Consider the following 117765-nt stretch of genomic DNA (forward strand, 5'->3'; position numbering starts at 1 on the left):
ATGTTTATCATTTGCTTGTCCTTCTTAAACACTGACTGAACTGTTTCATACATTTCTCATTCAGAAATGCTTCATGTGAAAATGCCAACTCGAGAGACGAAAATGCAAATGTAACTTGAATACTAGAAAACCGACCGGGGAATGCACTCAGTTCAAACAGTTACATCAAGTATGTATTTGCGAGGGATGATCATTGTAACGTATCTGTACATGTCATCAAACACCTCAGGCAGTGTCAGAGACTTGCTTTTGGCTCTAGTATATCTTCTTACTAAATAATGAAGACGAAAACGCGGTCTATAACATCTAATAATGTGAACAACCTATGCAACATATGTCATATTTGGGATTTCACTTTCTTGGTAAAGTACAAATTCTAGTACTTTTCTTCGGTTGAGTCCCATCCGGGATTCGAACCCGCACCCTCAGAGTCAGGCACCTAATCGCCAGCACACAAAGTCAGCCGCCTAGCCCGCTCAGCCACCGCGACTTCCACAAAAATGAAAGTCGGACAACTGGTAGTCTAGACTGCGTACTTTGTGTACCCCTCTGATGAGTGTAAATTGGCACGGCTCCCACAACCTATGATATTATCACAGTCACAGATGGCCTCCTGGGTATTCTATAAGAATAGTTATTGATAAAAGATATGAAAAAGGACCCGCGAGACTTTTCAAAAACTGTGTTTTCTCTATTTCTTTGATATTATAGACTTGTTTAGGCTCTCTTCGGTATATCTGTTTCAGTGAGTGAGTTTAGTTTTACTCCGCTCTCAGCAATATTCCATCTACACGTCGGCAGTCTGTAAATTGCATTTGAACCCACAGTTTTTGAACCAAATGGTGTTTGATGGTACAGTTTGGAAAGGGAAAAAATCATGGATGAACAAGTTCTTCGTTCATCATTTTGACTGGACACAAGCGCAACGAATGAAGTGAGACAGATAAATAACATAGAATAGATGAATAACATAGAACAGCTGAATAACATAGAACAGATGAATAACAAAGAACATGTAATCAGAGGAAGTATGGTATGGGCAACCAAAGCCTCCACTACAAAACCCAGCTTCTATTTTTTTTTTTTTTTTTTTTTTCGGTTTGCTTGATAACGGTTGGTTGGTTTCTTGTTAAACGACGCACACACCAAAATTGCCAGTAAATAATCGAACCTGGACCTGAGGTTTATGTGAACACTTGCATGAGCATCGATCTACGCAACTGTGATATGATGATATGTGTCAACAAAGCTAGAGAGTCTGATCACCCGATCCCGTTAGTCGCCTCTTACGACAAGCATGGGCTGCTGAAGAGCAATTCTAACCCGGATTTTCACGGGGGTTTCTGACTGACAATCTATGGTCAACTTAAGGTCACTTTACTTTCAGACACATAATGAGCCTGAACGTTGCCAGGGCAGATTTTAGGTGAATACAGTTTGTGCAACATGAAGGAGATTCTATACACGGGTGAAAATTGTTGGCATCTGATTACAGTATGCGAAACTCATTTTTTGTTTGGAGGTTATACAAACGAATTAAAAGCTGTTTTGACACTGGAGATGGAATCTACAGTCGATATTGATCTTCAAATAAGGGCAAGTGTTGCCAGACGTTATCATCAAACGTTGGCTTGACTGGCCTGGTTTGTTACAGACGACCGTGATATCGCAGAAATATTGCCGACTGCGTTATAAAACACAGCGTATGAGGCACCACGAGGAATATGCTTCACAGATTTTATCCACGTGGAGAATTTGAAGCTCAGGGCTCGGCGTGACGAACCACCCTTTTCGCCGACATAATTTACCCCACTCCCATTTTGTGTTTATGTTGCCATGGAGGAAATATAGTTAAAAATACATTATGGATCTGAATACTGATACAATATCTCGGAGAATCTCGAACACAGCGGTGAGGCACGGTCCGAGTTCATGGACTATTGCTGAAAGTTACTATTGTATTTAGAAATGTCAATTCGATATATTTCCATGTATACCTATCAAATACTATCAGTGCGGCTTGAATCGTTTGTTATTAATTTAACGTGCACCAGTAATGTTTTGTCTTTGCTGTTATTTATGACTTAGGGGCGGTGGGGTAGCCTAGTGGTTGAAGCGTTCGCTCTTCACGCCGAAGACACAGGTTCGATTCCCCACATGGGTACAATGTGTGAAGCCCATTTCTGTTATCCTCTTCTATGACATTGCTGGAATATTGCCAAAAACGGCGTACTGAACTCACTATTTATAACTTTATGATGCCATGATTATGCTCACCTAACGCAACCAACACAAACATTTTTAATGTACCATGCCATACATACAGGCTGACATATATAATTCAGCATTTTAAATTTATAACCTTTTAAATAATGAAGGAAAACCAAGTTCAGTGGATAACACCGTTTGTACACCAAAACGTCTCGTTTATTTGTAATAAAGAAGTTGACAATCAATAGCAGTTGGCTTTCCTTCTTTACAACTTCTACAAATGCCTCTCAAAGAAATTCATAATGCATGTTTTGGGAATGCCATATATGTCGAAAACGGAAGTTTTTGCGTCTGCATGGGAATATGTGTGAAGTGAAAGTGCACGTGAAACACGTGAGGAGTTGTGAATGAATTCTTAGGACCCAGATATCAATAATCTAAATTCAAATTCATGCTGGTAACCGCGTGAACCGAGTTAACACGATTGCATGCGCTTTTTCGGCGACTTTCCGCAATACACCGGAACAGACAGTCCTCTGGTTGATTAACAGACTTAGGATACATGCAGTCAGCCTTGACCTTAGTCACTGACCTTGACCACATCGACTAGGATTCGACGAAATGCATCAGCCAAGTCAGCGAACCTGAGCCTAGAATTTCGACGCTTTCTTAGCGCTAAGATAGTCATAAGTGCCACACTCTTAGCGCTAAGAGAGCTTCGAAAATCTAGGTAGATATCTGATTTGGTTGATTTGTTGTATTATATACTCAGCAATATAGCGGTGGTCGGTATATAATCGAGTCTTGTCCAGACAACCCAGTGATCAACATCATGAACATCTTGGGAAACGCAACTGGGATACAATGACGTGTCTCGGGTCAGCGAGCCTGACCATCCAGTCCCGATTATAACAATAAACTTCCTTTCCTTAGCTGGCTTGGGGTATAGCTCTCATCTTCAGAAAGTTCATGTATGTTACATTAGCAAACACAGACAAACTCATAAATAAAAGAGAAAAAAAAAAAGAAAAGAAAAAAGAAATATGCCTCCAGGAAACTGACTGAAGCCTTATAGGCTCATTCGTTTTGTCCCTTTTTTTGAAATTACAAGATACTTAGCCGAAATTTCAATTTACTATTTCGAAATTTCAAGATAGCTAGCATTTGAAATTAATATCTTAATACTTACGGAAGTATCTAAACAAAGACCCACAAAGGGCTTTCGTAGAAACAAGTATTGTCGTAAACTTGTCTGTGCTGATTAAAAATGTGGGGAAAATAGTTAATTGTACTTTTGTTTTGTTTGGCATGAGCGACCACCTGTTGATGCCTTGCTTTCAAAATACAGGTAGTAAACAGGCGTTGTGTAACTCTATTTACCATCTACCAGTGTCTACCCTCACAGAAAATCGTCAGTGGATAGGGTGTCTTGATTTGATTAAAGCGAAGCGAGATTTTCCCAAAAGACCTAATCAACAGATGTTTGGGCTCACTTAATTAATTGTTTATTTCACGCTAACTCGGGATTACTCATAATGAATACGTAAGTTATTACATTGAGATGACACACTATTATCCGTTCACTTGCTCTTACTGAAGGACATCGTTGGACACATCTATAAGCTTCCTCCACCCGCTCAGCGTGAGGTGCCGTTATGAAGAAATAAACGGCTGTAATTACGAGAAAGAACACCCCCCCCCCTCCTCCCACCAACCCATCGGCCTTGCTTTACTGTGTTGTTTGAATGTTCTATGTGCTAAGGTATCTTAAGTTCACAATAAAGTATGAGAGTTACAATAATCCGAGCATAGGGTGGAACAGTGGTTTACATCTGAATGCCACAGTGCTGTTTTTACTCCTCCAATGCCCATAACGTTTTGTCACATATATAAGGAACTAAAAGCTGATACCTCTATTGTTTGTAGAAGTGAGTGAGTTTGGATCTACGCAGCTTTTAGCAATATTCCAGCAATGTCACGGCGTCGGACATCAGAAATGGGCTTAACACATTTACCCACGTAGGTAATCGAACCCGGATCTTCGGCATGATGAGCGAAAGCTTTAACCACTAGGATACCCCGCCCACACTGATCTGTGACTTGTAATATCATAAACGTTAGTTCAAAGATCCCACTTTACCTGATAATGATGAGTTTGGCTTTAAACGTGAATACTAAGGGCATTAGAATACAGTATAACAGAATGTTGTACTGTGGACTGGTTTTATAGTAGAGAATTAACATTACTAGAAGAAAATACATATTTCAAGACTTATAGGTTTGTTCACGCAGGTATTACGCTTGTTCTACTACTGAAGACGAAGTTCGAGTTTGTTTTGTTTGGTAACTAGGCGACATATGAAACACAAGGGAACGATCCACTGGGAAATATATAGTTTCCCTTTGTTCACACATGTGTTATTTTACCAATGGAACTTTAGCCTTATCGTTAAGAACAAAAACATACTTCTATATGTACTAATGCATGATATACGAAGACAATATCCCCTAAATGCATGTATTGTGTTGAACAAAGACGTTCAGGGGCGGCACTGTCATTCTGAACTGCACGGTTGAATGACTACCGCGATACAATTTGGTCTCCGTCAGACACATGAAAGGTGAAGGTCGTTTGCCTATTGATCGACTCTACTACTACTAACCAATATTCGTACACAGCGACCAAACATGATGATATCGAGAGCGGGACCTCATGTTCCGACTGAAGTGTCGGATATAAGTTTATCATAGTCATAGCGAGGCTGGATATTCCATCTCGGAATGGATATATGTCAATACCGGTAATGTAGGTGTACACCTCATTGCTCAAGGCCACAATCAAGGTAGGTTGCACTGCTTGTATATACCTTCTATTGTGATGTGCTCTTGAGGCACCGATATAACACGTAACGCGGCTTGTTAGCATACATTTCCTAACTGTAAGAGCTTCAAACCCAGTCAAACTGTATGCCAGCTGAAACACATAACAAGTCCTTTTAAGGTTTATATCTTTTGTTTTGCGATGAGTTTGCTTTACAACGACAAGTTATTGAAAAATGTTATAGTTATTAGAAATCATTCCATTTTCTTTCTTTCCTGCTTTCTCAGATTCAGCTCCAGATTTCATTAACACTCACTGAGTTTGGTTTTTGCGCCACTTTCACTAACATTCCAACAGTACTCCAACAATATCATGGCGGAGTGACACCAGAAATGGGCTTCACACGTTGTACTCATGTGAGGAAGCCTGTAACCGGTTCAACCACAAGGTTACACCATAGTCCCCTCATTTACACGAGATTGTTGCAACGAAAGTATGTATTTCTGTCTAGACCTTTAAACTGCAATATGTCCGTTTGACTATATTTATCAGCTTATAGCTAGTTCTAAAATGTTCTCGGCCGTACCATGCCATGGATACATAGAGAATATCACCCGAACGTCTAATGATATCAAATGTATCAACACGAGTTGATAAAGTAACAAATATCCGAGGCTTGTAGAAGATATTCTAACCTTTATCAACGAGTGTTGATATAATTGATATCAGTAGACACGCGGATGAGAATGTATTTTTCATCCAAAATCATTCTTCATTAGTTTCCAATGAAAAATGTACATCTGTGAACACAGCAGTGTCATTAGATTTGCAGTGCAGCGATGTCATAGCATTGTGACGTCATTAAGTGCCTGACGTCATATTGTTGTCAGGGCATCTGAGCAAAATCTACGGTCCAAACGATATATCCTAGGAAATATCGTTTGATCTCACACAAGCGATATCTCCAGCAGTTGTGGATGCTAAAATGTGTGATGCCCATTTGGAGTGCCCCCAGCCGTGATGTTCCTGGTATATTGCTAAGAGCGTCGTAACACTCACTCACTCACTCACTCACTCACTCACTCACTCACTCACTCACTCACTCACTCACTCACTCACTCACTCACTCACTCACTCATACCATGTCCTGTGTAAGTATGTATTCCAAAGCGAGCTGAATTCGACGTTCTGGTGATTTTGACGATTGCATTGGTACCGCTATATCGAGGAAGTACGTGCGCGATCGGAGTGCACAAACAGTTTCATCGGTAGGGCAGATGCCCAGTTCCTGTCGGGAGACGTTTTATTGACAATTGAAATCAAGAAAGTTATAGTGAACAGCAAATAAACAACAATATTATTTACCCTCGATCGTTAATACCACTTCAGATGCAAAATCAATTGCCTGTATAGCAAAAAATAGCGAGCAAAATTCAACAAGATTAGTCGTCTGATAGTGACAGGGTATGCATGAAACAGGAAGCCACGTGATCAAAACACTCTCTCGCAGTGCGGAGGGAAAAGTATGGCTCACCGTCGAAAACACATAAAAAAATACCAGGATGTGACAAGCGACTGCACTTTCGCCGATACGATGTTATAAACGCTATTTTTGTTGGAAACACATGATACTTTTTTAGCGAAATAGATGAATATTCGTTTATCACTCAAGGTTAGGAAAATCAAAACTAAAAATGATATTAAAGATAAAAAATACGTTTTTGTCTTATACGGTCGAAAACCCCTAACACTGGGATATGCGCAGTATCACCGTCTGTATGGAGAAATTTTGCAGGAGGAACAGTTTCCATGCAACAGTCGGTATTGTATCAGTCACGATACGTAAGAAGCTGTGTAAATCTTCCATGTCTTTAAGGGTCGCTCGGGTAGCCTAGTGGTTAAACCGTCCGCTCGCCACGCTAAAAACACGGGTTCGATTCGCCGCATGGGTACAATGTGTGAAGCCCATTTGAGGTGTCACTCGGCCGTGATATTGCTGGAATATTGCTAAAACCGGCGTAAAAGCTTATTCACTCGCTCATTGTATGTATATAATGTTGTCAAAGCACGTGGAGTGTGTGAGTCAATCAGTGACACAAAGCTTGTTTGATAATAGTAATGAATAGAAGTAAACTACGGTTACAGAGAAGTCGAAGTGACAACTAATTTCTGTTTCACAGTTCGTTAAATCCAGTGATCATCAGCATTAACACAGATCTACGAATAATGGGATACGATGACATGTGTCAGCCAAGTCAGCGAGATAGGCAAACTGATAGACGAAATTGAGTTACCCGAAGATAAAAAAAATAAATAGGTTTGTTTATTGTTTTATGCCGCAATCACTCACTTCACTTCCCTGTTGACTGTCACTATGGGCATTCTAGATCACATCAATGGCATGTACCTGGAATATTGTGGCGCATGTTTCGGTGTTAAATACCAAGTACCATAGGTGAGTTATTAAACACTGACCACTCACAGTGTCCTTTATCTCAGATAAAAACAATCGTCGCTTGTTAACTTTTGTAAAGTTACAAAACGTATTTACACGGCTTCTTTTGCGTGTAATTAAACATTCACCGTTCGCGTAATAGGTACTCAGTGCTACACACACGCGTGAATAGTTTGGAGATACTGGTGAATTAGTGACGCATGACAAAGAGGCTAGACAGGTGCTGTTAGGTGTCTCTCCAAACATCTGTCAGTGTTGCAGCCACAAGCATAAATCGATCATGAACGGTGTTAATTAGTCCTGCTTGTGGCTACTTTGCAGTGTGTTGATGTTGGTTGTCGGTTATTGATTGTGAAGCATGTGCTGTGGGATGTTGGTTGTCGGTTATTGATTGTGGAGCGTGTGCTGTGGGATGTTGGTTGTCAGTTACTGAGAGTGGGGTGTGTTTTGTGGAATGATGGTTGTCGGTTACTGGGTGTGTGTTGTGTGATGTTGGTTGTAGGTTACAAGGTGTTTGGTGTGGGATGTTGGTTGTAGGTTAAAGGGTGTGTGGTGTGGGATGTTGGTTGTAGGTTAAAGGGTGTGTGGTGTGGGATGTTGGTTGTAGGTTACAGGGTGTGTGGTGTGGGATGTTGGTTGTAGGTTAAAGGGTGTGTGGTGTGGGATGTTGGTTGTAGGTTAAAGGGTGTGTGGTGTGGGATGTTGGTTGTAGGTTACAAGGTGTTTGGTGTGGGATGTTGGTTGTAGGTTACAGGGTGTGTAGTGTGGGATGTTGGTTGTAGGTTACAGGGTGTTTGGTGTGGGATGTTGGTTGCAGGTTACAAGGTGTTTGGTGTGGGATGTTGGTTGTAGGTTGCAGGGTGTGTGGTGTGGGATGTTGGTTGTAGGTTACAGGGTGTTTGGTGTGGGATGTTTGTTGCAAGTTACTGGGTGTGGGTTGTGGGATGTTTGTTGCAGGTTACTGGGTGTGTGATACGGGATGTTGGTTGCAGGTTACTGGGTGTGGGTTGTGGGATGTTGGTTGCAGGTTACTGGGTGTGGGTTGTGGGATGTTTGTTGCAGGTTACTGGGTGTGGGTTGTGGGATGTTTGTTGCAGGTTACTGGGTGTGGGTTGTGGGATGTTTGTTGCAGGTTACTGGGTGTGGGTTGTGGGATGTTTGTTGCAGGTTACTGGGTGTGGGTTGTGGGATGTTTGTTGCAGGTTACTGGGTGTGGGTTGTGGGATGTTTGTTGCAGGTTACTGGGTGTGGGTTGTGGGATGTTTGTTGCAGGTTACTGGATGTGGGTTGAGGGATGTTGTTTGCAGGTTACTGGGTGTGGGGTGTTGAACGTGAGATATCGGTTGCATGTTAATTAGAATGCGACCAAGTATGGCATATTATGTACCTCAGGATTTTACACGACGCTGAAACAAACGTAGAAATATATTAAAACACACAAAGAAAAGACACAGTCATTCATTGTTCTAACCTCACTCCAAGATAACAAGGGGTCTTGGAAGTAAGTTAATGACCTTACACTAAAGTATACCATTACGTAATAGCTCCCTCTTCTGCAACTCTTAGGAATTACTGGGTGGTGGGGTGCGGTGGGGTGGGTTGGAGTTTGGGGCGATGGGTTTATGTGTGGGCTCACATTGATCCTGATTTTAAATCGGTCAAGGTAAGACCCTGACATACTCTTTCATTGGTGGGTAATCCATTAATACACGCAAACCTACTTACCGCCTTGTTATAATCCTCACACTAATAATTTGATCATGCACTATATGCTATTCACTGACAACTGAGTTAGTAACTACACCACCGAAACGTTGCAAGCATAGCAATAGAAGAGTTTACTATCCATAGAACTTGTTTTCCCTGCACCTATAAAACTTCTAAAATGCTTCTCAAGGAAGTTATATGCTATTCAGTTGAAAATGGAAGAGCTTCAGCTTTATGCCTAACAGAGGGCAGTACCAGTCTTTGGCCTCTAATCCGCCGTGGGCGATCAGCCGTTGCTAATCCACAATGGAAATGGAGACAGTGTCAGCAAACCAGTCGCCAGGAGGTCATGTACCCGGGGTACTTCGAGACATACAGGAGGCTGACATGGATAGCGACAGTTCTATGGGTTCCCCCAAACGGAAGAAGGTAGGTCGTTTTCCATGATGAATACCGTGTGTTTGATTCTAAACTACTAGTCACTATACATGTCAGTAACATGTTCGATCAACCTCTACAGTTCCTACTGGACTGATCACTGTGGGTGAATGCTTTCGAGGTGTATTTGTCGAGATTTTCACCTAAATTACTCCCAAATTACTTTTCGGTGAACACTCATATTTTTATCACCCACATAACTATGATGTTGTTGGTTGAGTAGTTTAGGTGTTATAAAATGCGCTCGTCACGTTGAAGGCCCGGGTTCGATTCCATACGTGGGTACAATGTGTGGAGCCCATTTCTGGTGACCCCGCCGCGATATTGCTGGAATATTGCTAAAAGCGGCGAAATACTAAACCCACTCACTCACTTTGTGGTAGTTAGATGGTAAAGACCGTTTTAAAATCTAGTTATATGAATGACTATAATGTAAATGTACCAAAATATGCAGGGTATGTATTCTAATGTACACGATATATTTAACATTATTATCAGTTACATTAATAAAGTATTCATTCGGTAAATTAGAATACACACTGTAAACATTAATATTGTAATTGGCTATAAAGTATACGTGAATCACTGTACAGAACAACAAACAATAAAAACCATATATCGTTTTCAAATTCTACTAACTTGTATGACAGCATATGATATTCAAAGGATCAAAACCTAGCCTCTAATGGCATTAAAACGGATTATCGCCAGGGTTAATCCGGCCTATGTAACGTGGGATAATTCCTTCAAGGCAAGGAGTTGTTTCACCAGACTAACCATGACGTTCTCAAGGTTAAAGGGGCGGTGGTGTAGCCTATTGGTGTAAGCGTTCACTCGTCACGCTGAAGACCCCTGTTCGATTCCCCACATGGGTACGGTGTGTGAAGCAGTGATGTTGCTGGAAAACCATACTCACTCAGTCACGTTTAAGGTTAAATGCCACAATTAAAAAAATATGCCTTTGCTGAGTCCTTAGGAAACAGGACCTTGGATTCGTAGATGGATCCAGAATATTGATTAAAATAATTGATTCTTTTTAGCATTTGAAGAAGTTTTCCACAGTCACTGGTGCACTGGCCGCCTTCCCGTACAAACTGCCTGGCAGACAAACCCGGCTTGACTGTTCACTTGAGAGTCTGGTTTCACCAGAACGCATAACGCAGGAACTGGTTCAGGCAAGTTGCACCAACAGTTATAGTATTGGTTCTGTTGCTAGTTGTAGTGCTTTTAGCTTTTAGCTTCTAGTGGTAGTAGTAGTAGTAGTAGTAGTAGTAGTAGTAGTAGTAGCAGTAGTAGTAGTAGTAGTAGTAGTAGTAGTACCATTAATAGTGGTAGCAACAGCATTAGCATTAGCAGCAGCAGCAGCAGCAGTAGTAGTAGGCAGGTAAATTGGTAACATGTAGCGTGTAAACATGCACTAGCTACGGGTTACGTGGAGACATGGATGCATTACTAGTTACGTGGAGACATGCTTGAGGAATAGCTACTTACGTGGAGATTCAGATGAACTACGAGTCACGTGGAGACACTCGACTACTCATGACGTGTCGTGAATGAAATAATGGTTACGCGGAGACATGGAATATCTACGAGTTACGTTGAAACACGGATGACCTAAGAGTTACGAGAGGACGTGTTTGAACTACGAGTGACTTGGAAACATGGATGACCTGTGAGTTACGTGTAGACACGATGAACTATGAGTGACGTGGAGACATGGATAACCTACGAGTTACGGCAAGGCATGGATGAACTACGAGCCACGTGGAGACGTGGATGATCTACGAGTGACGCGGACACACGGATGCACTAGAAGTGAGATGTGGACATGAGACATTTTTGAAGCAGCAAGTTCCAGCCACTTACTTGCCAAACACCTGCAAACAGTTCCCTACATGACGGTATAAATGGAAAGCAATCGAAAGATACATTATTATACATAACATATACGTTGTAACTGTTTGTAGTGAGTGCACTTTCTACTAACATGGTGTTTTATTAATAACATTTGCAAATTAATACTATTGTTTGAAGTGTGTATAGCTAAAATTGTAATTCATATTCAGCAGTTTTTACAACAACAAACAAGAAATTGATCTTTTACACCGATACCTATGTAACTGTTTATTACTGATTTAAGGAACTGCAATACGAATGTACGTATTTCTGTGTTTCAAAGGCGCAGAATTCAGTACTGCATCCTTTTTGTGTGTGTGAAAAAGACAGTCTTTAAGCGGCAACTCAACTGAATGGACGTCGCATTGTCAGTGACAGCATGTGCGTAGAGAAAGTGCGTTTCTTGTGTATTCGTAATGTAAATTGTGCCCATAAAAACTATAAAATGAGAAACTCTTTTAAATAAAAAGATAAAAAGTTAAAGAGTCGCAATCACATGCGTGGTATAACCTGTACACCTGTTTCCCAGCCACTTTACTCATGGGAACGAATAAAGGAACACATGAAAGTACAATCGAGGGAACAAATAAGGGAACACATGAAAGTACAATCGAGGGAACAAATAAGGGAACACATGAAAGTACAATCGAGCGCAATGCGCTCTTTTATTATCCTCTAGGTTTCTCCACAAGTTTTCTACAGAGATTTTGTGTTGCGTTCGAATCTGCTGTTTGCTGAAAAGACAATGCCCCTCAGATGTTTCATCAACCACAGGCAAACTGTAGCGCAAATGGGGTTGCGCAGCATAGAGAAAATGACCAGTCTTCTTACATGCGAGCGAAGCGAGCAAAGGTTGGCAACGTACTCTCCTCGCGTCGGATCGAAAGATATTTTTCATCTCAAAATAAAATATCGCCATCATCAAAGGTACTAACTCATTTCCTCACTTGGTTGTGCTCTCACATTTCCAACCTCATGTTTAATAATTACTCAAGTGAAATATGTTTTATTCAACATTTTAAGGGCCACTCGTGGTATTCAGATCGTTCTTCGCCTCCATTACCCCTGCCAGATTCCGGTTGAACGGAGTGACGGAACAAGAATAAGCAGAAATTGAAAAGAAATACCATATTGCCTAATTCTATCATGAACCTGTTGGAATTTATTTGTCTTATCTATTGTCGCTATTGTGTGAATTTTCGTAACATTTATTCTACATAAACCGCTTCTGGCGTAATGGACGAATGAAGCAGGGGAGGCAACTGTAAGTATTCCATGCGGAATAATACCTTCCTGTTCCTTCACTCCTTTGAACCGGAAGCTGGAAGGAGAAAATGGAGGCGAAGGACGGTCTGATCTACCAAGAGTTGCGCTTAAAACGTTGAATAAAATATTTCAAGTGTGTATTTGTTGAACATGGGGTTGGAAATGTGAGAGCACAACCAAGTGGAGAAATTGGTGTATACTTTTGATGGTGACGATATTTTATTTTGACATAAAAAGTATTTTTCGAACTGAAGCGAGGAAAGTACGTTGTCAACCTTTGCTCCCTTCGCTCCATGTAAGAAGACTGGTCATTTTCTCTATGCTGCGCAACCCATTTGCGCTACAGTTTGCCTGTGCATGAACAAGTAAAAATACACTAAATAATAGAGCGAACAACTATCATTGATGAGACCGCAGTTAAAAATCTCGATATGCACATGGCACGCACGTGATGTTCGTGGATCGCTCATATCACGCCCCAAACTGCATAGTGACCATGCCATTTGATACCAAGTTTAAATCGTTCTTTGGAGAAATAAGATGTCAGCCTGGCGCATAAAACGGGAGGAGGAAAGTGACCCCTCACCTACGTCACGTATTCATGAGGTTTGTGACGACATCGTTAACGGAGACTTTGCGCTCATATTGTTAAACGGGTTTCATTGTTTGTATGCGCCGTCATATTGGCTATTTTGTTCGATGCTTAAACCTCGGAATATTGTTTTTGGTTACCGAAACTTATAGCAAATGTCACCTTTGACATTAATTGTGATAAGAAGATTCTTTCTTCTCAAAGAAACTTCAACAGGGCAGGTATTTGTTATTCGACACCGATATTCCGTGAATTATGTTCTGTGTCATTGAAACTGACTGTTTACTTGTTTAACCAGACAGGAACCCAGTCAAGCACATTTAACAGAACCCTCAGTTCTTAACCCAGGCAGTTTCAGCATACTGTGCAATGTTGCTTCATCACGACATATATAAATTGTGTTATTAAATCATCGTTTTCAAATGATCATGACTGCCGTATTAGACATGCTTTGACAAGAAGACATTAGTCCTGCCCTGTCCTATTGTCGTAAAAATATAATAGCATGCCGTAAGAATTGCTTCCACTAACCAATCAACACTGACCAAATACTAGAATGCACGGTTACTGAACCAGTTATTACTTTTTGTAATCTTAGCAAATATAACGATTGTTTTATTTTTATGCTTTTATAAAACAGTCTCACTTAAAAATCACTTGTTAGCGAATATCAGTGTGTTATACGGTGTGTCATACATATGTTAGTGTGCACGAGAGGGCGATGCCTCGACGCTGGAGGCGATTATCAACGCCCTGGGGAAGGATATCGAGAAGCACATGAACTCACAAGATGAGATAGGCCTGACCCCACTTCACTACGCTGCCCAGTACAACCACCCGGATGTAGTGGACATATTGCTGAAGAACAAAGCAGGTGATGATGATACCTACCTTCGAAACAACCTAATTCCCAGCTAACAATTTCACGTTTTCACAGCGTTATTCTGTGGGCTCCCATAACGTTGTCACAACGTTTTGACCTGACGTTATGATACGTCATTTTACGTCGCCCCAAGGTTACGTTTTGTGATGCTAACGTATTTTACATTGTCTGAACGTTCTATTTAACGTTAATAGTTAAACACCTTTCCCACTAGTGAACAGTAATAAGAACCAAACCAGAAATTCACTTAGATGATTATTAGTCAATTTGCATGTTGTTTTGGTTGTCTGAAAACTATCAGCCTGACGCCATGTTATAAGGAAGGTTTATATCGTGAGGAGCCCAAAGAATAACGTTTCCTCAACGTAACGTGGTTATGACGTTGTGATACAATGTAATGACGTAATACTAATGTTGTATCATGACGTTACCGATCTACATTTCGAGAATGTTAGCTGGGTTAGGTTTCATATATATTTGTGCCAATCATGTCTGGCTTTTCTTGTCAACAGATATATATCTCAAGGAGTCACTGGAAAATCTTTTGAGATGAGAGAAAGCTGTTATTTGACACGAAAAGTGAATTGTTCTTAAGTGTTCTCACTGCTTGGGTCCCGAACGTAAAAGGAAATTATTAAATGAACAATCGCTTTGTCACACGGGTGGCTCGTCCGAAAACCATCATGCCATTGCGGTAGACTGAAAGTAGCTCGACTGCAATATCGATTTTATGTCTCAGATGATGTAATACACAGATTTCACGCGACTGTGTTCAAACAATGAACGACTGTGGGAAGCCCAATGGGTAAAGCGTTGGCTCGTCACACCGAAGTCCCGTGTTTGATTCCCCGGGTACAATGTATGAAGCCCATTTCAGGTGTCCCCCGCCGTGATAATTGCGTACTCACTCTCTCAGAATGATGCCAACTCTATGCCATTTATCCAATTTTATCAGATGGAAAGACTATTGGTTATATCATGAATGATAAACTATGTGCCAGAGGAATTATGTATCTTCATTTTATCGTGAAACATAGTCTCCAGGACTGAAATTATCCATATTTCCGTTATTTTCTTATTCCGTCGAAGTTTGCTCTGCAAGTACAGAGTTCCTTTAATCTCCTTTATTCCTCAGATGTCAACATCAGAGGGGAAGAGGAGGGGGTATGTCCCTCTCACTATGCTGCTATGCCCGTCAGGGGCAAGAAACTCAAAACCGACCGGACCGCCCCACAGAGCGTGAGTAACGGATCTAGGATTCTTAAAAGGGGGTAATTCATGAATTAGTAGGTAAACGTTTATCATGTTATCCACAAGAAATGACGAAGAAAGTTCGAATGCAGGAGATACGTTTAAACATATCCTGTAAGACTGAAACTGGCTTTTGCAGACAACTGAAAAGAGAAAACCCGGATTAAGAAATGCTGTAGGAAAACCAATTCATTGATAACAGTAGCAAGAACAATAACCATGATGATCATGATGAAGGTTGTTCTTATCAGATGGATCAAGTTTGGTCGGGATCCTCCTGTGTCCCAAAGCTGAAAGAGAATGGCGCCGACTTCACATTGAGAGACACTTATGGCCAGACTCCTCTCCACTATGCCGCTATTCACGGCAATGTTGTCGCTGCCAGGGATATCCTAGCCTTTGAAGACGTGAACATAACTGAGGTTTGTGTCTTTGAAGACTGTTGTATACATTCAGCACTTATACCCATAAAGGGTTGTATACTGGACAGCATAAGTAACACCCCTCTGATTTGTTGTCAAGTCTATAAATAGAAGACATAAACATGAACGCTTATACTTTTATGAGTTCAGGGTTGTATACGACCCGTGAAGGTCCCGGGGTAGAATAGGCCTTCAGCAACCCATGCTTGCCATAAAAGGTGACTATGCTTGTCGTAAGAGGCGACTAACGGGATCGGGTGGTCAGACTAGCTGACTTGGTTGACACATGTCATCGGTTCCCCATTGCGCAGATCGATGCTCATGTTGTTGATCACTGGATTGTCTGGTCCAGACCCGGTTATTTACAGACCGTCGCCATATAGCTGGAATATTGCTAAGTGCGACGTAAAACTAAACTCACCCACCTCACCCCACTCCTGCCCACAATATAATTGCGTATGTCGATGCTAATGCTCTTGATCACTGGATTATCTGGTCCAGACTCAATTATTTACAGACCGCCGCCATATAACGGACATGTTGCTGAGTGCGACGTAAAACTAAACTCACTCACTTACTGTCCACAATAGACAATGAGAAAATACTTATCTCTAATAAAATTATAAGGTGAGCATTCAGGCATGTAGCAAATTTTCATTCGAGCAGCAGTGACAGATTTTACACGTCGTTAATATCTTTAGTGTTGTATTCTCAATGTAAGTGCATGTAATCTAACTAATCACACATTTCTTGTAATGTGATTAATGGAAACAAAATTATATTCAACATTTAACAATCATTTAACTTCTTTAAAATATCTTATGTGCAGGGATATGGAATGTTGCAAGATATGTCACATTGGTAAAATGCTAATAACATGATGCATCTGACGTCAGACATGATTGTCTTCTAAAAATCGTGAAATAACTTGCCATGAAATTGTAGTAAAGAGATCCTTTATATTTTGCAATTGCTCTTCCAGGCTGAAGACAATCAGAACATGAGAGCTCTACACGTGGCAGCTCTGTATGATGAGCTCGGAGTTGCGAAACTCCTCCTCAACGCCGGTGCAGAAATTCGGTGCATGGATCACGAGAGTTCGACTCCGCTACATCACGCATGCTCGTCTGGGAATCTGCCTCTCGTCAAAATGCTTTTTGACATCGCAGCAAAAGATCCTAATAAAAATGTTACAGAGCTGGTAAGAGAATTGGATATATGTACAGTCTTTGTTTTAGTGATTTATTTTAGTTATCTTTAGGATATTAAAGGTACTAATGACCAAGGCTTCTGAGATGGCAATTTGCTATGCAGAGTTGCGGCTCTTAGGTTCGCCAGTACCACATGAACGTCGGTTCGAATACGTATAAGTTATAATGTGTCAACACTGATATCTGAGCTCACACTGAGCTCACACGTCGTTATATATTCCACCCTGAAATAAAACTAAATTGAAATCTCCTAGCTTCAATATGTTACCAGATAATGTTGACTGGTGCTTATGCAATCGACCACTTAAATGTCTATAATCTATGGTATTATGTCAGGATCACTTCAGCTTCGTGGGTTTCTATAAACGTGTGACGTTTAAACTGTTTCTCCAACATTAACCCCAAACGGCTTGACACAATGGAAATCCTATTCGAATCTCGTTGAATCCAACTCATTCACTTGTAAAGTGTACATTTTTTTCAACATGGCTTCTCCAGTTAGTAAATGACCGGGATGTTGAAGGAAGCACCTGTCTCCACCTAGCGGTAGAACACGGCCATAGTGAGATCACCCAGCTTTGTGTTAAAAAAGGTAAGCTGTGCCTCTTGAAGCAATACGCATTAACCATCGCGGTAACTGAGTTAGAAACGTATATTTAAAGTAGAATACTAAACGTAAAATTGTTTTTTGATATACGGAAAAACACACCCTAAAGGTCACTCTCCGTTATCAAAATTTCACAAGAGGTTTGTAAAATCACCAAAAAAAAAAAACGAGCACGACCTCGGATTTCCGCCTATTACGGAAACACCCGACAGAAAATGAGCAGAGGCGGCATCACGTGACATGACGTCACATGCGACTACTGCCGGTGGCTTCCTCTTTGGTTATATTTGACAACTTGACATTGACCATGTATTCTGAAGCTGTAATAAATGTTCCCGACGTCATTTTTTACCTGTAAGTTAGACAGTGCCAATACGAGCTGATGTTTACATCATGCAGGAGAAACTTCCAGTTAAGATTAAAAAAAGAGAAGCCATCGGGACGGTGGCAGCAGTTTGATTCAATTCAATTCAGTTTATTATTCGGTATTTTGACCATGTGAGCCAAACTACAATTGATAGTGACGACATGGCCGTAGAACAAAATGTACATCTTCATGAAAAGGAAAACACATGTTTCATGAAAATTGCGACAAAAGTACTTTTTGTACCGAGAACGGGTAGTCTTTTGTAGAATATTGCAGTCTTGGTTGTTAAACGCCATGCGCATGTATAGGTATAGTATTTAATGCTTTGAGACGGACATGTATCATTAGTCCGAGCACGTAACGTCTGAATCCGCATAAACACACTGCTGGACAAAACAAAAGTATACAGCCGTTTTCAGTGGTAAAATAAGGAAAAGAAATTGTTCGATTGTTATCGATTTCATTGCTGTATTCGGACAGTGGGTAGTGCTTTGGCGATTGTAAGCCTTGTTGCTTTTTGATTACGTGTGTCATTGTTTGCCTATTTAAAGGGCAATATATAAACTTCACCTGTAACTTCTCTGTGGGGACGTGGTGCTAGAAAAGGTCCCGTAGTGGGTCAACTGAGAAGGACAGGTTTCCGTTCATCTTCTTTGAGTGGCGTTTGAGAATATGGGAAGTATGGGAACATTGACAAACGTTATAGATAACAACAGAGGCAGATACAGCTATTTGAGAAAGGAGGAATGTACACTTTTGAGAGCTTGTGTGCGTACGTGCGTGCGTGCGTGCGTGCGTGCGTGCGTGCGTGTACAGTCCGTTTCAAGAGTGTGTCAATAGTAACTAAATACACTTTCAGGGCATAAAGAGCGCACCCCCTGTGGATCCGCGTCCTGAGTGGAAGTCGCGGTGGCTACTTTGTGCTGGCGATTAGTAGCCTGACTCTGAGGGTGCGGGTTCGAATCCCGACTCAACTCAAAATAGTACTAGAATTTCACTAAGAAAGCGTAATCACAAATATAACATATGTTACATTTGTCCACTTTGTGTAACCAGAGTGCGTAGTTTTGATACAGATTCTTGTGCCGTTGTCTCAATTCCTGCCAGACAACGGTACATGACTCTGTATCGGAACGCCGCACTCATCAAATACTAGTATAAGTTTGTATTCACAAAGGGTTGTTAATACGGTTTTAGTTTGAACAATGACTGACTCAAAGGATTGATTACTGCTCACGCTATCAACCATGGTTTGGTTTGGCTGGTCCTCACTTGAGTATTTACAGGTGACCTCGACAAAGATTGAACACCGATTTACTTGTAACATACGTACTTAATCTATGCATGTGGTCTAGGGGCAAATGTCAACCAGAGCCGGAATGACGGCCTGTTCCCACTCCACCTGGCGGTAGTGTCCGGAAAAATTGACATCATACGACACCTGGTGGACAAAGGGGCGATAATCGACGCCTCGAATGACATGCAAACAACCCCTCTACACAAAGCAGCCCAATTCAACCGTGTGAGAGCTGCGAAGCTGCTTCTTAGGAGGTAAGATAAATATTACTGTCTTATATTACGGTAATATTTACATTATTATATATTATTATTATATTAATATTATATTAACATTATGGATAAAACTTCTGTGTTATATTCCACGGCTAACTCTTGCACCTTTTCAACTGCTATCGCATTTCTTTACAACATATTACCTTCGAAGATCCAGATTAGAACTGATATTCAGTCACCCGTGCTTGTCGTAAGAGGCGACCAATGGGATGGGATGGTCAGCCTTGCTGAGTGCGGCGTTAAGAAACAATCATTCAATCAATCATCAGTCAAACTATGTGTTTATCACAGGGGTGCCAACATCGACTGCCTTGACAAGGACAACGATACTCCGCTGCTGATAGCTGCCATGTACGGCCACGTGGAAACAGTGGAGATGCTGGTGACGAAGGGAGCTGACGTCGATGCCACTAATCTGAAGGAGAAGACGGCTGTCTATGTTGCTGCCGAAGAGGGCAATCTGTCAGTGCTTCAGGTACTTTCAGTGTTCTCACCCAACCTAATGCTTAGGACTGTTAACCGTAATAGTCTACGATATCATCCGATCGAGATTGGTCTCCGACAAGCAACCCTTGAAATAATACGTTGATACGTTGATCATGAGCGCCGACCGACGTTGACGGTGACCTTGGTCATTCAGAAGAGTATTCTTACCCAGCATAAAACAGAAACCCCTTAACCCCTTGAGCGCCGACCGACGTTGACCATGACCTTGGTCATTCAGAAGAGTATTCTCACCCAGCATAAAACAGAAACCCCTTAACCCCTTGAGCGCCGACCGACGTTGACCATGACCTTGGTCATTCAGAAGAGTATTCTTACCCAGCATAAAACAGAAACCCCTTAACACCTTGAGCGCCGACCGACGTTGACCATGATCATGGGTCAAGGGGGTCAAGGGTGTTGCTAGTTGTTCTGTTGGGATGCAGTTGACACTGTTTCAAGAGTCTCTGTTGTATTATGTGCCAGTGGCAATCACAGTACCTAACACCAGGGCCATTCCCACCAAATGGAAAGTAGAAAAGAACAGCCGAAATAGATCATTACTGATCGTGTCCAAAGATAGCGTGTCCATACAGCGCTCGCCTGTGGTCATTGTGTGTGTCCAGCTAACATATACCTGGAGATATGGTTACAGCACTGGACGAGAACAATCGCCCAGTCTAGTACTGAACATTACATGATATATCAATAGTCTTATGTACTGACGTTAAAGACGACTTTTACGACTGTGTAGTCTGACGCTTCCTTGGTTGATGTATGATTGGTGCAAGGTATATCACAAGGGCGTAGATCGATACCCGTGATTGCGATTTTTTGGATAAATCTCTGGTTTCACACTCCCTAATGATTAGCTTAATATTCAGATACTTACATATATTTGAGCACCCTTAAGCTCGTTCTATGTTTTTTGTTTAAATTTTACCATAACTATGTGTTTCGGCCTTGGCACGGACAAATATCTTTCACAGAAATACGTTGCTAATTTGTTAACGTATATCAAGAGAACTAATTGAATAAGGTAGAGGCTGTTAAGTACGATTCGCATGACTGGATTAAGAAATGCGCTGAAAAGACAATACTAATTAATTAAAATAAACAATGAAGTTTTGTTTCCACAGAGTCTGTTGTCCGTTCCTGAAATACAATGCCTCATCAACTGGGGCGACCGAGACGGCAATACTGCGCTACATATTGCTGCTCAGAAGAAAAACCTGCACGTTGTCAAGGTAGGACCACTGAACCAAGCAGACGACAAGATGAACACGTGAATGCTGAAGAGCATAAATGTGATCGTTAGGCTGGAACGAAACCCGTTTTACAACAATGGGCGCTTGTGTCACTTCGTTCTTTCTTGTCTTTTACAACACTTAATGGTTGGATTTCCTAAAGATGAAATATTAATAGTGTCAGTGATCTTTGGTGTGTCGTCTAAATCAAGGAAAATCAATGATGTTTTAGCTACTGGAAGGGAATACGTGTAACTCTTTTTTGAGTTTTTGGATGATTTTTATAGAAGTTATCACTAATCTTCACTGACACAGTCCTGTAGTTTTACAGCTATTTTACAAAAACAACCATAGTTGGCCATGAGTGAGTCATCATTAGTGGAACACTTACGTGTTCAGATACGTGTGCATGTACATAATTATCTTCCATCCTTGCGTTGATTAGTTATGGAATGACAACTGATACAGCTAACACTCTATCCCATATGCTGCAATTATAAACCGGACTGGTATGCCAAGTATACGTTGTTTACATAGTCGCTGTTTTCTTAATCATCGGAAAATTGAATGGAAATTTAATTTCCCAGCTGGTACATAAGTATTGAAAACAGTTCGACCGAAACTACATTTATGAAAATTATTCTGGCAAGAGTTAATTATCTTACAAGTGTATGAGAATTTCACTAAAGATGACTCATTTATGGCCAACTTCTGTATCTGGAGATAGTCACGACGTTGTGTTTGGTCAGTGTTTCTTGTGTTGAGGTGTTGTCTCCGACATTCATCATAAATTCACCATCACCGTTGACACGCCATCGTATTCAACATTTGTAGGTGGGTGCCCATACTGTTGATTGTTGGATTGACTGGACCAAACTTGATTATTTCCTGAACTTCTATAGCTAAAATCATATAGGAGATATAACCGACGTGAGACTAGTGGTGTCAGTGGTACACATTTATTCTTACAGATTCTCCTCAAGAACAAGGCGTCAATACATTCCAAGAACGAATTAGAGGAATCTCCACTTCACATGGCGGCGAAATACGGCAACGTCAAGTAAGCGTGTTGCGTCAGATGTGCTTGTCGCGATTTTGCTATTGTTTTACAAGGGCGACATAACTCTACTCAGTCATTCCCTAGCGTCCTTTACTACTTGGATGTACGGTCTATGTTTCAGCACCATACGGGAAATTGTGAGGTACGGTCAAAATTCTGTCTTTGCCGAGGACGAGAAGAGTAACACACCCTTGCATTTGGCGGCGCTGTATGGACACGCTGTGAGCGCAGCTGCACTCATTGAACTGGGAGCTGATGTTTCGCAGAAGTAAGCTTTCACAACCATGCATATGGAAATACCGAATCCGTTTTGCGTCTTTCTCATTCAGTACGTGCCTGATTTAGGCTACCAAATCCGTTTTAATCTAAAAGTTTAAATGGGATAAACCTGTGGAATATTTGATGGGAATATATAAAGCTCAAACGTCCATTCCTTTACTCCGTGACCGCCATAACCATTCACCGTCATTCGAGACCTAATGGACCGTGTGTACGCGTGCGTGCGTGTATAGAAGCAGATGGTGGTGTATTTTCACGGTGGGGTAGCCCGGTGATTAAAGTGTTCGCTCATCATCCCGAAGACCCAGGATCGATACGCTACATGGGTACAATGTGCGAAGTCAATTTCTGGTGCCCCCCCACCTTCGCGACGTAAAACTACCCATTAGCTCCAACTCTATTTAACGGCATCTCAGTACGATCGCTATGTTGATTTCATTTCACTGAAGGTGCCAGATATCGCCAAAATGTGAGCGTAGGCTGCCCCACCAATGGCACCCATCACACACACAGGCCCGAACATCAGTTCTTCACCAGAAAACTAGAACATGCCCAAATACGAAATTTGAGAACGAGTTTTATAGTACCCATTTGGTCTTGTAGGAACTGTGTTCTGTGGACGCCACTGGACATGGCGGCAGCACAAGGCTGGAACAATACCTGCAAGGTGCTCTTGGAAGCTGATGCCCCTGTTGATCCCCTCGACAAGAGGAATGTAAGTACTACTTGTAGTACTACCAAACACTGACGCTTAGTCTCGCTTAATATAGAATTTGGATGGAAGCAAACAACTACACTGAACACCAAGAGAAACGCAATGAGAAAAAAATGAAATTTCATAAAAGTAAGCGTTCATGTTTATATCTTCTGTTTAAAAAGCCAGGATTTGCTCATTGCCGCCTACTTCTGGTAGACGCGTTTCTCTGCGCCTGTCCAACTTATCCTTGTTTACCAGTAATTCAATGTTCTACACGTCCCAGACTACCCCGCTGCACCTGGCCTGCTCAAGTGGCCACCGAGAAGTCGTGCAGTTGTTGCTGAAGTGGAACGCCAGCGTCACCAAGCGCGACATGAATAACATGAACTGCCTTGACCTTGCCATTGAGAACAATAAATGGTACTGTCACTTTATGTTCGCTTGATTACCAATAACCGATAAACACCAAAAAATATCGATTTTTGCATTTGAAATTGTGTTAATATAAAGCTCCTTGCTTAAAAAAAAGTTCTTTTGAAAAAGTATTATGATCATATAAAAGGCGGAACTTACTCAAGGAGAAATGTTTTACTTCAGTGACATTGCTCGTCAGATCATCCAATCAGATAAATGGATGGATGCATTACGTCATGCTCATATCAGGAACAAGAGAGGTAATGTCACAATAGACACCCCTCTACGTCGACTCATCAGGAAGATGCCAGGTGAGAAAACTCAGGGTTCCACAACATCGCAAACGTTTAGCCTGGTTCCCTGTGTTTGCTGCGCAGAGTCTCCTCTGTTGGAACCACAGGGACTTGTATCGCTTAGAAACGGCGTTCGTGAGGCATTTTGGTGTATAGACCCTACCCTAGTACTATATAAAAGGAAAGGGATGTAACGAAGGAACCACCCCATCCTCCATCAAAGTTACATGTCACCGTGTAAAATATGTTACGGCCCCGTCGAGGCCAACGAATCGAAAGCCAGATGATTTCCCTACAAAATGAGCTATAAATGGTCACAATCGGATCATCATTTCAAAAGTTATTCGCCACGAATCATCGAAAACAGCTAACTCCGCAATTTCACGCCACAATCATGTAGTTGCCTGTAGTTAAAGATGAGTATAACTGCATGTTGCAGACGTGGCGAAGGAGGTGTTTGATCGGTGCATCACGGCAGGGGAGGACCAGGTTCCCTCTGACGCAGACTTTGAGCAACGTTACAATTTTGAATTCATCGACGACCTCTACGCTGAGTGGGCCCAGCCGACCTGTAATGACAATGGCACATCGAAATCAGGTACATTGTAATAGTGTTTGTCGTTGATAATACAGGGTCCACTGATTGTTGCCTCCATCTATGTAGTACCCAAACTATTAAGGTCCAGTGTGGATCGTTGATCAGCTCCTGATTTATCTGGTAATGATAAGTAAGAAAGTAAGTTCATTACACAAGAACATCCATCCATTCTTTAACTGATCCAGAATTTTGAAACTACTGTAGGCGGTGGTGTCAAAGGATCGCGATGACACAAAATACGAATGGTTTGTTTGTTGGTTGGTTGTATTGACTGGGTCCCGTCCTATTGCGCAACTTAGTGCAATAACCAGTCCAGAGCGTTTAGACTAATTCGTGTACCTGGATACATATTTATTAATCAGTATGATCTGATACGGAATTGATATTATATCAGTCTCATTGTGCGTTACAAAACTACACTGAATAAGTGCACCCCCCCCCACACACACACAAAAAAAAGAAAAAAAAGAAAGAAAATAAGAAAAAAAAACCAAAAAAAAAACCCCAAAAAACAACAAAACAAAACAAACAAGCGAAAAAGTGTTTTGCTTGTTTGATCCAGTTAACCGGACGTCTTGCTATCCGGACGCTTTTCGAGTGTAACCAAAACGTCCGGATAAATGGGGTTCGATTGTATACAAAAACACGATGGTATAAAAGTATAAAATTAAAATTTATTTGTAAATACCATTTTCTTATGAAACAAGAAATTGGAATTTAATGTAACCAGAGTTATTTGCGATGTTTGTTTACACTTTCACACGAGAAAAATCGGATCGTCTGAAAAGTAGGTTCTTGTCTGAACAGGTGAATGTGACTCGTATTTTGGTATGTTAATACTGCACTCAGCAATATTCCAACTATATAGTGGTGGTCTGTTCATAATCGGCTCTGGACCAGACAATCCAGTCATCGGCAGCATGAGCATCGACCTACGCAATTGGGTTACGATGACGTGCCAGCCAAGTCAGCGAGCCTGACCATCCGATCCCATAGTCACCTTTTACAGCAAGCATGGGTTGCTGAAGATCAGTTCCAACTCGGATCATCACGGGTACACGAAACGACTGAAATGGGAGAGTTCCCGTCACTGCAATCTACCCCCTCTGTGATCTCAGGTACCATTCATTGATTAAAACAAGTAAATATGTAATGCCATTTTAGTTTAGTGATTGGAGAAACTTTGTTTTCAGAGCAAAAGGGTTCCTACAGACGGTTTGGGAAACTAACGCCCTACTCCCACAGGTCCAAGACAATAAAGGAAAACCACCCTCTGCATATAATGGTACGATATTACTTTTAAAGATATACTGTCAAGGGACGTGCTTCTAGGGAAATGCCAAAGGTTAAACAGACTTAGGACTGGAATCAGACAATCTTGGCACAGTTTCAGTTACAGGTGTCTCAATTATGGGTCGCCGCAAGAATTTTTAACTATGGAGGATTCCGTTCCTGGGGATCTCACTAGAAAGCGATCGTAGGCCTAAGAGACTACATTAACACAGACTTTTGACTGTCGACTCTCCAAGTGTCACCATGTCTAAGAGTGTGTGAGTCAGTTTAGTTTTACACCTCACTCAGGTATATTCTACAGTATAAGGAATTGGGTCTGGACCAGACAATTCAGTGATCAACAGCATGATATGTTGCAAGAGCTCTATGTAGAATACACTGGAGGCTTATATGATACCAACACGCTTCAGTTGCCGATCTGTTACAAAGACAGACAAAATATGTTTACCCTTCAATTTCAAATGTCATGTATCTGTACATCTAAACTACTTGTGATTTGTACCAACAGGTATCAGCCCACCAAGAGCACCTGCTTGCCCATCCTCTTGTGACGTCATTGATTTCACACAAGTGGTGGGCGTTCGGGGCGTGGTTCCATCTTTATTCCTTCTTCCTTCATCTGATGTTCATCATCTTCCTCACCATGTTCACCCTCAACACGACGCCACCGCATCTATAGTGAGTCTCTCTTTGTACATTTATAATTCGGAATGTGAGAATTCCAAAAACATTTTTATAATTCTTGCGTAATTTTCCCTGTGATTTCTTTATAATGGACAAGTTTCAAAGGCAAAAAATTGATTACATAGTATTCTGGTTTCCTGCTGACTTGGTTTCGTCCTGTCGCTTAACTTAGTACAATGAGTCCAGAACATTCGTAACTACTCGTCTCTTTTTTCCCTGACCTACGACTTGCCGGAATGACATGAGTAGAATCCAGAATCATGACACCAATCCATTCAACTGCATATATATATCAGTACTATTTGAAAGATGTATGTTGCAACACTACACCCCTTCTCACCTTTGTAAACACGTCGAAAAGCGTGCTGTGCGCCCTGAAAATTGCGCCCTGACACACTGAAATCTGGAAATGGTGGAAAAGTCAAAACAAGGGTCGGCAGGTAGAAAGGTATGGCGGTTTGGTACGGTATTGATATCAATCACATTGTAGGTTACAAAAATACACTTAAAAAGCGCAAAGAACATGTATCCCGTGTAACTAGTGAACCAGCTGTATTGTAAAGTCATTGTACGACCTCTTCAAACAGTGGCCGTCTGACGTCCTCGTTAATGACGTGTGGCCTAAACATCGTCATCAAATAAAGAAATACGATCTTTTTAAAGTTTAAACTTTAAACTCATTTGTAAATACAATTTTCTTATGAAACATGAAATTGGAATCCTGCATAACCATAGTCATGTCTCTTTTCACTTTGACGCGAGAAAATTCGGATCGGCTGAAAAATAGGGCATTGTCTGGAAAGTAGGACATTGTCTGAATTGATTAATGGGTTTTGTGTGCCACTCACGATCCATGTAAGTCCATACTACTTACCTGTCCAAAATATTCTGCACTCCGAACGAAATATTTACCATGGCTAGCCTCTGTTGCGCCAAACAAATATAACTTAATCAAACTTACCTGTTCACAAAATCCACAAGCAGTCAAATTGCTATCATTATTTTTAAAGGATGTATTTGAAGCACGCCGTTCTTAATTATTAGTTTTGTTTCTTCATATCAAATCCACGTGGCAAAATAATATGTTGTGGTGTAATTGAACCGTAGGTCACATGGCCTGCAATATTGCTGCAATACTGAAGAAACGAGTCTGAGTCTTGTGAGCATGTGTTTTCGCACTATGAATCAGTATTCCAGTAAATATCACCAGAAAAGGGCTTCATATATTGTATCCAGTATAGGGAATCGAACTGGGTCTACAGCATGACGAGCGAATGCTTTAACCACCAGACTATCCCATCGAGTGTTCATACGTGGTGAACAGTACTTTACTTTACACTCTACAAATCTAGTTATGCGTTTTCGCATTTGAGGGGTGCATGTATTGCTTTCAACTTCACTTTGTTTCAGCACATCTGCCCTTGCGAACACCATCAAAGGGGGTTCGTGTGATGCCATCAGCAGTGACTATCATCAACCAGAAAGCACCAAGAACCAGAAGTTTGTTGTCATATTCCTCATCGTGGTGTGCATCCTCAATGAGGTGTGTTCTAAGTGAGATGTTTGTATAAATCGAAACCAAAATGTTTTGGAAAAAGATCAATCCGTCAAGAGCAAAGTAAGTGAGTGAGTGAGTAAATGTGGTTTTAGGCCGCTTTTATCGATATTTTAGCAATATCACTTCTGGGGAACACCAGAAATGGGCTTCACACACTGTACTCATATGGAGAATCCAACTCAGTCTGCCACGTGACGAGCGAACACTTTAACAACTCGGCCACCCACCGCCCCTATCAAGGTTAGAATTGGTCGTCAACAAAGATAGTGGACTAATCGCGGTCAGACTCGTGGTCAGACTCGTTGACTTGGTTGATGCATGCCATCTTACCCCAAATGCTATGTGACTGTCTTGTCCAGCTACGATTATTAAACTGACCGCCATCATATAAATAGAACAATACTCAGCAGGGCGTAATACAGCACGTCAAACACCAAATCAGATAAATAAATATGATTTAAACCAATGGCGAGAACTCATCTACATCCTTGTCCATCTACGTCTCCTTTAGATTGTGATTAATAAGGTAGACCTATCTGTCGGTGTGTCTTCGTTTGGGGCCAAATTCGAATGTTACAACCCTAGTAGAAATCGTCAGGATCTCTGTGGCAATTTCATGGTTGCTCAAAGCCATTCTCAGCAATATTCTAGCTGTATACGCATGGAATCATGTGTTCTAAGCCACAACATGATGGGTATGCAGATACCATGAGCCGTCTCATCCAGTTCCCATGGTCGCCTTTGTACGCATGTATTTACCCCAAACCTGGGTCCGATAGGTCCAGGGTAGTTCAAATAAACATGCCATAAAATACATTAAGTAGACTTGATCATCGAGAGTGAGTCCTCAAACACGTTCAGCCTTGCTTGTTGCTTTATGATAACCATGACATTTACAGACATTTACAGAACTTTGTAACCAGCCATTTTCTGTTTTCAGCTGTTCCAGATATACCAGAGCAAACTGTCATACTTTTCCGTCAACAACGTGACTGAGTGGGTAGCGTACATCTTCACCATCCTCGTCCTCGTCGACTTCAACAACTGCCAGACCATCACCGGCTACAGACTAGTAAGTCGCGGCTACTTATTTCTGTTGTTTTATGCCCTTACCAGTTATCTTCCATTTTGTTAATGTTGTAAATTGCATGTAGCCATTTGTTCTGATAACACACCATCCGAGTCTCCAATATGTCACTTATGCCTGCCACTAGTCTATGATCCTGGCTTGAAATCCCGATTCGTTCTCACTATGATTTCATGTTTGTCAAAGTGATCAAAGTGACATCAAAGACCTGCCTCCATTAGAATTCACCTTCCACGGGAAGCTGAACATATCATATATGTACAACTGTGTCAAAATACACTAGCTGGCCATAAGTGAGTCATCAGTAGTGAAATTCCCATAGACTTGATGTTAGAGAACTCTTGCAAGAACAATGTTCATACGTTAAAGGTCACATGCAACCAAAAAATCAAACATAATCAGAGCACAGTTATCACTTATTCATGACATAAATTGCTTTCAATACTTGTCTACCAGCTGAGAATCATCTCAGCTACATACATATAATTTCCACTCACTTTTTCGAAGATTATTAAGACAGCTGCAACGATTTCAACAACATATATTAGCCATACCAATCAGGTTTAACATGGCTATAAATGGGATAGATTATAAGCAAGTCCTATGTCTGGTGACCCGTGAAGATCCCGGGGTAGAATAGGTCTTCAGCAACCCACGCTTGGCGACTAACGGGACCGGGTGGTCAGGCTCGCTGACTTGGTTGACACATGTCATCGGTTCCCAATTGCGCAGATCGATGTTCATGTTGTTGATCACTGGATTGTCTGGTCCAGACTCGATTATTTACAGACTGCCACCATATAGCTGGAATATTGCTGAGTGCGGCGTAAAACTAAACTCACTCACTCTATGTCTGGTGCTAACTAATAACCGAAAGAAAATTACGTACACGTAGCTGAAGATGATTTCCAGTATGTTTGCAAAATATCAATACAAAATGACTTCTACTCACTTTAGGGACATTTTTTTCTTGCAGCAGTTACAATTAACAGACACATTAAAATTTAAGCCTATGGAAACTTTACAAATGATCATGTACACGGGTACGTATGGCCAACTACTGTGGGTGTCGGTAAAGGTTTTTGAATCAGCTCTCTCTGTTGCAGGACTGGCAGTGGTCGCTGGCTGCTCTGGCCGTGTTTCTCAGCTGGACGGACCTGATGTTCTTCGTCCAGGGGTTCAGTTCCCTGGGGATATACGTTGTCATGTTCCGAGACATCCTCGTCACGTTTTTCAAGGCAATTACAGTTTTCTTCGTGCTCATCATGGCTTTCGCCATTGCCTTTGTTGTCCTGTTGAAGAACCAGGTAAGTTTCCAAAATACGGTCCTGATCCACGAAACATTATGACCTTTCGTAACCCTATGTCTTTTCAAAGGCTTAAGTCGTAGCGTGAGAATCGGGACCCAGGTTATCAGTGAATAACTTTCCTGACTTCTCGTTAAAAAACGTCAATTTTGTTAAACAGGCGAGAGACAAAGGCAAACTTACGGAGATATATTTTTTTATGACATAAGGGGCAGTGTAACGATCACCCTCGATTACACAGCAGGTTATTTCTCACTTGAACGGATGTATGATCATACACTGGGTAATCGGGGATGTATGACTCGCAACGCCTATCTATTGTCAGATCCCATTTCGTGACGTGGGGAGTTCTCTGATGAAGACGTTTGTGATGATCATCGGTGAATACGACTTCAACGACATCTTCAACGCCGGCGTTCAGTCAACGGCTTCAGAAGATAAACTATACTATCCTGCGGCTACCTCTATACTGTTCGTCTGCTTCGTAGTGCTATCATCCATTGTGCTGATGAATCTATTGGTAAGCAGCTCATTTGTGTTGTCATGATGAGTGAGTGAGGGAGTGGGTTCTTTTATTTTTACGCTGTATTCAGCAATATTCCATCTGTATGGCCTCGGTCTGTACATATCCGAAAACATTTTAAAAGGTCAGCATAAGACTTAAAATTAACAGACAAACATGGTTCACTTCTGTTTTGAAATCGTTCAATTAGCTGCACATCGGCAGGCCAGTCCACCATGAAAATTATCCCCAAAATGATAAAAGTGTATGTGATAAGTAAACCACGGGATCTGCATCACTTCGGATTTTCCTGGACTGAACTACCACACCACGACATAGCTGCGGTTATGTAAACCTCACTCTCCCACTCATTCAGAAACCATCCACTCACCAAACCACCATCTCACTCCCCGCTCTTGTATCTATGTTTCTTCAGTCAAAAACGTGAAGCAAGATCATCTTGTCGTCGTGGCTGATTGTGTAGGATTGTACAGCACAACCAATAGCAAATGGTTAATGGACCGTTTCCTTGTATATTTTCGGATCTGGCTCTATTGTTGCTAACAAATGAACACCCATTTGCATTTCCATGAAGACATGGAACAAGTCGGTGAACGTCATAACTCTGTCTTCTGCGTATTATTTCTGAATCTTGTGTTCCAGGTTGGTTTGGCCGTGGATGACATCAAAGGTATTCTCCGCCAGGCAGCACTGAAACGAATGGCAATGCAGGTGAGCACAGACGTCATTGATAAGTGCATGAGTACGGTTTCACACTGCTTTAAACAATACTCCAGCAATATCACGGTGAGGGACACCGGAAATGGCCTTCAAACATTGTGTGTATATGGGGAATCGCACCGGGGCATCGGCATGACGAGCGGACGGTTTAAACACTAGGCTTCCCCGCCGCCTTGTCTGTTTGTTTCTAAGGTTGCCATAGCTGCCAAATCCTACAACGTGACTTGCCTTTTATTAGCGAGAAACGGCTAAGTATTTTTATGAGTCCTCAGTAGTGGTCAAAACACTTCTGTCGTGTCCTAAGTTTCAACATGGTTGCCATCGCGGAGTTACTTATCTGTCCGGTATTTACAGTGGAAGCTGTCCAAAGCAGCATCTGTGAACACCGGCAGAAAAATTCAGCCCTATTTGTGGCTTTCACATTTATCATCAGCTCTCCAATCCGGCACGTTGTCTAAAATGGATTATATGTATTTCTTCAGTCCCAATGAGTGCTGGTTTAGACAGCTTCCACTGTAGTGGAACTGAATAATGAGTGAGTGAGTTTAGTTTTACGCCGCACTCAGCAATATTCCAGCTATATGGCGGCGGTCTGTAAATAATCGAGCCTGGACCCAATAATCCAGTGACCAACAACATGAGCATCGATCTGCGTAATTGGGAACCGATGACATGTGTCAACCAAGTCAGCGAGCTGACCACCCGGTCCCGTTAGTCGCCTCTTACGACAAGCATGGTCGCCTTTTTATGGCAAGCATGGGTTGCTGAAGGCCCATTCTACCCCGGTACCTTCACGGGTCAACTGAATAATGATTGAGATGGAAGGTAACTGTCGTTATCCACGTGTCGTTCAAGGTGGAGCTGACGCTGGATGTAGAGAAGATCCTCCCTGACGTCATCAGACAAAGATTCTTCGTTTCGACGAAGATCATCAAGCCCAACCTGGAGTCGAAAAATCCACTGCGTCACTTGATCATCGCCATCTCAAACTGGTGGGCAACAGACGCGGGTGAAGATGAGGAGGTTGTTCTGGTAAGAGTTCAGAGAAAGAGTGAGTGAGTGAGTTTATTTTTACGCCGCACCCAGCAATATTCCAGCTATATGGCGGCGGTCTATAATCGACTCTGAACCAGACGTTACAGTGATCAACTGCATGAGCATTGATATATACAAACGGAATACAATGACTTGTGTCAACTGAGTCAGCAAGCATGATCCGATCATGTTAGTTGATCTTACAGCAAGCATGGGTTACTGAAGATCAATTCTAACCCGGATCGTCACAAAAAATATGAAATACAGTTTTAACGTCGGTATGTATGTGTGCGTCGTGCGTGTGCGTTTTGGTTTGTTCGTGTGTGGGCATGTGTATTTTAATCTTGCATTCAGCAGTTGTCCAGCTGTATGACGACGGTCTGTAATTATCGAGTCTGGACCACACAATCCCGTGGATGACATCAAGAGCATCCATCCGTGGAAATGGGATACTATAACACGCAACAGCTAGTCTGGCCGTTCGATACCTCAACATATCCAAATCATGTAGGGGGTTGATATCTGACGCTGTGAATAATCATATTTGTGGTATATCTTTCATATTTCCTGTTTCTTTTTTTGTCCACAGAAGGAAATACCGGAAATCAAGAACACCCAGATTAAGATACAGAAAGAGGTCAAGGCCATCCGAAAGATCGTGAACGTTGTGCACGACATGCACCTGCAGAACAAACGCATTGAGAGCATGTTGAGGGCGATATTAAAGAACTCGGACACCATATCGTGGGTGGAGGAGGACTACTCTAGTGATGAGGACAGGACCTTGATCCAGTCCATGGGGAAGCTCTGAAACATACCTCGGGCCTTCATGTACTTGTAATACAGCTGAATGCGGCGTAAAACAACGCCCCACCAACAAAAGTAATGTTAAGTGGAAACTGACACGCAGTGTGTCGCATAACTTATTAAGCAGTAGTTGTTCATAATTGTCTGGTCCAGACTCGACTATTTACAGACTATTCCATATAGCTGGAATATTGGTGAGTGCGGCGTAAAACTGAACTCACTCACTCACAATTTTCTAATTCACTTACTCAGACTTGTTGTAACTTGTTGCAACTATTCTTCAAGATCACGTTCTGTTTTGGGGACCTTGTCTCTGATGAAACCATCATGCACAAATATGTGTCATATTGGGAGGGGTCTGCAATATTTCAGCTGCATCCTTGGAGGGTGTTTGGTGAAACGGGTTCAGGCTTTCACGGCGATCAACCTCAGTGTCAATGTACACCGATCTCATGTTTTGAATACCGGAGTTGATATGTAGTGTGGTGAGCTAAAGAGTCTTCAAGAACATTCATGACATCAACACATATCGAGATGATGGAGGTTCTATGCAAAGAGTACAACGTATTGCCCATGAAAGTGTTTAAATATCAACTGATCGAAATATGGACAAATGTACTTGGCTCATCCTTCAATTATATTTTCTTATTTCATGTTTTGAAAACTTTCTCCGAAGTCCTACAAGTGTTGTGCCTTATCAAGAGTTTAGCTATAAGTTACTCCAACGGATTAGTCAAATGGACCGGGGGAGTGATGTCCCTTTCGTGTGCAAGGATCCAGTGAACGGGGTTTGAATTTTAAAAAAAATCACCCTGATCATATGATCTCTGTGACATGAATTAAACTCATAAGGGAGTTGTATCTTTGTTGTAAGCGTAGACATTCTTTTCAAATGAATTTAATTCGTTTTGTTCAACGAATAATGTTTCTTACTTAATAGATCTTCAAATATACAAATGAGATTACGACAATTTATATTTTTAATATTTGTTGTGTTTTCAATATTTCTTCTACTTGATATACTTTGTTTGAAGTAAACAAATTTACACAAACTGCATAAATTATCGTTGTAAAAGTGACGTTTTTGTTTGTCAATGAAGAATGTGCTGGTCAACTCTGACTTCTACAGAGAAGCTTTTCTGTTGGTCTAGACGCGTGAAGATCTGATTAAAACTGATCTTCAGCAACCCATGCTTATCATTGGAGGCGCCAAACACGACCGGGTGGTTTGGCTCGCAGACGTGGTTGACACAGGAGATCGTATCCCAAATGCGTAGATTTATGCTCATGCTGTTGATCACTCGATTGTCTGGTCCAGAGTCGAGTGCGGCGAAAAACTAAAATCTGGCCTGGTGTGATTGAAACCACTGTGTCTTTATTTAATCTAGTCGCCTAAAATTATTTTTGATGGTTTGAACGAACGTGAAATGGCTCTAAGATCCAAGTCCCTTCAGTGCTTGTGCATTTATCATCAGCTCTGCAATCCGGCACATTGTGTAAAGCGGATTATTTCCTCAGTCAAATGACTGTAACATCATCACAGTTCCCGGGACACTGAATGGGCAGAGGTAACAGAACTTGATGCTTGACGGTGCTGTGGTGCCCCATTTCGATAACTATGCTCTCGCCACGCGTCCAGTCTTCATGGGCAATAATACCAGGTCAGATCGACCCCGAGCTGTTGTTCAGCACCTCCAACACATGTCAATTGAGACACTACCATGGCCAGCCAGAATTCAAGACATGAATCCTATTGAGCATTTGCTGGACATTTTGGGACGTAGGGTGAGAGCAAAGGATTGTCCACTTCAGATCCTTCAGGCCTTGACACATGCACTCCATGATCAGTGACAGCAGACCCTCCAGCACAGAGTCAGACATCTGGTGACCAAACGTAAGAGGCGACTAACGAGATCGGGTGATCAGACTCGCTGACATGGTTGGCACAAGTCATCGGTTCCGAAATCCGAGTTGAAGACCCAGTTTCCCTTTGTGAAAAAGTAGGTGGTGCCATATTCGTGACGAAGTCCATATTTTACCTGCTCACCGACTACAATTTATGTAAGTTGGGTTCACTTGTCGTTGTATACAATTATACCCGTTATGAAATAGGAAATGCTTAAATACTAAATTCGTATAAAAGTATGTTTTCATCAAACGAATATTTGCGTGATCGTTGTTGTACAAATGCAGCAAGTTTAGTTCATGCTGGTTCCATCCATTGATGGAATACAATCAGATGTATTCAGAGTGAGAGAGTGAGTGAGTGAGTGAGTGAGTGAGTGAGCGGCAGTTTTTGTCAGCACTCCAGCAATGGGTTGACACCAGAAATGGCTTCACGGACCCATCTACCTGTCTTCAGCGTGACGACATGTACCTACAAACATCATGCTTAAGCAAAAGTTTATTAGACATGCATTTATTTTATGTAATGAGTGTAGCGGTAGAGTTTCTTAAAATATGCATTTCTTCATCGATTTTGTTCAAAGATTTGAAATACATGTGAATCAAACCATTTAAGCACAATATACAATTGCAAAGTCTACATTTTTAAAAAAATTACTGTCAGAGTTTCGAACCCATGTGCCATAAACGGCCTCTAACAGTTCAGTTATAGCAGAACAAACCAAACAACTTCAAATAGATATAATTTCTTTATTAAACTGTATATAAAAAAAATCAGTATTTAGAAATATCCCATAAAATCATAGAATTATAATAATGCTTTTGCAAGAATGTATAATAGTTTGTCTTGCAAAATATAACACAGCGGTGACTGAATATTCCTATAGATGGATGGCATGTTGTATGTACAGCGACGAAATGAATGGTATGTCATGAGAAGTATGTCAACGCCGACAAATGTATAGAATTTTAATTAATGTTTGTTTTTTTTAAATTCGATATATTTCTCGAGTCATTTGAGTTCAGGTGAAGTCAAGTAATCACCCCTTGAAATAAATTTGGGGATTTTTTTTCGTTTTGGAAAATACTTGTATACGACTTGACCAAGGCACACCGGCTCCTCTACCTCGTCTGCAAGTGTTACTTTACACAGGAGCCTCTGCAAGCGGACGGACGCTTTTTCTTCCTTGCTTCGTGTCTGTTAAGCATAGTTTAAGAAATTCCAAAATAAAAACTGTTAAGAAGGAAGACTGAAGGTCTCGATTACACGTATATGCTTCACTCTCTATGGCAGTTATTACAAAACATTATACACTACTCAACATTTGATAAGAATATTATGCCAGACGTATTCCTACAATCTCACAATGATACATTAGTTTATCCCTATTAAATGTAGAGTAGTATATTCATAGCAAACATATTTACAGATCAGTAAATCAGAGACCATATACCGACGGTATATGGTCTCTGAGTAAATGAATACATGTATTCTGAATTATGCCGATTTGTATTTTTCGCTAAAATCGCAGGAATTCTGCCATACATGAAATACTATCCACAGTTGTCTAACGTTACCCAGGGCCTCTGGGTAAGCTCTAGATCTACTTGAACACAGAATTTGAAAGTACAAAATGCATTATGTAAAATATTCCTTCTGTTGATTTCAGTGTAATGAACACATCGATGTCATAGAAAGACTAGGGATGCTACTTCATACAAGAGTTGTATGTGAAACCATTTTCAGTTCAAATATAATTTTGGCAAGTAGTTTTCAGATATTTTTACCCCTTGGAAACGATTGACACACATTGTATTTTCGAATTACGTTGCATAAAATCGACAATGTTATGTTGACATGATAAAACGGCGATGTCTTTAGTTATCTCATGTTGAGAGCAGCTACAACCACGGTCAGTAAGACAGTAGTCATCAACGTCGTAAAGCTGTACATTGAGTTGGCGCTGTTGCAGCCGTCCGTGCTACATCTACACTTGATAACGAGACCCCCAGCGGCCTGGGTACCCTCACACCCGTCACCATAGCCTGGTTCTCTCGTGCAGCCACGTGTGACTACTACAGACTCTGAAAAAAATAAACATAAACAATGTGACTGTCTGTGTGCGATTATGGTTTTACGCCACATTTAGCAATATTTTCAGCTAAAAACACCACTTTGGGGATACCAGAAACTGGCTTCACACATTGTACCCATGTGGGAAAAGAACAGGCGCATTAACACCGGCTACTCCAACACCTCATACAGATCAGGAAGATATATACGTTACCTCTCAGGTATCCTGACTCAGGAAACACCCATAACTGCGTGTCCGTTTTCCCCCTTATAAATGCCATCATATTGATAGTGATGCACTGCACATAAACACTTACACAAGACACGGTGCAAGTGAGTGAGTAAGTTTAGCGTTACACCGCTTTTAGCAATATTCCAGCAACATCCCATCTAACTGTCTATTTACCGCTATAACCACTTGACGATCCAACCACCCGGCAAGAGTGTCTGGGGGGTATGAGTTTTAACGCTGCTTTGAACAGTATTCCAGCATTAACCCGGGCGGTATGCCTACTTCGGGAGGAATGGCCGAAGTAGCTATACTTTACGCTTTCAGCTTTGGTACACATTGCCCCATTTAAAACAGATCTTATAGGGTACGCCACGCCAAACCTGAATCCGTATATATAGTTTAACGGGCTATTTTCTTCCCGACCCTTCACTGTAGATTCAATCGCCGTGACAGCTGTGATTGTGTGATTTTGTATTTTTTTAAATATACAACTGTCCAGTAATTAAAACTGACCATAATTTAAAAAAATATTTCCCGGGCTCTTTTTACATTACGGCAGTCGGAATGTGACTACTGCATTTTGGAAGTGTTGACATTTTGTGCGGAACTAGGGTTCCCCGTAATCGGAATAGGAGCTGACCGAGGTGGTCACATAACTGTGACATTTTTATTTTTCTTGGCCAGACTGTGCCAACGCACATATACAGGCAGTTGATACCTTAGTTAATTTAAAATATACTTATAATGTCATTATCTCCATCAATATCATAGGACACCTAAAATGGGATTCACCCATTGTACTCGTGAGCCGAATCGAACCCAGAGTTGATGAGTGAACGCTTCAACAAGCTGCTACCGCACCAGCGTAATTCACCTACCTCTCATGCGACCGTTGATGTAACCTGAATCTCCAATCCATACTTTTGTCTTGAATTTGACGCAATGGGTGTCTTTATCTCCGCAGTCGTCAATGTTGTCGCTGTTAGCTTCACCGTTGTAGTAGTCCCCGCAGTCGTCGCCTCCCACCATTGCGCATTGGTGACACCTTATGCTCAGGCCTGGGAGTGAAGTTTGAACACGGGTAAACAAAATATCACGTGATGTGTTTTATTTATGTCTTTATACGCGTATTTAACCTTTTTTCCTGTTTACTAACTTACATATTTAATGTGTTGTGTAAGGGCACACTCATCAAACATTACAACTGTATGAAAGCTGTATGTAAGTGTGGACCAGACAATCCCGTGATTTATCCAAGAAGCTTCGTTCGAAGTGAATGGGGTGGGTTTTACGCAGCCTGTGGCAATGTTGCAACAATACCACACCAGAGATGGACTTCACACGTTACACCATGTGGGGAATCGAACCCGTGCCGTCGGAAAGACATGATAAGTGAACGCTCTAACTGCTATGCCATCCAATGCACCTCCTGTCACTTCACAGCAGGCAGGGACGGCGGGGTAGCCTCCTGTATTGCTCCTGTATTGCTTAAAGGGGCGTAAAACTAAACTCACATCTTGCAGCCGTTAGGATGCACAAGCCCTGTCTGAAGCAAATCAGTATTTCCAATGTGGGAAAACCCCTCATGCTTGCTACTTTGTGTAATTTGTGAAACAAACATGGCTCAGGTGCTATAAAACGAAGAATCATTATGAGGGTGAATGGCGAAATATACTCTTTAAAAAAGTAGGGGAACTTGAACTTTGAAGTCTGGTTGTCATTATTAACCCTATTGCTTGACGTTTTCAGGCAGGTCGATAAATCACTGTAGACCATTTTTCCGATAATTGTCTTGCATCTGTGCATGGCCAGGGTTTTCAGGGTCAAATCACATACTACTGACTGCAAACTCTAAACCTGAAATTTTCATGTCATACTCCAGTCAGCTAACAAAAGGGATAACTGAACGAATAGAGCCTTGCTTTGAATGAAATCCATGCGGTGATGCATTCTCAAAACATCCATTATTATTGTATCAACATTGATTCAATCCCATGTACCTCCCAATATCCACAATTGTACATTGAAAGAACCCCTAACTTTTTGAAGAGTATAAAAAATCTGTGATCGAAGGAACGCTGGTCTAAGGGAAATAACTCTGAGCAGCGCAACAATTCAGAATAAAACATGTACCCTTTGAATCTGTTCATCACTGACTCCTCTGTGTCATCATATTGTTCACAGAATTCTACTGTATGGTTACAAATGTACTTTATCATCGACATTGGGCAGTGTGTATTTTCGCTCGTAGGTGAGTGTACGTTCTAGGTTTTCTACACCGAATATAGAGGTATTACAACTATATGAAAGCGTTCTGCAAATAACTTTTCACCATACACTCCATTGACTGATAAAATGATAAAAATGAACATGTGTCCTGCAGGGCCCCCTTTCACAAAGTTGTCTTAAGCCTAAGGTCTCGTAACTTTTCTCGTAGCATTCGTACCGCCTATGTTACAGCATAGGAGGTACGAATTCTCCGAGAAAGGTTACGAGATCTTAGACTGGTTTACTGTCCACACTGCCAGGACGATGACAGACCATCAGACTAGTCACCATGTGACAGGTTGATCGATCCCTTACCCTTCCAATATCCGGGTATCTATTCCTTTTGCTTTCATCCTCAATGTCTTCATCATAGTTTGAATACCCTTACATTCATTTTCGATTCACTGATTTACGTTCATCATAAGCATGGTTGAGTATCATCATCCCATCTTCATCAAATGTCAGTTTAACTATGTCTGTGTCTCAACCCATCTCCATCAAAAGACAGTTTAACTATGTCTGTCTCTCAACCCATCTCCATCAAAAGTCTGGTACAATATGCATCCGTCATCAGTCGCTAGACAGAATATTCATCCATCCATCCATCTTCATCAGACGCCAGACAGAATATTCATCCATCCATCTTCTTCAAATGCCAGACAGAATATCCACCAACCTTCCATATTTCTGTCTTCATCATATGTCTTGCGAACAGAACAAGTAGTCACAGAGCACATCTTATCATACCATCAACTACTGGTTGCAATGCATGGAAGAGTCATGAAAGTGAGTTTAGTTCTAGGTCACTTTTAGCAATATTCCAGCACGTGTGTCACAAAAAAGCGTGTACATTTCCAATGCGAATGTTATTTCTTACAAAGTGCACATGTTGACTTGAGTAATTAATATACATACATTACTAGACATACATTATGTAAACATATATTTTGATCGCAGCATTACAATACTGTCCCACTCCGTTGATCATCATTGACGAGTCAGTCACGTGGGTTCAACCCTACATCAAACATGATAACAGTTATGCCACAGTACTTGGGAAAGTCCATTGTAACTTGCAGGAGCTGGGCAGGAAATGGTACTGGTGAATGAGTATAGTTTAGCGCCGAAATCAGCAAGGAAAGAGTTGAAGCGCCCGTACCCCCCCTCCTCTTACATGGTATATTTCCTCCTTCCCCGGTATAATAACCCAACACTGAAATAAGTGATTGTTTTTTATACCTGTTCTAGTTTATTGAATGTATATTTAGAGTGAGGTATGCATATGCATAATTTTGATTTTAGATGGGGGTGGGGGGTACAGGTGGAACTCTTACCGAAAGCTGACGTAACATTTATACGTAACATGGATGGCTCTGAGGTAGCTCAGGTATGAAACATTTATCAGGCTAAACTCCACGGTTGAACAGCGGATCTGCCAACCTACGCTCGGCTACAGCGCGGGGTCAGGTTGTCAGCATTCATTATGAGCAACGCACACAAACCTGTATTTCATGAGTTACACTGACAAATGTTCGACTATATACCACACCAAATTCCCACGCCATCCTTACAGATCTACATAAATTTTCACTATTCATAATCGTGTAGTCTACATTGTACGCCGTTTTGAGAGTTCACTTCCGCTATTGTCTACTCTTTTCAGTGTTTAGGGGCAGTGGCTCAGCGAGTTCACATAGGTTCCGTTGTTATTAAAGTCGGCAAATAATTGGATTGTCTAACCAATATATGGGTTGCGATTTGTGATCGATAATACTTACATGATCCAAACAAACTAACGAACAACACCAAAAATAATAGTGACTTCTCCATCGTCTCGGTTTTCGAATACCTGCGACAGGTGTAAATACTAATTGTTGGAAAACTAATTGTTTATGATGTTTATCTTTTGAAAGTTACTGATCAATCCTACATTGTTTAGGATTTAAAATATAAATTCCAAGTAGACAAAAATAAATGCATAATAAATAAATACAAATGTAATACAGCTTTGGGCACTGTTGCCAAAACTCGTCGTTAAATAACATTATTTGCTATTGACAAAAATATTATCCTTTCGAAAAGTTCATATTGTAATGATTTTTTAGCTTCTTTGAACATAAATATACAGTATATTTACGAGCTCTATGCAAACAACTTTAAAATGATATATTCCTTTATACTGATGTTACTTCGAATATACGCTATAAATATTTGTCGCTGTCTAACTCTCAAAGTTCACACCTCGCAGGTAAGATAGTATGACAAAGCGACCTCTGTTGGACCCCGGGGACAATAATCTCGTTCAACCAGTCACTCTAAGAATGCTCTTTGGGTATCATGACTGGATCAACGATGCACTAGTGAAGGCTGGTGTGTCGTATCTCGCTGTCGAAGTGTATCGAAATACATGAAGAAGTCTGATGTTTGTGACTTGTTTTTAATAAAAACATATGAAAGCATGATATATACGTCCATTATGAACTCGTGGTATTTACAGACAAAAACGCGACACGCGTTTACAATTAAGCATGTAAACGATTCCACACGTCAATGAGATATACATACATGATTATGAATTACCTCTAATGAATTACAAAATACATAAATAATTGATATGAACAAATGTTCGCCCTTAACTGTTTAATACATGACCGAATGGTTTTCAAATGCTAACAGATTGAACACACAGAATTTATAAACACAAAGAAAACCTTTGAACACTTCCGAAAATGAAATGTCAAACGTCTTTCAATACGACAAACATAAAAATGAAAACATGATTTGAATGAAAATATAACGTACAGGCATGGATAGAAATTTGAAATGAATACTAATACGCTGTCGTTGAAAATGACAAGATATTTACAGATAGAGTATGGCCAACAATACAAGATGCACGTAATAAATCAATAATAGAACAGGGACGTTATTCAAGAGGAAATATATGTTAACCCACACCAAAATAAACATATGGATAATCGCGGAAGCCGTCTTATTTCGACCAATCAGCTGTGTTAGCCACTGTCACGTGTTACTTCTAATGAGTGAGTTGGTAAGCTTTTATGCCGCTTTTAGCAATATGACAACAATTTCACGGCGTGGGACACCAGAAATGGCTTCATGCATAGTACCCATGTGGGGAATCGAACCGGGGTATTCGGCGTTACGAGTCAACGCTTTAACCACAAGACTACACCACTAAAGTCTGGCTCACTCATATCCCTTTCCTCTAATTAAAACCGACGGCGTTCATCAATATTTTATTTGATTTTTTAAAACAAATTTGTAATGAATATATATTATTAATGACTGAAGGAATACATGTATGTTATAGACATATATGACGCTGTATAACATTAAAAAGTTGACAAATTAGTATATTCATTATGACATTAAAACCTCAAGTTGGTGTGTTAATAAAAGCCAATAATAAGTAGACCTCAGATGTTTGGCAGATTGAGGAGGCAGGGCTACATGGGTATGGTGAGGGAAGACTAACCAAATACGGAATGACGTAGAGTGAATGAGGGATTTTAGTTTTACGCCGCACTCCACAATACTCCAGCAAAATGGCGGCGGTATGTAAACTATATAATTCTGAAGCAAACAATCCAGTGATCAACGGCATGAGCATCAACCTACGCAGTTGAGATACAATGACAAGTCAGCGAGCCGGACCACCCAATTCCCGACTGACGTAGAAACATAATGAGAAATTTGGAACTCTGTTTAGCTAATACGTACGCTTAAATCGATTTGACAAACCGTGCCCTCTGACTTTTGCAAATACCATATACATAGAAATGACATTAACGCGTATTAGTGGGTAAATAATCCGCAAAGTCTCGACGATTTGACTCAGTACAACAAACTGTACATGATATACTAAGCAAAAATAGGTAGGTATATATACAAATTGTGAAATTATGAGTAATGATCTATCCATTTATTGACACACTGATAAAATATCAATCATAAGAATGCCAATATCACTAACGTAATTTGTCCAGTATAAAACGGACAGTAAATAATCTTCGATTAGACCAGATGCTGTACAATTATTATTCTATCTAACACCACGCGTCTGTACTGATCACATGCTATTTCTTGATTCAAAATATAGGGAATGTTGAATTTTCTGCCTACAACAAAGCTTCTGAGAGTAGTAATTTTGTTTCACTGGAATTAATCCACTTGAATCGAACCCATTAAACGGAGAGAGTTGCATTTAAATACAATTTTTATCAACTCGCGATAAAGGATACCCAAAACCTTTTAGAAAGCCCCGTGCCATTCGTGGAACCCATGATTACGTGTTTGGTACTGTCAGATCAAGGATCACTCAGCAAGTTGACCCTTTAGCTGCTAATTGCAAAATACTTGTAGTTATGCAAGAATACAAAGAACAGGCCAGCCAGGATAATGACCAGGCTCAGGGCGGTCTAGGGGAGGCAACTCTAATAGCCTTAACTTGGTCATTTTATATACTGACGCCTGCCGTTGATAACTGTTCTATATAATACATGTATTGAAATCATCCTGTTGAGCGAAGGTAAACCAGTAAGTGAATTTATTCCTAGCTCTACATTCAGCTGTCACCGTTTCCATATATTTACGTGCCAACTGACACTTCGATTACTGTGGCCAACCAACAGAATCACTCGGAATGCACCAGACGTATATGTCGACAGCAAAACACGATTTGTATGTCGGTCAGCAGCATGACTCCAAAATCAAACGCCTAAATTAGTTTAGCTGCCTCGGAGAAATATATTACGATCCAGTTTGAATGCACACTATAACGCAATCCCAACTGAATGTATCAACTTCTTATAAACGAACCCATTCATCACATCTCGGTCATTCGGAAAAATTGTTGTTGACGGGGAGCATTAGTCAACACTCGACCCTTTCCGTAACTCGCTATTCGATTTGTCTCGGAATCATTCGAGTTGGTCACGAAAGGAAGAGGAGGCAACATTGAAAGAACGACAACTCTGTAATGGTAGTATTGAGTTATCTCGCATCACCACATAATTACTCTGGCTCCAATGGCCACCAATACGGCAAAAGAAGACAATGTGAATGTCGTTGCAGGGCTGTTGCAGTTATGCTCGTAGCAGTAACAACGTTCAGTGTAGCCGCCGTTGTTCTTCTGGTAGTAGCAACCGGCATCCCTTATCAGCGCAGTCGCTGATTTTGCGATACAATATCGCGAGATCACCTCTGAATCTGTGAATTGAAAAAACCCCAACTAATTATACATATAAATATATTTTCTTTTTCTATGACTTTATTTCTTTTTGATCTGGGTACAGCGCTGACAAGACAGCATGTCTGTGTATACAGCATAGAAAAAATCAAATTACGAAGCTATTATCTGTGTAAATAGATTATGGCAAGTCGCCCAGAATGTCATAAAAGTGTCATATTTGCAGTGGGAGTATGCATTAAATTTATGTAGTTGGTAATTGTAATTCAATATTGGTTTCCGACCATCGAGAGAATGTTTGCTGCCTTTCTAGAATATATGTATTCTTTAGTGGATATGAAACTGAAATTTAGTGGATCTATAGATCTATCTATTAGTATCAGAAATAATTACCGCTTATATTCTAATGCAGTGTTATTGTTTAGATTTGCCTGTATGTCAGTATGTGATGTGTTCCACTGCAACTACATCAATACCTGTCCATATTTCCCCACTTGTGAACGGGTGAAAAATACTTGCAGCAACATTACATGCAAGCTCTTTCAATATTGTCAAATCCTCTAGTGTGCAGCACACAACCCTGTGCGCATAAAGGTCATTAGACCTTTCAGTCATTTGACAACAGTTGTAGACACAATGCAACCTTAGATTTCAAACAAGAACTTTGGGAACTTCGTTGAACTTCGTATGTTTGTTCAAGCTGAACGCTTACAAATACGAAAATGAAACAATACAGGAGAATGGCTGGGTGATAAATACCTTATGCCTGAACTATTCCGGCATCATTACCGTGTGACCATTTTTGCCATTCCTTTAGAAATGTTTCATCTGTATGGATATATATTACATTTTCTCATATGCATTGGTATTGGCAAGTAGAATGCTCGCAAAATGGAATATTCCCTACTTTTCTGGACGGTGTATGATTACAATGACCTTACATACCCTGGCCAATCATTTCTCCACTGAACTCCACTCACAGCAATACTGTAGCGCAAATATGGTTCCGCAACAGGGAGAAAAATGTATGAAGACTGTCATTTTTCTCTCTGTTGCGCAACCATATCTGCGCTACAGTTTGTCTGTGCATCTCAGTACCTCTAGGGCACCTGCATTGGCTTTACTTACACGAATACTCTCCAAGTCTGTTATGGATCCGTATTTTGGTGTATGTTTTAAGACATGCGAAGCAGTTGCTCATCTGACGTGGGTTGTCACACGTGTTTGTTACTCCCGAACTGAACACGTTGCACTGGAAGCAGCCGATAGCATCTGGAACACAAACATGAAACGGTGGTACATCACAGTGAGTGAGTGAGTGAGTGAGTGAGTGAGTGAGTGAGTGAGTGAGTGAGTGAGTGAGTGAGTGAGTGAGTGAGTGAGTGAGTGAGTGAGTGAGTGAGTGAGTGAGTGAGTGAGTGAGTGAGTTGGCTTTTACGCCGCTTTTATCAATAATCCAACAATATGACGATAAGGGGCACCTGAAATGGACTTAACACATTGCATTCAAGTGGGGCATCGAACCCTGGTCTTCAGCGTGACCATCTGTCCCACCGCCCCACGACGGCGGCCTGTAAAAATTATGTCTGGAACAGACAATTCAGTGATCTGTAGCATGAACATCGACCTTCGCAATTGAAATACGGTGACATGTGTCCATGAAGTCAGACCACCCAATCTCGTCAGTCGCCTCATGCGGCAAATCGGGGTTGCTGAAGACCAGTTCTAATCCGTTCTTTACGGGTACACGCGTCATAGCAGAGGATGATCACACTACTTCCTATAAATCACTGAAAATCTATTTTAGATGTACGCACCCAGAGTCCATGCATGTTCTATTTCCCCAACGCATTTCGAGTAACTGCCATGTCAATATCTGTTGTTGCATGACTCTTATATTATACGCTGCTTCGTGGTGATTTTAATAACTTCACGACTTTTTTACCTGTTGCATTTTCCTTGTATAGATTCTAAAGTAGACTCATTTAAAATTCACGTTGGTCCGTTTAACAGGAAGAACATCATTTTTAAAACCTTATCTCAGTTATTAATCATACACCTACTTCTGTCAAGAAGGACGGTTAGTAGATTTGTTGAGGTTTTTTTTTTCACAATTACACGTTGTTACGTGTTAAAGAATATAAAGGAGTAGCTGATATGGTGAGACGTTTGACATGCAGTAGTCTTCATGACTGATCTACATGTAAACAAGAGAATCTACACATTGTTAAGTTTTTATCACCTGCTGACCTTTTACTACTCCGGGTATAAAAAGCTTATGAAGTACGGTGTGTAGTATTTCTTAGTATGCCGTGACAATGCAATTCAGTTGACAAACATACAAGACAGATTGATAATGTACTCACAAATATGGGCGTGCAAGGATATTGGATGCCTGATTTCTAGGTAGAGCAGGGATGCTGTATCATAGCCCACAGGCAAACTGTAGCGCGAATGGGCTTGCGCACCATAAAGAATATGACAAGTCTTATATGCGAGCAAAACATGTAAAGAAGACTAGTCACAGCTGCACTGGACCGAGCAAGACAATGCATGAGAGTTGGGAAGGATTTGCTTTCAGCATGTACTTCATGATGTTTTCCTCTTATAACGCCGTGCTCAGGAATACTATCACGGTCATCGTCATCATGATTACCGCTTTCCAGATATCCAGATAAATTATTTAAATTAAGAGAAAATAACATGATTTGGGATCATATATAATTCATGTGCAATCTACGGACTTTGGGCCTCGTTAGTGACGTGGAAGTCTGAGTTTACGTCTCAATAAATAAAGTTTTCACACATACATGTATACTGACTGATAGATGCTGCTATTACATACAGGTTAACATGTCATCATGACATCACCCGACATATCTGTTACACGGCTGCTTTCATGGATCGATAAGCGCACAAATACATTACCTTCAATTATTTAAATTTAAATTATGAGCTAACCGTGGTTACCGCATACCTGGCAACCAAGGTTAACTAGATTCATCTGAGATAAACACAAATAACCTTCACGAGCAAATGGCGGCGGGGCGGAAAGTGTAGTCTTGTGTACATGTGTTGTGATAACATACCACAGGTTGTAAAGAGATTAATTTCCCTTTCTGTTTAATGGTATCCCACGACAGGAAACACCTTGAACGAAATTTACTGACAGTTCTCGTTAGGAAAATCAAATCCGAGACTTCGGCGTGAAGAGTGGGCATTGTCAAAGACCAGACGCCAAAACCGATGGCTTCTCGGCTATGCAAACGAAGCTAAATGTAATTAATCTTCAAGCTCTGAAATCACGCGATTAGCAAGCATGTTTTTCTTGTGAACCCGACTCATATTTAGATAGTATTCAGGGCTTGCCAAAGCTTTTCACCAACAAATATGTGTAAGCCCGGGATTTTTAAGTGGTAGCTAAACCTCAGTAAGTCTTCAAAGAACCACACTATACTTGTATATCCACATATTTAGAATCATCTGGAATCTCGTGATACACCATGGTCTACTTTCTAAGGATAGGAACAAACACACTGATTCATGAGATCAGCCTTGATAACACCAACATACGTTTGCCAACCTCATTGCATAAATCACCCTCGTAACTGTGTGCAAACAGTGTTTATTTAAATTGGTGGATGTGATTTATAGATTTATTTCGAGTGTGCAATTTTTTTATAACAGTACAAAGTCTGGAGACGCGGTGTGTGATGAATCATTGGTAAAGGCGGAGACCATAAATCATTACACACGCCTAAACAGACCAATAAAACTGATATCTAAAACTTTCAACCATACCTATACCCTGTTTATTAAGTCTTTGTTTCCGGTGTGTCTGGTCTGAGGATTAGGTCATTTCAGTATAAGATATAGTCGAGGCGGGTGCTTGTATGGTCAGGTCTCCGGAATTTGGACAGGTGTTGATGTGCTATTCTATGGATCTCCAGAACACAGGGGCTTGTATCGCTTTGAAACGGCGTTCGAAAGACATATAGATGTATAGACCCTACCCTAGTACTATATAAAAGGAAAGGGATGTAACGAGGAAACCACCCCCTCCTCGATCAAAGTTACATGTTACCGCGTAAAATATTTTTAAGGCCCCATCGAGGCCAACGGATCGAAAGCCAGATGATTTCCCTACAAAATGAGCTATAAATGGTCACAATCGGATCATTCTTTCAAAAGTTATACGCTACGAATCATCGCAAACAGCTACCTCCGCAATTTCACGCCAAAATCATGGATCACCCAATACGGCGAAAACTCACCTTTTAAATTCGTTTATTAATTCCAGCCACGTTGGCAGCACCAGCGCTGGGCTGGATTCGATCGGCCGCGGTATTCCGAGGGTCGGAATACTTATTACAACATCTACATGTCATTTTTTCGACAGTAAGCAAGCATTTTCACCAAAATAGCCGGCAATCCTACTCACATGTCGGCCATAAGCGACCTTGACATTCAAGTGAACTGAGCAGATCCGCTCAAACAGACTCGGGCCATCCGATTGGCCATTTCCACTGTATATTTTGTTTCCAACCAGTGGGATGGCCCGAGTCTGTTTGAGCGGATCTGCTCAGTTCACTTGAATGTCAAGGTCGCTTATGGCCGACATGTGAGTAGGATTGCCGGTTATTTTGGTGAAAATGCTTGCTTACTGTCGAAAAAATGACATGTAGATGTTGTAATAAGTATTCCGACCCTCGGAATACCGCGGCCGATCGAATCCAGCCCAGCGCTGGTGCTGCCAACGTGGCTGGAATTAATAAACGAATTTAAAAGGTGAGTTTTCGCCGTATTGGGTGATCCATGATTTTGGCGTGAAATTGCGGAGGTAGCTGTTTGCGATGATTCGTAGCGTATAACTTTTGAAAGAATGATCCGATTGTGACCATTTATAGCTCATTTTGTAGGGAAATCATCTGGCTTTCGATCCGTTGGCCTCGATGGGGCCTTAAAAATATTTTACGCGGTAACATGTAACTTTGATCGAGGAGGGGGTGGTTTCCTCGTTACATCCCTTTCCTTTTATATAGTACTAGGGTAGGGTCTATACATCTATATGTCTTTCGAACGCCGTTTCAAAGCGATACAAGCCCCTGTGCTCCAGAATCTATCAGGACGGATGTTTGTGTGCATACGTGTTCTAAGAATCTCCCGATATCGATGTTTGTGCATACGTATTCTTAGAATCTCTGTCATCGATGTGTGTGCATACGTATTCTTAGAATCTCCCTTATCGATGTTTATGCATACGTATTCTAACAGTAGAAACTGCACGTTATAACAGCACAGACTTTAATCAGAGGTTTTGTATATCATGTAAATTTAAATGTTTAAGCTATATTGAAGATGAATTCCACGTACTGTTCATATGTGAATCCTATGGACAAGAGAGGAGTTAATAACACAATTTGTTAAAAATCCCTATACCCTATACTCTTTAGCAAATCTTCTCAAGAATACTAATGTAGACACTGTAAAATATGTTGCCTTGTATCTATTTCATCTTAAAAGGATTATTATAAACACACGTGAATGATCACAGTTCCCCCCACTACTACAATTGCATTTCAATTTGAATGTATTGTGGCCATTTTACTGGAATAAATCTGCATATTCTAAGAATGTCCCGACATCGATGTTTGGGTATAAGTGTTCTAGGGATTTCCTGAAATGGGTGTTAACGTACTTGTGTTCTCGAACTGATCCCAGAAACGTATCTGGCAAATATGAGTTGTGATAAATGATTAACTGTATCGAGGTTGTTCCCTATGTGATGATACATAGTGACTGGCTTATAACTCCTTTTGACGGAAAGGTACAGTCTATTTTCATCCATGTCCAGTTTTACGTCCACCTGTCACAGTGTTAGTCACATGATACCCATGTATGGAAATGAATCACCCTCTGACGTCATCAAGACGATAGCAAAAAGACGATAGCGATATAAATAAGGGTTTGCTATGCCCGTTCACGTGTCGTAACATTAGCGTGAACCCAGTTCACATTCCTCGTCATGTCCGATCACTCATGTCATAGCCCCAGGTCCTAATCTGTGACCTTCTTCACTACGAATGTCCGATTACTCACCTGACGTCTGATTATACTATCTTTCACATCTGTTGATATTTACATTGTCGTTGACACCGCTTTCCCCACCACCACCACCTCCATCATCATCATCATCATCATCATCATCATCGTCATCATCACCATCATCGTCGTCGTCATCGTTTGAAATTACAAGCACTTTCATCATCCCAATCACCAACATCATCGCAATCATCGTATTAATCATCATCGGGTCTGGTGGAGTATCCAGGCGTTTGCTCGTCACTCCAAATACTCGGGTTCGATTCTCCAAATAGGTACAAATTGATTATCACGATTTATCTATGTTCCCCACCTTACTATTAAGTGAATATTGTTTGCCTCACTTAGCTCACTCACTGTTTATCATCATCATCATCATCATCATCATCATCATCATCACCATCACCATCACCATCATCTAAGGTATAGCCTGCCAACAGGTTATGTGTATTTCACATCGTAACACATCCCGGGGAACTAACATCGACAGCTAGCTAGCCTACATGTTGTCAGTTCTACGTTGCACAATGCTGGCTTGACGGATTAGTATCATGCCGGGAAGGTTAACTGCAATGCTGCATGCACAGCAGCGGGAGAACTGCAGTGTAGTACGCTATATTCATGATGGAATTCAAACAAGGAAACGGGTTTATAAGTAGTTACCTAAACCGTATATGCAATTTCGAAATGAAATCAGAAATTACTCGCGTGTAATCAGTGATGAAATACAATATTGATTTAATATACTAAACTGGGCCGGTGGAGTAGCCTAGTGGTTAAGCGTTCGCTCGTCACGCTGAAGACTTGGGTTCAATTCCCCACATGGATATAATGTGTTAAGCCCGTTTTTGGTGTAACTGCCATTACATTGCTTGAATGTTGTTAAGGGCGGCGTAAAACTACACTCATTCGCATAGCTCCACACTGCTGGATACGATCGGTCACTAATCCGATGCCATGCTAATCCAGAGTACTAGCAGGACATCTCCTGCTAAGTACTCTGCTACTGTGTCACCTAAGCTTGTTTAAGCAATTCTGTATTTTGCATTTATAATTATACCAAACTTTGCGATTTTCCATTGACAAATGTTTAGTTCTTCAATCCCTCCTCAAGACAGGGTGTTTAAGTCATCACTAAGAAATGCCCCGGCGTATCGAGGACGGGTCACCCAGTAAGTTAAACATGTCATTTGACAATTAAAGTCAAACATTCCATCTATAGCGTTAAAAAAGTAGGGGATATTCCATACAACTAGCCAATGCCAGTGCAAAATGTAATATACCCATATAGAGGAAACATTTCCAAAGTCACATTTTCCCTTAATTTCTCTTCATCATTTGTTTCCTCCTTTGCTCCATCATTACATTTCATCAGTCTTGTAAATCCAATATCCCCTATTTTTTTCTAATGGTAAATATTTGTTTAAACATCGTATCAGACACAAGCAACACAAAATCCCGCCATTACGCATCAGTGACCGTGTTACCAAACCTCGCTCAAAGCTAACAATTCCTGTTTGGGAGCACGTTCATTAAAGGGAAGCCAAGGGAAGTATGTTCTGCCGTCGTTGAGTCACTGACATTTTTCAAACCATCTCAAACTACATCAGATGGGGCTTCGTTAAGTAAAACGACCTCGGCCTATCGTGTCTGGTAAAACAGGTTTATCACGAATATCTGTAACTACGACTTGTATCCTAGCAACGACACATGACCCTCATCCTCGGCGAAATCGCACTAGCCACGCCCAATTTTCTATGACCCTTGTAGAACAATGGAGATCACCTGACTGTAGGCTCCTTGATGATATCATCTGACCAGATAGTGTCCACATGAATACTTGTAAACACCTAGTTGCGGGTACAGCAACGTGCAGTGAACCTGGACAAAGTACTGTGACTATGCGTCCCAGTCCACCCAGCTGTGAATGGGTACCTTGTAAGGATGGGAAAGCCACATGAACTTGGTGCTCTTAGTGGCTCCTCAAGTTGTATGATGCCTTGGGGGTTGAGACTGTAAATGCTATTTGTTGTTGATACTGACGCCCAGTGATCGAAGGAAAAAAAGCGCTTTGAGTATGCATGTATATCGGATGGACTACGGAGCTATGTAAATATACACGTGTAATATATAATATATCATTAATGACAATATGTGATGTGGAAGCCGATATCCTGTGGCGGTGTGCGAGCTGTCTAAAGCACCATGCAGGCTAGTGATCCAGCGAGCATGATGTGGCGAGGTCGAGCCCACCTGGCTCGGTCTGCCCAGGTCTAAAAACCCTGGAGTCAACTTTGCGTGCAGACTCAGGGTTGTCACAACGACCAGATGGTGGCCATGTGAATCCGTACAAACAGCTAGTCGCAGGTACAGCAACGTGCAGTAAACTTGGACAAAGTACTGTGTCTATGCGTGTCCCACTCCACCCAGTTGTGAATGGGTACCTTGTGACGATGGGAACGATCGAGGGGAAAATACCAGCGGCTTCAGCATGCACTAGTTGCGTGGACATGTGCGCTATAAAAATATCCTATAATAGATCTTTATTCATGGGCTGTGAGTCGTAACTCCGCTCACGGAAAGCTGGTTAATTCTTCCAGAAAGAAACACAATTCTCGTCTCAAATCCTGTAGTCAACCATATTTGTCTTCATTTGTAGGTCACCGATTTTGTGTAAAAAAGCCCCAAACTAACATTAGTGACCTTGTTTCAGTGAGTGAGTGAGTGAGTGAGTGAGTTTAGTTTTACGTCGCACTTAGCAATATTCCAGCTATATGGCGGCGGTCTGTAAATAATCGAGTCTGGACCAGACAATCCAGTGATCAACAACATGAGCATCGATCAGCGCAATTGGGAACCGATGACATGTGTCAACCAAGTCAGCTAGTCTGACCACCCGATCCCGTTAGTCGCCTCTTACGACAAGCATAGTCACCTTTTATGGCAAGCATGGGTTGCTGAAGGCCTATTCTACCCCGGGACCTTCACGTTTCACCTTGTTTCAGACTGGCGTGACCTGGCTTTGGTGTCATTCAGAGCTCCTATGTTCTTGTTTAATGGACACGACAGGTGTTCGCAAATCGGATGTTCACCCAAGCCTGTGATTTCAGAGCATATTACGGTCTTTACGTGTGCGTGTGCGTGTGCGTGTGCGTGTGCGTGTGTGCGTGCGCGTCTCAAGCGCATGTGCCCCCTGTCTCATACGTTCGTGCATTGAATACATGACCAGGAATACTACACATAAACGTAAAACAATCCTATTTGTGTTGTTTGGGTATGTTATTTCAACAAGGGTACCCGGCGATACATGGATCATCAAACAAACAAAAGAAGTAAAAACATGGTAGTATCTGCGCATGCTCACAGGTACATGACACCCCGCGTGGTGTTGTGGGTCCCAGAAAACCTTCGGGTTCAATGACCCGCTACCCTGGGTCATAGGACTCCTTTACTCATGACATCGATCACTGGTTCGTCCGTTCACAGCAGGATTAGTTCTGGGCGTTCGGGATATAGCTGGGGAAATTGTGAGTGTCGTGCCAAAAAACAAAGTGTGCATACATCTACAGACAAACAACAAAGTGTGCAAAAATCTACAGACAAACTTTGGCATACCGACTCTCGGCTCTGAGTGTTTAAAAATGATTTTGAGCTAGGGTGTGAAATGTTTGCATTGCTAGTTTGACTATGGACGGTCGACGTGTTCATGAATAAGGCTCCAATAGTGTCCGAACTTCCAGTTAAAACCCGGCCTAGCTCAAACGTGACATTGAGGTCATGCTACAAAGGTCAGGCCACCAACGGTGACATTTGTCAAGAGATGCATGAACAAAAGCTCATAAAATCTGTCAAATCATGAGATTAACTAGTGTACCTAGAGCAGAATTGTACATAGTTTACATATCAACAATAGTGAATCATATGCAGGGCGAATTTATGGAATTCTCTTAACATTATGAGTGAGTGAGTATGGTTTTACGCGGTTTTCTAGCAATATTCCCACTCACTCACTCGTGTCGAAATAATAGCGACATTAATAACAAGGTCGCGATGACCTATGTCGCAGGATAGCTGTTCATGCTTTAGGTCACTAATTGTCATAATTCCTCTCGATAGGTATCAGTGAGTATTATTTTACACCGCTGTTAGCAATATTCCTGCAACATCACGACGGGGGACACCAAAAATGGGCTTCACACACTATACAAGAATTCACATTTGCATAAAAGTTCCAGATATAAAACAGCATAGTTCATCTGCAATGTAACCAGTATTGTTGTGTCTCAGCTTATGGTGAAAGGCGTGACTGAGTTTAGTTTCACTCCATTTTAAAGCAATATTCCAGTAATATCACGACGGAGGTCACCAGAAATGGGCGTCACACGCTGCACCCATGTGGGAATTCGAACCCGAACCTTCGGCGTGACAAGCGAACGCTTTAACCACTGGGCTACATGACATGGTTTATCATATTATTTACGGAACGGACAAAGTGTTTTTATGACTGGGACTTGATTGTTGAACCAAACTTATTTCCCTGGTGTTTCTGAATACTTTTCGCCACTGTATATAATGTAACAGTATCGAATGCTTCCCTCGCCTCCCTAAGCTGTTCTAATGTTCCTGGTTTTATTGCCGTTGCCACAAACTGTCGATTTAAACAGTTATAGACCTTGTATAAATCAAATCACAGGGGCTTGTATCGCTTTGAAACGGCGTTCGAAAGACATATAGATGTATAGACCCTACCCTAGTACTATATAAAAGGAAAGGGATGTAACGAGGAAACCACCCCCTCCTCGATCAAAGTTACATGTTACCGCGTAAAATATTTTTAAGGCCCCATCGAGGCCAACGGATCGAAAGCCAGATGATTTCCCTACAAAATGAGCTATAAATGGTCACAATCGGATCATTCTTTCAAAAGTTATACGCTACGAATCATCGCAAACAGCTACCTCCGCAATTTCACGCCAAAATCATGGATCACCCAATACGGCGAAAACTCACCTTTTAAATTCGTTTATTAATTCCAGCCACGTTGGCAGCACCAGCGCTGGGCTGGATTCGATCGGCCGCGGTATTCCGAGGGTCGGAATACTTATTACAACATCTACATGTCATTTTTTCGACAGTAAGCAAGCATTTTCACCAAAATAGCCGGCAATCCTACTCACATGTCGGCCATAAGCGACCTTGACATTCAAGTGAACTGAGCAGATCCGCTCAAACAGACTCGGGCCATCCGATTGGCCATTTCCACTGTATATTTTGTTTCCAACCAGTGGGATGGCCCGAGTCTGTTTGAGCGGATCTGCTCAGTTCACTTGAATGTCAAGGTCGCTTATGGCCGACATGTGAGTAGGATTGCCGGTTATTTTGGTGAAAATGCTTGCTTACTGTCGAAAAAATGACATGTAGATGTTGTAATAAGTATTCCGACCCTCGGAATACCGCGGCCGATCGAATCCAGCCCAGCGCTGGTGCTGCCAACGTGGCTGGAATTAATAAACGAATTTAAAAGGTGAGTTTTCGCCGTATTGGGTGATCCATGATTTTGGCGTGAAATTGCGGAGGTAGCTGTTTGCGATGATTCGTAGCGTATAACTTTTGAAAGAATGATCCGATTGTGACCATTTATAGCTCATTTTGTAGGGAAATCATCTGGCTTTCGATCCGTTGGCCTCGATGGGGCCTTAAAAATATTTTACGCGGTAACATGTAACTTTGATCGAGGAGGGGGTGGTTTCCTCGTTACATCCCTTTCCTTTTATATAGTACTAGGGTAGGGTCTATACATCTATATGTCTTTCGAACGCCGTTTCAAAGCGATACAAGCCCCTGTGAATCAAATAACTATCTGCAAGTTGCTGATTTATACAGTACTAAATTATGTACGACTATTCAGGGTGGAAAATATGTCCTGAAACAGGTTAAGAGCCTCATAACTAGTCACCTGGGCTCCGCCCCACAAAGCGTTCGAATTGTAGCAGACTCGTGAAGACTCGAGTTAAAATTGATTGCCAGTCGTAAGAGGTGACTAACGGGATCGGGTGGTCAGGCTCGCTGACTTGCTTGTCACATGTCATCGTATCCCAGTGGCGTAGATCGATACTTATGTTAATGGTCACTTAAAAGTCTGGCCAGGTTCATTTATTTACAGACCGCCGCCTAGACTAACAAACAGTCAATGAAATGAACAAATAATATTTTACAGAAAAAAGCTCATACTAAAAGCAAAACATTAAAATAAAATACATGTATAATGAAAAGGTGCCCTGAGACTGTCTTCTTTCGTGATACTGTGGCAATCTAGACTTGCCATATTTTCAAGACTTAAGTGGGTTTTCTTGGATACATTTGTTTCAGGGTATGTATGACAAACCAGCAGCCATATGACTAGAATATTACTGAGTGTGGTGTAACTCACCTATACTCTCTGTGTGTAAAGGATAGACATAATGTAAAACGATAAATGTCTCTCCTCTATATATACGTGGAATGCGCGTTTCGATGTATTATGTGTCTAGCGCTCGGTCGGCAAAAGTATTAAAACAATTCGACTCTATGCAGAATGTAACACATACTGAATTGTAATGGTTTGACACTCAATGTCTATCGAGTTGGAAAATTAGGCTTCATCAGAAGAATACTAAAATGCCTCGTTGCTTGGTTTGAGCATCGGATATAAAGAGAACATTTTGTTAAAAAACTGTTTCTGTGTCACTTGAATATGCATGAGTAGTGCTGTGTAATAAATTGCCATGATGGAGGGAGAGACGGGAAAACATTTGAAATATTGCTTTGCGGTATACAGACAGCTGCGATTCGATCTCGCCTGTGTCAACAATGCCTGATTTATAACAGATGGGGTTGTTGGGCTTTGGCCTCTTGCAGCTTTTATACCTATGTCCCGATGTGGCAGTTTTATTATACCAGAGACCAAGGCCGAATTTAGATGTAAATGACAATGCTTCAACGGCAGATGTATCTATGTTAGAATATTTTAGTTTAAAAGACTTGGTTTTAAAATGCCGTGGCCTTGGGCGAATGAATTTGATTTTACGCCGTTGTTAGCAATATTCCAGCAATATCGCGGCGGGGACACCAAACATTGGGTCTGTACATTGTACCCATGTGTGAAACCGAACCTTGGTCTTTGGAGTGACGAAGGTGCGCATTAATCACTTCGCTTCCCCATCGCCCTGAAGACATACGTACATTTACCCCCATAGTATATCCCACAGTTAAATGCCACGCCGAGTACTGCTTCCTGGTGTGCTCAAGGGGCACAACTCTGCACAGCGTATTTGGGCGCCATTGTTAAGTACAACGTCGAGCACAGCTTCCTGGTGTGCTCAAGGGGCACAACTCTGCACAGCGTATTTGGGCGCCATTGTTAAGTACAACGTCGAACACAGCTTCCTGGTGTGCTCAAGGGGCACAACTCTGCACAGCGTATTTGGGCGCCATAAAACCCACGCAAGGCTCTTAGAGACATTGTGCTTAATAAAACCAAAACTATTTTTACGCTGAACGCAATACTTGGCGATAATTTAATGTATGGTTGCATACAAAGAGCTGTATTAGACTTCCTCGTCAAAACGGATAAGTACGACGTAATTTAACTGGACAAGAATGTAACTGTTTGTTAAGTGTTGGGCGCATATAGGTCTTTTAAGGCCCAAGGTCGCCCTAAAACCTTACCTACCTACCTTTGGGCGCCATTGTTAAGTACAACGTCGAGCACAGCTTCCTGGTGTGCTCAAGGGGCACAACTCTGCACAGCGTAAATGGTCGCCATTGTTAAGTACAACGTCGAGCACAGCTTCCTGGTGTGCTCAAGGGGCACAACTCTGCACAGCGTAAATGGGCGCCATTGCCATCCGCATAACACTCAAAGATTACGTTACGCACCCAAAGGGAGCATGTTGGAACGTGCTAGTTATTAGCAGTGTCGTGTGCAAAGCTGCATTCAAATTACTGGATACCCTGTCATTGGTTAACGGTTACAGCTTGGCATCGCGAAGCTGCCATACTTGACAAGCGTCAACAACAAACACGCCAGCGTGCCACCTCACTAGAACAATGAAATCTCCCAGCCTTCCATCCGCTATGTTTGTCACGTGACAGACGCCATGCACGAGAACAAAGCCCAGCCTCGTTTGAGCGAATCGCTATAGCGCGTCTAGTCTGCATATAGGGAGAATAAAAACAGAGGAGTCCATTCAAACTGAAAATGAAACCAGAATCAGATAGCAGATGTAAGACTTGAACCAGAGGTTACAGTAAAGATAGGGAAGAATAAAAATTACCGGTGTGGTTCAGGGATGAAAAACACATTCAAACAAACGATATATGCATGCTTTGACTATTCAAGCATGCGTGTATATGATGTTTGTGGGCACTGATAGATTGTTGTTTAACGCCGCACCCAGCAAAGTTCCAGCTATATGACGGCGGTCTGGAAATAATGCACTGGGCAGTGCACTCCAGTGATCAACAGCATGAGCATCGTACTATGCAAATGGGATACGATGACCACCTGTTACCCCCCTCTTACGTACAACAAGCATGGGTTACTGAGTACCGATTCTAACCTGGATGTTCACGGGGGACAACATACAGGCTTCTGAAGACCAACTCTAACCCGGACTTTGACATACGGGTTGCTTGTGGTGATATCTACCCTATTCTCTTCCGAAACACGTTACTCAAGTGATATCTTGCGAAGATCTTGGGGACATATGACTTGAGTAACCTCTGTGTGACGAAAATCATCTCCCTATTTTCATTAGTTGTTTCCATACGTGACAACGTTTGCGTGGAGGCGGGTCGTCTCGACACGGATGAAACTGTGTTAAGAGTTCATTAAGAATGATAGTATAATTTGTAACAATCTTCTGCCTGTGGGTTGGATGGAAACAAACCAAATAATTTCCTTCATGGTCGGATATCAGTTCTGCAGTAAAGCTTGGCATTTATGCTGTTTAGCTGGGCGAACAATTGTTAACATCGTTAAACAAGATTTCACATTTGTATTAATGTTCAAGATATAAAACAGCTTAGGTTGTCAGCAATGTAAACAGTATTGTTGTATCGAGGCGTGTCAGCTTATGTTGAAAACTGTGACTGAGTTTAGTTTTACGTCATTTTAAGCAATGTTCCAGCAGTATCACGACGGGGGGATACCGGAAATGGGCTTCACACATTGTACTCATTTGGGGAGTCGAACCAGGGCATCGGCGTTGCGAGCGAACCCTTTAACCAGAGGACTACACAACCACCACCTTATAGGAGAAGGGATTCCAAAGGGACGAATGTCGGGGATGTTTTCGACTGTGGTGACAAATCGTCAGGACCATTTCTGGTGTTTTTGCAAAGAATGTTGCTCTGTAGATGCCCACTTTTTCACTTCCTCTCTTCGAACAACCTGTTAAACAATACATTATCCCCAAAATATGGAAACTGTCTAAAACATTTCAAATTTTTAAAGTCATCGGCTCAAAGAACTCCATGACTACCGATCGTTACTTAACATCTATTAAATCGCGAGTTCGGGGAATTGGCTCGCTTGGCAAGAGGTATGACTATACAAAACCTGAGTAAAACAAACGAGGAGTTTAACACACAGCAGTCACAGGATGACCATACATGATAATTCAATAGTAATGAGTTACAATTATAGTTATTAATCAGCTTTCAAAGAACATAAACATCATACACAGATTCGTTATACACACTATATTAATCACGACACACATTCAAAAGTATACAGCGTAATGTCATTGTCAAATACTCTACACATGAAGCCAGAGGGCGTTTACACAATCGACAACAGAACATAGTATTCACAACGTAATAGGCAAAACTAGACAGCCACTCCTTGATCTGTGACTGTCGTCCGTATTATATACCTATTGCAGCTATCGCAGATAAAACTTACTAAATGTTGTTATTGTGAACTTGACATTATGTCATTTAGATGGACCAAGGAATCGACGGTCAGTCGTGAGTATGCCAAAAAGGTATACGTGGCACGCACGTGATTTGACCAGCGTGAACTACAAACAGCCGTAAAGGCAGATATACACCTTGGCTCTGTTAGCTTTAGAGCTACTTGTGACGGATTAAGTCCGATGCTCGTTATCAGAGTGACCCTTTACATGTTTAATATTGAGGAACGTGGTCAGCTGGTCTGTAAATTTCCAGTTTTCAATAACACAAATTATTATAAAAACTTTGTCCAATTTTCCCGTGTTAATACATCTAGTGATATACGTGTCTGAACGGACTCTACTGCGTAGTCTCCAGCAGACGTGAAAAGGACTTTTTCCACCCAGCACAATTTGGATACCACGGAAAACGTGGTGTAGGCGATACTACAGTGCTGTAACATCTGGATTTATCAGTGACGTGTGTACCTATTCTACCAATCATTTCACTGCCATCTGATAACAGAAAATGTCATACCATCAAATACAAAAGCAAACAATTCGTTATTCTCTTTACAAAACTACAATCTATGGTACAGGTCAACTTCCTTCAGGTAATGTACAATCAGATGCCCGCTCACACGAGAAAACAGATCTTTCAGGTTTCTCGGAAAACCAGATTGTACAAAAATGTCAGTGAAAGCTGTGCTTTTCACGTAAACTAAACATGTTACGATTGTTTTGCATTACAAATATTTCCAAGCATCTTGTGCTTCTTTTTCTCGAAACACTATTCATAAATTATCACAATTAATATATAAACATTTGCAGGTAAAACATCAGGAGTCACTTTAGAAAACCGTACGCTCTTAGGCCGACGGCTAACTGAAAATATAGCTGACCCAGTTGCTGCTGATCAGAACACTTTCTTCAAAATGAATACAAACTTTTACTACCCTGGCCCCGTTTTCAACCTCCGCTTTAGAGCAGCAGAAACATTCATTCCATCCAACAATGCCATTTTAAATAAATAATATTATCTTATCATTTAGGCTGAAACATGTCATCGCATCCCAACTGCGTAGATCGATGCTCATGCTGTTGACCACTGGATTGTCTTGACCAGACTTGATTATTAACAGAGCACCGCCACATAGCTGGAGTATTGCTAGTGCGGCCCTACACTCACGCTTAAAAAGAGTTTTATTACCCCATTACTTAACAGTCTCAGCCTGCATTGTTTATTTCTGTTTTTATTGTACACAACTCTTTAAATCTTTATGTTGTCCAGCATACATTATTACTGCTCTTTTTATGTCAAATACCTCTTTAAAGTTTTATGTTGCTCAGCAAACATTGTCATTGCCAGTTTTTATGTGAAATACCTCTTAAAATCTGTATGTACAACTGCTAGATGTATTTGTACATCCATCTTATGTTATACTATCTTATCTCAGCATCTGATTGTACATACCGATGTTCCGTCCCTCCTTAAGTAAAAGCGGGTATCTCCCCAGATGAAAATTACTGTACACAAGTCCCTAAGGTAATAGTTAAAAAGTTAAAGGCACAGCCAGGTGTTCGAGAATCACGTAAACAAATGCCGAGAAAGTTATTTATTCATTAACCTGTGCCGTGCCGTCTCCATGCTTTCTCGCACACCTGACTGTCCCTTCTCTGCACTCCTGCCTCGTAACGAATAGTGAACTGTGACAATGATAGATTAATGTTGATGATAGATTGTTCAACAATAGGTTTATTTTTAGGAAAAACATTCTGCAAAAACCTCACAGAGCTGGTATGATGATGATTTGATTATGATGAGCGTTTCATTGAGTATTTTATGTTTATTAGTTTTTGAGCTAGATTATAGTTCATCGGTCCGCTGTTGAGGCAGTGTCCCTGCACGTTTCCCAGAGACAAGTGGCAGCGTTTACGCATTATGATTAATTACAGCATGTGCACAAAATGGCGTGTTTAACATTGGTTGCAACCAGTCGGCAGTTCTGAATGAAGCAAGTAAGAAGGTAAGTTGACTGAGGAGTATGAGAAGGGTGAAGATTGTGCGTAGTCTCTGAAAGGTATATACAAAGGCAGGGGGAGATGCGGATGTCAGTGTCAAAGCAATAAGTGCTAGCATTGAGTCAAGGTTGGGCCACGAAGCAGCAGGGATAGCTGACCCATCAAGGATAGGTTCAGCTAAATTGGTAAAGGCAATTATTCTCTTCTTAACCCTTTGTATCAGTCGGGATAAACTCGGGTGATCCTTCTTATCTTAACTCAAAAAATGATTAAATAGTGGAAGGGAGGCACGTCAATATTAATAGGTTCTGGGAATGTAGTATCACCACTAATAGATGCATATTGTGTATCATTGAAAAAGGCCTGGATGAGTGCTAGATTTACTGGATGTTGAACGGAAACCGTTCTTTGAACGTCTGAGAATGACGCCAAACGTGGAGGTAAATACAAATCTTTGGAAGAAAGGGAACATCTGCAAGGGACAGTGAGGATGCAAAACTTACATCCCTGAATCATTCTTGATGAGGACCCGTGAAGGTCCCGGGGTAGAATTGGCTTTGAGCAACCCATGCTTGCCATAAAAGGCGACTATGATTGTCGTAAGAGGCGACTAACGGGATCGGGTGGTCAGACTCGCTGACTCGCGGCGTAAAACTGAACTCACTCACTCACTCGCTAAGTCAGTAGTAGACACGGTGGTGAAATAATCACTGGATTCCTGATACAATAATCGGGTAGGTCTAAAGTTTTGGAGGCGTGAGATGTTCTGTTTATTGGAACAGGAAATGATTGCACTTTATAGATGAATAAAGGAGAGGAATCTCTATAGTAACACATATTTCCAAACCATGCCTAGCTACGAGGAAATAACCTTCTGTATAGTAAGAATTGATGAATGTATTAACCACATGGAAACGAGGCTACTGTTTTATAGCTATTCTAGTTGTCATCGATAATCCCATTTATTGACAAAATTGCCGATAAAGTTGTTGGGAAGTGCAGCTTAATCCAATGGCCTGACTCGACTGACGATAAGGCCACTTTAACCTACTGCGCGTTAAAGTTATTCTATCTTCATGGCGTTGTATAGTGACAAAATAAGTTAGGGATATTGGTATTTTTATGACTGATATTTTTTCAGTGTGTCAGTGAATAAATACGTCATTATTCATAATTTTAAAATTCACATATATCCCTTACTACTTTTGTCCGGTATATAAACGTCGGTGTAGATGAGTGAAGTTCACACAGAACTCCATTAGCTTATCTATCGCTGCCGACACATACAGGATACTGGGCCGATTGAAGATTGTGAAACGCGGTCACTTAGTCTGTAATATTTCCATATTTCGATAAAATATACTGTTAAAAAATTTCTAAAGCATTGTGCTTTTCCTCCATGTAATAGTATAACATGTCTGAGGGGGGTGGGTATTCATGATTAACTGCGACATGGCATCCAGCAGAGACCAAGCACTATCAAACGAAGTTTCTGTCTGGGCTAGTACAAGCAGACACACAAACAAAGGCAAGAACGTCGTCATATGAGAGAAATATTCTTAAGTACGAGATTAAACCCACTTCATCTCACCTCAACGGTCATGATCAAAGATGAAATTAGCTAAGTTGTACCTGTGAAGCAATGACGTGAATAACAGCAATAAAAGATACTGAGTAGTGAGTGAGTGAGGCAGGGAGGGAGCGAGTGAGGGAGCGCCGATAAAACAGTGTACTCATTCGCCACCATGTCTGGCGTGACGGAGCCTCGCTTTGATCACCTGGCTACGCACCAGCCCCTCAGTATGTCCACGGGAGATTAACATATCACAAGTACATGTGTTTGGATGGTGTGTGGAAAGTGGTTTAACGACATTTAGACATCAGACTGTAAACACGCGTATGTAAACAACATTAAAAGCTGTTAATAGCAAATGATCCTGTACCAAACGGCCATCTTCCGAAACATACTCTATAAACGCCTTGCTACATATTTTAGTCAAGTTTGACGAGAGCCTAGATCGACATTGTTTTCCTGTATATTCATAATTATCTAAAAGCGATATGGAGCGCTTGTTTCTGGTCGAGGTACAGCGGAGTAGCCTAGTGGTTAAAGCGTTCGCTCGTCACGCTGAAGACCCGGGTTCGATTTCCCACATGGGTACAATGTGTGAAGCTCATTCCTGGTGTTCCACGACGTGCGACTGCTGGAATATTGTTAAAAGCGGTGTATGCACACTCATTGTTGCTGATTGGGAGGAGTCATGACAAATAGTGGTTGATAACATGAACAACTATCCTGCGACGTCGGTTATCGTAACAATATTACTAAAGTCGCTAATGTTACGACAAGGATAAGTGAGTGAGTTTAATACCGCATTAACATTATTCCAGCAATATCATGGCGGGAGATACCATTAGTGGTCTTCATACATGGTACTAGAGACCATTTGACCCTTTGGACATAATTTGATCTGGATGGTCCTATTCCGTGTACTACTAGACAGAACCTCGTCTGCCCATATGAAAGTATGTCCGTGGTCCGATTTCATGGTCATGCTAAAGGGTGTGAAAAGATGACGCTTGTATCTATAAAGGGGGTTAAACAATTCATAGCACGTTCGAAGTCAGTGTACTGTTTCTAAGTATGGTATCTATGCTAAACTGAGGGCGTGATATCTCATTTGGCTTGTTCTATACTAGTCTGTCGTACAGACCCTGAAGTATATATATCCAAGAAAGCCCACGCAAGTCTAGAAAATGTGGCAAGTCTAGATTTCCATAGCTTCTGAAAGTGAAGATGGTTTCAGTCTCCATTCTGAAAATGAAGAAAGTCTCAGGGCTCCATTTCATTATATTATTTTTTTCACTATGAACGTGTTTCAGTAAAATATGTTCGTTTCAGAGACTAGCTGTTAGTGTAGTACTATACAAGCGGCGTTAGTCAGAACAATACAAGCAAAACCACTAATATTCACGTTGACATATGAGTAATGACATTGATAATGAGTATTATTAAAGCGCTGTGTCGAAGGGCATGTAATGTGAGAAAAAGTTAACCCAATGAAATAATTCTATGAAATCAATCCTTTGAATTATAGACAAAAATAATAGCATTAGGTAAAGTCGTTGAATTAAAGTCTATGAGTAATAGGGTGAAATAAAGTCTATAGTTAATAGCCAGAAAATATGTGCGTCTTGAGTTTTGATTTGAATACAGTTAAATATGATGAAAGTTTGATATCTAGAGGAAGTTTGGTTGAAGCGTGACTGAAGGATTCCTGTCCTTAGTTGGTCAAATTATACTCCGGTATTTTCACAAGATTCATATTTCGAGATCGAAGAGTCTTACATCTCATTTGGATATTAATTTTGTACAACATACATAACTTTCAAATTGAATGTCGCCGGAATGGGAAGTCAGCCATTTGTTATGTGATGATTTTGATGTCCTAGTCACTATCTTGGCATCAGTGTTCTGGAGTTTCCAGAGTTTGTACACCTGGCGTTATCTGATTCCTATCAGTTGGCTGTTGCTATAGTCAGTTCTAGAATGAACAGCTACTTGCACGAGTGTGGGAATTCGCATAAGTGTAAGAACGCCATGTAAGAGTACTGAAAGCAACTAGGTCCTCTAGATGGGTGGTCTCAATGGCAGTAACAAACACGAACAGAGTGAATGAGTAAGTTTTACGTCGCTTTTAGCAATATTCCATCAATATCAGATCGGGGACACCAGGAATGGGCTTCACACATTGTACGCATGTGGGGAATAGAACCCGGTTCTTCGGTGTGACGAGCGAACTCTTTAACCACTACGCTACCCCACCGCCCCAGAGATACAGGGAATGAAGGACAGTAGTAATTACTAATTAAGTAATTGTGTTACTTTGCAATTCATCGTTCCCATTTGCTGACAGACTATACAGCCCACAAGAGGAAACCGAACTTCTCTTTTGCTTTATATGTTCAATTCTTTGAGGAAGGCCAAACATTTTCCAGAAATATTTTTTGTGTTACCCATCAGGTAGAATGTGTGTTCAGTTATGTTTTACGATTCACCCACTAATCATAAAAAGTTTAGCCAAATTTATTTTCTTAACAAGACACCGAATTTCAAAATTTCTTATATTTCGATAATAATGAATAACGATAACATCTCTAATGACGGCTATGTTCAATAGCTTCTCATATGTAATTAATGCATATGTGTATTGGCGGTCGAATGCACGTGCAAGAATTGTAACACCTTGAAAATGTAAAATGGGCCGGTGGTCCTTGTACAAAAATAAATTCATTCAACTGTGCTACTAGTGACACTGTCCCGAGAATGATGATTGGGAACTTTGGATTGATAACGGATAAACCCATGCAAATGTGTATATTTGCTTCAAATAACTTTTGAGTTTGAGTTTGAACCATAATACACTCGATAACCTATCTGGTGATGTCGGCTCATGGTGCCATCGATCAAGATTACACCATATCAAACTCACGAATGATTCACTACATTTCACCCATGTATTCACCCGTGGGAGTGCGTGTTCCTGCCTTACCCTGTCGATTGTCACGTTACTCACACTCGCTAGTAATGTGCAAGGAGCGGCGTTATCAACAGCAAATAAATTCGCAAACATATCATACCATCCTTTCACAGGTAGCTCTTTAAAATACCAGATGTGTAATTTGAAGTACATTAACAACAAACCAGTGACATAATCAGGTAACGTCCATGAGTCACCACGAAAACACCTTTCGCGTAATTACATATCCGTCGCTGTAACGTGTACTCGGTACAGTGCATGGGAAATATGATTCAATAATATGATTGCGTTGAGGAAATACTGCTTGAGAACAATAACTCCAGATGTTCGGTTCGGATAACAGCCATCGAGCGATAAGGTGACCCGGAAAGGGTTAGGGGTTTTCCCAACACATATTCCGAGATGTAATTCCGTCTCTGGTAATTTGGGGGGATTTCGAATTTTTCCCACATCTGTACTGAGGGGACGCGACGTGGCCCAAGGTTACCTAGGTGAACAGGATGAAACATATACGGTTCCTTACTTATGGTCTTATTGGAGATATGCAGTTTCACGTGTCACTCGCACTCACGCACGCACGCACGCACACACGCTGGGTCAGCGTGCATTGGGACAGGTGAAGATCCGTATTAGAATTAATGCTTAGTAACCCACGCTTTGCTACTAGCGGGATCGTGTGGTCTGGCTCGCTGACTTGGCTGACTTCTCATCATATCCCATTGAAGTAGATAGGTGCTCATGTTGTTGATCATGGGATTGTCTCGTCCAGTCTCGATCATTAACAGATCACCGCCACATAGCTGGAATATTGTTGAGTGCCGACATAAAACTCACTCACACGTATATTCTGTGTAACTGACGTCTTTGAATGGGCTAAATGTGAGAATAGCTAGGTTTACATGAGTACTTTATTCCGACCTACAGGATGCACCTTTAAAAAACCCAGATATTGGAACAAAGAAAACTAAACAAACTGCAAAATATGTACACTGTTTCAACTAACAAGATTTTTAAAGGCCGTTCGCCTTTGTGGAATCCTCAAAATTCCACAAACACAGAAACCTCATTGGCGGATTTCGGAATGCTCGAAATGTGGACCATTTTAAAACGGAAAATGACACAATGACGTGGTACGTAACCAAATCCCTCTTCAAAGCTCCGAGCGTTGCGAACGATGTTCAGGGCCCACCTGCACAAAGCGATCTTAACCTCACGATGATTGTCCTACATTATCCTACATAGGTTTTAGATAGTCATAGCGCTAAGATCGCTTTGCGCAAGTGGACCCAGGTCGTTATTTACGGGGCGTCATGTCACCACGAGACACTGTAACTGATTACTACAAGGTTTCTTCAGACAGTTGCTTGTCTGAGCATTGCGCCAAAAACAGATATCTACCCCTGGATAAAATAAAGAAACGAAATTCTAAGAAAGGAATCTGTAGGATTTCAAATACTTCCGGAGTTAATAAATAACATAGCTGTTTCAATACGAAAGACATATTTTCCACGTGTCAGTTTAACGTGAAAGAAGAATCCAAAGTGATGAAGTCTTTGACAATGACGAAACCAGGCGCATGGTAGTGAGAAGCATACAAACAAAATCAGAACGAATTAGGAATTGGAACCCACGATCATCGTCCTTGACTTCAAAGGGACACAACTCTGTCCGGCTGTTTGTAGCGTCTTAATCACATGGCATGGTGACCATGCCCACCCCATCTCGACCTGTGAAGAATGCACTGAAGGTCCGGGTTAGAATCGATCTTGAACAGCCCATCCCAGAGGCGACTAACGGGACACTCGTTGATTGGTTGGTACGTCCTTGTATACCAACTGTGTTGGTCGCCGCCCATGCCGACCCGATTATCTATAACTGCCGCCATCTGGACTAATGCTGAATGCAAAACTAAAGTCACTGATTGAGCCCATCTCTACAAGGACTATCTCAAACAAACTGGCAGCCTAGAAATCACCTTATATATACTACCTCATATATATACTGTGGTAGGAGAGATAAAGAATTCACATTCTCTGTAGGTTTTGAGATCAAAGCAACATATTGGGTTTTCTTATATTCATCGGACATGCTATTTAACAGAAAGGTTGGTTCCAAGCTGAAATATGGTGCAAATGGAATTGTTGAACACTATACAAAATGCTTGTGAAAAAGGTTGGTAAAACGATCAGAAGGTCAAATTGGGAGAATTATATGCTTAAAGTTTGGGGTTATTCACTGTATCGAAGGGCGTTTTTTTTATTTCATTGATGTTTTTTTTTTTTTTAAAAAAAAACAAACAAAAACAAATATAATTTTCAGTTAAAAAGAAAGCCACAAAAGTGAAGTATGCCGAGTGCAAGAGCGGAAAACATGCACCATACCGTGCAGCACAATCTCACTTAATTAGATCATAGTCTGAATATTTTCGTGACTTGACTAAAACAGTAATATTTAATTCCTATCCAAACCATTGCCACTGATAAGTGCAGGTGCACTCTGTATTCAGGTATAGGTTCGGCCTAGTTTATTTTCAGGACTTTGAGTGTAAATAATGTAACATGGCAGGTGTCCAAAGTGTTTCAAAGACGAATGACAATTTGCATCTGAGGTGGTTTCATGCCGCCTTTTGCAATATTCCAGCAATATCGCGGAGGGGACATCAGAAATGGGCTTCAAACATTGTACCCATGTGGTCATCAGCGTGACGGGCGAACACTTTAACCACCAGGCTACCCCATCGCCCCTTTCATCAAAGGAGTATTTAGTATCACCAAACATGTTTATATTTCAGCCCTATTTATCGTATTTAATTAAAACAAATTATACATTTTGAAATATATTAGTTATCTTAGAATAATAAAATAGCCCAGTTATTAAAGTTTCTGACACACCGCAAAGTTACAGTCTTCTTTACCTCATACAAAGAGTAATTAAAAAAGGGTTGCATTCATTAATAACAAACTATGAGATAGCCGTTAGGCGAAAACAACTACTATAATCAATGAACCCGTTTTCGTTATAAGGAAAACTAATTAGGGTAATACCGAGAGTCGTAAATCACGAATTAGCCCTAAAGCTAGGTTATACTAGTGAGGTCATTGATTGTGGCAGCTGATCCCTCATTTTGGACGACATAAGATGTCAGCGTTATAATGCTTTGGCAGTGGCAGGTATTTAAATGAATGTCTAGAATGGTGTGGAATTTAACAAGTTTGATTAAGGATATGATAACCAGCAGTGACAGATGTTTCTGACGTCTTGATTTATTGAATTACGCCTAATCTAGTAGTAATCGCAATCAAAGGACAAGACCAGTTAGCCTTTCTCCGAGACTGTACCAAACATGTTATGATTGAAATTTCTCTCATGGATGTATAACACTTCTATCTTATTAAACGGAAAAATCCTTATAAGCGGACTGTACAGGATTCCAGTTTGTCATTTACATTTTTAAAGATTTATTTTTTCTAAACATTTATTTATTTACTTAGGGACATTGAAAACCAATCCGGAAGTGAAATACAAATGAGTTGGTCAGTCATTTGAGAATAAGTGTTTACTGCATGAAAATTATATGCTTTGCAAGCTGCCCTCTGAGCATGCGCGATATTGTATGTGTGACAATGAAAGCCGCCATTGTCTTTTCTTCTTTTATGTATAAAAGCGAAATGACTATTATCGTGACATTTCAATATACATTGATGATCGTACCGCACACAACCATAATATAACACGTTTTGAATATTATGAGCGTATTAGCTTTACATTATTTAAAATAATTCCTTTCTAAAATTCAAATATAACTCAATGATATTACAATAAATCCATTCCTAGATATACGTACTCCTTGCTCTGGGGGCATTCATATGAGTAGTTAATTTACACTGTACTATCCCATGCACGGGTGGTTTACTAATTTTCAAACTAAACAGAATGTCAAGATGTATTTGATATGACGTGATTTCTTGTATCGCATCACGTGTAATCACCATCTATTTCTGTCCTAATGTCCTAATGGAAGGGGAAGAGGGGAGAGAAGGGTTCACCTTCTTTCAAAATATAAACAGAATATCAATCTGTACATGATATGACGTAATTTCCTATTGTGTTCCATTTCATGACATTTATCTTTATACATAATCCGATACGAGAGGATCTGTCATGGAGATACGAGATAAACTGTGTCACTAGTTTGGCCCCGGGCGTTCAGGGACGCCCTTCATTCTCGTGGCTTGGTCAAATGAATGAATAATTACATGCGTCAAATACAATGTCATTTTCAATCAGTCACGTTTGCCCAGCGCAGCGGTAAGTTCAGTTTCGCAGCTGACAGCACGCACACGAGCAACACAGATGCAACTGAAAGATATGTCTCTGTTGGTAGTCAACGAGTCGCATGTTGTGGCTGGAAGGTCAAAAGTAGCACGTGGTCTAAATAGCTTATCACGCAAACTTAAGACACGTAACTCATAATCAATAACTCATCAACAAATATTTATTTATTTATTTATTTATTTATTTATTTATTTATTTATTTATTTATTTATTTATTTATTTATTTATTTATTTATTTATTTATTTATTTATTTATTTCACTGCCCCGTGCCTCTAGCCTCAGTTACATGCTATTATAACTTGAGTGTAATATTACTTTGTATCGTGGAATCAGTACATGTGACATTAACAAGTATATCTTAATTATTTCCATGTATTTTCATAATGATTATTTTCTAATTGACTTTATTGCAAGAAAGCCGACCCAAATAATCGTACGTATCTGTCAACATGGTTGCTGTTCTACACAAACACATCGAAAACGCGCACGCATTTATGCTTACTGTAAGACTCGCATGGCGATTGACCCATGCCATTGTTTATGTCAGTTTTACTGAAATCAGGTAACAACTGTAAACAATGTACCATATGTACTGTGACATACAGTCGGCAATTCGCCATACACGTAATCACTCTCACAAACTGGTGTCCTCAAACTTAACAATGCTATTAAAAATTCACACACATTCAATACATAAACACACGGTATCTGGGTTAACATGACAACCAGGTTTGAATATTCAAAGGTGATATACAAGTACGACTTCGCATCATGCAATGAAACTAACGATGCACATCTTATTGTAGGTCACGGAAAGCGACGAGTAGTTACGAATGCAGCAATGCAAAAACGGGACTACTGGACATCCGATGTGCATATACTTTAAAATAACCTTGTTGGTGCTTGGTCGTGTGCATGGAGCTCAGTTCACAAATCAATTGAAGTTAAGCACCGTTGAGCTCAGACAGTAATAAAACTTCCAGCATGACTTAGTCGAAGGTATTCAGTTCATGCGCGTGAACTGGGCATAACTATACTTGGTCTTTTCGCTTAAATCACTGTGTAGAGATTTTGATTGGATGATGCCAGTCACGATCGTGTATTCCTAATCATAATGTATCAGATATATTGTTGTGGAATTCTGCTGTAGGTGAGGAACTGAAGAAGCCATTGTCTGTTCGCACTATGTAGCGTCAGTTTTTTTTTCATTTCAAGCAAACAACCTTATTTGACGTTCACTTTTTAAACCGTTTTACGCGTGTAGTTTTTATCCGAATACACGTTCCATTTCTTCTTTTCACCTGTTTTAAAGGGGTTTCTTTTCTGACGTTTAGTTCATCCAATGAGAATATACTGCCGAGCAGGAGGAGGTTTGAAATGGGCAACGGCCTGTGTTTTGAAAATATTAAAACATGTCTTCGATTTTGTTTTGCATGGAGAGTATTTTATGCCTTTCCGTGGGATAAACAAATAACACTACATACGAATGCTAGGCATTTTTTAAAGATTAACCTTGAATTAGAAATATGTAGTAGATTCGAACTTGTGTACATTTGCAACCGACTTTGTTCGTGCTCAGGAGAGTGCATGGCTTGTAACGGTGTTAGAAAGACATAGGTGTATAGACCCTACCCTCGTGCTATGTAAAAGGACAGTACGAGGGTAGAGCCTACACACCAAAATTGTTTTTCTAACACCGGTTCTAAGCCACACAAGTCCTTATAATCGGATGTACAAAGCTAAATAGTTATACCGTGGGACATAATAAAATTGTAGAATCTGAAAGAGCATGCACATATTGTAACTTAAACAATATCGAAGACCTGCACCATTGCACCCGCGTATGTGTAGCCTTCAAGAACATTCGAAGGCGATACATGCCACATAAATACTTTATTCCACCTTCAGCACAACAATTGATTCGCCTTCTGGCGACCACAAACTATCAAGATTTATAATCTGTCATGTCATCTTTCACATGCCTTCAAGAGCATAAACGGATTAAAATGTAATGCTAATCCTTTATGGAAGTGTCCCTATACTGTAATATATGCACTATATGTATATGGGCCTATAACCTTTCAAACAATAGGCATTTTAATTGGAATTTGATTTAAATAAAAATATGAGGACATTTGAATGTGTTGATATTTGAAACTTAAACAACTGTTATAAGAAGGCCTAGAGGGCTTCAAGTACAGATTGCCATCCAACACACGCTGCCAGTTTGATATGGACTCGAGTCATAAGGAAAGTCAGGTCCTAATCAAAACTCTTCACACATACACCAGGTACGGTGGTCACATTTCCCGATAATTTGTACACAAAAATATTGGTCATATAGGCAGAGTAAAAGTTTATTTTAGCAAAGAAGAAAATATTGAATTTCTCTGTCTTTCTCAGTTACTGTGTTTCTCTTCCTCATGCCTTCTCTCCTTCTCCTTTCTCCACAATCCCTGCAGACGCCATCGTCTTTCTGTTCTCTCTCACCCCACCATCCTATCTCACCCATAGGCACGCCATGAATGTACAACCTATCTTAAAATCTCAAGCAAAAAGAAGTAATATGCAGATTCCCTTGCAGATTTATTCTGCACCAGGGACTGCAGTTGTGTGCCATGTCATTTGTGTTTTTGAAACCGTGAGAGGTATTTAGACGTGCTTGGTATTTGCCACATGTTTGTAACCTTTCCGTTTGTCTTACCGGTAACAGCGCGTGACGTTTAAAGAGATCTTTAGATTTCCCAAAAACTCGTGACGGAACAGGAACGCACAAGCCTAGCATTGAAGGCGGAAGTTTTTACAGGTGTGTTTTTGTGACGTCGTTTACATTTCAAAACAGAAAAAGAAAAAAAGGAATGTTCTCCCATATCAAACGGATATAATGAAATGACGGATTTCTGTTGTTTTGCCATATTCGTTCCCTTCGCGTCAAACGTGAGAGAGAGAGAGATAGAGAGAGAGAGAGCGAGAGAGACATAGAGACAGAGGAGAGAAGAGAGAGAGAAAGGGGGAGGGGGGGGGCTCTTTTAGTCCTGGACTTAGTCATTCGTATTATTTCAGACGTCTTAATTTTATCAATAACGCACCTAATTTGACCTACATTCTTCTTTTCTTCATTTTAGAGAATTGTAAAAGCATATACGCATATACTTACACCCGTGTAAATCCCTCCATGTACTCTTATAATAATACCCCTTCAAGACGATATGGACATCAAACAGCCACGCAATTACCGTCAAAATAATTCAAACCATAGATAAGGTTGACGCCACAGGGAAGACAGTTTTACCTGAAACACCTTATTAATTAACAAGTAACGTTTTAGTAATTAAAATAAATCTTACCTGAGTATCTTACTCCACACAAATACAAACACAATAGGATGAAAGTCCATTTCGGCACCGGTGCTGTGTTGTTATCCATTTCAAATGTGTCCAGGTAAAATTCAGTGATCAATCGTGCCCATTGCGTTGAACCAATGTTCACTGCGCAGCCGTGATCACGTGACCCCACCAGTTCGAGAGAGCTCGCAGCAAACACAGGAAATCTTGTGGCGAGCACTTGCTGTGTGTACCACGGTTGTTGACGCTCGTGTTTCATTTGTTTTAGGTTAAAATAATGTGAAATGTCACGATCCGCTAGGTGTTCTAATTTATCACAGCGATTTAATTTGATTCAGGAGTCTCATTTTCTTTTCTCCATAGTCCCTCGGTACCGCTATCTCTTTAATACTTTCTTTAATATAGATAAGTATTGAGCATGCGGAACTGCTCCGTACAATGGGATGCTATCACAGCGACGCAGCTACAAACCTGCATGATCTACATACTGGGTTATACTTGCAGATGCAGTAAGCAAATCATGCTGTGCATTGCTTATGAATTTAAGTTAAAACTCCAAAGGTAACTTTCATAATAGTTCAGTTGATATTTGTAACAGATCTTACATCAGTATGTTTTCAATATCCTACAGTTATGGCCATTCTGGCGCATTGAAACTGGAGTAAAATGAATATCCTATGGTCTTTGGTTAAAATGAACATCTCAACACAATTATGGTCCTCACTGGCGACATGGTGCATGGCGAGCACGGATATTTTACAGCAGCTTCATTAATTTATATCTGCGCGCGAGAAGTATTATGTCAGCTACAGGACAGCAGTTGCAGTAATCGAGTTTGGACCAGACAATCCAGTGATCAACAGCATGAGCAAATGAGATACAATGACGTGTCAACCAAGCCAGCGCGCCAGACCACCCAATCCCATTAGTCACACATTGCGACAAGCATGAGTTGCTGAAGACCAGTGTGATGAAACGTCTGGTTTACCCTTTTCCGACGAGAACAATATTGTAGGTGTCTGGCTAACATATCATTTCAAACTACAGTATACTCTGTCTAATTCCTACTCCCTTCGGACCGTCAAGACAATTAGACAGAAGTCCGGATAGCAGAGTGTTGGGTTAAAAATGGATATGCGCGTATACCATAACATATATAGATGTTAATTTTGCTGAACTAAACGAACCTTCTTCTCACAAATGACATTTTAATTTTTGAAAGTAAAAGATTCCTTATCATTCCCATGACAGTTACTTATCGACCTTGACCCCATTTCCACTGAAAGGTCGGGAGGTTGATAAAGTTCTGTCCCTTGAACATCCACCCGCAAAGCTCACGGATAGAAGTGATCTTCAGTGACCGATTCTTGTCGTAAGAATAACGATAAACGGAATCGGGTGGCCAGCCTCACTGACTTGATTTACACGTCATCCCATGCTGTTTCCGGTTCTCATCGATACTCATGCCGTTGACCACTGGATTGTCTGGTCCGGATTCGATTATTTACAGACCGCCGCATATATAGCTAGAATATATTGCTGAGTGCGGCGTAAAACTAAAGTCACTCAACGATTCAGCAACACATGTTTGTGGTAAGAGGATCGGGTAGTCGGGTTCGATGACTTTGTGGACTCATGCTATCGACCCTCAGTTTTGTAGATCGATGATCTTGATATCAGTCATTGGACTCTCTGGTCCAGACTCCACTATTCACAGATATTCGTCATGTATAGAGATGAAAGTGGCGTTTATATCAACTAACAAATATGAAAAAAATCGCCCAATGCTTGTATGTATTCCCCCCGAACCTGAATCAACCAAACATACCAGCCGCGTCACCTTCCTGTCGTACTTGATTGAGTGAGAATTACGTCCCCTTGGATTGTTTACAGGTGACATCACGGCCTCATTCAAAATGGGGACGGAGTGGCTGCTTGCGTTACTTTCGGCAATTCTCATCTTTAGAGAAGGTAAATAACACATAATATCACTTCTGAGATGAAACAATAATGATCTGCTTCGGTGCGAGTACACACCTGTCAGGTAGGTCAGGGTATGCGACTGTCTTCAACACATTCCGATCGTTACAATATGGCGGACATCTTAGCCCTCAATCCGGAAATACTCAGGTGTTTTTGAGTCTTCAAAGTCAGCCGCGAAAATGGGATATTTAGGAATCCAAACTTATTTTATGTTAGATATTCTAATGAATGTAGGATATTTATGTTAAAAGGGTTAATATTTTATGTTTGGTGTATCCAGGACTTACAGTGTTTCATCATTTTATTGAAAGGACAAAACAAATTTGAACCTACAACGCTGTCGCAATTTTTTCTATGATAAGACATCATATGGGGAACATTTCCTTGAACAACCCCTCCCAACAACTAAGAGCCAACAAATTAAGTAGTATATATAGTGTTGAACCTACTTAGTTGTACGTCTGGTAATCTGCGGAAGAAAGAATATGGGGAACGGAAGGATCTCTTTCCATTGTAAGGTTTAGAGTTTAGAACGAGCTATCAATAAAATGCATTATTTGAAAAAGTCTACATTGCAGTACAGACATGGATTTTAAAAGTATGGTTTGGTAATCATGATATTTTGAATTGTCACACTCAGGTGTGGAATCTGAGGTTCAGACGCCAGACTTATCAGTTATCTGATTAACAAATGATTAATCACTTGGTCTGTTGCATTATTTACATTACAATATGTACATACACAGTTTAAGCGTAAATTATCAGTCAGAGGCATGACATATAATAATGCGAGACTGCCTACCATTTCTTGTTTGTGAGTGTACTCCGTGGTACCAAGGGAAGGGCTTAAATTCATTTGCTGTGACAGGCCTGATATGTCCTGCGACCATACCAAAAGCGATTTAAGCTTCCTGTAAAATCATCTTTGTGTGATTTACGGGGAAAAAAGGAAAACTTGCTCCAGCTAGAATGAAGTCATTTTGTTTTTTATCGTCATAGGTGGATTTGGTGGTTTGTTTTGCAGGTGAGGGGCTGATGTGCCACCGCTGTTTCAGTGCTATGGGCGGATGTGGAGATGAAGTGGTGTGGAGGATGTTCCCATGGAGGGATTGTGGGCCTTCCAACTTCTGTGTCAAGGTCATTGAGAAAGTGCCAGGTGAGTTGCATGGTGGTGAATGGTAAGTTGTATGGTGGTGAATTGTGAGTTGCATCATGGTGTATGGTGAGTTGCATGGTGAGTTGTATGGTGGTGAACTGTGAGTTGCATGGTGGTGTATGGTGGGTTGCACTGTGGTGAATGGTGAGTTGCATTGTGGTGAATGGTGAGTTGCATTGTGGTGTATGGTGATTTACACTGTGGTTTATGGTGAGTTGCATTGTGGTGAATGGTGAGTTGCATGGTGGTGAATGACGAGTTGCATGGTGGTGTATGGTGAGTTGCACTGTGGTGTATGGTGAGTTGCATGGTGGTGAATGGTGAGTTGCAATGTGGTGTATGGTGAGTTGCATGGTGAGTTGCATGGTGATGAATGGGGAGTTGGATGGTGGTGAATGGTGAGTCACATGGTGGTGAATGGTGACACTGAGAAATCCATTTCTTGTGTCCCTTCGCCGCACTGATATTGTTGAAATATTTCTGGAAGTGTCATAGAACCCAACTGACTCTCTCACTCACTCTTGTGTATTCAGCAAATGAATCTTTATCTCTTCATGAATTCAGTCAATTATCTGTGGTCACTTGAATATAATATGTACAAATATTTTTGAGAGAGAGTGTATTTTTTCAAATTTTTGAACTAGTTTCTTTTCATCTATACTGTAGCTTTAGTGGTGTCATTTTGAAAGGAAGGTTCAGGGACCCTCATAATACTACAAGCAGTCTTGTTCACAATAATTGTTTTTGTGCTTAACAGAAAATATTAAATTGTTTTAATCTAAGCAATTACATAACAATTTATATGTTATTCCTTGAAATCAAACGTAAAGTATTCATGAATAAATATTTGCAATTGTTACTGGATGTTTTTGTGAATATACAGTATTTGCCTCATTGTGTATTCGTTGCAGCCCTCTCATTGGATTAATGTACTTATCTGTAAATATTACACACTGTGAATTCCTGGTTGAACTGGTCTCATAGCAACCAGTGCTTGTAGTATAACGACTTCATGAATAGTAAGCGTGTTAAGTTTTGTGCTACACTCAGCAACATTCCAGCTATGTGGCAGTGGTCTGTAAATAATCAAGTCGGGACCAGATGGTCCAGTGTTCGATAGCATGACCATCAATCTACGTATGACTTCATGAATTGTGTGATTGAGTTGGTTTGCCTTGACTTGAATATTACAGACCACTGTGTATATATATGGAATATTGCTGTGTCTGTCAATAAAAACATTCATTTGTAACTGTGCATACAATTAAAATGAATAACATGTCTTTGATCACATCTTCTAACACTGTTTTCAGGGGAAGAACCGAAATATATCCGGGAATGCGAACACGAATTGATGAAGTCAACACGACACAGACTGAGGATGCCCAACTTGCGTCGCCATGGTTACTGTCTCCCAGCACGAAAAAATGACCCTTTCAACCCGCTGAGTCTTTATGACAGCCAGATTACATACTGTTTTTGTAATGAGTACAATGGATGCAATAGCGCCTCTGATATCAAGCTGAAATATGTTCCAGCTCTTCTCTGTACCTCCCTTGTAACACTCCTGTTGTCACGGTTATGCTAATAACCACCTCCCTACCCCTTCAAACCATGGTGCCTACATTTCATAGGATTTTTTTTAAATCAATGATTTACATGTTCTTTTTACCTGGGAAACTGAGTAAAGAAACTGATAGTAATGTTAAGTATGGTGAAGGAAAAGGAAATCCATATGGCTAACAAACATGCTTTAGTGTTCACATTTCTGTCTGGGATAGGAAGAATGGTCATGCAGATATTTCATGATTGAAGAGAAAATCTAACAGGTAGTAACTTGTTTACAACACAACTTTCTTGAACTAGTCAGTGTTAATCCCAGAAAGAGTTGGTCATTTTCTGCTATTGGAAAATGCTTCCTGATGATTTCAAAATTCAGCAATTTGACATTGTCATCTAAACCTATTTATGGCACCTGATACAAGTGCTGAAATGAACAAAGTCTAATTTTCAATAACATTCACACCTCTAATCTTAATGATTTTTGAAAAATAAGATGTCTCATTTCTTATAATTATGAATTTTCCATCTGCAAGAAAGGTTTCCTCATACCGTGTCCTTTTAGACTGTTGTTGAAATGTTGAAATGTTTAAATAGAAAGCACAAACCTGAACAAAATGAAATCATTTGTTCCACTTTAACTTACTTGATTTAGTGAAGTGTTGCCTTCAGTCATTTATGCATTTCTATCACTCTCTGACGGATTAGTGTTAATTATTACCTTCAGAATTTTCTTCTGTTGCCCAGTCAGTGGATCACTTAAAATGAACACTTATCTTAATATTGAGACAATATGTCTTGAATATCCACGAATACTAGTATAGTTTGTCAGCTTGGTACATTCCAAACATTCCACCTGAGAAACCATTTTCAGTAACGAGAAAGGTTAAAACATGCCTTGTGATTAGCAAGAACATATTTTATATTTGTTTTATACACACTTTGTCTACTTCCATGTTTGTATATAGATACATTGTAATCAAATTTCACTGTAATCATCATTCTTGTGAGAATCTGTAAATATTTCAATTTTTTTTGTAAAGCTAATTCTCTTGCTGTGCATAAACAAATCCCTTTACAGAGACACAAAGGAAATATCTGTTTAAAAAATACATAATTGTGAAAGAGTGATCACATATTCAGTATCTCATAACTTGTCTGTTGAAAACATTTTTTTGTGAATAGATCTTATTAAAATGATTTTGACATGATTAATTGCGTATGATCCTGCTGAAATAGTTACTTTTGATTTTGAATTTGTGTGGTTAGTTTATGGACGTCTACAACATTATTCACAGCTGTGCCTGTTATGTATTTTAACATTCCAGTTTGGTAGATTATCAGCTCCTTGTTTAGTATCAAGCATAATGGAATAATCAATATTTTCAATAATTTGATGAGGACATTTACTTTCTTGGTTTATGGACTTTACGTCAGAATAAAATTATGTTTAACGCAGACCGCAGAATCCACTGTTGAAAGGGAAGTAACTCTTCAACATTGTGTAAACATGGTAAATGAAATTCTTTATGGTTGATGATTTTCTTGTTTATAAAAATCTTTTTATGTAAAGTCATTTCCAAGAAGTATTCACAAAAAGAAATGAAAGGGAAGACTGATGTTTGTCCTTTTATTTTCAAAAGAGATCTGCTATTTACAAAATGTACTTGAAATTGTTGTACAATGACAAAACCTGAAACTTTAAATAAAGGAAATGTTTAGTAATTTTAATTGGTGCCAAATTCACTAAATTCAGTGTGCTAATGAATATTTTCAATTGTATGTACACTATGTTTGTTGGTAATTTCTTCTTTGTATTGTACACTCTTATTGCCTGAGCCATCTTTAATCAGACATATGCTGTTACATCATTGGCCAGACATTAGACATTTTACTTATATAGAAAACATTTGATTTATATGAAAGTTAGATGTATTTCAGTATTCTTGAAAATGTTTTGTATTTGTTTACAAGGATTATGAAGACAGAAGTGTTTTATATAGCCATTCTTCATTGTAAATATTATCCATAGCAATAAATTTTTTAGTAAATGACATTTCTCTCATTTGACTATTCTATGTTGATCTTGGTAGTGAGTGAACGGGTTTAGTTTTATGCCGCACTCAGCAATATTCCAGCTGTATGGTGACGGTCTGTAAATAATCAAGTGTGGACCAGACAATTCAGTGATCAACAGCATGAGCATAGATCAGTGCAATTTCGATACAATGATGTGTCAACCAAGTCAGTGACCCAGAACATCTCATCCCGTTAGATGTCTCATGACAAGCAGGGGTTATTGAAGACCAAGATGTAGTCAGTACTCTGTTGCTAAAAGAAGTGATTAAGTTGGACTGAGCCATGCAGTGTCACTGAACCACTATCTCATGATAGGACAGGCTTGTTTGAGTGAAACCATACAGTATGGTTTTACGTCGCTATTTGAGAAGCCCATTTCCAGTGTCCTAAGCCATGATATTGCTAAAAGCAGCATAAAACTAACTCACTGCTAACACAACCCTTTCTCATCGATGTTCTCAAAATCAAATGTGATGTCTCTCGTGTTAAGTGATGTGCATGTGGTGTCTGCTCGGTGATTGGAAGGTTGGAGGTTAAACCCAACCAAAATCATACCTAAACATGTTAAATATTAGCACTGTTATTTCCTTAGCTTGTGCAAGGCATTAATGATTAATAAGAAAAATTGGGAAAATCAAATTGTCCCCATCAGATGTTCATGTGTGCCCCCAGTCCATGTTCAGTGAATGAGTGAGTTTTAGTTTTATGCCACTTTTAGCTATATTCCAGCAATATCATGGCAGGGGACACCAGAAATATGCTTCACAGATTGTACACATTAGGAATCAAACTTTGGTATTTGGTGTGTTGAAGGAACTCTTTAACCACAAGGCTACCCAGTCTCCCCTAATCCATGTTTAACAACTCACCAGGACATATTCCATTCAGGCATCTTTAGTTTTATCGCACGAATGCTTCACTTCAAGGGACCATTCATTATTTTTGGCAATGGATGATGATTTTTGTGCATGTACAATGTGAATGTCACCCCTACCTCCCTAGGACAAAATGGGTGCTCTCCATTGGGATAAACAAGAAATTGTCATCCATAAAGTTCTATGCTTAACGTTTAATCTAGACTCATCAGTTGTAGAATGCTGATCAAACAATGACATTACTTGTTTATCAAATACCATTTCATTAAAAGACAACAGAAATACTTGGTGGACATTTTATTACAGACAATATCAAACGTTCACATAAAATTTTCATGGGATATAATTGGCATGCAGAAGTTGTGTCAATGCAGGCAGGATTGACTTTCATATGACTCCAACATACCACATACAGATCATACTAAACAGCTAAAGAAACACATTTTTTATATTTTTGGGTCAAGTTTTTGAAAAGAAGAAACATGAACTCTTACTTTTATGAGATGTCATATTTTCAAAACTTTGCTGTTCAGTACAAGTGGTTTCGTGATATTTCACTTTGAAAATGTTATCTGCTACAGCTGTAAGAGCTGATGTTTGGCTACAACTGTAGAAGTGATGTTTATCTAAAACTGCAGAGGTGATGCTTGGCTACAGCTGCAAAAGTGATGTTTAGCTACAGCTGTAGAGGTGATGCTTGGCTTACAGTAGAGATATTGTTTGGCTGCAACTGTAGAGGTGATGTATGGCTGCAACTGCAGAGGTACATGTATTGTTTGGCTGCAACTGTAGAGGTGATGCTTGGCTGCAACTGCAGAGGTATTGCTTGGGTGCAACTGTAGAGGTATCTTTTGGCTGCAACTGTTGAAGTGATGCTCTTAATGAAAGTTGAAGTACAAAACTATACACATGAAACAATATGATTTTAACAATATACAAAACATATACAGTTAACAAGAGAAACATACATTCACTTTGTTCATATCTATCACTTTTAGAAATACTGATAAGATAATAAAATTTGTCGACATTTAATACATACATGTACTTCGTAAGCAAGCAAAGTATCAAATTAAAGCTAGCCTGCTAGCTTGTGGCAAGAAGTATGTTTCAAAGGGCTTTTAGGGTCTTACAGGGAATCCAAAAGACTGAACTTGTGTTTTTCCCCCAAAATGTATTTCAAATCAATGTAAAATATAAGTATAGGTACTAACTGACATCTTACAGAATTTGGTGCTAACCCTTATTTGTTCTTATGTCACAAATTTATCTACATGTGGCATTTATCTGATTTTGATCAATGCAGGTGTCCACCAATTCTTGCTGGAGAGATGGTGCAAAAAGTGATGTGTATGCTTTGTGTTCTGTCTGGTACTCACAAGAACTGTGAACACCCATAGAGATCCTGGTGATAATCAATCTCCAGTAACCCATGCTTGTTTAAAAGGCAGCAACTGGGATCGGGTGGTCAGACTTGCTGTCTTGGTTGACATATGTCATCATATCCTGATTGTGTAGATCAATGCTAGTGCTGTTGATCACTGGACTGTCTAGTCCAGACTTCATAATTTACAGAGCGCTGGGCGGAGTATGTAGTTAAACAACAACCATCCAACCACAAGAACCATGGGGTGGAGTAGCCTCGAGGTTAAGTGTTTGCTTGTCATTCTGAAGAATTTGGTTTGATTCCATACATGGGTACGTGTGATACCTACTTCTGGTGTCCTTTGACGTGATATTGCTGGAATGTTGTTTAAGTGGTGTCACTCACTCACTCACTCACTCACTCACTCTCTGGTAGAGTCACATCACATCATGCAAAGAATCAGAGTAAAAAACTGAATTGAAACTGTCATTAGAAAAACATCAATTCAAGCTTCCAAATTTCACCCTAAGTCATATGCTATTATGATTCGCTCACTGTTGGTGAATCAAACGTCATCCCTTCATGAATTCATTCAAATAGTTCATGATAAATAAATAAAACATTTGTGACTTTTTAACAACAAGAGTGTTTGTATTTGAATTTGGGTGTTATTTAGCAAAGCATGAAATGCAAATGGGAGTATATCCTATCTAGGCAGGAAAATAGTCAAAACACTTGTATATTTAATCTGAAAGTTATATATTCATTGGCCACAAGTTGACACAGTCAGCGTAGCTAAAACATGAATACACAATGCCATTTAGAAAGTGCTCAGATGTAACATATGTTATATTTGGGATTGCCCTTTCTGAGTAAAATACAGATATGAAGCCTGAAGCCGACTGAACACCACTCGGACCCGCAACTTTTGTTTTCTGCAGGTCCTTATGGCTGGCAGCTTTTCTACCCCCAATAACTAAAGAGTACTATTTCCATATTAAAATACCAGCCCCACACATTCCGATTAGGACCCACAACTTTTCATGGGTCTGGGCCTGCAGCTTTTCAGGGTTAAGGACAAACACTAGATTCTAATACCATTGTTGGGTTGAGTTCCATCTGGGCTTCAAACCCATACCCTCAGAGTCAGGCACCTAATGCTACATGTCAGCACACAGTCAGCCACCTAACGTGCTGCACCTAACCTGTGATTTAGTTCCACATGTTGATACTCTGCGAAATATTCATCTGTTGAAGGTGCTCCTGCCTCCATTGTGTAAACAAAGTTTGGAAATGGTGTAGCTGTTTTGACAGGGATCCATGTTGAGTACAGGGCAGATCATTTTCCTTTAGATGACCCCTTTGTTGCTGTTGCATGATAGATGATTTAAAAGAAAAAAGTGAGAAAGCTAGATAACAATGTTTTGAATCCTTGCTAAACCATCTAAGATTGATTTGTGACAAAAAATCAGCAAGTTGTAAATGACATAAGAGGATCTGGAGGGGGATGCGCAACCCCACTCTTCAAAAAGCTGTGTCCGCCTCTGAATGATACAATCAACTATCACATACAGGACACCTTTTATTATAAACAGTAATATTGCTCCTTGGTGAGTGAGTGAGTGAGTGAGTGAGTGAGTGAGTGAGTGAGTGAGTGAGTGAGTGAGTGAGTGAGTGAGTGAGTGAGTGAGTGAGTGAGTGAGTGAGTGAGTGAGTGAGTGAGTGAGTGAGTGAGTGAGTGGTTTCATGCCGGCACTCAGCAATATTCCATGTATATGGCGGTGGTCTCTAATTAATCAAGTCTGGATCAGACAATCCAGTGATCAACAACATGAGCATTGATCTGTGCAACTTGGAACTGATGACATGTGTCATCCAAGTCAACAAGTCTGACCCTCTGATCCTGATTGTCTCCTCTTACAAGCATAGTCGCCTTTTGTGGCAAGCATGGGCTGCTGAAGGCCTATCCTAGCCCGGGACCAACATGGGTCTCCAAATATAATGTATGTTATAGTTAATATGTGTCATGGAATCTATTTTGTTTATGTTTCACTGAATGAAATACATCACCTGCTGGCATACTTTATTGTCTGTTACCCAATATTGATGAAACATATGTAAATTCATAAACAAAAGTAAGTGTGGACTGCTAAAATTCTGTTTTTACATATTATGTACAATTCATCTTGCACTTGATCTTGAATCAGTTCTAAAAATATTTACTTAAAAATATACTTAAATACAAAAGTATGCCCAACAGCTCTTTGACTCACCTGACAGAGAAATATTTTCTTTACCAGAAACACTTTAATGTTATGCAGGGCTCGATTTATGAAACGTTAAACAGGTGCAACCGAAGATAAAAACCTAGTTGCACAGGCAAATTCCAGTAGCACTGCTGTTACTGCAGTATGTAGATGCAATCATTTAGATGTTTAACCACTCAAAACTTGAGTTAGACTAATAAGTAGGTTGCACTAGTGCAAGTAACAAAGCACTAAATTGAGCCCTGCAGTCTAAGTAAACTTATCCTCAGTACTTTTTGTTACACTCCACTACCGAGTCTAACAAAACATTATGGGAGGTCGTGTCAGGTAACGTTTGAGACTGACCAATCAGAACACAGCTTACCAAATTGCGAAAGTGCACATTTGCACATACCATTTGAACTTTTTATCTCGAAAAGGTTTCATACCCGAACTATTAAATGCTATTTAGCGTACACTTGCTTCTGGGTGATACACATGGCGCACATTACAACCATGACAACGGTGAGTAAACAGTCGCTGAAAATAGTGTTTTTGGCAATACTCAAGGATGTTATCTTGCGGCAATATTAGCTAATGGTAACCATGTCAACAGAAAACCCATATATACTGCAGGTCAAATAACTGTGTTATATTCGGAGTTTTGTTTGTGGAGAGATCTGTGTCAGTGACATGAATATTTTGAAAGTCCCTCCAATCCCTAAGTAGTAGCTGTTGTCTGATTGGTTAAATCTATTTAACCATGTCGTGTTTGACTGGATGGTCATTGGTCACTCAAAGGCTACCTGATGCGACCTTCTACTAGGTTTTGTTAGACTCAGTGGTGGAGTGAAACGAAATACACTGAGACTAAGTTTACTTAGACTGTTTAGCCCTGTGACATCAGTCTCATTTTTGTACAAATATATAAAATAAAAAAATACAGTGAGTAAAAGAAACATTCAAGTAAATGAATGAAGCATAAAAATGAAATGCTTTTACAACTTATATTAAGACAGCTATCTCAGATGCAAATTGTGATACTTTGACCATCTCATAGTCTTTAGCAAAGTGTCATTCTTAGGAATCACATTTTAAAAACATTTTGTGATAAAAATTAAAAGATTTGTAAACAACAAATAAGAAAGACACTTGAAATAAAAACAAACTGAGGAAAACAAGATGTACTATATTATTGTAGGTAACTCAAATTTTGTGGACCAAAAAAGCAGTCTGTAGAAGGGGGCAGACTCATCTACAAGTTACAAACAAGACATCCAGTAACTGATATCACTCTTTCTTGACAATAGTATAAGAATCTATAACAAAATGTCACATCACAATATAATAAAGAAGTTATTATCCTTAAAGTATAATAGCGCTCTCTGACTATGTCTGGATAAATTTCCCACATACAAACCCCACCATATTGCGACACAGGCTACAGAATCCCAGACAGAGGATATCTTGAAGAAAACTGGAGTTAGAGTTTATGTTCACTGAGAAAGTGAGCAGTGAAGTCATATTTATCCTTCAGCAGCTTGCCACATATATTGCAACAGCGGCAGTCCATCTTGTCGTGCATGCTGCGATGAAGGTGATACATTGCCGCATCCTGGAAGATCACACAACAGAAGTCACAGCGGAATATATCATCCCGCGACATCATGTGACGGATCAGATCATCTGAAGAGAAATCTACCAAAGAAATACGATTATTTGTCCGAATCTGACTCTGAACATGACTGGTGTTGAAATTTGAGGATAACCTTGACCCATACAACCTTGACCCTAGATGCCTGGAGGGTGAATGTCCGAGAAGGGATTGTCGCAATGCTTGTGTTGGAATCCCGATATCGGAGCTGGAGTGATTGCTGTCACTTGTGACACTCACGTTATCAGTGTCGTCTGCACCTTTCACACTTTTATTTTCAGGCGCAATTTCAACAGAGTCGTTCTGATCGTTCTTCGGGATGATGCTGTATCTTTGGGATGAAGGGAATACTGGCTGGTTGCCTCCATCTGACAGAGGACTCTTGGAGACAGGATGAAGAGGAATCTTACCATCAAGCCACTTGTCCGACTGACTTGTAATCAGACTGTCTGTGTCAGTTTCTAGATCCTCTACTTCCGTCTTGATTATTGTCTGAATATCAAGCTCTGGCTCCGTCTTCCGTACAAATGCTGGTTTCCTTCTCCGCGTTGATGGTGGTAAGGGAGACAATCCTGTCGAATCCCCTCCATCCACAACCAAGTCTCGGACCAACTCAGGTTCTCCGCTGTTTGCGGTCAGTTCTGTTGGCCATGTTCCAGTTTCGTCCAGCATGTGCTGTTGTATGTGCTGTTCAAGACGTTGTTTCCGGCAGAAGCCCATCTTGCAGATGTTACAGGAGTAGGGCTTTTCTCCCGTGTGTATGCGTTTGTGGCCATTGAGGTGAGATGACTGGGCAAAGCGTTTGTTGCAGATATGACAGGCGTATGGTTTTTCACCTGTGTGTGTTCGCTTGTGGATAATAAGGTGTGCTCTCTGTGTGAATCGCTTGTTGCACACATTGCAGGCATGTGGACGTTCACCTGTCGATGATAACATAAAACATAATGACATCTGCTGATATTTCAGGAAAAGGATGACAATATGGTAAGGCCACAATATGATGCGTACACTGAAAATATGGGTGTAAATATGGGTGTGATACAATTCCTAAGCTGATAAAGTACTCTCATGTCATAAGTTTACATTCTTCTTTGATTGTCTGCTTGTTGTTTAATGCCACACTCTGCAAAATATTAGCTCTACGATGGAAATAATCAAGTCTGGACTTTAAATTTATGTTTATGAAGTCTTGAAAAATGCAATTCAACTCCAAAAGATCCTCAACGAAAACTATGCTTTCTTTAACTACTAAATTCAAAGTACACTCCTTATTTTGGGCCACTGATTTGTTTGGTACTTTGCCAGAATCTTCATAAAGAAACAGTTGTGGTTTGGAAAGTATTTGGAAATAACAATAGTCACACTTTGTGACTTACTTCTCTTCATCAATATGTGAACCAAATATCTAAATGATAATATTATGTTCTTATTGGTGTTCCAATGAACCTTGGTCTGTCTTACTTCAGATGTACTCAAACTTTAGCAAGGGAGTGAATATTGCTTAACACTACATTAGCACTTTTGCTCCTAGAAGCCATTGCAATCAAGCGGAACAAGCCCTCAGTCGACAGAGACGGTGGTGTTTACCTAACCAGTGCATGGAACTACCTCATCCTCCGTGACTAACCTTTATATAAACATCTTTACCTGTTACTTGTTAACCTAATTAGCCTATAATACCAATCATAGAAGCCTGCACACCAATCAGTTGAAGCCTGCACATCAATCAATCGAAGCCTGTACATCAGTTAATAGAAACCTGTATATCTTGTTACCCATTGTTATTGGTCTACTGTTATGTGTATATATACTACATCCCTTTAGTTTTACCATCACTTCACCTGAAGAAGAGACTGGGAACTGTCTCGAAACGTTGTGACCTTGTATAATAGAGAAGTTGAACCACAAAGCATATTTAGTTTGATTCCACCAACTTCTAAATGCCTTTGAAACAACCAATATGGTCTCTGCTTAATATTGAAAAACCGACAATAAACCCATAGTAGTAATTAACACACATTCAGTTTTTACAAGCTGGAAGTGTCAGCGGTGTCTGTAGTTTTTATGGTGGCACAACCCCTGTAAAGTGACAAACAGCTATCCATATGCCATAAACAGCTTTCATTATACAGAGGCCTACCTGTATGTGTACGCTGATGTTCAAGAAGGCTGGCTGGTGAAGACAGGTGCTTGCCACAAGTATTGCATCTCAGGCGATCATTCCCTCCATCTACCTGCTCAGCCTTCAAGTCCATGACAGAGGCTAAACATCCAAACATTCAAGTAGTTAACATTACAATTGAGAATTGATCTATTTTAAGAAAATGGACTTATTTGACTTCTGGTTAATATTACAATAATTGTTGCAACAAAATTAAAGAGGTCAGATTAGATGTGTATTTGTGGAACATGTGAACATTAGCTGTTTTATGTCAAAAGATCTTTATTACGTTCGTAAACCAATAGCATTGAACACGGACTTGCAAAACTAACTAGAAGTAAAATATCTAGAATATCTGATCTTTCGCCTAGCCACAATATTTGTGTGATTTCAAAGCAAACTTGACCAGACGACGACATCGGTCCCATATTATTACACAGTGGGGTCGTTATTGTAACTACAATGAGGTATGATGCGACATTCTGTCAATTTCTTACGCTGTGCAGAATCCCGGAAGTGGAGGCTTGAGAACAAAGGGACTTCACTCTCACACTGAAAGCTGGGCTGCTTCTCGACAGTACGACAGTCGGACCTCTAATCAGGTTAAACGAACAGAGGAACACCACATTTCTCCTACATTCTTACAAAAATAAACATAATAGATGTTTATGCAAATATTAAGAAGCGATTTAACACATGATTTATTAGAAATATTAAACGATGTCCAAAAATTCCAACCACGTGAATCCATGTGAAAAATCATAATGATTTTTCCATCGATTGTCAGTTTTCAGTCAGCAAGGAACTAACTCATTTATTCTGTATTGTTGAAACAGTAATTTGTAATGAGTGAAAGAAAAACAATACTAAGGAATTTACATAGGTCTACATATATAAAAGAAACAATACAGCTTGACTTCGCTATATAAAATTATACATACAGTTGTCTATTTCTCTTTTACGTTACATGCTGGGGAATACAGTCAACGCCTCGTACATCCGTCCGTAATCATTTTGCTTCCGCAGCATAACCCCAAAAAAACCGTTTAAATATTTTTCAACAAAACTTGGTTGATATACATGTATCAAATAGAACCTGGAATGTTGCCTTTTGCTATTTAGAATATTTACACTTTTGTTTTTCTCGGTTTCAATGGAAACGGTCCTGACTTAGTTTCAGAAAGAAGGGGTAGGTTTCGTTCAAGAGCACAACTCGAAAGCCGTTCAGTATCTTAGCAGACATAATTATGAAACATACCCGAAAGTGGTACCTTTTTGCTATTTGCGGATATTTGACAGTTTTTCTCGGTTTCCATGAAAAAGCTTTGGAATTAGTCTAAAAAAATCAAGTTGGACTTACACTAGCTCTCAGATGATTTGTACTTTCAAATATGATAAGGCAGGTTAGATTTTTCATCTTCCGATGTCTCTTGTTTTCCTTCTGCCATTTCATTTATTGATATTGTTCATAGAAAGTGCTGAAGACCTTCTAAGCTGTTGTAACTCATGCCCAATCCTTTGCCCGAGAATAAATTATATTAAAAGAAACAGACGTTGTCTTGGGGTTTCTGACATCTATTATAGTGTTTGCGATAGAAATAAGTACGTATAACGACTGAATCATATTTGTCCTGCCATGTTAAATAATATGTTTTCATGACCCACCTCTGTATAGTCTGTCAACGCAATTTTGGGACATCCATCTACCAAATAAAACCGACTGACCACATGCCATTAACATATATCTTAATGTCGACGACAGACAATGCTGTCTAGCTTTGTCATCCATGAATAGCGATAAGAGGATAGCTTTCAAAATGTGGCACGACAATGGAATATTGTCCTTCCTGTTGATAACGCTGAGTGACTCAAATACTGCAATGAGACTCAAACTGCATTCATAAAGAACACGACCCCTTCCCCATCACTGAGATATGACCATAGGGTTCAGGTGCGTGAAGTATGACCCGGTGACGACTCCAGAGACGTATATAACGTCTTCAGAGACCACCATGGTGTGTGGCGGCGATGGGGTAGTCTAGTGGTTAATCCGTTCGTTTGTAACGATGAGACCCGGATTTGATTTCCCACATGGGCACTGTGTGTGAAGCCCATTTCTGGTGTTCGCCGCCGTGATATTGTTAGAATATTGATAAAAGCGGCGTAAAAATATACTAAACTCACTCACTCACTCACCCATGCAGTCGCGTGTAAAAGGCAGTGACCTTTGCCACATCAGTGAACTCTACCTCACGTTCTGAAGCTGCTGTTTCGGCGAGGCCCACATCAACCGTACCCGCCTGTGCCTATCTCTGTGGACAAGTCGTTTGATTGGACGACGAGGCGTCGGAGTAGCAGCCTCCAAACTCCTCATGGTTCTGGTGTTCGGACTTCCGGTCGCCATTGTTGGAATTGTCGCAAAGAGTTGGTATTGTCATACAGTTTGGGACACATTCATTATGGCCATGCCTAGGCCTATTCCCCGTGTATTTGCTCACAAGTCGACTAGTAACTAGTGCTTGCAACTCTGGTGCTCCGGCGAAGATGCTAACCATTTCTTTGTAAAAGTCCAAAAATTAATTGTCAGCCTCCGTTTTCATCTGAAGCAAGTCATCGGACTATCAAAAGTTCACATGCACATTGATACCATTCTTTACAGTAACCCGGCTCCGCCAAATACTATTAGCGAAAATATCTTTAGTCATGCACATATATACATTGCAAGAAATAAGCGCTTCGACTAATCAATAATATGTCTTAATATTATTATGTCCATTCCTAACAAGCATGGGTTACAGACCATCCATTCACATGGGATCTTCCGGATCTACAAAATTAAGACATGGTGACAATGAATTAAAAATATGATTCATTAAAAGGAAATACAATCACGTAAAAATCCAATTGATATTTTCATTGAGACCTGTGAAGGTCCCGGGTTAGAATAGGCCTTCAGCAACCCATGCTTGCCATAAAAGGCGATTGTGCTTGTCGTAAGAGGCGACTCACTGGATCGGGGGTCAGGCTCGCTGACTTGGTTGACACATCATTGGTTCCCAATTGTGCAGATTGATGCTCATGTTGTTGATCACTGGATAGTCTGGTCCAGACTCGATTATTTACAGACCACCGCCATAAAGCTGGAATATTGCTGAGTGCGGCATAAAACTAAACTCACTCACTCATTTTCATTGACAGTCCATTTCTATATCAGCTGGAAACATGATGCACTGTCTTGATTCTACTTGACAATACAGATTTACTTTTCCTGATGCATTCTCAGTAAACATGCATCAGTGTAAGCTAACTGTGGGAACTGGTGCTAAATCCATTTCACAAAATATAATATGCTTACACTAAACAGAGACAGCTTGTTGTTTAACACTGAAATCAGCAATATTCTAACATGGAGGCAGTTTTTTGTAAATAATCAAGTCTTGACAAGAAAATCCAGTGACCAACATCATGAGCATCTATCTATGCAACTGGGATACGATGACATGTGTCCACTAAGTCAGCGAGTCTGGCCATCCATTGTCTTTTAGGACAAGAATGTGTTGCTGAAGACAAATTCAACCCTATCTTCAAGGATTCCCTTGAAACTTGATCATGGTTCCTCCCTTTAAAAAAATAGACTCTGTATGATGTTGTAGACAATTTATTTGCAGTACCATCACAACACGTCAGCTCCTTTAATAAAAATTCTAAATAAAACATAAACATACATTAAAATAATTACGCAGAATCCAACTGATATGTGATATAAGGAGCTCCTGATAACAAATATACTGGAATAAATACAACAAATGTTTTAAAAAAGTCCCTGAATGTCACAATAACACCTCTGATTTAAATTCAAACATTTAAATATTTCATAATGTACATAATATTCACACACACGCTGAACAAAATCAAAGGGCAAGAAGGGCAGTTCGCTTCTCTATCAGGTCACACAATACTAAGTATTCACGAATAGAATCATGAAGCAAAACACATGTAATCAGAAATATTACCCAGTAATAAGAAAGGTCTGTAGCCCTAAATGTAATTCACTTAAAATATTGACTTGTGAAAGAAAGCCATTCATTCAGAGCATCAAGATGTGACTTTTGCAACATATTTTCTTTTCATCCTTTGGACGTTTTAGGCTGAATTATACTCAGTCAACTAAAAATATGAATGAACCCATCTGCATGAAGTTTCAGCTGTAGTAGTGAGAAAAAGTGTTTGGATTTACGGCACCCTCTGCAATATTCCAGCTACATGATGTCAGTTTGTATATAAAAATGTCGGAACCAAATAATCCTGAGATCAACATCATGAGCATCAATGTATGCAATTGGGATACGGTGACATGCGCCAAAAACTTAGTGAGCGTGATCACCCGTTAGTCGCCTCTAATGTTATTTAAAGGAATACCATAAGAAACCTGGAATTTGGAATGACGTTTTGTCAAATATACTAATGAACTTTGAGATAAAGTCAAAATTTAATTACAACTGATGACAGTATGCTGCCATCATACAGTTGGGACAACCAGCGTCAGGACAACCTGTGTCTCAAAGAACATTCAGTTTCAAGGGCTACTTACCTACTAGACTTGATCAAGTCTCTAAGGTAATAATTAATAGTTTTAATGGGATTTCCTAAGAAATATAAATATTTCTCTAAGAGACTGTCACCCTTACTGTCCGCTAATGTAGATTTGTCTCCTAAATGGATAGAAATATAGGCCCCACTGCAGGTCAGAAAAACTGATAAACTAAGCCTGGTTTACTACCCAGCCCCCATGCCATAAGACATGTATAGTATAGTAGAGGGGCTTTATATACTGGAAGCTTTATAGGAAACTGGATAAAATACTCATTGGGTATTAGTTTATCATTTTTCTGACCCACAGTGGGGGCCTATGTATAGAATTACTCTACATCCATTAGATCAGCATTTAGCTCAGCCTTGGAGTGAGGTTTCTTGCCATGCAGCTGACATATATATGTCTCTTTTGCTAAGCTGCCAGTATGTAAATGAGCTAGTGTGTCAGTTGTTCTATACCAATATATAAGTGCGGCAAAAATATATGTTATAATGATTTAATCTATGATGACGATGACTTGTATAAACCATGGTCCAGAGATGAAAGACACAGGTTAGGTGCTCTGGGACTGACCTGGCAATTAGTGTCTCTTCTTATAATATATAATACATACAGCTGAAAATGTCATAGATGTCATGGAAAATGATGCTTTCAAACTTCTGTGGAATAGGCCCATATTCCCCCGGTACAGCCTGAGAATAATTTCAGCCAACAAACCTGATCTTGTCCTCTTTTATAAGGCAAATGAATTTTTTTATATCTTTTTCTTTTGACAGCAGTGTGATACACAAGATTCAGGAAAAACATTCTAAATATGCCAACCTCGCTTTTGAAATGTCTCGCTTGCAAGTACACTGTCGTCAAGACTCCCCATTGTTCTCGGTGTCCCTGGTTTGGTGCCTGATCACTTGGGGCAGATCAGGAGAGTGACCAGGTTCTCCACCGGGAGCACAGGACTTCTGACACTCTAATTAATGCAGAAGGCTGCAGTGTTGGGGAGTCTGCATATTCCCTGGAAAGTTCTTGGTTCGACTAGGCAGCATTTCCTGGGAGAAGCCCCATGAATTAGCTGTCTGAGCTGTGTGTAGAAGGGGTGAGGGCCCTGAGCTGATGATGACTGTGCCAGGATCACCTGAACAGTCTCTAGTGCATACTAACATTAACCTGTAAAACATAACTATAAGGGCATTAGTTGTACACTGAATTCCACACCACTGAGGGCACAGTCAAAGTGCTACAATCTGATCATTATTACCCTTTATAACCCAAGCTGTCTGTGAGGCGCTAGATGGTTAATAGTCACATGCTATACCACTATATATATATACCCTAAGCTATTTATTCCATTTCTTGTCAGTTAATACCAAGACTTATACCTGAAATCTAACAGAATTGGGGGAATTAGTGTCTGTGGACTTTGTCCTGACTTTGTCAGTATTGAGTGGATGACTGGATGTGTGCATGAGTGAGTGGGTGCCTGCATGTGTGAAGAGTGAGTGGGTGTATGCATGTGTGCATGAGTAAGTGGGTGTCTGCATGTGTGCATGAGTGGGTGTATGCATGTGTGCATGAGTATGCATGTGTGAATGAGTGGGTGTTTGCATGTTTGCATGAGTGAGTGGGTGTGTGCATGAGTGAGTGGGTGTATGCATGAGTGCATGAGTGAGTGGGTGTGTGCATGAGTGGGTGTATGCATGTGTGCATGAGTGTATGGATGTGTGCATGAGTGAGTGGGTGTCTGCATGTGTGCATGAGTGAGTGGGTGTGTGCATGAGTGAGTGGGTGTACGCATGAGTGCATGAGTGAGTGGGTGTGTGCATGAGTGGGTGTATGCATGTGTGCATGAGTGTATGGATGTGTGCATGAGTGAGTGGGTGTCTGCATGAGTGAGTGGGTGTCTGCATGTGTGCATGAGTGAGTGGATGTATGCATGTGTGCGTGTCTGTATGTGTGCATGAGGAGTGGGTGTCTGCATGTGTGAAGAGTGAGTGGGTGTATGCATGTGTGCATGAGTGGGTGTCTGCATGTGTGAAGAGTGAGTGGGTGTCTGCATGTGTGCATGAGTGAGCGGGTGTCTGCATGTGTGCATGAGTGAGTGGGTGTCTGCATGTGTGCATGAGTGAGTGGGTGTCTGCACGTGTGAAGAGTGAGTGGGTGTCTGCATGTGTGCATGAGCCAGGAATATCATGGAAAGGTACACCAATAATGGGCTTCACACATTGTACTTGGATGTTCGGTATGAAAAGTGAAAGCTTTAACCACGAAGCTAACCCACTGTCCCCAAATGCTAGGAATACACAAATAATCTATTTTCAACAAAACCACACTAATTACAAATTATTAAAAGGAAACGCTTGAAAGACAATTTACTGGCAGTTCTGTTTCAAAAAGTTAAACACCTTTACATGTGATATCAGTTTACTATTCTGGCACCCACAATTACGGACAGAAGAAATGAGGTGGGGATAAGAAACAATGGAGGGATGGGTTGGTTTTTGTTTTACAAAGCACTCAGCAATATTCTATCTATACAGCAGCAGTCTGTAAATAATCGAGTCTGGACCAGACAATCCAGTGATCAACAGTATGAGCATCGACCTCGACAGTTGGGGTATGTGTCAACCAAGTCAGTGAACCTGACCACCCAATCCCATTAGTTGCCTCTTATGACAAGCATGGGTTACTGAAGACCAATTCTAATCCGGATCTTCATGGGTCACAATGGAGAGTCACAATGGAGGGTCACAACAGAGGGTCACAATCCAGGGTCACAATGGAGGGTCACAATGGAGGGTCATGAAATGAAACGTAAGGTAACAGTATCTACTTTGAAAAAAATGATCACTTGAAGTGTGTGGTGGAAAACTAGATATTTTGGCAGCTCAGCACTGTCATACCAAAGATCGGAAATTGGTTGAATCTGGCATTCATGGCAGCAGCAAGTTTCACCAAGGGACCCGTGAAGGTCCCGGGGTAGAATAGGCCTTCAGCTGCCCATGCTTGCCATAAAAGGTGACTATGCTTGTTGTAAGAGACAACTAACGGGATCGGGTGGTCAAACTTGCTGACTTGGCTGACACATCATGAATTTGAGCAGATCGATGATCATGTTGTTGATCACTGGATTGTCTGGTCCAGACTCAATTATTTACAGACCACCGCCATACAGCTGGAATATTGCTGAGTGCAGCGTAAAACTAAACTCACTCACCAAGGAATGTGAACAAAACAGCAATATTACTGTTTATAATAAAAGGTGTCCTGTATGTGATAGTTGATTGTATCATTCAGAGGCGGACACAGCTTTTTGAGGGGTGGGGTTGCGCATCCCCCTCCAGATCCTCTTATGTCATTCATAACTTGTTGATTTTTTTGTTACAAATTAATCTTAGATGGTTTAGCAAGGATTCAAAACATTGTTTTCTAGCTTTCTCACTTTCTTTTAAGTCATCTATCATGGCAGCAACAAACGGGTCATCTAATGGAAAATGATCTGCCCTGTACTCAACATGGATCCCTGTCAAAACAGCCACACCACTTCCAAACTTTGTTTTCACAATGGAGGCAGGAGCACCTTCAACAGATGAATATTTCGCAAGAATATCAACATGTGGAACTAAATCACAAGTTTGTGAAGGGTTATCTCCCCTTGAGGGTGATCTCAGGTCTGTCTGAGGTTCAATGGCAGAACTGGGTATGGTCTGTAAGGATTGTCCAGAGAGTTGGCAGCCGAGGTGATCCTTCATGATGGCCTTGGCATGGTCGTATGGCTGAAAGTGTCCCCCTCCGTTGAAATAGGAATGAAATTTGACAACTTTTTGCAGATCAGTGTCCCAGAATTCAGTTGGTGCTGCAACTGCACCTTGGTAGGAGTTGTATTTGAAATCAGGAAACACAGGACCTTCGCAGAGACCTGGAGGAGAGATACAGTAAATTAGAGGAGATGAGAGGAGATGTCTGTAAATCTATGACTTTTATGTGACATAATGAAATAAGTGTGTCTTGGTGTTAACCTGCACTATTTCAGCCATATGACAACAGCCTGACAGTTTTTGGATCAGCCAATACTTTGACAGACCTTGTGAGCAACAGTCCATGATGTTGGGGACATGCATGTGAGTAAGTGAGTGAGTGAGTGGGTGGATGGTTGAATGAGTGAGTGAGTTTTTTAAGTATATATTATGAAGAAACTGAAAACTAGGAATACATGAGTGAGTGAGTGAGTGAGAGTGATTTTGGCTTTTTCCATAAGTATATATTGTGAAGCAACTGTTCTAAATTGCCATTAAAACTAGGTTAACATGCTGGTTTGAGTGAGTGAGTGAGTGAGTGAGTGAGTGAGTGAGTGAGTGAGTGAGTGAGTGAGTGAGTAATTAAGTAAGTTAGTGAGTGAGCATAGTTTTAGATCACTTTCAGTAATATTCCAACAATATGACGGGATGTAAGTGAAGGAAGACAGTGTTGGTTTTTAGCAATGTTTCAGGCACATACCATAACAATAAAACACAGGATATCACCACCCAATAACACTCCTTACAGTATTCAGTATAGTAAGAAAATGACAAAAGGTATACATACCTGGGAAAAACTTCAGATGTCTTTCTCCACACACATCCAAAGGTCCACATTTATCAAATTCTATAAAGTCACAGGCGAAGTACCCCCCTGAGCACAATCCCAAGTAGGCCCCTCCTTTCAGCACATAGTTTCTGATCATCTTTATCCCAGAAGTCCCTAGTGCACGGATGAGGCCAAGGTCATATCCTCCACCAATAGCAAGCAGTGCAGCATCCTTGACCCAGTGACCTGTCCAAGGTGAAGGACAAATTGAAAGTGGTGTAACATCTTCTTGTTTGTTTCAATGCCACACTGAACAAAGCTCCAGCTATATGAATGTGGTCTGTAAATAATGAAGTCTCTGTTGTTGGGTCACAGTGACATCCATTAAGCATTAAGCCTTACTGTTCCTGTCAGCCCTTTCTTATGACAAACACTGGTGGGAAATGGCAGAATCTTCAATCTAACCCAGACTAATGCTTAGTCCCTGAACAGTGTACAAACTAGTTTCCACATTTTGCCAACCTGTCAGGCTAGCTATGCCTGAAATATACAATCCCACAAAACAGTATGGGCAACATTCCGCATGATTCAAGAGTGCATAACAACTTCACAAGTCAGAGAGTGCCATGTGACTCCATGAAAATCACTAGCCAATTGGGCAAGTCACTTTGGAGACTCACTGGCCTGACAGGATTTTTATTAACCATGGGCTAGTAGGCCTGTGGCTCTGAATAAATGTAATTTTGATAGCTACTAATGAACCCATTTCATTTGAAAAGTAGCCCCCCGTGATATTGGACATTCAGAATCTCAGAAAATCATTTAGAGCTTTAGCATTACAGACAGGGCAGTAGAGTTCATATTGTGGTTCGGGGACTGTGAGACAAGACAACATTGCAGGGAGGACTAGGCAGTAGGGAAAATAATGTGGTTCAGAGACTGTGAGACAAGACAACATTGCAGGGAGGACTAGGCAGTAGGGAAAATAATGTGGTTCAGAGACTGTGAGACAAGACAACATTGCAGGGAGGACTAGGCAGTAGGGAAAATAATGTGTACCCTGTCGTACAGGGTTACGTTTATACACTAATTTGATGCTGACATTAACATAGTGAACATTTTATTTTCAGAAAATACACATGTACATGCAATTTGAAATTTGAAATATGCTAATCGAATGAATCGCTTTAGTCATCAAAATATGCAGTGAAAGGTTGTTGGACATTTACTATAAGACAGATGTTTACTCTAGTAGTAAGTTCTAAGATTAACATCTTAAAGTGACTAGATCCTGTCATTCATGGGCAGATACAATTTAAACAGCTGAGGAATCGCCCATGGGACACAAAATGGAAACCCTTGGAACTTTTTAGAGTTTACACTCTGACCTTTAAGTTAGAAAGCAAACACTCACATTGCATGTTTTGCTTTTAATGTCCTGTATAAATTTTAGATTTTGTAAAATGCACTGTGCACTGAAAACATGGAAAAAGTGTAGTCACTAGATATAGTATATATATATAGTCACTGGATATAACATATAGTCACTGGATATATATGTGTGTGTGTGTGAGAGAGAGTGAGAGAGACATGTCAGTTATAATAGGGTTCTATCTGAAAACATGGAAAAAGTGTAGTCACTGAATATATATATATATATGTGTGACATGACATGACTTATATATATATATATATATATGTGTGACATTACATGACTTATATATATATATATATGTGACATGACTTACCTTCAATGATACCTGCAGGTTTTATATAGGCAACCGTGTATGTCTCCGGATCAACGGTCTCTTTCAATGATGCCAACAGCTGTTTTCGACACTTTACCTCTGCTCCTTCACCATGATACACATACACCTTACGTTTAGACATCCTCAGCAATCTTCCCTGAACCAGCCCCAAATACACCATCAACGCACTCAAAAAGCTACCACCTGAAAACCGACATCAAAGCCTTAATAGTAAAATTCAATATGTACGCTGTTCGAGGTGACATGTGTGGAGCCCCATAAAGCTTTCATGGCGGCACACACTAATGTCATTCTAGTTCAATAAACATGTTTGGAACTTGATTGTTCTAGCACAATGTGACAACACAGAGTCGTGGTGACAGATTTCTCTTCCCTACAGTGTCATTGAATGACAGGTGTTTTTACTACCTAATGTTCGTTCATGTCCTTGAGTAAAGCACTCGCTCGTCCAAATCGTGATTTTGTTAAATTGTGGATCTAACCAGTCTAAAACGGTACAAGGATGTGTAACAGGCAGGCGGACTAAAAATCGTATGACACAACACATCCTACATGATTTACGCAAAATCCTATCCCTAATATTCTATCAACTATATATGCCTTATAATGTTAACATTTACAAACAGTAATTAAAAATTGTAGACCTATAAGCATCACCGATGATACTGATGATATATATTTGCTTACTAAAAAGCGCTCATTCCATGACTTAAGGCAAAGTTTTGGAATTATTCCGACAAACATACACCTTTACGCAGAGGGACAGGTCATTCACGCTTTTTATTGCTAAATGGCTGAATTGTAAATACCTAACTCTCACATCTCTGAAAACGAAGACATCATTTCCGCGCTCAAGCTTTCTGTGGTCGGAGATCATAATTTATACCGTGTGTGTGTGTGTGTGTGTGTGTGTGTGTCACAGAGAGAGATGATGATGATGATGATGATTTTTATGGAGTTGCATGTACAATGTGAACGACCCCACCCCTACCCACACCCCTCCCTTATAAAATTAATGTGCAAAGCAAGTGCAATCCCCTTGTCAAGTATTCCCCATGAATTCCTGCCTCTCCTAGCCGAGATGACGCTTTGGTCATGGGAAACTTCGGATTGTAAACTATACCCTCCAAATAATGTACTCAATAACATTAATAAAATATGTCGCGGTGACACTGATAGAAAAACTCGCGAAATCGGCGCAGCACCGAATTACTGACATCTGCATACTGTCTACACATTGAAATAAGGAGACACACTAAGATTCAAAATACGTTTGTTTTGCGTTTAAGGCCGTATAAAACAGCATGTTTGAAACAATAACCACTTCTTGATCAACAATAAAGTATTATGGCACAATATGTCACAAGCACAGGGTAACGCGGCTGAGTGAGTTGGATGGCCAATGTACTACTTTAATCTCCATTTACGTTTGACATTTCCGAAGAGGTCGATTGATGTTTGATGTTTAACGCATCACTGGGCAATAGATGAGTCTTACATCAAAAACAAAGCTATGCGAGATGGCACATACAGGCTAACGTCAAGAGTGTGAAATGATCATATTTTACAAAAGAAATGGTTGTTAAATAATAACTATGAAAACTAATGAAAAATAGCACAGTCTTTCTTCATTTTCACAAACTCTGGTAATCTAGACTTGCCACACAGTCTACACTTGCACGGGCTCTCTTGGATATATTTGGTTCAGGGTCTGTATGACAACAGGCTTGCACATAAACAACCAAAACTTACCTGCATGACCGTCAGAATGTCGACCTATGTTGACTATTACAATGTAATACATGTATTCGGGACGTGGAAGATTAAAATTCCGGTTAAGAATACATAGATCCCAGTAATGTGTGATTACTTTACACGACTAACTGAATCTGGGGGCCAGGTTCAGTAACATGGTTGACTGCATGGCTTGGCAACATGACGTGGATTGTTACTCACACTATCAATCACGGGGTCGTTTTGGTCCCACCTCGACTTCTTACAACCCAACCCTCAGACGAAAACAAAGAAAGAAAGAAAGAAAGAAAAAAAACACTAATATCCCAGATCAAATACAAGGCGTGGTAGTGTCATCATTTGATTCGAGATGTTCATAGCCATAGGAAAACCTTAGTAGCCTTTTAATCCACATTTTGATGGAAATCATTCAACAGTGGATACTTTATACACTGTCTTCATTTATATAATAAAGGTAGCAAACATGGCGAAGGTGGGAAAAGTGGTGCTTGAATATTTGTTGAGGCCTCCTTTCAACGAACCCCTGTTAAACTGGACGGTGAACAGAATGGTCAACATCGTACAAGGCCTTCAAGAAGGGGCACAGCAACATGTGCAGTGCAGCTCCCAAGTTACATGTTTCTTACGTGTCACAAACATGAACCCACCATAATATCTTACTTCCTACGTAACTGGTACAGCTTTATTGTAAATACTGGATATTTAACCCCAGTCCATTGCACAAGTTAGCAAATATCACACACATAATACAATAGGGTTTAAGAGGGGCCCAATGCACTGGTACCATGAGTTCCATAGCAACTGTTTTCGGCCAATCCACCGGGGCTATGTTGTCACATGACAAGGGCAAGAGGAATCGCTTAAACGTTGGACTCCGAACCTGAAATCTTCCTTGTTCTATCTGCACAGTTGAGGCCACAACAACCAATCCTTGGATTCCATATTAGAAGGTAAGAGCAGCAGGTTGCGCGCAGATGTCAGCTAGGCATTATGCATGTAATTGAAGTTGATGTCAGTGGCTACTTATTTCATTAACATGATAAGTGATTGTATGTTATTTTATATTTAATGTATTGGTTAATTTAGGCAAATCAAGATTGTTTGGTCACTCTCATCAATTATATTTGCTGTCCCAAAATGGGAAAATGCCACTCAGCTGTGACTTCCAATGGTGCACTCAGTGGTGATGGGGTCGTTGTCAGAACTACAGAGGTGCACTCCAGCCAAAACCATGCACGTACCATTCAGCACAGACTAAGGCTTAGTCTCTGAATAAATAATTTTCATAGTCACAAACAAACCCACTGTAATTCAAAAGGAGACCCGGGAAGACCAGAGATTCGGAACCTAAGGAAATCTAGACTTGCTTCATTTAAGAGTTTAGCACTGCAGAGAAGGCTTGGCATTAGACAAAATAATGTGGTTCAGGGACTGTGAGACAGATTACATTCAGCACTGAGTCGTTTTCTGGTTCGGAAATGTCATACTTTTTATATTATTTGCGCTAAACTAGAAGCAAACGTGTGTTTTCAATAATGAATGTTTTGCGCCGAACAGTTACTACTGGCAATCTACTGGCCGGGGATTCCACTTATATGTTCTTTTCTTCAAAGTTTTGCTGAGAAAAACAGTGAACTCTGACCCGGTTCCCAAACCACGTGCTCAGTCATTTGGAAGCAATCTGGAAGCACTGACCACAACTGACCTCGGCACTAAGAGGCACATGACCTTTGGCTGCCTTCGACCAGCCTTGGCATTCTTTGGCTCCCTTCAGGTTGCATTACAAATTGGCAGCACCGGAAGTAAACATTACTAGGTGCCATCGTCTGCTTCATGTTTATCTTGACATAGCAAAGCCTTGCTGCAAAGTGATGTCACTTAAATCCAATATACATGTAATGCACTGCAAATTCATAACTGTAATTAACAGCATAATTTTTCATCATTGGAATATTTTTTTTTGTTTTTCATATTTTTCTGAATATTGAAATTTGAACTTTCGTTCAGCGTTTTTATCTCTTTCCACTGGTCCCTGTGTAAGTGACTTTCATCTCATGTCACGAAGGATGCTGTTTGTTGTATCATCTGAATCCTGATAGAAGGGAGGTGACTATTCGTTTGAGAGATTTTGTTCAAAGGATTTATGCAATCACTTCTTGGGGCCGTGTGGTTATATATACCCTATGCCTTTAGTCAAAAAGCCCCGATATATTTAAAATGATACAAATTGTGCCATAAATGCGTAGATTTTGTCCACTTCGATACTATGTTAATAATTCTTCATAAAATGTCATAGAGTACTATTTTCTATAAATATTCTGTCTGTAAACTGATAAGCGCAAACGTAATATTCGTGTATACGTATTGAGAACACTTTAATACTAATTATTTTCATGTTATTGCCGAACGGTTAACAAAATTTGGAAACTATTTCGCACGATGTACGTCACCACCCCTACCAATGAAACGTCGTTGCTACATAACTGGAGAAATACACCAGGTATTGCTTTACGATTTAATCATCGCATCTGCTACATAGAAAAGTAATTTAAACACGACCTTGAAAAGTAATGACTAAACACGACGCTCCATTTCCGCACAAAGAGTCAACCTTTACAATTTCCCATGCATTTGTTTCCCATGTGGACGTCCAATTTCAGGTCACAGGTGTCTATCATTCATGGAAACGTAACCATATGAGTTTTATTATGGTGTGAAAAAACCCCGACCCGAACCCATAATGAAGTCACGACCATTCGCTATTGTTTCCAACAAACAAAACAACCAGTTATATTACAGAATGGGTACGGGAATGTGTGGTTTGGGTAACACACACGTTGAGAATGAGATGCCGCATGGATCTTCAGACCTTGACGAGGAAACTGTTACTACAAGGATGAAACATGTGGACAGAGATGGGTGTACCTACCGGCATTTCACTTGCAGTTACAACTATACCGAGAACATTGTCACAAATTAGCACTGCGGAACGACGGAGCTAAGACCAACAACTCTGGCCATCGGGAGAATGAGGCTCTGAACGGATGGCCAACGCAAACGAGAATTGCAATTTTCAGCAACCAATGTGTGAACAATCAAAAAGCGGTGTAGATTTTGTTTTGTCTACTCAGGTATTTGACGCACGAATCAAACATAGTTTCTGTTACTTTATGCATTTTCAGAATTATTTTCCTTGAGTATTAGATCTGTTTAATTTATACAGTTTCAGAAATTTTTTCCGAGCGAAAGACCTTTTACTATTCAAAATGACAACAGGAGACTCTGACATTGGCTTGGCGAATGAAGTGATAACAACAGCTCCAGATGAACCATCATCACAGTGTGACAAAGAATCAATACAGGCCTTCACTGCTGAAGATGAGATAGAATCTGAGACATGTCTGCTCCAGGATGAGGATGGCAATGGGAAGAAGGTCATCCACCTTGACGATGCCCTGTCAAAAATTAAGTTTGGACTCTTCCACATAAAGATGCTGATACTTGCAGGAGGTGGATATTTCGCTGTTTGTTCGGAAATTCTGGTGTTTGTTTTCCTCAGCGAACCTGTGAAGAAGGAGTGGAATCTGAGTCACTATGACTTTGCCTGGCTTCCTTTCTTCAGTGGAGTTTGTGGCATCGTTGGAGGGTATGTGTTTGGGGTGCTGAGTGACAGGATTGGACGGCAGATCCCCTTCATTGCTTCCATATCAGTGTGTTGTGTCTTTGGTGTGGCTTCTGCGTTTGCCCCATCCTATATCCTACTGGTGGTCCTGCGATCTCTCGTTTCTGTTGGAACTGGGGGTCTCGAGTCTGTGGACTTTGTCCTGCTGCTAGGTCAGTATAGAATGAGTGGATTGTTGCTCTGAACAGTATATCACGAATGACGTTTGTCATGTCAGCTTACGGGCAGTGGGGTAGCCAAATGGTAAACGTGTCCAATCACACTGAAGGCCAGGCTTGATTCCCCACATTGGTACGATGTGTGAAGCCCATTTCTGGTGTTTCCTGTGATGATATTGCTGGAACATTGCTGAAAGCAATGTAAAACCATGCTCACTCATGTCAGCTTAATGGGAAAAACTACAGGTGGATGCTTGTCTCAGCAATTTATCACTTGTCAAAGCACAAGCACAGAGAAACCTGGGTATCTTATTCAAGGTAAATCTTGGATTTAAACCTCCAGTCATCACATCCTGCCTTTCCATGGGACGCAGTTATGTACAGTTACTTTAGTAAAAATAATGTAGACCTCAGAACTATAGGTTTAACATAATATAGCAGTGTGCAAAATAGTATCCAAATTTTGGTAGCAAGTCTACCTGAACTTTTCTAGCCCACAGAAGAATTCCATAGTCCAAAATGTAGACATGGGTTTCACCATTAAGCTGCTAGAATTTTCATTAGGCTATAATGTTTCATGATTTAAAAGTTTGTAATAGCTTAACATGTTGGACATAGTGATATATTTACAAAATGACCCCATGAAAATTCACTAGCCATTCGGGCTACTGACAGTGGAAAGTTACTACTGCTTGACAAGTATTCGATGAGCCACGACCTGACAAATGACCCCAGTTTGCATATATGGGACTTTATGCCCTCCAGAGCATTCCATTTGAAAGAAGAGGGAAACAGGCTGTCATCTAAATATTGAAAGCTTCACTTTCCTCATGTGAATCGTGTCGTGATGGTGTTTTTTGCTGAACTAAATCATCTACGAGACACGTGTTAATCAGTAGCGGTATTGATTTCACACCACGGTCAGCATGTATTGTACATGGTTAATCGCCAAACTGCCTGTAGGAACCAAGTGTATTCAGCCAGATTACTTGCCCTGCCTGCTTGTCACAAACGCGTTCACTGCGTTGGCTCATCTAATACTTGTCAAGTAGCAGCCCAAATGGATTTTTACTAGTCACATGCCAGTGTCTATTTCAAACACTGCTATATAGTTCACACCAGGCTACAGTTCCTGATAAATCAGTATGACTAATCATGATCAGTTATTTTCATCCTGAGGCCATACCAATTTTATTTTTTGTTCTACAGATCCTCCTCTTGTAGTTTTTTTCCCTCTCAAGAAATATAATTGTAATGTTTAAATATATACTTACTTGAAAATTGTTTGCTTTTTGCCTCAATTATATTTCATAAATTGCCAAAAGTAAAATATTTTTAGTATTTTAACTTAAGAGAATATTACTTTGACTGGTGATTTTTTTATTTCTTTATTTTTGCTTGTGCCTTTAGGTTTTCTGAGGACAAAAATCCATAAAATTAATTAAGTAATAAAATTGGTCTGGTCTGAGTATAACACGAAAAAAAAGCTGATCCAGCACATAATGCTGTGCTCTGCCTGAATACAAATGTTGATGTACTTGTTGTCTGCTTTAATTTTTCTTGATCTTTCTTTCAGAATTTCTTCCGAAACGAAACCGAGGCTCCTATATGGTGTTCATTACATTCTGTGGTGCACTAGGAGCTGTGGCAGCTGGGGGTATTGCCTGGCTTGTCTTGCCTCGTTTTGGATGGAGATGGTTTGTTGGCGCATGTGCCATTCCGTCAATAATTGTGTTTATTCTGAGATTCATCGTGCGGTCTGAATCACCACGTTATCTCATGATCAGTGGCCAGAAGGAAAAGGCAATGAAAGTTCTTCAAAATATAGCTGCAGAAAATAAAACAGAACTACCTGAAGGTAATACCTGTGGCATATGTATACTACAAACAAAAAGTATGGAAACACCTGAAAATGTGATAGTCATATACACACTTAAACATGATGAGGTCATTTATTCCCTAACGTAAATGAAACTTTTTGTGTGCTAAATGGACACTTTAAATGACATGTTAGAACATGCAGTGGAGCAACTGAATCAGTATTCATTGGGTTTCAGTGAGATGAAACAGTGAGGTGAAACAATGAGATGAAACTTTGTCAAAAACAGCAGAAAACAAGGGTTTGAAAGACACAAGCACATTGTTTGATTCAAACACCCATACAACAGCCCAATGTCACATGCAAATGCATGTTTGAAGCACTTGAGTGTGTGGTATTTCACATTCTGAGAAGAAAGTTTTCAGTTTTTAGAAGAAACAAATACATTAATCATTAAAACAATTGCAATGCGTTTCAGAATGGCACCTTTTTGTCATGTTTTTTTTTTTAAGAAGTGGATAGGTAATGTGTCAAGTAATACCTCATGGTTTATGTATCAGGCTATCCATGCGAACCGAGGATAGAATTGGTTTTTAGCTACCCATGCTTGTTATAAGAAGCAGCTGATGGGATCTAGTGCTTAGGCTCCCTGACATGATTGACTGATCATATCTCAGTGTAGTCCAGACTCAATTATTTACAGAACACTGTCACGTAGCTTGAACATTGCTGAGTATGGCATTAAGCAAGCAAAACATGTTTCCCGTTATATTGACATTAATATGTATCTGTTTCAGGTGAAATCATCTGCCCAGTTTCTACATCACGTGGAAGAATACAGGACCTGTTATCTCCAGAGCTCCGCAGAAGAACACTGTTGATGAGTCTCATCTGGTTTTTTCAATCCACTGGCTACTGGGGAGTGACCATCTACCTTCCAGAATACATGCACTCACTGGGAGTGAATTCCTATATGAATATGTTTACCATTTTCATTGGAGAACTACCAGGAATTGCTCTTGCAATGATCGTAATAGAACGACACATGCTCGGAAGGATCAACAGTTTGAAATTCTTCTCATTCCTTACTGGGGCATCACTTCTTCTGTTTGCCTTTATTCCCATTCAAAGCATCAAGGCAGCGCTTGTCATTGTGTGTTATTTCTTCATGGTGCCAATATACTCCATTCTAAATGCATTTACACCGGAAATATACCCAACAGATGTGAGGAGCACGGCCATGGCTTGGGCCAACATCATCATTGAAATACCTGGCTTGATAACTCCGTTTGTCGGCGCAGTGTTGTTGTCCTCTGATATTGTGTGGCTTTATCCAGTAACATGGACTGCCTGCTTCTTGCTTCAGTTTATCTTCAGCTTCTTTGTTGGCGTTGAAACTGCTGGAGAGGAGTTGAACGACAAGAGAGGTTCTGGGAAGGAGACAGGCAGTGTTAATTTGTCCAGTACAGTGTAGATGTAGTTTGTGGGTATTTATTTGTATGTAAGATCTTTTGCTTTGGGAATATGTGTTTCAATAATTTGATGGTGGTGTGATGTGAATGTGGACCTGAAGTCAATTGAAAAGTGTATGTGACAATCTGGACAGAAATGTTTATTTGGAGCTGTACCATGAGAGCATGAACCCTAATCAAATCACTACAGATTGCACTCAGAAAAGACCATGTACACGGCCTCTCCTAGGCTCATATGAACAGTTGAGGATGTAATGTGTACGCGAGATGGCCTCCCGTTACATGTACAAGTGACAACCTGAGATGGGGTCACTCATTCGCATGACTGCCGGATCACAGAGAAATTCTGCATGTCACAAAAATGCATCTAAACATGATATTTATGAAAATAATGAAATGAAATTTGCTACAGTCATTGACAGATATTCAAGTTCTTGGATGGTGTGAATGAAATGTAAAAAGAGGAAATGAAATAGACAAATACTGACCAAAATGTGCAAAATTTACAAAAAAATTTATGATACTCAACAGCGAATTTGACCTATGTGCATATTTTTCAGAAACTTACATTTAGTATTTTCTGACAGCTCATTCATTGTAGATTAAAAATATGTATGCAGCTTTCGATGCAGACCAATGCCTACTTGTTTGATATAGTGCTGCAACATGTTTACTTTCTTTGAAACTACGGGAACCATCTGGGAAACAGGCAATAACTGATCCTGACTAAATTGGTTGTTTAGTCCAAATATTCATCTTGTGACTTTGACTGTCTGAAGCGTTATCAATGTAAATGGGGACATTTTGAGTGGATGTATCTCTAAGTCTGCAATATGTGAGGATGTGGAACCCTAGCAAGTTATCCTGCATTTATTTGAAATGATATGACTGTCAGTATTTTACAGTATTAACATCGTTCAAAATACCTGGCCTACGACCACCTGGGACAATTATTGTCAACACGGACTGCCAGCCTCTCAAGTTTAGCTGCCTGCCTTGTGGTCGGGTAAAAATTTAGACATGTGTCTATGGAGATATTTTGTGGGCAGGTATGTTTTAGTCAGAGCTTTCAAGTTTTACATCTATCAAGCCCTGTGGTCTGGCTGAAATTTTTGGGAGTTTCACCCCATGATATCAAGGCATTCTGTGTTGTACTTGGAACATGTGATCTGTGTGCATCTGTTGTCAGTTCTCTGGTTCCTTTACTGAGAGTGAGTTTATGTTTTCACAAAACTACAGGATGACTAGACACTTGGGCTTGGACACATGCACAGGATAGCTCCCCAACACATTAAGTGAGTGAGTGAGTTTAGTTTTACGCCGCACTCCACAATATTCCAGCTGTATGGTGGCAGTCTGTAAATAATCAAGTCTGGACCAAACATTCCTGTGATCAACAGCATGAGCATTGATCTACACAACTGGGATACGATGATGTGTCAATCAAGTCGGGAAGCTTAAGTACCTGATCCCGTTAGTCATCTTGTGCGACAAGCATGAGTTGCAGAAAACCAATTCTTAAACAGAGCCCCATTCCTCAAAGTGATCGTAGTGCTAAGATGATCGTAACTCTAACACTTTACCATAGACTTACGACTATCGTAGCGCTATGAATCATACGAAGAAAGGGGCCCAGGTCTTCATCGGTTGGCATTACTAAGATGAAGTCTTCATCTTGAAATGTAACAGATGAAGATACTGCTAGAGGGAGAAACTGATATAGTGTAAACTCCTTAAGAAGAACCTCAAGAAATTGACGTATCTAAGGTTTGAGAAGTGTTGTTATACAGGGATACAATTTTCTGCAAATCTGCTTAAATCTGAGGATTTAAAAGCAAATCAATCGATCTTGAAATATGTATAAATATGGGAAGAAGCTATTTAGTTGTGAGATCTACATATCAAAGTGAAGTACATACGTCTGTGTCTCTTGTGCTATCAAATTTCAGAATTTCACCATAACTTAATTAGATGCGTTGTTGTGGCCCCCAGACCCACAGCTGAGTTTCAGCTGAAATCATTTTCACCTGTTGCCATCCATGGTTACAGAATTGTTGTTCCGCCAGACTTCTGTCTGAACCAGAGTTTTACTGTTATTAGAATTGGTGCACTTAATGCGTCTGTATTTTTTGTTGGTAGTATGTTAGGTTTGAATGAACACAAAGTGAGTGCAGTTATAGATAAGTGTTTTCAGTTTGATCAATCTGTTTGCCACAAGTATGGACCCAGCTCACTTGGTGATTCAGGATACAAGTATACAGTCGACCGTACTATATTAATGAAAGGGTTTTGTCACTTTATTTACTGGAAAGATACATGAAAGAAATACATTGTCTTTGTTGTACAAGAACAGGCACTGTACCCAACACTGTTGTACATCCAACAGTCTACTGTAAGATTGCATTGTTACGGTTTTCACAGTCTACACCCTGATTGTATTGTTACATTGTTCACAGTCTACAACATGATTGTACTGTTTGATTGTCCACAGTGTAACAATCATGGTACTGTTACATTGCACACAATCAGCACTATCATTGTACTGTTAAATTGTCCACAGTTTACAACTGTACTGACACAGTGTCCACAGTCAAACACATGCTTTCGCCTTTTCAATTGACATGGGACGCGTCTGTTACTGATGTTTTCAAACCGTTTAACCCTCTTGATCTTAGTATGTCCACATAACCTGTCAAGCTCTTTAGCTCTCTTTTAATGTGTCCCTAACTCTGTGTATCAGAGTTTGTTTTTTTTATGTCAATTATCACAGAAGAATGGGTATATAATTGTCACTTCTTATATGCACATGTTATGCTGTACATGTAACAGAAACAATATTACCGATAAGGCTAAATAAAAATATGGTGTGGTTCTGATTACACCTCTGTAAAATTTAGGGCAGTAGGAAGGATTTTTTGTTTTACAATTTTTCAGAGGTAACATACAGACTAATAACATATTTATCAATATGTACTTGTTTGCTCAGTGATGCTTTCTGCCATCATGTAGACTTTCTCTATCAGATTGTCCTATGTCTGTCAGAAATAATCATGGTTTCTGAAAACTTTTTTTTTTTAATTCAAACTGCTTTAAAAAAAAATATGGTGATCCTCAGAATTCAAGGGTTGGTTGGGTCATTAGAACCACATCATGTGTTTTGGCCTAATGTGAATTATACAGAGATATAGATATATTAATGTCTACATTCCATGACATACAAATGTTGCTGTATAATTATGCTTAAGGGTTTTCAAAGAGTTGTGAGTGAATGCTTGCACATATTTACCAAGTGACCCCATGAAAAATTTCCTGGCCCAGTTGGATTTTTACTTGCCATGTGCAAGCAGGCCATTGGCTTTTTTGCACACTGATTGTATTTGTATCCCCCATATTTTAACATGGTCTGACTTCAGTCTCAGTACTTACGTTGCTTTTTGTCCTACAGCATCTGGCCAAAATACTAATTCTTGAGTACAAGAGTGTGTGACACCCAAATTCATCTGGCACTAGTCTCCAAAAATCAAATTATCCTTTGTGAACATTGAGTTAGAGTTGGTCCTAATTCTCATAGGTACCATTACTATGCTTACCTCTGGGGGTTTTCTTTGGATTTGAGTCTATATTGGTATTTGTTACCAATTTGTTTCATGTGTGTATGTGCAAAGGACACCGAAACAAAGAAGTTAGTGTCTGTTGTATAATTCTTGCTTTTTTGTGTATCACTTCTAGATACAGTTCAAAGAACCGACACATAGAATTGTTGTTAAACTTGCTGTTTGAACTCACTCCTATACCTGCCAGTAATGAGAGTGTTGCTGTACGGGATATGACAGTTACTTAGTTTATATATTTTTACAAGTATGTTTATACACAATTTCATTAGAATTTGTGGCATTTTCTTCAATGGTGAATCAAAATATTTCAGATTCTGATGTTTTTAGTCCGTTTTCTTGAAGTCTGCAGTTGTTGTATACATGCCCTCATCCTCCATAGGGAGGTATTTGTTTTTGTTAGTTAGTTAGAGATCACTGGTTCTGTCTCAGCTTTATGATGCAACCTTCAATCTGTTGTTCATCTGTTTTGATTCTATGGCAAATCTGAAAGTTAAACTTTGTTAATTAAGCATCATGCAGATGTTTCTTGGATGTGCTTAGAACCTTTTTGTATTTAAGGGACCATTTATAATTTATGGCTTGGGGGTTGTTGATGATGGAAAAGCATGTACAATATTTATGACAGCCTTGTATCCCCATAAAGAAAAAATGAAAAAACCACAAAAAAAAACTAAAAAGAAACATAAAAAACCCAAGACCCCGAAAAAAACCCCTAAGAATAAAATTAAATTAAAAAATTAAATTGAATTAAAAAACAATCAAATTTATGTACAGAGTGACTCTCCAGCATGTCATGTACAAAACCAGTGACCACCCCAACGCCACCCAAATACATGTATACAAAACTGATGACCCCCACCCAACCTCCCCCAAACAAAGTAGGTGACACCAGCATCATCACCCCCACAGCCATGTATTATGAACCGTCCTTAAATTTAGGACTTCCATTTCATCTTACACTGACAACATTAATAATGGTTTGGGGCATTACATTAATCAGCACAAACATGTATTATGTATTAAAAATGTCTTCTGTGTTCACTTCCCATGTGTTGGCATTATGTTTGAATTCAGACTTCCTCAGATATCTTAAGAACCAATCCACAAGTTCTAATGTGAGCTACAGTCCCTATTGGTGCCATCTTCCTTCAGCATGAGAGAAGCGGTCCAGGTATTTTATTACAGACCAATTTTTGTTAAGTTTTAGTTTGAAAAATGTTGTATGTGATTTTTTAAATGAATGTGACTTTTGTTTTGTGATTTATGTAACAGATTTTAGAATAAGTGAAAGGAGTGTGGTGCTTTTAAATGTATGTAATATTATTTTCGACTTGCTTAATAAAATGCTTCAAAATAAACTATTTTTATGCTTTCCACATACCTTGGTATGTCTATTATTGGCGGACATGTCAAATCACTGTACCTTGTTTTGCAACTAGCTTCTGTCCAGGAGCTTCTGCCCAGGGAAATATCATTCGTAACTACTCGTCACTTTCCGTGACCTACAAGAAGACTCGTACCCTCTTGGCTTGGCGGAATGACACGAGTAGTTACGAATGACTGAAGCATATGGCACTGGCCTTTTCGCGACTAAGAAATGTCATCCAAACAATCGGATATGGTCACATTTGGGTCAATAACAGTTGCACCTGCCCCTACTGTAGTGCCATGGCCAATAGTTTGCTCAAGTCCTTGATTATAAATTCTTGAACTTTCGCTTGCTATAACTTTTACCTCGCAAGACACTCAGTCTGGTAACAACTTTAGTATCAAATATTTACATATACACACGCATAACCATTACATATGGTCACTATGACTACGCCACCAATGCGAGCGTCACACAAATAATCAGCGTTGTGATAGTATGACCGACCACTAGCGACCAAATCAGTAACTGGAAGGAAAGGATAACAACTGTCAGGCTCAAACTTAAAATGTACTTCGAGAACCTGAGAGATCGTCAGGCTGTGACCGTAAGAAAGCGCTCGTAAAATCTCCAAAAACTAAGCATGCCAGATTGCAAAACCCGGGAAACTTGTTTCGGTTTGGATGTTGTTAATTGCCGTACTCCTCAAATTCCAGCTATATGACTGCGGTCTGTAAATAATCGACCAGACCAGACACTCCAGTGATCAACAGCATACGCATCGTTCTAGGGAATTGGGATACGAGAACACGTGGCAACCAAGGCAGCGAGTCTAACTATCCGATCCCATAACACGAGCATGGGTTCTGGATGACCCGGATCTTCACGGGTCGAAAAAATTGGTCCAGGCTCGAATATTTTACAGACCACCGCCATATAGCTGGAATATTGCTGAGTGTGACATAAAAGCTAACCTCCCTCCCTCTATCATACCTATTAAACACAATTTGTTTCGGGACAAACAGACATCGATGCTGATTGCTTCACACATGAAATACACGAAGTTCCTGCTCGCACAACGACGTTTATTGCAATAATTATCAGATTTACTACAACATGAAACAGTTACTGCGATTTGCAAAATCAGATAACAGATGAACAGATAATCTGTGAACATCGACATTGTGTTGTTTATACTCTCTGTTGTGTAGGCAAATATCAGATTTAATCACAGAACATTGTGAACACTGAGAACAGATTTTGAAAACCTTACATTGATATTTCTGTTCAATATTTTTGTGTTCATTTGATGGATACATTGTCTCGGCAGGACTGTGACAATAAATTAATTTGCTGCCGTTTGAAAAAAAATTCGTACTAGAGGATTATCGCATAAACCCGTCTACTTAAAGCCCCCCTTTACAAATAACTGACAAATAAAATATTCAAATGACCGCCATGAACTCATCAACGAGGAAAAGGAGTGACTGACTGACTAGTTTTATACACTGTGCCCATGTGGGGAATCGAACCCCGGTCTTCGGCTTGACGAGCGGACGCTTTAACCACTAGGCTAAACCACCTTCCCACGAGGAAAAGGATGCTATTGTGTTTTTTCGAGTGATCTATCGCCACATATTTGATACGAATATTTTCAAATATCGATGTATATTTAAAACATTTGACCTCTTTGGGGGGTTAATTTGGAATAAATAAATAAATAAATAAATAAATGAATAAATAAATAAATAAATAAATAAATAAATAAATAAATAAATAAATAAATAAATGATGAAAAAATATCCCGCACATATTTCTGGATACATATTGACGTGTTCACCGTGTGTCTATCATTTCATTGGTGCGAAGAACAAAGAACAAACAAATCTTACAGCGACAGTGTCATACATTATGATTATGACGTGATATGGATGGATTATTTAGGGGTAGAGGGCACTTATACACGAACTCTATATCATGCCAGGCGTATTACAAGTTTATATACAGACTTCATAAATATAGACGACATTTACATGATACTAAGAAATGCTCCTACAGGGTATCAACACATATCTCTCCCTGTCTGAAAACCGCATACGCATTATCGTTGATCGTTAGGACTGGGAAAATACAAAAGT

General features: G+C 40.3%; 7 protein-coding genes across 10 annotated transcripts; 3 read left to right on the forward strand and 4 right to left on the reverse strand.

Annotated features, from left to right (window-relative positions):
* The first annotated feature begins 9424 nt into the window (after nucleotides 1–9424).
* Nucleotides 9425–34861, forward strand: LOC137261418 (transient receptor potential cation channel subfamily A member 1 homolog). 2 transcript variants are annotated; one of them, XM_067799165.1, is made up of 25 exons: nucleotides 9425–9623; nucleotides 10673–10807; nucleotides 14092–14260; nucleotides 15405–15508; nucleotides 15772–15942; nucleotides 16925–17143; nucleotides 17652–17745; nucleotides 19483–19678; nucleotides 19991–20174; nucleotides 21322–21429; nucleotides 22401–22489; nucleotides 22611–22757; nucleotides 23372–23483; nucleotides 23749–23885; nucleotides 24063–24190; nucleotides 24612–24770; nucleotides 25964–26055; nucleotides 26572–26741; nucleotides 28158–28290; nucleotides 29246–29377; nucleotides 30499–30699; nucleotides 31025–31219; nucleotides 31865–31933; nucleotides 32798–32974; nucleotides 33567–34861. In XM_067799165.1, exons 1-25 carry the CDS (start codon nucleotides 9501–9503, stop codon nucleotides 33786–33788), a joined length of 3666 nt encoding a protein of 1221 aa, XP_067655266.1. In that variant the 5' UTR covers nucleotides 9425–9500; the 3' UTR covers nucleotides 33789–34861. The 2 variants fall into 2 exon arrangements, with proteins under 2 accessions (XP_067655266.1, XP_067655267.1); XM_067799166.1 differs by lacking the exons at nucleotides 9425–9623; nucleotides 10673–10807 and adding an exon at nucleotides 13243–13400.
* A 1564-nt stretch (nucleotides 34862–36425) lies between these two features.
* Nucleotides 36426–42139, reverse strand: LOC137261464 (uncharacterized). Its single transcript, XM_067799214.1, has 3 exons — nucleotides 42042–42139; nucleotides 38874–39053; nucleotides 36426–37774 (listed from the first exon to the last, which is right to left on the reverse strand). Exons 1-3 carry the CDS (start codon nucleotides 42091–42093, stop codon nucleotides 37572–37574), a joined length of 435 nt encoding a protein of 144 aa, XP_067655315.1. The 5' UTR covers nucleotides 42094–42139; the 3' UTR covers nucleotides 36426–37571.
* Nucleotides 42140–45204: 3065 nt separating this feature from the next.
* LOC137261465 (uncharacterized) lies at nucleotides 45205–75911 on the reverse strand. The gene is made up of 3 exons (XM_067799215.1): nucleotides 75759–75911; nucleotides 46604–46747; nucleotides 45205–45495 (listed from the first exon to the last, which is right to left on the reverse strand). Exons 1-3 carry the CDS (start codon nucleotides 75835–75837, stop codon nucleotides 45290–45292), a joined length of 429 nt encoding a protein of 142 aa, XP_067655316.1. The 5' UTR covers nucleotides 75838–75911; the 3' UTR covers nucleotides 45205–45289.
* A 1679-nt stretch (nucleotides 75912–77590) lies between these two features.
* Nucleotides 77591–82510, forward strand: LOC137261463 (UPAR/Ly6 domain-containing protein crim-like). The gene is made up of 3 exons (XM_067799213.1): nucleotides 77591–77726; nucleotides 78763–78894; nucleotides 80208–82510. The coding sequence occupies exons 1-3, from the start codon at nucleotides 77672–77674 to the stop codon at nucleotides 80480–80482; spliced, it is 462 nt and encodes a 153-aa protein (XP_067655314.1). The 5' UTR covers nucleotides 77591–77671; the 3' UTR covers nucleotides 80483–82510.
* Nucleotides 82511–86842: 4332 nt separating this feature from the next.
* On the reverse strand, nucleotides 86843–91384 carry LOC137261689 (DNA-binding protein Ikaros-like). 2 transcript variants are annotated; one of them, XM_067799469.1, is made up of 3 exons: nucleotides 91333–91384; nucleotides 90815–90937; nucleotides 86843–89594 (listed from the first exon to the last, which is right to left on the reverse strand). In XM_067799469.1, the coding sequence occupies exons 2-3, from the start codon at nucleotides 90927–90929 to the stop codon at nucleotides 88504–88506; spliced, it is 1206 nt and encodes a 401-aa protein (XP_067655570.1). In that variant the 5' UTR covers nucleotides 90930–90937; nucleotides 91333–91384; the 3' UTR covers nucleotides 86843–88503. The 2 variants fall into 2 exon arrangements, with proteins under 2 accessions (XP_067655570.1, XP_067655569.1); XM_067799468.1 differs by lacking the exon at nucleotides 91333–91384 and having other exon boundaries at nucleotides 90815–90970.
* A 3093-nt stretch (nucleotides 91385–94477) lies between these two features.
* On the reverse strand, nucleotides 94478–106555 carry LOC137261459 (uncharacterized protein CT_035-like). Of its 2 annotated transcripts, none has more exons than XM_067799210.1 (4): nucleotides 106443–106555; nucleotides 101738–101941; nucleotides 100008–100235; nucleotides 94478–99342 (listed from the first exon to the last, which is right to left on the reverse strand). In XM_067799210.1, exons 2-4 carry the CDS (start codon nucleotides 101916–101918, stop codon nucleotides 98783–98785), a joined length of 969 nt encoding a protein of 322 aa, XP_067655311.1. In that variant the 5' UTR covers nucleotides 101919–101941; nucleotides 106443–106555; the 3' UTR covers nucleotides 94478–98782. The 2 variants fall into 2 exon arrangements, with proteins under 2 accessions (XP_067655311.1, XP_067655310.1); XM_067799209.1 differs by lacking the exon at nucleotides 106443–106555 and adding an exon at nucleotides 102167–102225 and having other exon boundaries at nucleotides 96179–99342.
* On the forward strand, nucleotides 106153–111137 carry LOC137261454 (synaptic vesicle 2-related protein-like). Its single transcript, XM_067799205.1, has 3 exons — nucleotides 106153–107347; nucleotides 108930–109211; nucleotides 109970–111137. Exons 1-3 carry the CDS (start codon nucleotides 106780–106782, stop codon nucleotides 110644–110646), a joined length of 1527 nt encoding a protein of 508 aa, XP_067655306.1. The 5' UTR covers nucleotides 106153–106779; the 3' UTR covers nucleotides 110647–111137.
* The last annotated feature ends 6628 nt before the right edge of the window (nucleotides 111138–117765 follow it).

The sequence above is a fragment of the Haliotis asinina genome, chromosome 14 (genome assembly GCF_037392515.1).
Source record: "Haliotis asinina isolate JCU_RB_2024 chromosome 14, JCU_Hal_asi_v2, whole genome shotgun sequence".
NCBI lineage: Eukaryota > Metazoa > Mollusca > Gastropoda > Lepetellida > Haliotidae > Haliotis > Haliotis asinina.

What these genes read in the sequence shown, in the direction of transcription:
- LOC137261418 (XM_067799165.1), top strand. Translation starts at nt 9,501, where the DNA reads ATGGAAATGGAGACAGTGTCAGCAAACCAGTCGCCAGGAGGTCATGTA. An exon ending in ATAAAAATGTTACAGAGCTG is followed by an intron (nt 17,144 to 17,651) that starts GTAAGAGAATTG and finishes TGGCTTCTCCAG; the next exon opens with TTAGTAAATGACCGGGATGT. An exon ending in TTGTCCTGTTGAAGAACCAG is followed by an intron (nt 30,700 to 31,024) that starts GTAAGTTTCCAA and finishes ATCTATTGTCAG; the next exon opens with ATCCCATTTCGTGACGTGGG.
- LOC137261464 (XM_067799214.1), bottom strand. Translation starts at nt 42,093, where the DNA reads ATGGAGAAGTCACTATTATTTTTGGTGTTGTTCGTTAGTTTGTTTGGA. An exon ending in CGTTAGTTTGTTTGGATCAT is followed by an intron (nt 39,054 to 42,041) that starts GTAAGTATTATC and finishes CTTCACTCCCAG; the next exon opens with GCCTGAGCATAAGGTGTCAC. An exon ending in CATCAACGGTCGCATGAGAG is followed by an intron (nt 37,775 to 38,873) that starts GTAGGTGAATTA and finishes TATTTTTTTCAG; the next exon opens with AGTCTGTAGTAGTCACACGT.
- LOC137261465 (XM_067799215.1), bottom strand. Translation starts at nt 75,837, where the DNA reads ATGGATAACAACACAGCACCGGTGCCGAAATGGACTTTCATCCTATTG. An exon ending in GTGTGGAGTAAGATACTCAG is followed by an intron (nt 46,748 to 75,758) that starts GTAAGATTTATT and finishes TTTGTGTTCCAG; the next exon opens with ATGCTATCGGCTGCTTCCAG. An exon ending in CAGACTTGGAGAGTATTCGT is followed by an intron (nt 45,496 to 46,603) that starts GTAAGTAAAGCC and finishes TTCAATTCACAG; the next exon opens with ATTCAGAGGTGATCTCGCGA.
- LOC137261463 (XM_067799213.1), top strand. Translation starts at nt 77,672, where the DNA reads ATGGGGACGGAGTGGCTGCTTGCGTTACTTTCGGCAATTCTCATCTTT. An exon ending in AATTCTCATCTTTAGAGAAG is followed by an intron (nt 77,727 to 78,762) that starts GTAAATAACACA and finishes TTTGTTTTGCAG; the next exon opens with GTGAGGGGCTGATGTGCCAC. An exon ending in GGTCATTGAGAAAGTGCCAG is followed by an intron (nt 78,895 to 80,207) that starts GTGAGTTGCATG and finishes CACTGTTTTCAG; the next exon opens with GGGAAGAACCGAAATATATC.
- LOC137261689 (XM_067799468.1), bottom strand. Translation starts at nt 90,953, where the DNA reads ATGTTTGGATGTTTAGCCTCTGTCATGGACTTGAAGGCTGAGCAGGTA. An exon ending in ACATCAGCGTACACATACAG is followed by an intron (nt 89,595 to 90,814) that starts GTAGGCCTCTGT and finishes TATCATCGACAG; the next exon opens with GTGAACGTCCACATGCCTGC.
- LOC137261459 (XM_067799210.1), bottom strand. Translation starts at nt 101,918, where the DNA reads ATGGTGTATTTGGGGCTGGTTCAGGGAAGATTGCTGAGGATGTCTAAA. An exon ending in ACCTGCAGGTATCATTGAAG is followed by an intron (nt 100,236 to 101,737) that starts GTAAGTCATGTC and finishes CACCTTGGACAG; the next exon opens with GTCACTGGGTCAAGGATGCT. An exon ending in ACATCTGAAGTTTTTCCCAG is followed by an intron (nt 99,343 to 100,007) that starts GTATGTATACCT and finishes TCTCTCCTCCAG; the next exon opens with GTCTCTGCGAAGGTCCTGTG.
- LOC137261454 (XM_067799205.1), top strand. Translation starts at nt 106,780, where the DNA reads ATGACAACAGGAGACTCTGACATTGGCTTGGCGAATGAAGTGATAACA. An exon ending in GGACTTTGTCCTGCTGCTAG is followed by an intron (nt 107,348 to 108,929) that starts GTCAGTATAGAA and finishes TCTTTCTTTCAG; the next exon opens with AATTTCTTCCGAAACGAAAC. An exon ending in TAAAACAGAACTACCTGAAG is followed by an intron (nt 109,212 to 109,969) that starts GTAATACCTGTG and finishes TATCTGTTTCAG; the next exon opens with GTGAAATCATCTGCCCAGTT.